At 58.0% G+C, this 102794-nt stretch overlaps 1 protein-coding gene and 1 pseudogene across 3 annotated transcripts; one reads left to right on the forward strand and one right to left on the reverse strand.

Annotated features, from left to right (window-relative positions):
- The first annotated feature begins 21695 nt into the window (after nucleotides 1–21695).
- Nucleotides 21696–85056, forward strand: CRISPLD2 (cysteine rich secretory protein LCCL domain containing 2). Of its 3 annotated transcripts, none has more exons than XM_075995833.1 (15): nucleotides 21696–21795; nucleotides 35705–36032; nucleotides 37086–37204; nucleotides 40702–40834; nucleotides 41278–41393; nucleotides 44428–44528; nucleotides 48568–48711; nucleotides 50231–50291; nucleotides 55991–56057; nucleotides 56508–56638; nucleotides 59366–59409; nucleotides 60540–60612; nucleotides 63552–63627; nucleotides 70226–70359; nucleotides 82533–85056. In XM_075995833.1, the coding sequence occupies exons 2-15, from the start codon at nucleotides 35793–35795 to the stop codon at nucleotides 82585–82587; spliced, it is 1494 nt and encodes a 497-aa protein (XP_075851948.1). In that variant the 5' UTR covers nucleotides 21696–21795; nucleotides 35705–35792; the 3' UTR covers nucleotides 82588–85056. The 3 variants fall into 3 exon arrangements, with proteins under 3 accessions (XP_075851948.1, XP_075851949.1, XP_075851947.1); XM_075995834.1 differs by lacking the exon at nucleotides 82533–85056 and adding an exon at nucleotides 70499–72098; XM_075995832.1 differs by lacking the exons at nucleotides 70226–70359; nucleotides 82533–85056 and adding an exon at nucleotides 64266–66096.
- On the reverse strand, nucleotides 25111–25221 carry LOC142862979 (uncharacterized; annotated as a pseudogene).
- Nucleotides 85057–102794: the final 17738 nt, after the last annotated feature.

The raw sequence follows: 102794 nt of genomic DNA on the forward strand, positions 1-102794 counted from the left end.
CAGTATCCCCTGCCGTTTTATCGGGTTCGTCTAGTTATGGTGCCAGCGGAAAGAGGAACACGGGCTGCCTTTTGAACTGCAGCCTCTCCTAAAAGTTCACGGCAAGTGTCCTTAGCGGCAGGCAGGATCTGCTCTTCACCCATAGCGAAGGGCGTCTTCGCTTTAGCAGTGCGTTAGCCACGAGGAATGACGCTCAGTGCAGATGCAATTGATGAAATTGTGGGCTTCAATAATTGCTTCTATTCTTCGTGTTCATCTTTTTGTCTTTTAAAAAACTCCAAGGTTTCATGGCTTCGTTGGATAGCTCACTGCCACGTACTGTACAAAGCAGGCGTGGAGAATGTGAATCACCTGTTGCAGTGAACCCATAATTTAAGTAGGACTCTTGGTATTTTCTTTTAAATGCAGCTGTTGTTTTGTCTCCAGTCTCAGAGTCTTCTGCTGTCTCATCATTGGGTCTTTCCCTCTTTGCAAAGAAGCTCTCCAGTGACATTTATGGTTTACTCGTTTTTGCTAGGGTTGGCTTGTGGGCTTGCCAACACTGTGCCTGAGACCAGTGTGCAGTGCGGGAAAGAGGGGTGGACGGAAGTGGTAAAATAACGGGCGGGCCACGTGTGGACTAAAAACAGTCTTGGATTCTGACTTAAAGCTGCCACCAGGTGCAGCTGTACAACTGAAGTACAGCAACTCACCTGCCGCTATAAAGCCTGCCACCAGATGCAGCTTAATTGCCAGTTGCCACTCACTGCTAGGGTTTTTTTTTTTTTTTTAAATTTTTTTTATTTTGGCATATTATGGGGGTACAGATTTTAAGGTTTCAATAAATGCCCATTTCCCCCCCACTGCTAGGGTTTTGATATGAGTCTGTAAGCAGTTGGTTTATCGTGGTCTCTGTGCAGTGAAGTCTGTCTGCCAGTGGTAGTCTGTATTTGCAGCCGCTCCCCAGCGCCAGCATCACCGCTCCGCTCCACGTCAGATGGCCAGGCATTAGATTCTCATAAGGAGCCGCCGCAACCTAGATCTGTCACATGCACAGTTTACAGTAGGGGTCGCGCTCCTGTGAGAATCTAGTGCTGCTGATCTGACGGGTCGGAGCTCAGGTGGCATTACGAGCCACTGTGAATACAGATGACACTTCCCTGGATCATCTGCCACTCGCCTTCTGGCCTGTGGCCCGAGGGTTAGGGACCACAGCTTAAAAAAATAAACAGATGAAGGCCGGGCGAGGCGGCTCATGGCTGTAATCCTAGCTCTCTGGGAGGCCGAGGTGGGCGGATTGCTCAAGGTCAGGAGTTCGAAACCAGCCTGAACAAGAACGAGACCCCCGTCTCTACTATAAATAGAAACAAATTAATTGGCCAACTAATAACATGTAGAAAAAATGAGCTGGGCATGGTGGCGCATGCCTGTAGTCCCAGCTACTCGGGAGGCTGAGGCAGGAGGATCGCTTGAGCCCAGGAGTTGGAGGTTGCTGTGAGCTAGGCTGATGCCACGGCACTCACTCTAGCCAGGGCAACAAAGCGAGACTCTGTCTCAAAACAAAAAAAATAAATAAATAAACAGATGAATAAGTGACCACATACTTCATTCCCTTTTCTCATCTTTCCGTCTTTCCTTATCCCTACCTCAACAAGAAATGTTACGGCATTTTAATTATTAATAGCAAGCGTGAGTTTTCCTTGTGGAGTTTAAGTGGTAGGTTTGCTTCTTGGCTGTACTTGTGTTTTGTTTCACAGACTTAGTCGTGCCCCATTGTACACTGTGGTCATACTTCTCGATCATTTGCTAAGCGCTGATTTGCTGAACATAGGACTATTTTGTCCTGTGGCCTTTCCTCGGAAACAGCAAGTAAGCTTTTAAGTCACTGTACGGTATTTACCCTAAAGGAAACTTACCCAGTCCTAGCTGCCGCGGTATTTACATAAAGTATTTTGATTTGACTCTAGAATGTCACGCCGATTGACATTGTATAAGATATTTTCATTTAAAGACTTTTATCAGTTTCATTTTCTCAGAAATTCCCATTTAGATGCTTGCTCCGTGGTATTCATTATTTTGGGGGGAGAGTATTTATCGTTTGGTTGTCTAACAAGAAAAACACTAGGATAGCTTCACTGTGTTGCAAACCAATACAGCGTTGTGTTTGTGCATTTGGAAAGTTCCCTGATGCAGACTTTCCAAGGAATGCCTGCGTTACTGTTGACACATCGCCACTGGACAAAATCTAACCCTGTGTCTTTTGTTTGTTTTTGTTTTAGAGGTTTAATTTTTTTTTTTTTTAAGACATCTTAACCCACGTGGAGCATGTTCTGCTTGGCATATGGTATCGGCCATGTGCATGGTTTAAGGTGTCCACTGCAGCCTTGGGGTTCTGGGGTTGGGTCTGGTAAACTTGACCTTGGACCTCCCACTTGTCCTTCAAAGAAAGCAACTCTCTTTTCACATGTTTTCTGGATAACATGTGAAAAGTTATTTTCTGGTTTATTTTCTTATTTATTTTGGTATTCTGGTATTCTCTATTTGACTTAAGAAAAAGTTCTTCCTTTGCTTAATAAAAAAAGGATGGAAAGCCCCCTGCGTAAGACACAGATTCGCTTCAGATCTGAGAATGTGCTCTGAGCCCTCATCCATGCTGTTTTCATCAGTGGAGACCGGCCCTGGACTCAGCACCGTCGATCTCTCTCTCTGCACAGGTAACCATTTGTTTTTGCTGCTGACAACAGCAGCAAATACCCGTGGGGCTGGCACGCACCCTGATGGTCTAGCGTTGTGTTGTCGCGTGCAGTTGGCGAGTGCTACGCCTGTGCTCTGCAGAGAAAACCCGCCAGCTCAGCCTCCGGGCAGGTGAGCAGGGCCGCCTCGGTCTCATGCAGTGACTGGAAAAGGTGTGTATTAGCTCTGCAATGAGTACAACTAACCTTCTAGGAAGATGCCCCTGTTTCCTGTGGCGTCAGCTGCCCCTGCCGCGCTGGGGCCACGCCTCACAGTGCGGGAAGTGCGGACTCCACTGGGGCCTCTGCCGAGACCAAGACGAGGACGCAGCCCTGCCTGCTGCTGCCTGCAGGGACTGGGACCCGAGGCGTGTCCACGGCCACTGGGATGCTGGCCACGGGTTGCCAAGACTTCTAGTAGCACCACTGTGGCCACTCTTAGGGTGTTCCTGCATGCTGCCCCCCCAGCACCTCCCTGCACCCTCACCCCTGTGCAGGACACTGTCCTTTGGCTTAAGGCTTGGTGGGTTTTGTTTTAAAGGTACTACAGCTACCACTCAGGGCTGTCTGCGGGCTGCTCCTGAGCTCTTTCCCGGTGCCTGGTCCTCTGCCGGCGCCAGGAGTTACCGGCTCCATTGTCCTGATGGGGGAGTGGCGGCTGCGGCGCCCGCGCACGGAGCCCTGGGCTGTGCTGAGGGCAGCTGCTCGCGCCTGCCGCCGTGGCCCTGCTTCCCGCGGGGTCGGCCGGGGTGGCAGACAGAGGTTGCAGAGAAGCAGGAGGACAATCTGCGGGAACTCTCAACGCTGTGGCGTCACAGCAGACAAAACCAGCGAAGTGGCGTGATGCTTAAAAACTAGGTGCCAGAAGGCACGCAGCCTGCCTTCCAGCCTCACCTGCCACCAAGTCACCCACGTGACCTCGGGCAGGTTGCCCGTATCTCACCTGTGCAGTGGCTGGGAGTGGCGCTGCCACCCAGGCCCTCTGGCAGGGCTGAGCAGGGCAGTCTTCGCCACCCGTTAGCACAGCGAGCGCGCAGGGACCCGTGGCCACGCAGCCCTCAGAGACAGCGCCTGCTGCTCGTCGGTGACTCACACGAGACTGCGGCGCGGACTCCCTGGGCGGGTGTGCCCTGGCTCCCGGGAGAAGGGAGCCGGCATGGCACTACGTGCCAGCACATCACCTACACGAGCCGAGAACCACGTCCTGAACGCCACTGTGCTCCTGGGTTTGTACGCGGCCCTCAGCAGGGGGGCTGCCCCGGCAGGAAGCAGGCAGGGAGGGAGCCTGGCACAGACCCTCCCCTCCCCCGCAGTGGGCACCTCCCTGGGCCTGGGGCTCAGCTGGGGGTCGGGCATCGCCTGCTTGGACCTTTGACCCCGCCTGCCCTGCCCTCACTTGAGTCCCTGCTGTGCGGTCAGCTCGGGGCGCTTCCCCTCAAGCCAGACAGTCCCAGTTCAGCATCGGGTGGTGTCTCCTGGCTGGGCTGGAACCACCAGGGTAGAGAGATGGTCACTGCTGGCCAAATTTCCACTAAATACTACTGCGAGGGCCTGGGTGCTGGGCAGCCCCGTCCGGTTACCCTGCAGTGGCCGGCTGGGCAGGGCACGGCTCTCGCTGTCCGCCCTTCCTTCCGACGCACGTGCAAGAACCTGCTGCATGAGCCTGGTGTCTTTCTGTCACTACACTTCTTTCCATCTGCAGTGGGACTTTTTTGAAAACTAAAAGTCACTAGTGCACCAGAAAAACCACAGACTGCATCCGACCTAAGTGCCATTGTTTGGCTGTTTGACCCCCCAACCCTTGTGTGGGAATTTGATCCCCGGCGTTGGAGGTGGGGCCAGATCCCTGATGATCGGCTTGCGGTAAGGAGTGAGTTCTAGCTCTGTCCGTTCCTGCCAGGGCTGGTTGTTGGAAAGAGCCTGGCACCTCCCCCCTGCGGTCCCCCCTTCCCCCACTCTGCAGTCTCTGCATGGCCAGCTCCCCTCACTTCGCCCTGGATAGAGGAAGACCGAGGTCCCCACCAGGTGCAGGAGCTGGCGCTGTGCTTCACGTACAGCTGCCGAACCGGGAGTCACGTAAACCCGGTTCCGCCATAAACTGCCCAGCCTCAGGCAGTCCTTGATAGCAACACACGTGGGCGAAGACACTGAGATTTGGGGCAACCTGAGATTGGTTTGCAGAGTATTAGAACTGTGGAACTCCCCGTTGCCCACGTTTGTAACTGAGAAGGAAGCACGCACTTCCATAACGACGGCAGACAAGTCTGCTTCCCTTCTGCGCCGACAACGGGCAGGGGAGGAAAGGGTGAGCTGGGGGCAGGTGAAGACCGGAAGGAGGAGAAGGCAGAGGAGAAGCGCAGACAAGCAGGGGCGGCTTTGGCACAGCCTGGTCTTCCCGGGAGGACCCTGCAGCGCTGGCCGCGCCGGCCACTGTTGTGGGGTCTCCGTCACCCCGACCCTCTAGTCTCTACTAGGAAGCGCTGGTCGCCGTTTCTCTTCCAGTGTTCTGAGGGCCTCGGGATGCTGCGACATGGTTTGCCTCTTGGAAATCCATTTTGGGCATGTGCAGGTATCTGTCTGCATGGCCTGAACGTCCTGCTTGATGTTCCCAAGCTGGAGAGTTGCCTCATTTCTCCGGGCTTGATGGCTCAAGTCCCCAGGGCCTGAAGGTGACCCCGCAACCCACCTGGACTTTGACTTCTGAGTCTTTGCCTACAGAAACCAGATCTTCAGTGTTTGGCTGTTAGTTTTAATGGCGACAGTACGCAACATGAACCAAAGAGGAAATAAAAGTTCACCGGGAAGAGTTAGACTCGGTGGCTGGACAGCTGTCCCGCCTGTCGGGTCGGAGTTCAGAGTGCAGGCTCCACGCACGACTGGCAGCCACAGCCTGAGATTTGCAATCCGCACAGCCTGGCCGGAGCATCACTTCGAGCCATTTTGCACAAGACCGCACCGAACAAAGTCACGAGCAAGGGGCTGCAGTCACCGCTCTGCGCCCTGACCCGCCGGCCCACAGCGCAGGTGGCCGGGGGTCTCTGGATGCCGAGCAGCAGCTGAGTCCCCGCGGCGGGGCTGTGGCTGGTGAGGCAAGCGGGACGGGCCACCGGCACCTTTTCACGGAAATGATGAGCTCCCGAGCGCGTGGTGACGCCGAGCAGTAAAACCCAGGGAGGCCCGTAAACACCGCTCGCCCGCCCCGACGGCTGCGGCCTGGAAAATGTTGTGAAAGCGAGCGCGGCGGCTACCGTGCGTCTGCACGTTCATATGGCTCGCGTTTGCCTTGGAGAACGCGAGAGCCAAGCCCTGTCATTCGCGCCAGGGAGCGCGGCGCTGACTCACGCGTCTGTCCCGCCTAGAGAGGGCGGCGGGGGCGGCATAGTGACATGCAACCATGGCCACCACGGCTTTGCTGGGGCACAGTCTGGATTTGGGGGTGCAGGAGGTGGCGTGTATAAGAGCATGTGTGTGTGTGTAGAAGAGCACACATCATACGTGTGCAGCTTAGACACACGTGTGAATATGTAGAGCATGCCCAGCGCCCTAGAGGCCCCAGGCTTGCTCCCGGCCACTGTCCCCGTCCCTAACCATACCCAGCAACCCGACTCTGTTGTCCTATGTCAGCCTCGCGCTGTTGGCATTTGGGGCCAGTAATTCTGTGTGGGCTGGGGCAGGGCAGGGCGGGGGCGGGGCTGTCCTTGCACTGAAGGTTGGCCTCCTGCCACTGCCGGTTGCCCCGCCCTCTCCAGCCAGCCAGTTGCCCGTGACAACCAAGTGTCTCCAGACCTGGTCAAATACCTCCTGGGGGGCACAGCCACCCTGGTTGAGAACCATGGCCGGAACATCACGTCAAAGGCTTCGTAACATAGGTGATGGCTCAGCACCATCTCTCTGAAATCCCTCCACGCAGCGGTGGGTGCCCGAGCCGGTCCTCTCTCCCTGCGGAGTGACAAGCCATCACCCACGGATGTCCGTGTTGCAAGGTAGGGCTGTTGGGAACGTGCTCGCAGGTGTCTCGTGGGAGCCCCGGGCCCTGTTTCTGTTGGGCGCACACCCAGGGGTGGGGCGGTGGGGCCTGGGTGAGTGGACCCGTCATGCAGGGCTCCCCGTCCCACCGACCGCGGCAGAGGGTGGCAGTCATGACACGCTGCAGGATTAATGCAGACCTTTTCATGTGCCTTAAAGTCGTTTTGTGCTGTAGTTCACAATGGGGGATTTAAACTCACAGAAATACACCCAGGGTTTACCAGTTTCAACCACAGTGTCTCAGTTCTCCAAATGGCAAGCTCTCCCGGGTCTGAAGTCTACAAAATCCTTTTCTCCCTGGCTACTCGCCGAGTCATCTCGCGCCGGGCTGCACAGCTAACGTGGTCTTCCCACCGTGGCTGCCTGATCGTCACTGCCGTCTCAGGAGGGCGCAGGACCGGGCCGTTTACCAGCGAGGACTCTGGAGCGCAGCCATCGGTGTTTTCAGGTCGCCGCGTCTTGGCCATGCCTTCTCTCCCCTCATTGGATCTGACTCAGTTTCCACGCTCTCTGTGGGAGGAGCAGAAACCGGAGGCGGCGTTTTCCGGGCGGCAGGTGCGGTGAGTCTTGGGGCTGCCCGGCCTGTCTCCCGTGTCCCTCCAGCGTACCAGAAGGGCCCCTGGCAGATTACCCACGGAAGCCCACTCTTGGTTTGCGCCACCCTGAACGCCGGCCGGCTCCCTGAGTGCAGGGAAGAAAGGCCGGGAGGCAGGCGCTGCTCTGCAGCATCACCAGGGCGTCTGCGTGGGCGGCTGGGGCTTCCGCTTGTTTGCGCTCAGTATCTATCTGTGCAGTCCAAGTTTCCTACGGTGCACATTTCTTACTTTTCAAATTTGAAAATCTTTTCTACTTCGGTGTGTCTCCAGGCCTGAGTGTCGCAAGCCCGGGGCAGCCGGCGCAGCCTCCCTCCCCGGCCTCCACCTCTCCGCAGACAGAGGGTCCCGGGTTCTCCGGGTCCTGCGGTTTGGCCTTGCTACAGCGCGACAGGCTCATCTCAAGTGCAGTAATTGACGGGCACACTTGCCAGCTTTGTACCCTCTTGAAACTCAAGCACCGGCTTGAGGATTAATGCGGGGTTCAGTTGCAGGCACTCGTAACGCGAGTGTCTAATTCCGCATTTAAAATACGGGGCACAGACTCGGGCATCGCCTGCCATTCCATTCAGATGAGTTAAGCACAAGTAAACCCTAAACCCAGGGATTAAATTCTCCCTTAAATGCTTACGGGTTTCCAACTTCAGGGGAAAATATGCCTGGGAAGAATGTCTTGGGGTTTCATCAAACACTTGGAAAATAATCTGAAAACATTTTTCCAAACCCTCCATGGTCCCGGACTGAATCCTAATTGATACTTAATAACTACGTCTGTAGGGGCTTTCTCGGTCTACTATTATTACTGGAAATGGCCAAGGGGAGTTCTGTCCTGACAGCTCACAGTGAGGCAAGCGGGATCCGGGGATCCCCGGGGATCGGGTCTGGCCGAGCTGTCCACCCCACAGACAGGCCCTGTCTCCCCCAGAAGTGCTCGTCCCCGAGCCTGCTGCCGGCCCCTACCAGAAGCAGCCCTTGGCCAATTGCACGTGTTCATTCATTCATCGAACATCTGTTGAACACCCACTCGGTGCCCTGTTTTGCAGTTGCAGGGAGATAGAAAATGAAAGGAGGTGAGGATTTTCCCAGCTCTCGTCTTCGAAGAGTTCTCAGTCACCGGGAGAGAGCAAGACCTGGGTGGCTGGGGCAATGCAGGAGGGGACGGCTCCCAGTCACAAAATTCGAGCCTGGGGGTTGTCGGTGGGAGTTCAACTTGGTTCTTCTTTTTCAAAATCATTTTATCTATTCTAGGTCCTTTGCCTTTCATCAGTTTTTACTGTCTATGAAAACTCACGCTGGAATTTGGACTCGGGTTGTGTTAAGCTTCTGTATCAATTTGGGGAAATTTAAAACTTAATTATATTCGAGTCTTCCAATCCGTAAACATGCTGTATCTCTCCATTTATTTAGGTCTTCTCTGATTTCTTTTATGAGCATTTATTTTTATTTTTTTCGCTGTTTTTTTGGAGTTTTTTTTTTTTTTTTTTTTTTTTTTTGAGACAGTCTTGCTCTGTTGCCCGGGCTAGAGTGCTGTGGCGTCAGCCCAGCTAACAGCAACCTCCAACTCCTGGGCTCAAGCGATCCTCCTGCCTCAGCCTCCCGAGTAGCTGGGACTACGGGCATGCACCACCATGCCCGGCTAACTTTTTCTATATATTTTTTCAGTTGTCCAGCTAATTTCTTTCTATTTTTTTAGTAGAGACAGGGTCTCGCTCTTACTCATCTGGTCTTGAACTCCTGAGCTCAAACGATCCTCCGGCCTCCCAGAGTGCTAGGATTACAGGTGTGAGCCACCTCGCCCGGCTTGTATGAGCATTTTGATGAAACATACTACAGATCATGCACACATTCTGTTAGGTTTATACCAGTGTCTTTCATTTTTGGAAAGCTATTGTAAATTGGGTTTTTTAAATTCAATCTATTTTGCATTGCTCTTGTATAGAAATATGATTGATTTCTGTATGTTGGCCTATGTCCTGGGATCTTGCTAAATTCCTGATCTGGATAAGCTTTTTTTTTTTTTGAGACAGAGTCTCACTTTGTTGCCCCGGCTAGAGTGAGTGCCGTGGCGTCAGCCTGGCTCACAGCAACCTCAGATTCCTGGGCTCAAGCGATCCTGCTGCCTCAGCCTCCCGAGTAGCTGGGACTACAGGCATGCGCCACCACGCCTGGCTAAGTTTTTCTATACATATTAGTTGGCCAATTAATTTCTTTCTATTTATAGTAGAGACGGGGTCTCGCTCTTGCTCAGGCTGGTCTCGAACTCCTGACCTCAAGCAATCTGCCTGCCTCGGCCTCCCAGAGTGCCAGGATTACAGGCGTGAGCCACCGTGCCTGGCCTCTGTAAGCTTTTTTTATAGGTTCCTTCTGATTTTCTACACAGATAATCACATTGTGTGCACACGGGGACAGATGTTTCTCGCCTGCCTAACCCTGTACTTCTCTAACGCTCTCCTCTCTGTACTTCACGGGCGAGGCCTCCCGAAAGCATGTAGACTAGGAATGGTGGGAGTGGATGCATTGCCTTCCTCCTGGCTTTGGGAAGGCATCCTGTCTTTGCCCACGAAGTGCGGTGCTAACTTTATCAGATTCAGGACGTCCCTTCCACCCTCTTTCTACTCTCGGTTTTCTGAGAGTTTGTATTGTGAATGGATGCTGGGTTTTGCCAGATGCATTTTCTGCATCAACTGGTACGAACATGTGGTTTTTCTTCAGTCAGTTAATATGATGGATTACATTGATTGATTTTTTTTTTTTTTTTTTTAGCGTACTACCAGCCTCGCGTGGTATGTATTAAATCCCACTGGGTCATGGGGCGTTATATTTTTTAATAGATTGCAGGACTTTGGTGTCTGTGTTCCTGATAGGCGTGGGTCTGTACATGGCTTCTTTTCTCCAACTGTCTTCGTATGGCTTTGGGCATCAGGGTAACCCTGACCCCACATGAATTGGGAGGTGTCCCCTCTTCTTTTGTTTTCCGGGAGACAGTGTGTAGCGCTGGTGTTATGTCTTAAGTGTTGGGTAGAATTGCCTGGAGAGACCATCTGGGCCTGAGCATCTCTCTTGCGGAAAGTTGCTGGCTGCCTGGCAGCTGAGGCCGGGAGACAGTGGAGGATTAACACGGACACTGGCACGGGTCCCATTTGCCCCATGACTGTCCCGGAAGGCAGCTGCCCGCGTTCTCTGCGGGGCCGTCGGTCGCATTGGCCGGGAGACACTCTGTTTTGCCAAGCCAAGCCTTCGCAGTTGATTCTCCGTGACGCTCACTCGTGCGGGAGCTCCAGCGTCCCGGCAGCCCGGGAGTGGCCCGATTTCACGTGTGGGAAGCCGCCGTCCTCCCTCGGGGTCAGATTCCAGTCTCAGACCCCAGCGCTCCTGGGCACGCGTGCACCCTTGGCCCTCTCCCACGTTTTGCGCGTGGAGCTGGATTCAGTTCTGCCCTTCGTGGGAAGAGTGGCAGTCCGAGCGCAAGGGTCTCGAAGCGCTCCCCAGTCCCGGTCACGCGTGGCGTCCGCTGCAGGGCCGAGGGTCGCCTGGGTGCCCGGCCGTCCCCGCCCCTGGCCCCCGGAGTGAGCAAAACCCCAGCCAGCCCGAACGACGCTGGGAGGGGTTCTTGGCGGGGGGGGGGGGGTCTCAGTTACCGGGGGCCTGAAAGTCCTTGGGTCAAGCGTGCAGGGAAGAATCTATCTGTAAAATATCAACAATAATAAGAGCTCTTGTTTATTAAACCCCTTGCACGATGACCATTAAGCGCTCGGCACTCACAACACAGGGGTTCATTATTCTTGTTCACCGAGGAGGGAAGCGAGGCCCAGAGAAGGGACGCGACCTCCCCAGGGGCACACAGCAACGATTCGAACCCAGGCCCGTCTTTCCGGCGCCTCCCGGTCTCGATAGATCAAGCACTGTGTCAGCACACGCTTCACGGAAGCCTCATAAAAAGGCTAGGGTTGCCTGCTCAGATGGCTGTGATGTTTCGGTGGGAAATGTTAATGAAGAACAGTTTTCCTTTGAAAGGTTCATGCGTTTATAGTGTTTTGTTTGGACTAAGAATTCTGGGAAGCCAGAGCCGTGTTCCACGCGGAGAGTGGCCAGTCCCCTCCCTGCTGCTCACGCTGGCGACAGAGCAAGATCTCGGCTCTCGTGGCCGCTCTGCGACCTTGTCTTCGGCCGACCCGTGTCGGCGAGCCTGACTCAGGGCGCCCCCCACCTCTCCCTTCCTGCCGCTCAGGAGGTGGCAGCCCCCCGCCTCCCTGCCGTCTTGATTACTCTCGGAAACAGGCCCCAGCACCCCACTCAGGCCATGGGGTGCGTCAGCGCTTCACCCCTGCCCAGGCAGGCGCACCTGCAGGGATGCCCGAGCTCAGTCTGGCTGCTGCTAAGTTAATAAATGGGCGGCAACACTTCCTTCCCTCTGTCCTCAGTTCTTTTTTTTTTTTTTTTTTTGAGACAGGGTCTTGTTCTGTCACCCCAGCTAGAGTGCCGTGGCATCATCACAGCTCACAGCAACCTCAAACTCCTGGGCTCAGGCGATCCTGCTGCCTCAGCCTCCCGAGTAGCTGGGACTACAGGCATGCGCCACCACGCCCGGGTAATTTTTCTATTTATAGTAGAGACGGGGTCTCGCTCTTCCTCGTTGGCCAAGCTTGGCCGGCTGGAAGCACGACCTGCTCACCTGTAGAGGACATCGGCCGTCGGAGCGGCTGCTCGCGCCTGAGCCACAGAGCTTGCTGTGGTCATCCCCAGTCTCTGGGTGAGGAAAACTGAGGCCCAGAGGGACCGAGCAAGTGCCCCGAGCCTCACAGTGAGGAAGGACAGGGAGTTGTCCAGGGCCCCTGAACGTGCTGTACGGTTCCAGTTATAGAACATTCTAGAGCAGGTGATCAGTCATTGCTGGGGGGCGGGGTGGGAGGCAGATGGCAGGTGAGGACTGACGGGGGCGGGGAGTGAGGACAATGGGAATATTCTGTATCACAACCGTGGTGGTAGTTATGCCAGTGTAGACACCTGTCAGAGCCCATGGAGCTGCACGCTGAAAACGGGCACGCGTGGTCCAAGGTGCAGGAATCCCTCGTCCTGAGAGGCTGGTGTTAAAAACGCCTCTGAGGCCTCCTGCTGGTGAGGTTGGGTCAGTGGCGGTGCCGTCCCTCAGTGTCGGGGCTCTATATACAGCAGGGGGATGTTTTCCTTTTTTGCATTCCCTCCCCGGCGAGTCTCCGTCCGCCTGGGCAGCCAGGGACGCTCTGCAGGGCTGGGGAGAAAACCGATGTCGGCGAGAGCGGGTTCCCAGACGCCCCCGGCCCCCACTCCTGCGCTTACGTCAGCCGCAGCGGAGGTAAAGCCAGGGCTTCTGGAAGGGCGTGCTTGCAACAGTGCAAGAAGGTGGAAACCGGCCCCAGCTCCAGGGTTGGGCAGGGAGGGGTGGACGTGAGCTGGGGGAGGAGGAGGAGGGAGGAGGCTGGGAGCGAAAGGGGTAAGAGGCGCCCCTGAAATGCAACGTGCTTGGGGGGCCCCAGGCCCCAGAGTGGGGTGGCCTCATGCCCCTGGGCTGCTGGCGGGGCATGGTGGGGAGACAGTGGCCAGAGGCGGAGTCCAGGCTTGCTGGGGTGGGTTACACGGTGGCCCCTAAGAGGACCCATCAAAGCCCAGCCCCCAGCCCCCGTGACTGTGACCTTACTGGGAAAGGGTCTCTGCAGACGTGAGCTCATCTGGAGAGACAGTCTGGAGCCGGCACATGCTGGACGGCCTCGTGGCCCTAATGCAGAGACACGTGTCCTCGTAAGGAGAGGCCAGGGCCGTGTGAGGACAGAGTGGAGCTGTGCAGCCACAAGCCAAGGACCGCCCGGGGCCACCTGCATACCTGTCGTTGGCCACCAGTTAGCAGCAATTTGTTAGGGATCTGGGGGTGGGCTCCCCTCCCCCCCTGCAAAACCATGAAGACCCTAAACTTCCTCCCCCTCACCCAGGCGTCGGCTCAGGAAGGGGCGAGAAGGACACAGCCCCGAGCGGCTCTGAACGGTGGCACGTTAGGCACCACGCCCCGCCCGCCTGCCCTGTTGCAGAGAAGGAGGCCGCTGCGTCTCCACACCCGCTGCGTCCGGAAGTGACAGCAGGCGGCTGGGGCTGACAGGAGGCTTCGGGCTCTCTGTCCACGCCTCGGCCACCGTGCAGCCCAGCCTGGCCGGGGCCTCTGCAGGCATCCCCGGGCTCCCTGGTGCAGGCAGGCGCTGGCACCGCAGCCACTCGGGGACAAGGAGGGCGCAGTGACAGCCACTCAGGCTGCAGAACCCACCGGAGTCTGTTGTGTGGGTCCTCCCGGGCTGTGCAAGGTCTCAGACTGGCCACCGTCCAGTTTTTGCATCTGGAAAGTGTCGATTGATTGCTCAGAAGCCGATCGGGGGGAACACAGGGCGTTTCTGGAAAAGGGGCTCTCAGGAGGCCCCTTTCAGGCCCGTGACTCGGGGCCGGCGAGCGCTGTGTGGTCTGGAGCCGCCGCCGCCCTGCGCCGCCGGGCCCCTCGGTCTGCGCGAGTCCCCTCCGGCTGCTGCGGCAAGCGGCTTCACGCAGCACGAACACAGAGGCCGCACGTCTGGGGTCAGCCTCACGGGCTCGGACCCAGGCATCGGCGGGGCACCAGGGGAGAGTCCGTCTTCCTGCCTTTCCCGGCTTCTAGTGGCTGTAGCTGCCGCGGCCCCGACTCTCGGCTCCTCCCTCCGTGTCTGGAGCCCTCAGTCACATCGCTGCCACCTCCACTTCCCTCGCCGCACCTCTCCGGCTCTGACCCTCCTGCCCCCTCTCGTGAGGACCCGTGCGGTGACACTGGGCCACCTGGGCAATCCAGGACCCCTCCCGTCCCGACGTCCCCAGCGTGGTGTCACCCGCAGAGCCGAGACCTCAGGGTGCGGCTCGTCTGGAGCTGCGGCCGTCGCAGACGTCACCGGGTCAAGATGAGGTCACACTCAAGGAGCATGGCCTCACCCTACGACTGGTGTCTCTGTAGGAAGGAAATGTGCACACAGACGCAGGGAAGACGCCCCGTGAGGCCGGGGTCGGAGACCGGGTGCCCAGAGCCGTGGAACGCCGGGATGGCCGGTGGCACCGGAAGCTGAGAGAGACAACGGTGCGTCCTTGCCCCCAGGGCTTTCGGGGACATGTGGCCCCCCGCGGACACCTCGACTTTGGACTCCGGGCTGCAGGACTCTAACAGGGACGTTTCTGTTGTTTCAAGCCGCCCCGTTTGTGGCTCTCTGCTACAGCGGCCCTGGGAACCAAACGCACCTCGTAAGGGAACGTCCGCAGGTTCGGGGATTAAATGCATGCGTAATGGGGGCGCGTCACTCAGCCGAGCACAGCGTCAGCGGTGAGGAGGAGGAGGAGCCGGAGCGAGCCGCAGTGCCGCTGTCAGGCGGGCGTGGCTCTGCAGAAAGTGCCACCATGTGGCGGTGACAGCCGGTCAGGCCTGTGGATAAACAGGTGCACGAGTGTGGATGCGCCCATGTCACGAGCCCTTCTTTCTGCATCTCAGCCCGCCCCGTCTTGGTGTGCGCTGGGGAGGCCGGGCAGCCCCCGGGCCCTGGTCCCGCGCCAGGGAAAGGGGAAGGGAGACCAGACCTCCTGCGTTCAGTGTGGGCCTGGGGTGTCACAGTTCTTACCCAGCGGCTGTCGAGCGGCACCTGTGAGTGCCAGGTGGGGCTGGAGGCCCAGGAAGTGCCCTCACGTCTGGGGGGCTGTGAGAAAACCCCCCTGTCCATCCCTTCTGGATTTCACTGTGACCTTCGAGTGGATTGCTGCTCCTTGTGAGGAGAACTAGGAAGCGTTCGGACAGAGCTGGGCACACAGTGACCCGGGAGAAAGGCTCTGTCTGGGCTGCCTGGGGTTGGGCACCTCAGCTGGGCGCTCGAGTACGGGCTGAGCAAACCCAGGCTGGAGAACACGGGGCCTTGGCCGGGCGCGGTGGCTCACGCCTGTGATCCCAACACTCTGGGAGGCCGAGGTGGGAGGATCGCTCGAGGTCAGGAGTTTGAGACCAGCCTGAGCAAGAGCAAGACCCTGTCTCCTACTAAAAAAATAAAAATTAGCCCAAGGTGGTGGCTAACACCTGTAGTCCCAGCTACTCGGGAGGCTGAGGCAGGAGGATCACTTGAGCCCAGGAGTTGGAGGTTGCTGTGAGCTAGGCTGACACCGCTGCACTCCAGCCAGGCCAACAGAGCAAGACTGTGTCTCAAAAAATAATTTAAAAAAGCTTTGTCTCACATCTGCTTTATTCATCTTTTTCCTTCCATAATGCCTGGTCCAAAGAAAGTCCTCCGTAAATGTCATCAAAAAGAATAAAAAATGAACTCCAGTTTCATGACCCTAACCGTTTATTTTTTTAAAAATCTATTTCTGTTTTCCGCCTGTTTTACTTCTTGTGGGGTAGCTCGAGTTGGATGAATTTGCTATTCACTGTTGGATGAAGACTTTTCCTCTAATTTCCCCTGAACTGCCTCCCTCTGATGCTTGAAGGGGTGCCCGTGATATTCGGGGGGTTCGTATTCCCTGTTCCTGCGCGAGTCATAGTGTCTATGTAGTTAAATAACACCACGGCTCAGCCCTTGTCTCCCCAGACTCCTTGTGAAAAGTTCTCTTTCCCTTATGTTGTTGCTCTTTAGCCTTCCTGGCTTCTCTCCGTCTCCTGTGTTTGTCAGTCCATCGACGTCACGTAGCAGCTGCTCAACGAACAGTCAACGGACACAGGGATGAACGCACGGTATCCTAACAGCCATGACTCCTGGGACCCTCTTCCCAAACTTTGGGGTCCTTGTCTTAGTTGGGCTCCCAGAGGCAGACCCTGCCTGAGCTGAGGGTTTCAAGGTAGGCAGTGTATTGGAGAAGTGCAAGAACTACAGGAGATACAGGAAAGAGATGGGTGTGCGACACCGGAGACAGAGGAAAGCTGATGACAGGTGTATTATCGAGCCGGCTACCACGTGGCCAGGTGGAGCACCCTTCTGGGAACCTGGCAGCAGCTCCGAATGATCCCAGCCAGGGACGAGGAATCCGGGGTGTTTACACCCTCGGCGGTGTCAGCCGTTGTTAGCCGTTGCGTCCCAGGGGATATCAAGTCCTAGGCACTTTTTGGCCGCCTGAGCACTCTTGAGCCGTGCGGGTTCACGTAGCCCAGGGGCAGCCCTCAACCGGGACGCAGGCGTCGCCGTTGGAAGCCAGGTCGGCACGCACAGAAAAGGCCGGGGACTGCGAGGGCAGGCGTGGAACAGGGACGCGGTTTGCTTCCGTCCCAGATGCCGCTTGCTCACCCAAGCTGTCGGCCGCCGAATCTTGGGCCTTTTTCTGACTGTGCCCACAGACTCTACTGCTGCGATCGTCCCCACCAGGCTGGCGTTCTGGGCTTCCACCAGCTCACAGAGCCTGCCCCAACAGCATCCCCTTGGTCTCCCTTGGTTGAACCATGGGTGGATATCTGCTCCCAACAGGGACAGTCAGATTATGTATCCAGGAAGTTAGAGCAGGGAGATGATGACACGTGGGGCCCTGGGCAAAGGGGGTACAACCCCCCAGGCTGGTGGGATGGCCGTGCCAAAGGGGGTGGGCCAGGCCTGGCTGCAGAGGGAGAAGGAAGGGGGCCCCGTAGAAGAGGTGAGAAGTAGAAGTGCCACCAGGTGGCCCAGCACTGACGCTAGTTCTTTGAGAGTCGTGGCCACCTTGGCTTCTGCAATAACCCAGTATCCCACCAAGCAGCCCCCTTCTCTGCTTCAGCTGACCCGGTGGCTTTCTGCAACTTGCAACCTCAAGCGCCCCGACCTCCCCGCCGGCAGTACCCCCACTGCCCCCAAAGAGCGTCCTGCCAGGGCAGGAGGCCCGGCCCTGCCCCGCACCCCTCTCCAGAAAGGCGGACAAGGCATCCCGCACACAGCCCCGGGGCGTCTCGTTGGCCCCTGTCGGTACAGAGCTGTGGCCGTCTTTCCAGTCCTCTCGGGTCACACGTCACGAAACAGTGCCCTCGTGCCTCCCTGACTCAAACCGTTAGCGTCCTTTGACGCCAAGTGGAGGCCGGGTGACGTCCCGCAGCTGCCGGATGGCGGGAACAAATGAGAAGCTGGAACTCCCCAGCCCTGGCTCTCCACGTCCGGCCAAGAGCCTCCAAGAAAAATAACTGGTGAATAAGGAGTGGGTGTGAGGACGAGAGCTGTCAGCCCCACGGCGAGACGGGAAAGACAGAACTTGATCTTCGCACCAAATGACCGCCGGCCCCACCCCACCATCCTGCAGACACGTGTGTGGTCTTCCCAGCTGCCACTTGGGTCCAGAGACAGTGGGCAGAGGGCTGGGAGCCTCACACGTGTCCCTGCCAGGACTGCCTGTTCCCGTTGCCAAGTTAGGCTTCCCTGTGACCCGGGCGACGTTTTCCTTCGTCTCGAACTCTCCATGACTTAACTCCCTGCCTGGAGAGCAAACGGACCCTTCGCCGGGATTCCCAAGGATAGGAGTGACCCGTCCCTTCCCAGGGGACACTTCAGTACATCTCGGTCCTTTCCAGTCCAGGACTTCCCAGGAGTCCCCGCTGCCCATGACATACCATTTTATCCAAGTTCAAATGTTATTTTTGGAAATTAGATTCTGAGATTGCAAAACGGTGGAAAAGTTGATCAAAACAAAACTCTTCTCTCTCTCTCTCTTCGCTTTGCTGGCCCCAGCAACTATGATATTAACTAAGACTTGCTGCGTGCCAGGCCCTGCATTGTGTTCCGTGTGTTAACCCTGTAATGCTCAGAGAGAGAGAGAGAGAGACCATCATTATCACCCTCACTTTGCAGATGGGAGCTGAGCACAGACACTAATGCTAAGTGACTTGCTCAAGGCCAACAGCTGGGAAGCGGAGGAGCTGGGATTTGAACCGGGTCTGGTTGGTTCCTGATGCTGGCGCGAACCGCAAGCCAAGGACCCCGCCCGCCCCTTGGGTGAGCCCGAGCCAGCCCCCACGGAGCTCCCAGCCCCACGGGCGAACCAGCCTGGACGTCCAGCCCAGTGGAGCCTTCGGCCGCCTGCAGCCCCGGCCCGCATCTGCCTGCAAGTGCATGCGGACCCGGACCCGAGGGAAGAGCCATCCACCCGAGCTTCTCCCAGATTCCTGATGAACACCAGTAGGAGTGACTTAAAACAGTTGTTTTAAGCCACTACGTTTTGGGATACCTTGTGACCCAGCAAGAGTAACCATAACAACCCATTCGAGAGATTGGTTTATTGAGCTCCTCTGAAATACTGAAGAGAAATGAAATAGCTCCTAAATGCCCAATGGGTTCACATTGCAGCAAACCCAGACTTCCTACTCCTTTCAGCTTGCATGGTTTACACGCCAAGGTCACGGCCTGTCTCAGTCTATTTGGGCAGCAAAACACCATAACCGGGGTGGCTTGTAAACAGTAGCGACTTATCTCACACTTGTGGAGCTGAGAAGTCAAGAACAACGCGCCGGCAGGGCCGGGTCGGGTGAAGACCCTCTTCCTGGCTCACAGTTGGCGACTTCTCGCTGTGTCCTCCCGTGCTGCCGGGGGCAAGGGAGCTCCCAGGGACCTCTCTGATAAGGCTGCACCCTCGTGACCTCGCCACCTCCCCAGAGGCCCCCACTTCCTAATACTACCATGTGGGTGACTAGGGTTCATCGTGTGACTTTTGGGGACACACAAACACGCAGACCCTTGTGTGGACTCTGGCACTGGACTGCCTGGGTTGGAGTCCTAACCACCCCCGCTGCCCCCACTGAACAGCCAAGTGACCTTGGGCAAGTGCCTTCACCTGCCCAAGCCTCAGTTTCCCCGTCTATGACACAGGGCCCATATTCACCCCTCCCCCGCTGGGTCGTGGCACTTCACAGGGTGTCGCCCGCCCGTGGAGCCCTGTGCCCAGCGCCTGGCGCGCAGAGGTGCTCCTCCATGTCAGCGGCAAGTGGGGCCACCGTCAGGCCCCGGGGGTGAGAGAGGGAGAGGGAAGGGGAAACTGAGGGAGAGTGGAGGGGGAAGGTCTGGAATGCTTTGAAGCTGGGGCGGCGGCTGCCAGGCTGGACAGGAACTGGCAGCTCAGCCAGGGACACCAGGCCTGCAGAGCTGTGTGTCTGGTTGCAGCTCTGCCAGCGGTGGCCCTGGAATGTCCTCGCTGGGACAGGTGTCCCCAGACCCACCCTGGGCCAGCTAAGGGCGGCAGGGTTGCTAGGAAAAGCGTCTGTAAGGAGGCGGAGGCTGGGTTAGCAAAGTCGGGGTTTCATTAATAACAACCACCAACCCCCCGTGCAGACGTTGGGCTCCGGAAAAATCTGAGTTGGTGCAGCTGCCCTTCCCCCCCCCCCCCCGCTGGGGTGGGTGGGGAGTGGGTGCAGCTTATTCCATTCCCTTGCACCCGAGGTTGAAAGGTCACAGGGAGTGGCAGCTGAGTGGGCAAGGGTGTGAGTTCACATCCCAGTTCCTCCGCTTGGGAGCTGTGTGGCCTTGGGAAAGTGACTTATGCTCTCTGTGCCCCATTGCCTCGTCGGAAAAGTGGCGCTGACAACAGTACCAGCCTCAGAGAGTAGTTGGGGGTGGGGAGGATTTGGCGGGAGGGTGCTTTCGGGGCCAGGTACCTAGACGCATCTCTTAATATAGATCTCTTCTCCCCTTGGGTTTGTCCTTTGTCAAACCAAGGACTGTTCCAGAACAGTCATACTCACTGAGGAATCCTTCAGCGCTTGAGACAGGGCCCAGCACACAGTAGGTGCTTACTAAGTATGGGGTGAAGGAAAGTTGATCTGAGAATGATGCTTCAAAATCTGAGAGGAGAGGCCGGGCGCGGTGGCTCACGCCTGTAATCCTAGCTCTCTGGGAGGCGGAGGCGGGCGGATTGCTCGAGGTCAGGAGTTCGAAACCAGCCTGAGCAAGAGCGAGACCCCGTCTCTACTATAAATAGAAAGAAATTAATTGGCCAACTAATAAATATAGAAAAAATTAGCCGGGCATGGTGGCGCATGCCTGTAGTCACAGCCACTCGGGAGGCTGAGGCAGGAGGATCGCTTGAGCCCAGGAGATTGAGGTTGCTGTGAGCGAGGCTGACGCCACGGCACTCACTCTAGCCTGGGGAACAGAGTGAGACTCTGTCTCAAAAAAAAAAAAAAAAAAATCTGGAAGGAGAAAGAAAAGTAAAAGAAAATGGGGGAAAGGAGATAAAAGACAACAGCTGCGTTTTTCTTTATCTGCATTTGAGCCGCACCGGAGTCTTGGGCAAGGGTTTCCCGCTGGAATCCGTGTCACACACGTGGCCTTCTGTCGTCCTTGTCCTGCCCATCCTGCTCCCCGACAGGCTCCGACCAGTCCGGGATGCCCAGGGGGGTCTGGTCTGGCACAGAGTGACTCCCTGGGCACGTGGGGAAGGAGTTCACGAGGAAGGAGCTAATGCCGGTGCCCCAGGCAGGGAGAGCGACGAGGACCGGCTCCCTCAGACCCTGCGCCCGGCGCCGGCCTGCAGACGGGGGTCCGCTTTGTGGGACCGAGAGGGGAGCAGGGAGGAGTCCCTTAGCTCTTCTAGCCTGTTTCTTCATTCACCTGCCTACCAGGGAGTTGGATTGACATATTTCAAAGGTGATTTTTTTTTGGCTCTACATTGATTTTTTCTGGCTCTACATTGATTTACGTACATACCCGCACAGATAAAGGATGCTAAGTGCCTCTGGGCAAAATGTAGTCGGAGCCAGGCGTGACCCTGATCTGTGAAATGGGGGATTCCCATCTGGGGAGGGGGGTGGATTCTGCAGACAGGCGCTGGGATGAGGAAGGGGAGGCGCCAGCTGGGCCCCTGCACGAGAGCCCCACCGGTAAGTAGTAACACCTGGAGTCCTCGTTTCTGCCAAGTGGGAGGGGTGAGAGGAGAGGCACGCTCCGTCCGCGTCCGTGGAGAGGGTGGTAATGAACTCAGCACACGTGCATTCTGCGCCGCAGCCACAGAGCCCGGCCGGCCCGACCTCAGGTGCTGGGGTCCTGCGAGGCGCCCCCAGCCCCCGCTTTCCCGCTGAGCCGCAGAGCTGGGGTCGTGCAAATCTGCAAACCTCGGGTGCAAAGTGCTTGACGCCGCGCGGGGCGCACAGTAAGCGCCCGGAGAAGCTATTCTTGCAGGTTCCGGCGAGGAGACCGCGCGGCCGCCTCTCCAGCCGGCCTGGGGCCCAGCGGGCGACCCGGGGCCACCGCCGCGCCCTCTTCCGCTCGCGGAGCCCGCGGGGCGGGGCGGGGCGGGGCGGGGCGGGCGGGCTGCGCGGTCCTATCAGCGCCGCCGGCCGCAGAGGGGGCGTGGCCGCGGGCTCCGGGCCGCGTATAAAAGGCGGCGCTGCGCTGCCCAGGGCTCACTCGCAACCCTGTGCGTGTGCGGTGTCCCGCGTCCCGCGACCTGCCCGCGCTGCCGCCGCCGCTGCACGCAGGACTCGCCGGCGAGGTGGTGACCGGAGCCCTGCGGAGGTAAGCGCGGCTCTGAGTCCTCTCCTTCTGCAAGCTGAGTCCCGCTCTCCCCGAACCCGAGCAGTCCCGTCTCCCCCGCCTCCGGGCTCGCTGTGTGCAGGCGCTGCGCGCTCCGCCGGCGTGCCTTTTACAGATGGAGAAACTGAGGCTCAGCGAGGACATTCGCCTAGGCCCTCACAGCTGGGAATTCCAGGGAGCCGGCATTCAAAGCCCGTCTGCTCCCCGGGCTGCGTGCTCTGGATTTGGCTGCCTTGTGCAATTCGCCGGCATGTGTCGCGTTCCTGTGTTCACACGTGCGTCGGTAAATGCAAGGCTGATGGCACGGATGTGGCAGGCGTTAGAATGTGTGCTACCCACGTGGGCAGGGCTGGGGGATCCAGCGGCATGTGCATTAATGCTCTGCGGGTTCCAGGGTCACACGCCCCTGTGGTTTCATTTGCAACAAACCTGCGAGGTAGCAGCCTCCTTCTTCCTGTAGTTTGGATGAAGGTGCTGAGGGTCGGGAGAGGTGAAGTGAGTTGTTTAGGCGGAGCCAGGGCTCTGTCTGCCTCCAAAGCTGCAGATGGATGTGTCCGGCTGTGGGGCCATGCCAGAGTTCCTGAAGTTTCGGGAGACACATTCCTGGGTCTCTTTAGCCAGAGAGGGCATCTGCACAACTCCTTGTGCTGGAGTGCCGGGGAGCTCAGCTGCCCGGGCGGAGAGAGCCACATCCAGCCCCGCTCGTGGTGCGGACCCAGAGCCTCGCGGCCAAGGGCCGGGAGGACAAGCCAGGGAGGTTTAGCCGGTGCCCGTCCGTTGTGGTCTGACTTGAATCGGGCGTCTCCCAGCCAAAAGGTGAGGTGCTGCCCCGGCCAAGAGAAGCATCTGGGAGCTTCTGCAACCTTGCAACCAAGAGCCCTAACCCTTTGAGCTGTCAGGTCCCTTGCCCTGTAGAATGGGGCGAGCCTGCCTGTCCCGCCTGGGGCCTGGGGTCGAGAGACCAGAGGCCTGCAGCACCCTGCGGGCGTGCCCTCCCTCCCAGGGACTGGGGTGGCTGTGTTGTCACTGTTGGCTATCCCAGGGCCCTTTGTGTTGTGTGCTCCCGATTTCCTGCCTCTGCCCCTTAGCCGGCTGTTTCCACCAGGAGAAGGAGCGGGAGGCTGGGGCTGGAGTGCCTATGTGGCGGGCTCGAGCCCTGTGCCAGGCACTTCACCTGCATTATCGCCCCCACAGCACACCTGGGCAGTAGGCTGCTTGATCCCCCTTTTTCAGCTGGGGAAACTGAGGCTCAGTGAGGCAAGATCACCCCGCTGGGACGGGATGCTCTCACGCCCGGGTGGGTCTCCCTCCAGACCTGCACTCTTTTTTTTTTTTTGGAGACAGAGTCTTGCTTTGTTGCCCAGGCTAGGGTGAGTGCCGTGGCGTCAGCCTAGCTCACAGCAACCTCCAACTCCTGGGCTCAAGCGATCCTCCTGCCTCAGCCTCCCCAGTAGCTGGGACTACAGGCATGTGCCACCATGCCTGGCTAATTTTTTCTATATATATTAGTTGGCCAATTAATTTCTTTCTATTTATAGTAGAGACGGGGTTTTGCTCTTGCTCAGGCTGGTTTTGAACTCCTGACCTCGAGCGATCCTCCCGCCTCGGCCTCCCAGAGTGCTAGGATTACAGGCATGAGCCACTGCACCAGGCCAGACCCTGCACTCTTGATGTCTGGGTTCAGACACTTCTCTGCCCACTGCCAGCTCCACCTCTGACCCTGACCTTCACGCAGGTATGGTTTGGTCCGAGAGGGGGCCCAGTTGGAACAGGTGGATGATGTGCCCAGGGGAGGAGAAACAAAGAGGGTGATTTTGATTTTTGCAGAGTCCCTTAAAAGATGTCAGAGTAGGAAGAGTGACAGCAACCTTCACGGTAATCCCAGCAGCTGGCGTCTGTCTGTCTGGCGCTCCCTGCAGACCAGGCGTGCTCGGGGTTTCCAGGGACGGCCACCCTGGCTGCTCCGAGCTGGGCGCTTTGCACGGGGGTAAATCGAGGGTCGGAATGACAAAGGCATGTACCCAACGTGACGCAGCCAGGGTGGGGCGGAGCTGCCATCCCAGCCTCGCCTGCCTCAGATTCCGGGAGAAGGTGCTTGTCAACAATGAGCCATGTGACTGTCACGGCAGAGCTTACTACTAGTCACGGCCCGGGGCAGCCTTGTGGGTGCTTTTAAACGTTGCCAGGGGGCTGGGTCCCCGGCCCGGTTGGAGTGGAGCTGGAAGGGGAGGCGCTGGCTCTGGCCTGGGGCTCGACTCCGCCCACGGGGACTGGTCTGTACCCACCGAGAGCCCGCCCTGGCCCTGGCCCGGATCAGGGCCGGCTCCCAGAGTCCCACCTCTGGCCTGGGGAGGACAACTGGCGTGACGGGGGAGGGGGCCGGCGCCGGGGGCGGAGAGTGTTTACGCCCTTGCACGTCACTCCTCAGGGACCCCGGATCGTACGCGTGGCCTTTTGGAGGTTGCATTTGAAACATTTTAGAGGCAGGACCCCCAGCACTGACCTGCTCCTCCTTGTGGGCCCTGGAATGTTTCTTTCCTCTGTCAGCGGCGTGGTTTGCTGCGCGTGGGAGGTGCCTGTGTGTCTGCCTGCGCCTGACTCAGGAGGCTTCTCTCTCTTTTTTTGTGCAAACTCACTGGTTTTTGATCAGTCCCAGATGTGCAAACCCAGCATCACTCAAAGGGGCTGATGGCTTGTCAAGAAAGGAAAACAAACCCCGGGCGTAATTTTATTTCACGTCGTCTCCAGTTTGTTGAGGGGAGCGGGCACTCGGGGCACCTTGCAAAGGCCGAGCTGGAGCACGCTCTGTCCCGGGACAGCCAGGCTCGGGCCAGGCACAGCTGGGTGCTGGTTGATAGGACAGGCCGTGTTTTTCTGTTTTTTTTCTCCCCCGACAAAAAAAATTTTATTGCGGTAAAATAGACATAAACATGTAATTTACCCCTTTAACCATTTTAAAGTGTGCAATTCGGTGGTATTTAGTACATTCGCAGTGTTGTGCAACCACCGCCAGTATCTAGTTCCAGAACGTTTTCATCATCCCACAAGGAACCCCATCCGCAGCTCCCGCCCCTCCCCGTCCGCCAGCCCCTGGCGGCTGCTGATCCGCTCGTGTCTCTGGAGTTGCTTCTTCCAGCAACTTTGGTTTTGGTTTGGTTACCAGCTTTGACGCTTCGGTACACGTGGGATCACGTGGCATGCGGGTCTTTCGAGTCTGGTTCCTTCCACCGCGCACCCTGTTCCCAAGGTCCGTCCGCACTGTAGCGTGGATCGGCGCCTCTTTCCTTTTTTATGGCTGAATAATACTCCATTGCACGAATAGACCACATTTGGGGGAAAGTTTTCAATCAGCAATAATCGCACCCCGGCTAAACCTCATTGGCTGTGACCCTGCCACTGGGCAATGCTAAACACACGACATTCTGTCTATCCATTCTCCCACCGATGGAGGCTCGGGCCATTTGCGCCTTTGGGTTTTGAGAATAGTTCTGCTGTGAGCATCTGTATGCGAGGTTTTGTGCGGGTGCACGTTTCCGTTTCTCTTGGGGTGGAGTCGCTGGGTCACCTGGCAACTTTATGCTTCACTTATTGAGGAACCTATATGTCCTTTGTTCTTGAAGAAGCCATGACCCACGTCACCTAGTTCCAGAGCATGTTGAGGTCCGTTGCCCTGAGCGCAGGGAAACCCCGCACCTGGGTGCTTTGTGGGCAGTGGTCACCTTCCCCCTGGGTCACAGCAGCGACTGGCAGGGACGTCGCCCTGGGGGAGCCTGCTTCAAACCCCAAGCTGTGGGCAACTGTGGGCACTTTGAGGCCGTGGGGACATCACGGCCCAACCCCAGGGAGAGTTGTCTTCTCTGATCGTCTCTCCTGCTGCGTCAGCTTAGACAAAAACCACAGAGTCAGAGGGGGAAAAAAAAAGTCCGAATGAGAGTTACGCAACTTCCAGACCATCCTTTTAAAAAATTAGAAATTATGAAATCCCACATTTTCAATCCCGATCTCTGGAGCGTGTTTTGTTTTGAGCGCAGAGTGTCGAAATCCCAAGAGGAAAAAAAGAGCCACACTCGCATTCTGCTCGCAGTCACGTGATCCTGGATCTGACGCTGCCCCCGGATTATCTTGGGCGGGAAAAGCCGGCTCTAGGGTGGGAGCCGGCACCTAGCTGGCGTATCCCGGGACCGACTGGGGAGAGCCCGAGAGCTCCCAGAGGCAACGGCAGTGCTTTGCGGGAAGGGACCGATGCTGGCGGGTGGGTGGGTGCAACCAGGCGTTCCTGCAGAGTCGGGTTTGCAGAAGGGCCCGGGACCCTCGGAGAACGGCCGGAAGTGCCGGGCGCCTGGAACCTACGGGTCGGGTCGGCCTCAGGGCGGCAGAGGTCCGCCCTGCCCGCGTGGCCACGAAGGAGGCGCAGGTCACACAGGAGAGCGACAGACACAGTGGCGTCTGCGCTTGAGAACAGCTCACTCCGGAGTGAGCCGTCTCCCCCAGAGTGTGGGCTCCCCAGGGTGGCTGAGCGTGCGCGGGGACCCGGCAGCAGACCCCCTGACCCCAAGAGCTGCTCTGTCCCTGACACCCGCCCACACCCCGACCTCCCTTTACAGCAGGGAGCGAGCGTCCTCTACAACAGGCAGAGACAACTTCGTGCTGTTTTCATCGTGCCTAATTTTACCGTCGGCTTCCACTCACGGCACAGTGATCCGAGTCTCTGTAAATGACAGTGACGGGAAGTTGCCTTTTTAAAGTACGCTTCTTGGAACCCGAAAGACAAGCAAACTTATATACAACTACAAAACATGCACTGGTGTTGGTAGGTGGTAGGACGGTGGGCAGAACTTGGGAAGCTGGTGTAGAGGGTTGGGGTTTGGGAAGGGCTGGATTGAAGTGGGGGTGGGGGCGGGGGAGGTTCGAGAGGCTCTTATAATCTAGAGCAGCGGTTCTCAAAGTAGGGTTCCCAGACCAGCAGCACCTAGACAACCATAGTAATGACAAATTTCCAGGCCCCACCCAGACCTGAATCAGCAGCTTCTGGGGATGGGGCCCACAATCTATTTTAACAAGACATCTAGCACTTTCCGATGCAGGCTCCAGCGTGAGACCCACTGCCCTAGAAAGCGAGGGAGGCTTGCCCAGGGCCCGGGCACAAGGACGGGGCGTGGAGGGGCTGGCCAGTGGGGCGTGGACGTGAAGCCGTGTGGATGGTTCTGGTGACAGGGCCTGGTGTGACCAGAGAGAAGTCACACGGCGAGAATGGAGGGAGTGGCCCGGTACTAAGCCTTAGAATAAGAAGGCTCAGCTCGGTGGCACTCTGTGCTAAGTAAGCTCTGTCATTCCCCATGCCCTGGGGCCTGAGCAAGTGTCCCAAGGATTCTAGAAGGTTCCATCAGAGCATACTTCATGCCCCTGTGTGCCCAGGACCAGCCTGCCACGTGCATCTATTTATAACCCCTAAAAAGTCACCCCTGAAAGAATGAGCTGTTTCCTCCAGGGCATTTAAAACACGTGTGTTCCATGCGTGTCCGTCATCTCTGCTGTCCCCGGCCCTGGCCGGCTCCCAGCGCGGCCAGCCCGGTGCCCCCGTCCCCCCAGGCAGGGAGCACCCCCTGCTGAGCGCCGTTCACTCCGGGCACCTGCAAGGCTTGACTGCCTGGGACCGAGAAGATACCCTCTGCCGGACTTTGGCATTGCTGGGCACGGTGCTCTCTCAGGCTTGGGCTAGCCGGGCCCGTCTGGGACAGCCAGCAGCGCCCTGGTGCAAGGGGAGGCCCCGGCGGCCGCGCTTTACCGGGCTCTTCTGCGTCTTGGTTCGCTTTGACGGAGGCGGCACTGACTCCCGGGGAAGCCTGGGGGTTTTCCCGTTGTGGCCTCCTGTTCTCCCTCTGCCACTCCTGCTGCCTAGACCCACTCTTCACACCCAGGTCAGAGTGGCAGCAAGCTTTTGTTCTAACCTGTCGTTGACACTTAACATACTAGAGAAGCTGGGCAAGGCGGCTCACGCCTGTCATCCTAGCACTCTGGGAGGCTGAGGCGGGTGGATCGTTTGAGCTCAGGAGTTCGAGACCAGCCTGAGCAGGAGCGAGACCCCGTCTCTACGTCTCTAAAATTTCTTTAATAGAAAGAAATTAATTGGCCAACTAATATATATAGAAAAATTCAGCCAGGCATGGCGGCGCATGCCTGTAGTCCCAGCTACTCGGGAGGCTGAGGCAGGAGGATCGCTGGAGCCCAGGAGTCTGAGGTTGCTGTGAGCTAGGCTGACGCCACGGCATTCACTCTAGCCCGGGCAACAAAGTGAGACTCTGTCTCAAAACAAAAATAAAAACAAAAAAACACTAGAGAGAAGTGCAGGAGCTCATGAGTGGCAGATGCAATTCCTCGAAGTGTGGCGTCCCTGCCCCGCTGCAGAGCCGGGCAGCCCCCGACGCCCCTCGGCCCCTGCCCCCACCCCCACCCCAGGGAAACCGTGTCCTGACTGCTCATGGCACTGGCTGGTTCCGCGTGCGGGGTTAATCATCAGCGTCTGCCTCCTTTGCTCAACGCTGAGTCTGCGCCACTGTGCCTGAGGGCTTTCAAGACACAAGTCAGGCCCGTCTGGCCCGCCTGACCCCTCAAGGGCTGTCTCTGTATCTGCAGCAAAATCCAGGCTCCCACCTGCAAGGCCCCTCCCCACCTGGCACTGGCTGCCCCTGCGGGCCCACTGTTCCCCGGCTTCACCGGCTTCGTGCCTGTCCCAGACCGTCACCACCTCCGAGCCTTTGTCCCAGCGGTCCCCGCAGCCCGAGTCCCTGTTCCTCAGGCTCCCTCAGGGACCTGGCCGTCTGCCTCAGCGCAGCGGTCACCGCGCTGTTTCCCGGGGTTGGTGTCCAGACCTTTCTGTGCACCTGTCACCGCCAGGCTCGCCGTCTGTGTCCTCCCAGGCCCGAGGGCGGACTCTGTCGTCTTCTCTTACTGACCCCGAGGGCCGCGTAGGGCTTCACCCTTGGACTTCACTCTCAGAGCGGAGCGGAGCTCTGGACTCACTGTCCCCGCTGCCACCCAACTCCAGAGGGCCCTGCCTGTCAGGCGGGGAGGCGGGTCCAAGCTGCCAGTCTTGGCGCCTGGAGCAGGGATGACTTGGGGACCCTGCATGCACTCCAGGGGAGGAGGGACCCTTAAGTTGCCAGAAGTCCTGCCACTGGGCCCTTTATAAACACCGTTCTGCGTAGCCCTCACCCTCCCTCCCCAGCCTCACTGCTCAGCCCCGCGCGGCGGAGGCAGAACTCGAACCCAGGGCCGACCCAAAGCCCAGGCTTCTCTTCGCTGCCTTCTGGGAGTCAGTGCTCTCCTTCCCTTGGAGGCGGAGGGCTCCTGCCATGGCTCCTTTGACGCTTTGCTGGGAGCGCTGCTGCCAGGGAAACATCCAACATGGGCTCCGAGGGAGGAAGGAGCCCCAGGAGTTGCGTCCTGGGCTTGTCAGGGACGCGTCGCTTTGTCGTCCAGTCACTTCAAAGTGGCTTTTCTTGCGCATTATCTCGGCTCGCCTTGAACGCGCTTGATTTTCGGCGCCTCTCTTTTTGCACAAAGTAGGTTCAGCTAAGTGGTTTGTTGAACGGTCATTCTTTTTGCCCAGCATTTTGTGCATTCTCAGCACGGTGTTAAAAAAAAAAAGTTGAATGGGTTTTGTACGTTGCATTTGTCCCGTAAATCCTGTGAGGCTGCACCTTTTGCCGAGGGCACAGGAGGGAAGAAGGTGCCGGTCCTGGCGGTGGGGAGCCCGGGCGGTGCGGTCGGGGGCGGGGCTGCTGTCCCTTCCCTCGGGTCTGGCCCTGATCCTGTCCAGAAGGGCTTAAGGAAAACCGCCAGGGACGCCATGGAGGAGGGGCCCGGGATGTTCTGCTCAGTCCTGGGATCTGCCAGGGACACCCGGGGGGAGGGGGAGGAGGAGAGAGGAGGGGGGGAGGAGGAGAGAGGAGGGGGGGAGGAGGAGAGAGGAGGGGGGGAGGAGGAGGGGGGGGAAGGGGAGCGGGGAGAGGGAGAGAGGAGGGGAGAGGGGGAGGGAAGAGGGGGAGGAGGATAGAGGAGGGGGGAAGGGGAGCGGGGAGAGGGAGAGAGGAGGGCGGAGGGGAGGGAGGAGGGGTAAGAGGGGGTGGGGGAGGGGGTGGAGGAGAGGGAGGGGGTGGGGGAGGGGGAGAGAGAGGGGGAAGGGGGTGGGGGAGAGGGAGGGGGAGGGGTTCCTCCTCCAGCCGCCACCTCATTCCTGGAATTTCTGGGTGGTTTGTGGCTACACTCCGATTCAGCTCCGTCCTTGTCCTTGGCCTTCTTCCCCACACTCCGAGTTCTCCTTTGACTTCTGAGGAAGAGCAGAGCCTTCCTCGGGGCCCTTCCCTCCCCGGGGCCGCCCGACCCCGGCCTTTTAGGGGCGGCTGCGGTGGTGCAAGCCGGGAGACAGCTGCAGGACCCGGGGAAGGAGGTGGGTGCGGAGGAGGCGGGGTGGGGGGCGACGACCGGCCCTCGGGCATTCCCTACGACCAAGTTGCTTGTCTGTGTTGAGCCTCAGTTTCCTCATCTGCAAAGTGGGGCTGATAATCGCGGTCACGCCGTGGTTTGTGGAGAGCGGGAAGCAGGCAGGGCTGGGGGTGGAGGGCCCGCCGCCTCCCCGTCCCGCCGTGCCTTGGCCGGGTCACCGGGTAACGACAAAAAGGGACCAGACTCCGTGCCAGCCGGCCAGGGATGAGCTGGAACCGGCTCGTACCGGCTCCCGCCAGCCTGTGAGAGCGGCTAGGTGGGCTTGCAGACGGGCGGGGACCCGGCGAAACACAGCCGCCGCTGTGCGTCAAGTCACGGAAACGTGCGTTTAAAATAAAGGAGATCAACGCTCAAAACTGAGCGTGCTTCCTCGCCTGTCACCACGATTCACTGTTAGCTCTGCTCTCGAGGCTGGCGCTGCCGGTGGGATCCGTGACGGAGAGACCTCGCACTGCCACACGGCCGGGACCCCTTTGCAGAAAGCCGCGTTCACGCTGGGCGCTGGGAGTGTTTCCACCGAGGGAGGCGGCAAACGCTATGTGTGGGGGGTTGGCTTGCTTTTTGGCCTCCAAGTAGGTCGGCCAGCGCCACCCTGGTTCAGCCCGGCGCCCGGGCGGAGGGGACTCAGTCTGCGCAGACGCAGCCGCCCGGGCGGCGGGTCCCAGGGCTGAGGGACACGCACGGCCTGTCCGCTCTGCTGGAATGGAGCCGAGGAAGGGGACAACCCTGCAGGGCAGAAGGGGCGTCCGACCCGGCAGTTGCCCTCGGCGTGAGTTACCAGGCATGGCTGCTTCACGGCGGCCTCTGGCCACGTGGTTGACCTCAACCCTTAACCCTGCAGACCTGGTTCCTGACGTCACAGAACCCACGTCCTCAGGACGCTGGGAAAACGGCCGACACCCAGGGCGTAGCCTGGGGGAGGGTTTCCCCCTGAGCATTGGACGCTTAACAGGATTTTTATTTTTTGGGGGGAACAGAGTCTCACTCCGTTGCCTGGGCTAGAGTGAGTGCTGTGGCGTCAGCCTAGCTCACAGCAACCTCAAACTCCTGGGCTCCAGCGATCCTCCTGCCTCAGCCTCCCGAGTAGCTGGGACTACAGGCATGCACCACCATGCCCGGCTAATTTTTTTCTCTATATATTTTTAGTTAGTCAATTAATTTCTTTCTATTTTTAGTAGAGATGGGGTCTCGCTCTTGCTCAGGCTGGTTTCGAACTCCTGACCTCGAGCGATCCGTCTGCCTCAGCCTCCCAGAGTGCCAGGATGACAGGCATGAGCCACCGCACCTGGCCTTATAGGATTTTTAAAAATTGGCTTTTGTTAAGGCAACGGTGGGGGCCTGAAATAATACGATAAAGAGCGAATCGCCTCCTCACTGCCTTCCTTCCGCAATATTAATCCCAGCCTCTAAAACTCCACGCAGCCATCTGGGGGGGCGTGTGGCATTGCCACTGTTGCCGCAGTAGCTGGGGCTTACTGAGGGCTAACCTGGTGACCTCGTTCCTTCCGCAGAGCCGTGGGGCCTGGGGCTCCCCTCTGCCCTGTCCCTGCACAAGTGCCCTGTCCAGCCCTGCACTAGCACGGGGCTGTGTCGGGGACTGAACCCCGCTCTCCCCTCCCTGATTTACTACGCGGCCATCAACAAAGAAGCCGAAGTCACGCACAGCCCCCACGTGGCTCTTCCCAACATAGCGGGGGAGGCGTAGGCCCGTGGGCGGCGGGCCTGCGGGGTGACTAAGCCCCGGGCTTCTAGCAGGCGGCGACCCTTGAGCTGAGTCTCCGCGGAGAGCAGGCACGGGTCTGCCCGGCTGCGGCGGGGAAGGGGGGCACGCCGGGGTCACGGGACGAGCTGTGGGAACGGCATGTGCAAAGGCAGGCGCTTGGCAGGGCCGCGGGGCCGCCGGCTGACAGGCCGCGTCCGGGGATTCATCTCCCTGGCGGGCATTCCTAAACACAGACGGGCGCCAGATGGCGTGGTGAACTCCCACCGAGTCCCCGTCTCCCCGCGTCCCCGTGCTGGGCGCGGGAGCACATGGCCGGGAGGTGGCCGTTGAGGGCACCCCCTCGCTGGATTTGGAGCAGGGGCTTGCTGAGCCACCCCCGCCCCGTGCCCACAGAGCCTGGTTAGGCGGCCGGAGGGCTGTGATCACAGCAGAGGGGTGTCGAAACTTCCCCGGGCCTTGGGAAGCTTGATCGCAAGTCTCCACCTCTAACTAGCCCCGCGACCTCGCAGATGCCAGCCAGCGTCTCCCGGACTCGGTTTTGCTCTCTGCGAAATGGGGCTGCAAACAGCCACCTCCCCTGGCAGAGTCGACACGGACGGGTCTCAGCTCTGGGCGACGCCGCAGATGCCGAGCACCTATGGCTTGGATTCTCCGGGCGTGGCCCCTGCCGCTGGCCCTGGGACTCGGAAGCCCTGCTGCGGGCCCCCGCCGCGGCGTGCCGCTCTGGCGTGCTCTCGTGAGGAATGGGAGCCGATCTCTCGCTTGTGGTTTTACGGGCGCAGTTTTGCAACCTTGGCCAAGGAGAACAGAACCTCCCAGAAGGCGTTTGTGCCGCGGTGCACCCTGGCAGTCCACAGCGGAAGTTTCGTGACCGGTATGCGGCCGGGGCTGACGGTGGAGGAGGGTCCCCGGTGACTGGGGGGCCAGAGAGCGCGGGCCTCGCTCCCCAGGTTCCGAGTGCGAGTTCTCCCAGGACGCCGGGAGGACAGCCGGGGCCTCGGCAGCTGGAAAGCGGCTGGCCGGGCCCCCGGGGTCAGAGGTCAGCTCATGCCATGTGAGTCGAAGGCTCGAGGGCAGACGGAGGCCCGAGGGTGCGGATGGGGGCGTGTTTGGGTGGCACGCCACCGTCATGTAAAGGCTCCTTCATCTCCCGTGGGTGACGCATGGCTGCCTTCCCACTGGCAGAGCCACCGTGTGGCCTGGGAGGCCACCACGCCCGGCGAGACAGAGCAGGGCACGGAGAGCCTTAGCGCAGACTGGGAGGCCCTTCCCCGGCACGGTGGGGGGGCGTTTTCAGTCCCCAGGGAAGGGTTTTCAGTCCCCTGGGGGAAGGCAGGTGGCCTTCAGGGAAGGGCGTGCGTGATGCCTGGGCCTTGAGTGGGGACGGAGAGCTGAGCTCCAACCCAGAGTTCCTGCCTGCCGTGGGCAGGTTCTATAACTCCACAGGCCTCAGTCTCCCCACCTGTGGAATGGGAGAACCCAAACCTCCGGGTGACCAGGAGGGCAAACGAGAGCGTAGGGACGAGGTGCTCCCATGGCGACGGGCGCACGTGGGTCTTCCCCGGCCCAAGCCCCGCGGACTCGAGGCTTCCCAGCGGGAGCCATTTGTCGGCCTCGGACAGGACAGTGTGTTTGTCTCACTTGGAAAATGTTTGCTTTTTTTTTTTTTTTTTTTTTTTGAGACAGAGTCTGGCTCTGTTGCCCAGGCTAGACTGAGTGCCGTGGCGTCAGCCTCGCTCACAGCAACCTCAGACTCCTGGGCTCAAGCGATCCTCCTGCCTCAGCCTCCCGAGTGGCTGGGACTACAGGCATGCACCACCATGCCCGGCTGGTTTATACGTTTTTCAATTTGCATAAGTAGTGTCATTAGCATGCCATTCTACAACTTGATTTTTTAACTTGCCACTCACCATGCTTGAGATTTATTTGTGCCCGAGCCCGCCCTTTTATCTGCTGTATAATATTCCACCGCATGACCCCCCTCCCTGCACAGTTCAGTCTGAGTTGTGCCTATTGGCTATTTACATCAGAACCGGGTTTTAATCCACCTGGGTCTCAGTAGAGTCACACAAGCAGTTTATGCTTTGCGCCTCCGGGGGTCCCTTTGCTCAAGCATCACCGTGATGCCTGCCTGCCCGGTGGGATCGTGACCTGACGTCAGGGCCTTCTGGCCGTGCCTTGGGGCCGCGCCGGTGGCAGCTGGAGATGTGCATATATGGCGCTGCGCTCTGCGTGGGAGCGCAGGGCCCGAGGAGTTCTGCGTGCTTGGCCTCGTTCCCAGCGGGGGCGCACGGAGGTCCCCCCCACTTGGCCCCGGGCTCTGCCTTCGGAGGGGCGGCGGGTCTCACCCGCTGGCTACAGAGCAAGCCCCGCCTCTGCGCTCTGCGCCCGGGTTATTTTTGTCTGCTCGTGGCCGTCAGGACCCTGGAGAGTTGCCAGGGGCCCGCTGGGAACCGCAGCCTTCCCCTGGCTCTCTGGCCACGCCCTGCCTGCTGGTCTTGGCGTCTCTGCTTCCTGGGAAGCCAGTCCCGACCTGGGTCCATGTGCCCCCCTGGGGACGCCCTCCTCTGGCTGCCATTTTGCAGTCCCAGCCGCCGCAACAGGTACACCCCTGCGTGTGCCAGGAGGGTGAAGGATGGGGAGGCTCTCCTTCAAACAACTGAGCCCGGCCGGGCGCGGGGGCTCACGCCTGTCATCCCAGCACTCTGGGAGGCCGAGGCAGGAGGATCGCTCGAGGTCAGGAGTTTGAAACCAGCCTGAGCAAGAGCTAGACCCCGTCTCTACTATAAATAGAAAGAAATTAATTGGCCAACTAACATATATAGAAAAAAAAATATTAGCCGGGCACGGTGGCGCATGCCTGTAGTCCCAGCTACTCGGGAGGCTGAGGCAGGAGGATCGCTTGAGCCCAGGAGTCTGAGGTTGCTGTGAGCTAGGCTGACGCCATGGCACTCACTCTAGCCTGGGCAACAAAGCGAGCCTCTGTCTCAAAAAGAAAGAGAATAAAAACAAACAACTGAGCCCCTCCAGCCCCGGACCGGCCAGCTTGAGACTCGTGGCCGCCGCCCTCCTCTCTCAGGTCTTTCAGCAAAAGCCACCCCAACGTGGTCACTGCTCGCTAGTTACCCACGGGAACCACTAACCTGTCGTGGGACGGCCGTGATCAGAGGGGCCTCGTGCAATGACGGGTCCCATGGGGCCTCTCAACCACTTTTGGTAAACTGAGTCTCGCTGCGCAGGGACGAGAAGTTTGCTGTCAATGCCGGTGCGTGGCATCCCCTTTGGTGACGTGAGGTGACTTACCAGTCCCTTTCGGGGGCAGGAGGCAAGTCAGTTCGTGCCGGGGATCTACCCGAGTCCCGAATGAGCAAGAAATGCCGACGCGCCGCTAGGAAGCACGGCGACTCCTGCAGGGAGAGCTCGGGTCGAGCCCGGGAGGGACCGTTCCAGCCCGTCCTCTTTGCAGTCCGGACGGCCCGCCCTGCCGGAACCGTTGGCGTGAATCCCGGCTCCACCAGTTCCCGTGCCTGGGCCCTTGGTTGCTTAGCGTCTGCGAGCCTCAGTTTCCACATCTGCGAGACGGGAGCATCCTCCTGCTCCATCCTTGGTGGCCGCTGCGTCACTAACTGGTCTCCTCCCCGCCCACCCTCTGCTTCCTTCCAGAGCCCGGAGCGCCCAGCCTTGTGTCACAGGAGCCCCGGCCACCGTCACCCCGCCGCCGTCACCCCGCCGCCCCTGCAGGCGAGCAGCCATGAGCCGCGTCCTGGGCTGTGCCGTGCCCCTGGGGCTGGTGCTGCTGGTCTGCGGAGCCCAGGGCTACTTCCTGCCCAACGTCACCCGCCTGGGCGAGCTGCTGGGCCGGTACCAGCGGGCCGAGCCGCACTCCCGCGCACGCAGGGCCATCCCCAGGGAGGACAGGGAGGAGATCCTCATGCTGCACAACAAGCTGCGCGGCCAGGTGCACCCTCAGGCCGCCAACATGGAGTACATGGTGAGTGCGGCCCCCGGCTGCCCCCGGTCAGCGGGTGGCGGCCGGGTGGCAGGGTCCCTGGCTGGGTTGGTGGCGCTCTGCCCAAACGGGGCTTCTCGTGCAAAACCCGCCCCCTTCCCTATTCCCGGGCGTCACCCCTGAGGCTGACCCGAGGTCCCAGATGCAGGGCAGAACCCCTCCCCCACCCATGGAGCAGCGGGCGGGCGTGGCCCTGCCTGCAGACAGCGCCCCGTCTGTCTTGGGGCGGGGGAGGGCGGTGGCAGGTGCGGGAGCCACCGGCTTCGGAGGTAGGACAGAGCTGGGTCTGAGTCCACACACCGGCTGTGTTACCCCGAGTGGGTGGTGGAGCCTCCCTGAGCCTCAGTCTCCCCGCCTGGAAGCTGGAAGGCAGTGGCTTTCCCGGAGCCGCTGGGAGGACGGAGAGACCCCTGGGTGCTGGGCACAGGGGAGAGGCCCCAGGAACACCCTGCACCCTCCGCTCCGGGTCTCACTGGTGCCCTCTGGGAGCCAGCCTGCCACTCGGGGTAACGTGTGATATTGCGTCCCTGGCCCGGGCACAGGGGCAGATCATTGCGGTGGCCGGCAGGTAACCACGCTCGTGGTGAGACGCCTGCTTCCGCGCCCTGGTTCTGGACCGGCCGGCCGTGGGGCCCTGGGCAGATGACGATGCTCCTCTGAGCCTTGACTTTCCTGGCTGCGAAACGGGGAGAAGAGGTCTCCTTCCAAGGGCCGCTGTTGCGTTGCAGTGAAAGGACCCGGGGGAGTCCAGGCCTGGCGGCCCCGGTGCACGGTGCCGGCCTCCGAGACGGCGCACGGGACCCCGCAGACCTTCCGTGCTGTGTGCCGCGTGCCGTGGCGGGGTCGTTCAGCGTGGCCTCTCCCGTCTCACAGACACGGAGGCCAAGAGACACGGGACACGGCCCTGGAGCCGGCGCCCCGACCCCGTGCAGACCTGCCACTTCCCACTTGCTACCGTGGGAACCCAGCAACGGGGCACCCGGGCTGGGGAGCCCGACCCCCTCCCCGGCCCTGACCCGCCCGTTTCTCCCGCAGACCTGGGACGAGGAGCTGGAGAGGTCGGCGGCGGCCTGGGCCCAGGAGTGCGTCTGGGAGCACGGGCCCGCCCGCCTGCTGGTGTCCATCGGGCAGAACCTGGCCGTCCACTGGGGCAGGTGAGCGCCGCCCCCGCCCGCCGCGCCCCTGCTCGTGCTCTGGCCGCCACTGCTGGCCCCTGCTGTGTGCTGGGCCTGGGGCTAGTGCCATTTTCAACATCAGCCCCCAGGGAGAGGGAGAAGGGTAGGGTGAGGGGGACAGACAGAACACCCATCCCCACTGGCATGTGGAGAAACCAAGGCACGGCGCCCAGGGACACTTCTGAGTAATTGACAAAATATATGGCGACGGGGTGGCTGACCCGGACGCTGATGATTGGATCGGGGTTCCCAGAATTGGGTTTTTTAAATTTCTTTAATTTTTATTTTTTTGAGACAGGGTCTCACTTTGTTGCCCAGGCTAGAGTGAGTGCTGTGGCGTCAGCCTCACTCACAGCAACCTCAGACTCCTGGGATCAAGCGATCCTCCTGTCTCAGCCTCCCGAGTAGCTGGGACTACAGGCATGCGCCACCATGCCCGGCTCATTTTTCCTATATGTATCTTAGTGGCCAATTAATTTCTTTCTATTTATAGTGGAGACGGGGTCTTGCTCTTGCTCAGGCTGGTCTCGAACTCCTGACCTCGAGCAATCCGCCCGCCTCGGCCTCCCAGAGTGCTAGGATGACAGGCGTGAGCCACCGCGCCCGGCCACACAGAGTTTGGGTTTTCCATTCCCTCTCCGTAGAAGGTTCTGGAGCCCAGTTGCTGCTGCCAGGCAGGACGTGGTGGGTGAGCCGGAGGAGATGCCGTCTGCAGCGGGTTAGGGCCTTGCTCTCACTCCCAGCCGAGACACCGCGTGGCCAGGGGCAGCCACGGTGTCCTTTGGGTCCTCGAGTTTTCAGGACGAACGGGGGCAGGTGTCTCGGTGGGCCACAGGTAGGACTTCACCGATGCAAAGTGACACTGTGGTTTTTCCTGTGGTCGCTTTTGCTTTTTATGAAAACAGTTGCACCACAACATTAAAAGAAAATGTCTAAATGGAGCAAAACCGACGAATTCCACCGGCCTTTTCATTTTTCTGGGCTTCTTTGTAGCATTTGGCCAGAGGCCGACATATTTCCACGCAGTTGTAACCGTGGCCTGGGCAGCTCGGAAATCTTTCCTTTCCTTTACGATGATATGAGAAAATGCTCTGCCATACGGTTGTCACTGTTACTGTCCTGTGCAGGCAGTGGGCGCCCACACCTGGGTCCCTTCCGCCCTGCAGCTTGGTTTTTTTTTTTTTTTTTTGAGGCAGAGTCTTGCTTTGCCACCTGGGCTAGAGTGCCGTGGCGTCAGCCTCGCTCACAGCAACCTCCAACTCCTGGGCTCAAGCGATCCTCCTGCCTCAGCCTCCCGAGTAGCTGGGACTACAGGCATGTGCCACCATGCCCTGCTAATTTTTCTATATTTTTAGTTGTCCAGCTCATTTTTTTCTATTTTTAGTAGAAAATAGCTGTCTCCCTCTTGCTCAGGCTGGTTTCACACTCCCGACCTTGAGCGATCCTCCCGCCTCGGCCTCCCAGAGTGCCAGGATGACAGGCATGAGCGCAGCTTGGGTTTTGTGCCTTGCTTTCTGCCGTAGCTCAGCAGGCTCATCTCAGTCGGGCGACTGCAGGGTAGTATGGGTGGGTCAAAGGTCACAGAGACTTTTCCCACCTTCTCATGCGATTTTGCTAACTCGCTCTCCAAAACAGCCTCCTCCCTCTGCACGCCCCAGGGGCGCCCGAGGCCTCATTTCCCCAGAACTGCCCCAGCGCCGGTGACCCTGAGTCTGGGGAGACCGTGGGGGACAGCTTCCTCCTGCCCCCTGGCCCCCACCGAGCGCACGCCTTTCCCCAGGCCGGCCGCAGGAAGGGAGGCCGCTGACCACGCCACTCGCGCTGGGTCCAAGCCGTAATTGTTACAAGACCTCTAACTGCCTCGCCGACCGCAGCGCCTTGCAGACGGCCGCTGCCCTGCGAGTTTGCTCTTTCCTGAAACCACTCTGCTTGCTCTAACTGGAGACCGTGGATTTGTGTTCCGTTTGTTTTCTTTCCTGGCTTAAAGAAAACACAATGGGGCCGGGCGCGGTGGCTCCTGCCTGTGATCCCAGCACTTTGGGGAGCCCGAGACGGGAGGATCGCTTGGGGCCAGGAGTTTGAGACCAGCCTGGGCAACATAGTGAGACCCCGTCTCTACGGAAAAATAGAAAAATTAGCCAACGCCTGTAGTCCCAGCTACTCAGGAGGCTGAGGCAGGAGGATCGCTTGAGCCCAGGAGTCTGAGGTTGCTGTGAGCTAGGCTGACGCCTCTGTACTCCAGCCCAGGCAATCCCGAGAGACTCTGACTCAATTAAAAAAAAATCCCCACAAAACCACAATGGTGTCAATCTGGCAGCCGGAGCTGAGGCGAGGGGCCGTGGCCACCAAGCCGTGACCTCACGGAGGACGTCCAGGGCGAAGTGCAGCTGGCGGCTCCCCCACGAGCTGTCAGTGGTGCTGGGGACCCCTCACTGCAGGGGTGAGGCGGGGGGGGGGCGAGGTAGGAGCTGCAGGTGATAAAATCCTCAATAAAAAGTTTTTGGAAGCGTTTGCCTACCGGGCTGCGGAGCTCTGCACACCCGGAGGCTCCTCTTGAATGGGATTCTGCTGCGTGCCTGGGTCCTGGGTCCCCCAGCAGCTAAGGAATGAAGCCGGTCACCGTGACACAGAGACACGAGGCTGGAGGCTCCTCTCTGGGAGGTGACAGGGACCCCCTCTTCTCTGCACCCCATCTTCCAACTTTCAGACTGTCCCCTGCCACAGCAGTGTCCTCTCTGCGTACCACCCCTTCAATTTTCTTTTCTTTCTCTCTCTTCCCCTCCCCTCTTCTCTTCTCTTTCTTGACAGAGTCTCGCTCTGTTGCCCGGGCTAGAGTGAGTGCCGTGGCGTCAGCCTCGCTCACAGCAACCTCAGACTCCTGGGCTCAGGAGATCCTCCTGCCTCAGCCTCCCGAGTAGCTGGGACTACAGGCATGCGCCACCACGCCTGGCTAATTTTTTCTATATATTTTTAGTTGTCCAATTAATTTCTGTCTATTTTTAGTAGAGACGGGGTCTCACTCTTGCTCAGGCTGGTCTCTAACTCCTGACCTTGAGCCATCCTCCTGCCTCGGCCTCCCAGAGTGCAAGGATGACAGGCGTGAGCCACCTCGCCTGGCCTTACCCCTTCAATTCTCTCATTAACGTTTCTCTCTACATCGACTTTAAGTGCACTTTAAGTCTCGAGTTTCATCTTGAGCAATAATATCTGGGAAATACAGGGTTCCCCGGGCTGCATAGATTTCCCCAGTGCACAGGAAAATAAATGCTCAGTTGACATAAGGAAGGGCTCACTGGGAGCCAGGTGAGAGCTCCGCGCACACACGTGGCGTGCGGGCCACCTTTCTGGCTTCAAGCACAGCTCCCGGGTGCCGGGCAACTTGGGGGCTGTTGCCCGCCCCGCCCCCGCCCCCGCCCGCTCTGTGTCCGCCGGGGCGCGTGGGCAGCCGGGCCGTGACGAGCCGTCTCTGCCCGCAGGTACCGCTCTCCCGGCTTCCACGTGCAGTCCTGGTACGACGAGGTGAAGGACTACACCTACCCGTACCCCCACGAGTGCAACCCCTGGTGTCCGGAGAGGTGCTCGGGGGCCATGTGCACGCACTACACGCAGGTAGCTCGGCGGCGCCCACAGCCTGGGCCCCGCGCCCGCACCCCGCCCTTCATCTCTCCCCTCCCCCGCCCCGGGACCCTGCCAACTCCATAAAACCTTCGTATTTCCCCTTCATCCGGTGCTGCTCCAAGCACAGCTGGTGGAGCAAGCTGTCTGTTGCCGGTTCACGGCAAGGTCAGAAACCGAGAGTAAGCTCTAGAAACTTCTACGGCGATTTTACTTACCTGGGGCATTTTCACCGTGCGTGTGGGTTTTTGGTAGGTAGGTAGGTTGGTTTTTTTTAGAGAAATGCCCGTATCTTCGACGCATTAGCAGGAAAACGCCTGCTTCGACCTTCCACCGCGTAGCCCTGTAGTGCCGGCACCTGGCAGATCCAGGCCAGATTAAGCTGCCCCGGTGTGACTTGTCCCGCCAGCTGTGACACACCGATGCTGTCTTTTCAGATAGTTTGGGCCACCACCAACAAAGTCGGCTGTGCCGTGAACACCTGCCCGAGGATGAACGTCTGGGGAGAAGTCTGGGAGAACGCCGTCTACCTCGTCTGCAATTACTCTCCCAAGTAAGCACGAGCCGGCACGGCCGGAGGTCTTTTCGTGACCACACAGAATAGGGGGGCTAGCGTGTGTTGCGTCTGGGTTAGCTTGATAGCTCAGCAGCGTCAACGAGAACTCAGGCTCTTCCTGTCTTCCCGCTGTGCCATCTTCTCCTCGTGGCGCCAAGACGGCTGCAGAGCACCGGCATCACATCTTCCCAAGCAAAGGGAAGGAGAATGGTAAAAGGGCTCTCTCCTGAGGCCTTTCTCACCCCTGGCACACACTTTCTCCTTCTGTCATTGGCCAGAACTAAACTGACCACAGACAAGGGGGCAAGATCGCCCCCAGTTGGCTTTGCAAGTCGTCCCCTGGGACCGCCTGCGCACAGTCAGAAGCGGGAAGAGCTGTTGGCCGGGCAACTGGCTCACGGTCTGCCGCAGTGGTGTCACCAGTGGTTTTTTTTCTCTGAAAACGGGCAAAGGACAGCAGCCTAGAAAGCACTTGTTCACACCACACCTAGACTTGCTTCCGTCTTCCTGCGGGAGCAGCCCTCGTGGCTCCCGGTCTCCATCGCGCCCTCCAGCCCTTCCCTCCCGCACCTCCATCGCCCACCGGCAACCGTGCTGACTCCCGGCTTGCGCGGTTCACGGCCTGCGGTCGCACGCCGGCCCCAGCTACCAACGGCCTCGCCGCGGCCTGCACCTGGGGGTCCGGCCGGACAAAACGGGAGCGACCTCTTTTATTTGGTGTGGGCGGCGGCGGAGAGGGGGTGGGACGACGGGGGAGGGCCGAGGTTTGGAGGGAAGTAGAGGCACTGCAGACGCCGCCCGGCTCACCCCCGCTGGCACCGTCCAGCAGCCCTCAGGGATAGGAGGGGGGCCGCGGACGGGAGGGGGTCTCGGACAGGAGCTGGGTCGCAGATAGGAGCTGGCCATGTCCTCTCGGGGGAGTGCCTCGGGCGCCCTCCGAGGTGGTGGGGTCCCGGCAGGGGCAGCGGGCGGGAGTGAGGAATGCTTTGACCGGGCAGATCCCGTGGGAAGTGGAGCCCTGCCTCTCTAGAGCGGCCGGCCTCTTGAAAAGGCAACGGCGTGCGCGGGTGAAACAGTAACCCGCGGATCTTAAGCGTGCAGCTCGGCGCGTTCGCATCTGCTAGTCTGCCGGGGCTGCTGAAACGAAGCCCACAGACCGGGCGGCTGGAACAACAGCTCTGGAGGCCGGATCTGGAGGCTGGAAGTCCTCCGGTCACGGTCCGGCAGGGCTGGGCTCTGGTGGGGGCTCTCTCCCTGGCTTGTGGACGGCCACCCTCTCGCCCTGTCCCCGTGTGGCAGTGAGAGACAAGGACATTAGTCCTATCGGATCAGAACCCCACTATTTTTATTATTTTTATTATTTTTTTTTGAGACAGAGTCTCACTCTGTTGCCCAGGCTAGAGTGAGTGCCGTGGCATCAGCCTAGCTCACAGCAACCTCAGACTCCTGGGCTCAAGCGATCCTCCTGCCTCAGCCTCCCGAGTAGCTGTGACTACAGGCATGTGCCACCATGCCCGGCTAATTTTTTCTATATATATTAGTTGGCCAATTAGTTTCTTTCTATTTATAGTAGAGAAGGGATCTCGCTCTTGCTCAGGCTGGTTTTGAACTCCTGAGTTTGAGCAATCCTCCCGCCTCGGCCTCCCAGAGTGCTGGGATTACAGGTGTGAGCCCCCACGCCCGGCCCAGAACCCCACTATTGACCTCACTTAACCCTAATCAGCTCCATTGAGGCTGGGTCTCCAGCTCTGCAGCCACGCTGGGGGCCGGGGCTCCAGCGTGTGAATTTGGGGGGGCGACACTCACTCAGGCCATGGTCACAGGGACACGCCAGCGCACCTGCCATCCACTTCTAGACGGAGGATGTTCCAGAGCCCCGGAAGGCTCCCTGGCGTCCCCCAGAGGGGCCCTGTCCGAACCTCTTTCCCCACGGCTCAGTCGTGTCTAGTTCGGAGCCTCAGCCGAGGGGGCCGCGTGTCCCTTACTGCGCGCTCTCCGTGCACGCCCCCGTCTTTTGCTCAGTGTCACACGTATGAGACTCACCCGTGATGCTGCGCGTTCACGGGCCCTTCCCCACCGGTCGCTGCCCGAGGTTCTGCGCTGCCCACGGCCTCTCTCTCTGGAAGGGGAGAGTAGGAGCCCCGGGCTGCGCGGGACTGCGCCCCCACGAACCATGGCGGGACAGTGGCGTGTCCAAGAGGAAACGTGGAGCCCCGATACGGGGGACAGCCGGGCTCGGGGAGCAGGACGGGCCTCGGATCTTGTTATTGGCTGAACGAACGATGCTTGAGTAGCCGGGAAAGAAGTTTCTAGAATGAATCACAGAGACGGGTCCTCAGTTGCTCACGGCTCCAGCTTGCACAGCAGCAGGCCAGGCGCTGTGGGGGGTGGGGAGAGGGGCTGGGGGCTTCTGCTACCCACCTGCCCCCTGCCCTTGGGGACGCCAGAGGGAGGCGGGTGGCACCCTGACCCTTGACCCAGCCCCTGTGCAGAGCGAGGCAGGCCTGGGCCCCACAGCCTGGGTTCAAATCCCAGCCCCACCACTGGCTCCCTGTGTGACCTTGCACAAGTGGCTTCACCTCTCTGTGCCTCGGCCTCCTCCTCTCTCGGGGACTGGATGGCAGCCTGCCCTCCCTCCCGGGGAGTGGGAGGATGGATGGGAGCACGGTGGGGCGCCGAGACCTGGGCCGGGCTGTCTCTGAACGGGCTGACTGTGCCCATTGGAGAAGTGGCTTAAAGGGGGATCCTTTTTCCGAGCAGAGGTGACCGGGCGGTGGGGTGCGGGCCGTGCGGGGGGCTGGCGGGAGACGGCTGACGGTGCCGGGTGGGGGAGGGCACCTCGCAGCTGCCCGCTGCAGGGTCGCGGGGGGTCTGGAGCTGTGTAGGCCCCGCATGTGCAGACGGGCCCAGGACTTGCCGCCCTGCACGGCCTGCTCCTCCCGAGACCCGGCGGGCGGCACGAGCGGGCGGGAAGAGGCCGGCGCCGAGGCTCTGGGCGCCCCTCCTGACCGGGTGTTTGGTCTGTCCCCAGGGGCAACTGGATCGGAGAGGCCCCCTACAAGAACGGCCGGCCCTGTTCCCAGTGCCCGCCCAGCTACGGAGGCGGCTGCAGGAACAACCTGTGCTACCGAGGTAGGAGAGCATCCGCGTCCCCTCCCCGCCCTCTGGGGACCCCTGGGCACATCCGTCCCCCGCAGACCCCCCCACCCCGCTGCTGCCCCGGGCCGTCTGCGGGCCCCTGGTTTTGCCTTGTCCCCCTGCGTTTGGTTTTCGGCCCACCTGGGATGTTCCCACTTTCTCTGCCGCTACAAAGAACAAGTGTTTTTGTGCCCAAAGCGTCTCCCATGTGTTGTGCTGTTTCCTCGTGTCCGAGGAGGCGTGTCGCATGCAGGAGGGGCCGAGGGGCCGGCCATGCTCTCGTGGTCCTGATTGGTCTTGTTCAGGGCTCCATCGCAGCCTTGCGGGTGACTAAGCCGGTTTGCAGGGGGCTGGGTGGGCGGAAGGGAGCAGCCCCCGAGCCGGGGCTCCGGGGTGAGGAGCGGGCCGGCCACAGTGGGGCGCCCGGACCCTCCCCGGCCGGCTGTTCACAGCTGACTCTGCCCACTTTTTTGGGGATGGGGGCTTCTGGAGGGGGCATGAGGACAGACCGATCTGGACAGGAAGGGAGGGGATGGCTGTGTCTGCAAAGTCAGCTAGGACACGCCAGCTCGTGCCTGGTCCCTTAGGTCGTGCATCACATGCAGTGGCTCTGGTATCACCTCCTCCTCTGGGGAGCCTTCCTGGATTTCACGGGCAGTGCACCTGTCCCGTGCTCATGACCACCCAAGCTCCTCGTGAGCCTTGGCTGCCCCGTTGTCTCGAAGGCCAGCTCACCCCAGGGCCCCCGGGGGCACGTGGTCTCGAAGGCCAGCTCACCCCAGGACCCCCGGGGGCACGTGGTCTCGAAGGCCAGCTCACCCCAGGGCCCCCGGGGACACGTGGCAGGGTGTCCCGCTTGCTGTCCGAGCACAGACACCCCCAAACTTCCAGAGCCGTTTCCAAAGCACAGAGACACACACTTAGGTGCCAGTGGACCCACTTCCTGAAGCCCTGGGTACCTGTTCCTTTACTTTTGGTGGAAAATGCCCAGCGTCGTTGGGCAGCCGTCCCAGTGTCCTGAGCTAGCCATGCGGAAGGCCCGCTCTGGAGCGGCTTATCTGCGTAAGCTCCTTAATGGCGCGTACGGCGGGAGCCTGGCGGGGTCTCGACCTCTGATGGAGACGGCGCGGGGATAAGGGTATTAAAGGAAAAAAAAAGAGGTTTTCTTTCTTAATACCCCCCAGGCCCTCCCCGTGGGGTGATAAAAGGCGTGGGCTTCGCAGAGAGGCGGTTTGGCTCCCAGCCCGGCCACTTCCCGGCTGCGCGAGCCCGGGAAGGTCGCTTAGTCTCGCTGAGCCTCAGTTTCCTTGTCTGTGAAATGGGCCCGATCGAGCCTCCCAAGGCCACAGACGTCGATCTGAGAAGGTGCCAGGGAGGGCCCAGTCGACGCCTGGCCCGTGTTCAGCAAGCGTCAGCTCCCAGCTTTGTCACCGTTTTTTTTTTTTTTTTTGAGACAGAGTCTCACTTTGTTGCCCAGGCTAGAGTGCTGTGGCGTCAGCCTAGCTCACAGCAACCTCACACTCCTGGGCTCGAGCCATCCTCCTGCCTCAGCCTCCCGAGTAGCTGGGACAACAGGCATGAACCACCATGCCCGGCTCATTTTTTTTGGTATATATATTTTTAGTTGGTCAATTAATTTCTATTTTTGGTAGAGATGGGTCTCGCTCAGGCTGGTTTCGAACTCCTGACCTTGAGTGATCCACCCACATTGGCCTCCCAGAGTGCTAGGATTACAGGCGTGAGCCACCGCGCCCGGCCCTGTCACCGGTTTTAGAAGCAGCAGGTGGCACCCGCAGCGTGGCGTCAGTGAAGCTCTGGGCCCCGAGGCCCCCGGCCCGGAGTGGGGTGGCGTGCGGGGCCACCTGGCCGTGACCTCGGCTGGGGATCTCCCCAGGTCCTCGCGGGGCGTGTTAATTAGGACGCGCTCCAGCCCGGCCTGTCTCCTGGGCAGGAGCTGCACTCTCCGTGCGTGTGTCCCAGGGCAAGGCCCACCTGCCCGTGTTCTTAAACAGGGAGCCCTCGCGGCCGCGGACCGCTTCAGCACGGTGTGTTGGGCTAAATAAAGCTGCGATTATGACGGGCGAACGTCCCACGGGCCAGTGGAAGAACACCCGGCTCATGCCGCAGCCAGCTCGGGCTCTCCGCAAAGGGCAAACCTGAATGGCCTCATTGATGGGCGGGGTGGACGCGTGTCCGGCGGCCTTTGCAGGCCCGGCGTCTTCCTGAAGTTTCCGCCTATAGCTCTTGCTACCAAGGGTGCCTTCAGAGTCTCCCCTCCTGAATGTCTTTCGTGTTTGTTGCTGGACATTATTTTTTCCTTTAGGGGACAGAATTCTCTGGGGGCTTTGGTCATTCATTCATTCAGTGAATTTTGTTGAGCAACTACTATGTGCCGGGTGCCAGGTGTGCAGCAGGCTGGCCCCTGGTCTCCATGAGTGTACGGCGTGTGGCCCAGGCAGACCGTGGTGAGAGGACAGCCGCCCTGCTGGGAGCACTGCGTGGTGACCCCGGAGCACGTCTAGGAGTCATTGCTCTTGAGAAGTGAAAATAAGATTTAGGGGTCGATGAACGCCTAACGAAACTTGGATTTTGTTTTATTTATTTATTTATTTTTTGAGACACTCTCACTCTGTTGCCCAGGCTAGGGTGCCGTGGCGTCAGCCTAGCTCGCAGCAACCTCCAACTCCTGGGCTCAAGCGATCCTCCTGCCTCAGCCTCCCGAGTAGCTGGGACTACAGGCGTGCGCCACCATGTCTGACTAATTTTTTCTATTTTTAGTTGGCCAATTAATTTCTGTCTATTTTTAGTAGAGACGTGGGTCTTGCTTTTGCTCAGGCTGTTTTCGAACTCCTGACCTCGAGCGATCCTCCCGCCTCGGCCTCCCAGAGTGCTGGGATGACAGGCGTGAGCCACCGCGCCCGGCCTAAACTTGGATTTTAATCCAAAACCACACAGAGGCCTGCAAGGGGCTCCCTCCCTTCTCCTTGGAATGGTTCTCGCCTGAACGCTGCCATACTCCGTTTTCCTTTGAGCAGCTTGGAAGGCGGGCCGTCCGCGCGGCAGGGGGTGGGGGGCGTGCTGCGAATACAGGGGCAGGGATAGACGCCCAGGGTTCCTCTTTGATGCGGCCACTCAGCCAGCGAAGATGGCAGCGGGTGTCTTTGCCGTGGCTGGAGTTTACACTCGGTGCCCGGGGGACGGGCTGCAGACCCCGGTGGGCGGCTCCTCGCTGTCTTTCCCGATGAAAACTGGAAGACTCTACGCGAACTGACGTTTAATACTCGCAACTTGTGGGGTTAGTTAAAACGTCTCAAAGCGTCAGTGCCGTGGTCACGGTTGGGGAGACGATGACACGCGGTGGCCCTGGGTGGGAGAACGGCGGGCTCCGGGCGGCGGGCTGCGTTTTTGTATTGAACCAGGAGCTGGGTCGCTGGCTGTGTCTCCGTGGTGACTCCAACATTGCTGGAGAAGACACTCCAGTGCGGAGAGAGCCAGCGAGCTGGCCGGGGGTCCTGACTCACGGTGGGACGGAAGGGACCGGAGCGTGCCGGCGGTGAGGTGGCTCCCGAGAGCATCCCACCGGCTTTTGTGCCCCTGCTGGTGCACGGTGAGGAAGACCCGGTCGCTGACGAAAACCAGGGGGCAGGGGGCCCACCGCGGAGACGGCTACAGCTTCGGGCCGGTGCTGCTTCCTCGGTCGGCTGGGTGCGTGGAGGGGGAGGGGCGAGAACCCGCCTGGATAAGCCAGGTGTGGGCGCCAGGGCCTGCCAACCCCAGCCGCCCCCGCCGTCGTCTGTCAGGTCCAAAGCAAACAGCGCGGGCAGAGTTCCGATCCGGCCCGGCCCGGCCGGTAGAATTCCACCTGGCCAGGTCTGCTCTGAACTGTAACTTTCTCTTTGCGGTTTGAAATGATTCTTTGTGAAACCAAACCTCAAGCAAGCTCGGTTTTCAGATTGCTTTTTCTCCCCCCAAAGTGCATTTTTGTTGAAACTCTCGTGTGCTATTTTTTTTTCCCTCCCTCGCCGCTGTTAAGAAGAGACCTACCACCAAAAACCCGAGACGGACGAGATGAACGAGGTGGAGGTCTCTCCCGTCCCCGAAGAAAAACACGTCTGGGTCCAGCCGAGGGTGTCCAGACCCGCCAAGCCCAAGAAAGCCCCGGCGGTCAGCTACATGAGTGAGTCGGGCACCCTCTGCCCCGTCCTCCCCTCTGGGCCACCCCGGGGTGGGGGGTGGCAGGGGGGCTGGGGGGTTGAAAGGCCTCCAGGGTGACAAACAGCAGGGGGACAGGGCGAGGCAAGGCTTGCAAACGCACGGCCACGAGACGCTTTTTAAAAATGATACTTTTAAGCCTTTTCAAAAACAAGCATTACAGGAGTTGCACTTGGGTGGCATTTTTCCCCTCTCCAGGCAGGTATTTTAAGGTTAGACCTTCCCTCGTCCTTTCGAGGGGGACCTGAGCTGAGACTGGGTTCCTCAGGGGAGCGAGGGCCTCTCTAGGGGAGGACTCGGGGCGTGCAGCGTGGAGGCTGGCTGGCCTGTCGCTCGACTCTCTGAGACTCAGTTTGCTCATCCACGTAGTGGGGCAGTAACACCTATGCCAGGGGCGCTGTGAGCGTCACGTGCAGCGCTGTGGTCACCTGGTGTCCGCTGAGGTCTCCCTGTCCTCCGAGATCCGGACATCCGGGAGATCCCTTGTCACGGCTGCCTTCACTGAGGCTGCGGGCCGTGGAGGGGCATTTCTTGCAGGGACAGCAGCAGGCCCGGCCGGACGCCCCTGTTTCTCCCTCCATGCCCCCCCAGCACCGAATGCCGGAAAACTGGACTCCCCTTGAGGAGAGCCCCGGCTCACGCTCCCCCTTCTCCCCTGCTCTGACCCCCTCTCCCCTCCTGCACCAGCCTGCTGTCCTCTGGGGCCTCCAGATGACTCCTCCCCGGCGGGCAACCATGCTGTGGCTTCCTCTGACCAGCACACATGCGGACGCCTTTGTCCGGCAGTCCCGAATGGTGCCCTTGTTTCTTTCGATAACATGCAATCATAGTGTCCGTCCTCTTCAAAACCGTGACGCGACTCCAAGACGCCGACACGGCCCTGTAAAATAACGACACGGGGGAGCTTGCCAGACGTCCTCTGGGCTGTGGGGCAGACGGCGTGGCGAGCGTGGCTGGGTCCTCAGCCCGCAGGCCCGGGTACGGTGTCCGCCTCACCGCCCTGCAAGTCCTGCCCTCCGGAGCCCTATGGGGCCGTGGCCACGTTCACCTTCTCACTTGATGCTCACAGTCAGCCTTGGAGAGGCGGGTGCCGTGCCCACGCCCAGTGTTCTCGGAGCGGAATTCCATGAGTGGAATGGAATCCATCATGGATTGGAATTCCATGGAATGGAATTGAAGGAAGTGGAACCTCATTTCCACACCTTTAAAGAGGGGAAGTCACTTGTCCAAGGTCATGCTGCTAGTATAGACCGAGGGTCTGGGATTCGAGCCTCCCAACTAGAGCTGCCGCCACCAGGCATTGCTCTTGCTCTTGCTACGGCACGGATTATACAGAATGTGCCAGAATGTCCCTGGGAGTGGGCGGAGGGGTCCTCTTCTTTTTTCTATTCCCTTTTTCTCATTAGATTTTACCAAGAAAGGGAGGGGTCTTCTAACCCTCCCGCCTTCCCGAGGTGACGTGTGTTTCCGACTTCCTCTCCTAGCCCAGGTCGTCAGATGCGACACCAAGATGAAGGACAAGTGCAAAGGGTCCACCTGCAACAGGTAAGGCCCGGCCGGTCCCTGTCCTGCGCCGCTGAACCGGCCGAGGTGGCGGGTCACGTCCCGACCCTCGGGCTGACTGCCACCCACACCGGGCTGGGAGGAAGCTCACGGGAAGATGGTGTTCACTGTTTTCAGCACAAAAAGGGGGGACCAGGTTGAGCCAGGAGCTAACTCAGTTAGGGTGGCCGGGACACCCCCGAGTCCCCCCCCACCCCTGACTGCTGCCACTTCTGCAGAGCTTGCCGCACAAAGACGGCCATCTGTGTCCACCCAGACCGCCGCTTCTCAAGCTCGGCACTGCTGCGTTGGGGGCGGGTCATTCTTTCCGGTGGGGGCTGTCCTGTGCACTGCGGGGGTGTAGCGGCGTCCCTGGCTTTGACTCCCCAGACGCCAGCAGCACTGCCCCCAGTCGTGCCACCAGAAATGTCTCCAGATGTCCCTTGAGGGGTAGCATCACCTGTAGTGGAGAACCACTAACCTAGAGCGTCGACCCAAGCTCCGGGTCCCCTCCCCCCACCCACATATGTTCCAGTAAGTATGTTGTCCCCGGTGGGCACGGGGCCACACCCTGCAGACCACTGGGAAGGGTTTTCTGAGCGAGCGGCGAACAGAAAATCTCATTATCTTAACCCAGTGGTTCCAACCCCGAGAGTAAACCAGCTGTCCAAAGCAAACAACAGCGGCAGATTGCAGTATTTGCCGATTCCTGTGGTGTGAACACTCCTGTCCTGGCTGGTTTCAAGCCACCCGTGGTTTGACCCCAGCTCACGGCATCACTGAAGGTTTAAGCAAGCTGCCCCGGCCAGCCAGGATGCGGGGGGCTCCCGTGTACCCGTCGTGTGTTAGAGCCAATCTGGAGGACTTTTTTTTGTTTGTTTTTTGAGACAGAGTCTCACTCTGTCGCCTGGGCTAGAGTGAGTGCCGTGGCGTCAGCCTCGCTCACAGCAACCTCAAACTCCTGGGCTTAAGCGATCCTCCTGCCTCAGCCTCCTGAGTAGCTGGGGCTACAGGCATGCGCCTCCATGCCCGGCTAATTTTTTCTATGTATTTTTAGTTGGCCAGTTAATTTCTTTCTATTTATAGTAGAGACGGGGTCTCCCTCTTGCTCAGGCTGGTTTTGAACTCCTGACCTTGAGCGATCTGCCCGCCTCGACCTCCCAGAGTGCTGGGATGACAGGCGTGAGCCACCGCGCCCGGCCTGGGGAACTTTTTAGAAGTGCTCATTCCAGAGCCCTCTGCCCAGAGACGCTGAGAGCCAGCCGGAGATGAGTGTGCGCGTGGCCTGTGGTTTGGGGGTTTTAACGTGTGTGTGTAAGGCCCCTCCCCGTGATTCTGACACGCACCCCGTGTGCCAAGCCAGGTGTACGACCTCCGGCCCCACAGCCTGGCAGAATCTCCTGGGGAGTCTGTTAGACATCGAGATTCTGGGCCTCACCTGGGTCCCGGGAGGTTGAGCGAGCTCGAGAATTTGCCAGTCTTACCTTGAGAAACCAGAGGCCTGGAAGAGCTGACCAAGCCGCACTGAGATGAGACGGTCACAGCATGGAGGCGCTTGCCTGGAGCTCAGTCCCCGGCTGGGGACCGGCCCGGCAGTGGAGCAAGATTTGGGCTCGATGAAAGCAAAAAGGGGCTGGGTGCAGCGGCTCACTCCTGCAGTCCTAGAGCTTCGGGAGGCTGAGGTGGGAGGATCGCTTGAGGGCTGGAGTTCGAGACCAGCCTGGGCAACAGAGTAAGATCCTGTCACTGCAAGAATTTTTTAAAACTTAGCCGGGTGTGGTGGCACACACCTGTGATCACAGCTGCATGGGGGCTGGAAGAGGAGGATGGCTTGAGCCCAGGAGTTTGAGGTTATAGTAAACTATGATCAGGCCACTGCACTCCAGCCTGGGCAACAGAGTGAGATCTTGTCTCTAAAAAACAAAGCAAAAACCCCAAAATACAAGAAGGATCTTTGTTGTGATAACCACCTTCTTACTGAGTCCCTTCATCTCTGTCTGTCCTCTTACTCACAACGTCCCTGTGCAATGGGTCATCCGTTCTTGGTCCCGGAGGCTGGGAATAGGTGACCAGCTGGCCTCAGTTTGCCCGGGACTTTGCCCACATTTAGCCCTGAAACTCCAGGAAGCCCCTGGGTCCTGGGCCAGCGGGGTGCTTGGTCACCCCAGCGGGGAGTGGGATTTAGTCAAAGTGTTTCTGAAAGAAGCTGTGGGCTTTCAAATGAGACAAATTGTACCAAGTCGGTGACGAGTGTGTCCCCAAGGTGCTCTCTGTCAGGGGGGGTCTCCCCTCCCTCAACGTCAGCTGTTCACCTAGTCGAGGCTGAACTTCCCGGCAGGAGCCCAAATTACAGATGCTCTGGGTTACCGGTTCGAAAAGAACTTCCCACCCAGGCCTCGGGTCTGGTTGTGGATCCCAGGGGCCGGGCTCTCAGGGGATTGGAAGGCCATGGCCCAGCCCTGCTGAGAGGGGCCTGGCAGAGCAGCCAGACACGGGTCACCATGGCAGGGAGAGAGGGATGGGGCCGGAGCTGGAGGCTGCAGGCCTGTGCCAGGACGCCCCTACCCGTGGTCCCTCAGGTCCAGGGTTCCTCTGGGGCAGGTGGCCCTGGCCCACAATGAAAAAAAAAAAAGAAAAGAACTTCCCGAGCTGTAGAAATGTGAGATGTACAAGTAGCAGACGTGTTGTAAGCATGTCGTAAACATGAAGCTCTTGACCAGGGAATTGCAGGGTGGCCCGGAGTACTGAGCTGCTGGACACACGTTGGGGCCGAGCCGGTGCCCGGCACGTGTTCGCAGCAGTGCGTTGGCCACCGGCAGATCCTGCAGGACTGCAGGCGGATCCGAGTGGGCCGCTTCCCCGGTGGGCCAGCGCATCCCCCGAAGGTAGTCGAGTGGATCCATCGAGCTGACAGAGCTGGTTAACATCGTGCGTTCCGGAGTTGAAGCGCGTCTGCCAGGAAGAACGAGCGCGGTTTTGGCAGCGCGGCTGCCGGGCTGCTCCTTCTGGCAGCAAACCGCCGACAGGTGCGGCCGCCCCTTGCAGACCCTCGGGTTCGTGACGCGAAAACCGTGTCCTCAGGAGAGGGGGCCTGATTCTCCTTCCTGTGAAATCTGGCTTGAGTTCGTCAAAAGCTGAGTCGAGTCATTTAGAGCACCTGTTAAAAAGAGGAGGGGGTTTAGGCCACGGCGCCTTGGAACTGGGCTTGCCAGGAGCGCTTCGCTCCGAGTGTTGCGAGTTGCACTTTGAGCGACCGGGGACGAGGTCGTTGGTGGGCTCACGCGCCGTCCCCGGGGACAGCTGGCAGCTGGCCGGCAAATGCTGTGAAGCGAAGCCAATTAATGAGTCGCTGGGATGAGTTCGGCGTAGCGATGGTCGGTGGCGGAGTGACCACAGCTGGTACCTGTCTCTGCCCTTGTGCTCAGCGTTAGGTGGCCTTGGCACATCTCTGTGCCGGGCGGATGGGGAAGGAGGCAGGCAGCGCCTAGAAGGGGTGTCCACTCCTCAAAACGCACGGGTCTGGGAGTTTCGGAGCCGAGTTGTCCTTCTGCGGTGACGTGCCTCTCTGTGCTCTAAGCTTGAGCTGACAGTGTCACATCCGTACTGCGCGGTGCGGAAAAACAGATCAGGACTAGAGAACGTTCCTTGCCAGAGAGCAGCGAAACGGTTCTCCAGCTGGGGGTGGGTGGAGCACTCCCCGGGCAGGGAGAAGGCGGGGATCCGTCCACACAGAGATGTGAGGGGCCTCCCGTCGAGAATTGTGACGCGGCCCCCACCCACAGTGGTGAGAGCACCCCCGTCTTGCTGGCGGAAGCCGCCCCACGATCTCGCACGCCGGTGTCCCCTGCGTGGGGCTTTTGCAGAAGTAATATTCACTGGACTTTTTCTTTCTGACTTTAAAAAGTATTCTTGGCCGGGCGCGGTGGCTCATGCCTGTAATCCTAGCACTCTGGGAGGCCGAGGCGGGAGGATTGCTCGAGGTCAGGAGTTCAATATCAGCCTGAGCAAGAGCGAGACCCTGTCTCTACTAGAAATAGAAAGAAATTATTGGCCAACTAATATATATAGAATAATAATTAGCCGGGCATGGAGGCGCATGCCTATAGTCCCAGCTACTTGGGAGGCTGAGGCAGCAGGATTGCTTGAGCCCAGGAGTTTGAGGTTGCTGTGAGCTAGGCTGACGCCACGGCACTCACTCTAGCCTGGGCAACAAAGTAAGACTCTGTCTCAAAAAAAAAAGTATTCTTGGCCATTGCAAATAATTCAGGAAGGCAACAACGACAAAGATGTACAGAGACAAAACCAGGCCCCCGAGTCTCCCCAGTACCGGCAGCAGTTTGACGTCTTTCCTTCCAGTCGTTTTTCTGCACGTGGAGGAGGCTGAAGCTGCTTCCACATTCTCACTCAATGCGTTCCAGAGTCAGTGGGCAATTCCTCACGTGCGTCGTGCTCGGTGGCTGTGCCATGCCCCGCCACACGGCTGCACCGGGACATGTTTGGCCGTCGCTTTGACGCCTGCTGACTCACTTCCAGTTTTCCACAATTACGAGCAGTTGGAATGTGCTCTTAGATCCGACTTCCTGGCTTGTTTTTCTTGGGACGTGCACGCACAAGGGAAATGGAAGAGTCAGTGCTACGAATGTTTAAGGCTTGCCTAAAGGTCAGGATGATTTCTACTCCAACACCACCACTGAGTTTTGCCCTATTAAAAAGCCTGGCAATCTGATACCTAGAAAACTAACAGCATCTCCTTTTAATTTGCACCTCTTTGATGAATGGGGGTTGAGCGTCTTTCTGAGTGCATTTGAAGTCTTGCTTCTGCGAATGGTCTGTGGATTCATACGCCTGTAACACCCGTCTTGGGCGCCTGAAAACAGCGTTTTAGATGACATTAGACCCTCCACATAGGCGGATTCAACCACCCGCAGATCAAAAATATTTTTTAAAAAACAATCATACTGGCCATGCACGGTGGCTCACGCCTGTGATCCTACCACTCTTGGAGGCCGAGGCGGGCGGATTGCTCAAGGTCAGGTGTTCAAAACCAGCCTGAGCAAGAGCGAGACCCCGTCTCTACTAAAAATAGAAAGAAATTAATTGGCCAGCTAAAAATAAATAGAAAAAATTAGCCGGGCATGGTGGCGCATGCCTATAGTCCCAGCTACTCAGGAGGCTGAGGCAGGAGGATCGCTGGAGCCCAGGAGTCGGAGGTTGCTGTGAGCTAGGCTGATACCACAGCACTCTAGCCTATGGAACAGAGTGAGACTCTGTCTCAAAAGAATAAAAAAAAACAAATGTAAAAACAATACAGTGTAACAACTATTGACATATGTTTACATTATATCAGGTACTGTAAGAAATGCAGAGATGACTTGCAGCTTAAGGGGGAATGTGCCCAGGCTACATGCAAATCCTGTGACATTTTACACAAGGAACTTGGGCAGCCACGGGCTTTGGTATCTGGGTGGGGGATGGTCCTGGAACCAATGTCCTGCGGGTGTCAAGGGACGATTGTGTTGTGTTTGTGTGACTATGAACTTCAGTCTGGGCCTGGGCAAGTTGTGACTTGAACCAGTGGAATGCGCATTACCGAAGCTTCTCCGTATTTAATAACAGAGCTATGGAAGAGCAAACCGATAAAGTCTGTGTGCGGTGCCATCGACGTGCTGGCCTCAGAACGTCATGTCGTTTCTTCCCCGCAGGTATCAGTGCCCGGCGGGCTGCCTGCGGAACAAGGCTAAGATTTTCGGGACTCTGTTTTACGAGAGCGTGAGTACGGCCGGCATTCCCTCGAGCCATAGGTTTCGAAGGAGGGCTGGTGGTTTTGCGGGATGAGATTTTCTCCCCACTCCTTAGCCAAACCGGGCACGCCCGGAACTGACCCGGGGGTGCATTTCTGGGCTCACAGACACGCGGAGCCACTTCTGGGAACTGAGCTGATCCCCGGGAGGCCGGTCCCCCGCCGGCTGGGCGTCCGCATGCTCCACTGGAGGGGGAGAAAGGGCCGTTTGTCGCTGCTCTCAGTTCGTAAAGCGACTCGGATGGGTTTTGAAGATAAGCGGCCCCGGGAACAAAGACACGGTTATAGGCAGACGGGGACTTCCGAGGTTGGGGAAGTCCCGCCCGTCCTTTTGGCTCGTAGTGGGTTGAGGACGAACATGGGGGCGCTTCTGACAAAGGCTGAGTCACAAGCCGCGTGTGCTCTCCCCTCCCCCCCAGTCCTCCAGCATCTGCCGGGCCGCCATTCACCACGGGGTCCTCGATGACCAGGGGGGCCTGGTGGACGTCACCAGGAACGGGAAGGTGCCCTTCTTCGTGAGATCCGAGAGAAACGGCCTGGAGTCTTTGAGGTAACCGTCCTGCGGTCGCGGTTCCTTACAGTGTTTTTCCCGGTGACGAAAGTGCCGCTGAACCTTTAGAAAGTGTTGAACAATATGAAGGCGCAGAAAAAAGTAAAGACAACTTGGATCCCGTAACTCAGAAATCGCCCCTGTAGGCAACGTAGCAGCACATCTCATTCCGGCGGGACCTTCCTGGGTGTGTGTTGAACTTGGGCGAGTTTTGAATCCTCCTTTTTCTACCTTTTGAGTCAACGAGAACGCTTCAGGCTGATGGTGTCTGTGAATGTGTGGGCTCATTCCTTTTTGTTGAGACAGAGTCTCACTCTGTTGCCCAGGCTAGAGTGAGTGCCATGGTGTCAGCCTCGCTCACAGCAACCTCAGACTCCTGGGTTCAAGCGATCCTCCTGCCTCAGCCTCCCGAGTAGCTGGGACTACAGGCATGCGCCACCATGCCCGGCTAATTTTTTCTATATATATTAGTTGGCCAATTAATTTCTTTCTATTTAGAGTAGAGATGGGGTCTCGCTCTTGCTCAGGCTGGCTTTGAACTCCTGACCTTGAGCCATTCTCCTACCTCGGCCTCCCCAAGTGGTAGGATTACTAAGCTAGTTCATTTTTTTTTTGAGACAGAGTCTCACTTTGTTGCCCAGGCTAGAGTGAGTGCTGTGGCGTCAGCCTAGCTCACAGCAACCTCAGACTCCTGGGCTTAAGCAATCCTACTGCCTCAGCCTCCCGAGTAGCTGGGACTACAGGCATGCACCACCATGCCCGGCTCATTTTTTCTATATATATTAGTTGGCCAATTAATTTCTTTCTATTTATAGTAGAGATGGGGCCTCGCTCTTGCTCAGGCTGGTTTTGAACTCCTGACCTCGAGCAATCCGCCCACCTTGGCCTCCCAGAGTGCTAGGATTACAGGCTTGAGCCACCTCGCCTGGCCTAAGCTAGTTCTTGATTAGCGATTTTTCCACTCCCTAGAGAGTGAGGTTTTTCAGTTTTTTTAATGTACTTACTTTCCCCCCAAGGTAATGTTTGTCATCGAGGGTGGACAGATGGTGGGTGGGTCCTTCTCGATGTGGGACTTCCTGGGTAGCGGTGGGGGAGGCATGACTGGCTGCTCCCACCTGATCTGCCTGTGGAACCCAGTGGGGACAATAGGGGTCAGACAGACCAGGTTCCTCCTCTTCCCCCGTGTGATTCAGGCCAGTGTCTTCACCTCTTCTGAGTGGCAGTGTCCTCATTTGCAGTGAGGGTCATCTGCAGCACCGTTAAAACTCGTGCCTGTTGGAGACCTCTTGTGCCCCTCCCTGTAGCCCCCGCCTTGCGCGTCTCTGGAGCTTTGAACATTGCTCCCGGGACACACATGTGCAGGGGAGATTCGGGGACTCCCCCGTGCCCGTTGCCCACCCCGGGGTCTATGACAAGGAAAGCTTTGAACAAAGCCTCCTGCGATGGGTACAAGGTAGCGCATCCCGTCCAACTGTGAGGCTACTTGGAAAATTTTCGAAAACAAGAAGAGTCGTTGCACTTTGACACATCTTGCTCTTCGGGCGAGGTTGGGATATCCCTCTTCTGCTGCCTTAGCGAGGGACTTGGCGTGAGGGGTTAGGCAGAGCAAAGAGCAGGGCAGTCCATGCACGCAGATACCGGTTGGGTAACTTCAACACCGCAGCGGGGAGGCCCTGCGCAGGCCACTGGGAGCTCGGTGAAGGCTCCACTCCTGCGTCCCGGCCATGCTTGTCCTGGAGGCCCTCCGGGTCCCTAACAATGGCCCACTTTGCACCCAGAGCAGGGCATCTGCACGTTTTGGAATTCAAGGGTCTGCCGACATTAATGCAGAGCAATTTACGGCTTTATTCTCACCAATCTCTAATTGAAAGGTAGTATTTTCTTCCCTTGTGAATGTTGGCCATGAACCAGGCTAGCATTCGCAGGGCCGGCGACTTTCTCGCTGGAAGAATCCAGTTGCTGCAAACATCCTGAAACCCCGTCCCTGGTGCGTTTCCCCTGAAATGACAGCAGTTAGAAGATCCGCCTCTAAAATCTGCTATTCGGTGCATTGATAAAGGAAGCCAGCTTTAATGCAAATCTGCTTTAACACTTTGATAATGATATTAATAATAAGTGATTTCCTTTGTGATGTTTTAAATCCATCTTAGGCGTTTTTAAAACCATTATTCTGAGAAGGGGTCCGTAGGCTTCACCAGGCTGCCAGAGGAGTCCTTGGTACAAAAAAGGTTAAGGGCTAGGCGCTGTGGCTCACGCCTGTAATCCTAGCTCTTGGGAGGCCGAGGCGGGCGGATTGCTCAAGGTCAGGAGTTCAAAACCAGCCTGAGCAAGAGCGAGACCCCGTCTCTACTATAAATAGAAAGAAATTAATTGGCCAACTGATATATATATAAAAAATTAGCCGGGCATGGTGGTGCATGCCTGTAGTCCCAGCTACTTGGGAGGCTGAGGCAGGAGGATCGCTTGAGCCCAGGAGTGTGAGGTTGCTGTGAGCTAGGCTGATGCCACAGCACTCACTCTAGCCTGGACAACAAAGTGAGACTCTGTCTCAAAAAAAAAAAAAAAAAAAAGGTTAAGGTTTGCTCTAGAATATTCTGAGAACTTTCAGGCTGATGGGAAACAAGTGGGAAAGTGTGAAGTTGAAGCTGTAAATAAGATAAGTACCAGAGCAAGGGTGTGCTTTCAGAAGCAATTCTGTTTGCACTTACCTAATGTTTTCTTTTACAGCAAATACAAACCTTCTGGCTCATTCACGGTATCAAAGGTGAAAGGTAAGCTGGCACCTCTTATGTGACCATAATACCCAGGTTATCTTGGATGTCCCTCAAAATTTCACTTCCCTTAGTCGTTGTTTTCATGTTAACATACATGGCTGCTCTCAGCGTTTGCAGAGGCTTTTTCGAGAGGGCCCTGAGGAGGTCATTTCGTTAACTAGTTTCTAAACATCTCTGGACTTGAAACTGGCCCCAGATTGCTGAGCCTGAAGCACAGGGCTGAGCTTGCCAGCTGAATGCCACAGAAATACCGACAGCTGGGGTTGGGGTGGCCGAGTTTTCCCCGGGAGTTTCTATCGATTAGTAGTGGCTTCCTGGAGCTTGATAGATTAGTAATGTCTGCCGTGGACACAGGTGGGAGAGTTTGGGAAGTGCGTGATGCATCTTCGCCCCCTCCGACCCAGCTTCTTACATGGCTCAGGGTGTGTTCCTTTGGCAGGCCGGGAGGTGGGCATGGGAGGGCGTGCTCCCACCAGAGGTGGACGGATGGGTTACAGCCGCCCAAACCTGGCCTTTGACCCCAGTGATGTCGGGCAGGCCGGGATGCGGAAGCATCATGCAGGGTCCTCCCTGGGAACGTTGCTGCTAACCCCGCCTTTCCTCTGGGAAAGCAACTATTGTCATTTGCCCTGGATGCAAGAACATCTCATTAGATATCTTTACAAAAAGGTATAGAGGTGCCTTTTTCTTATTACGAAAAGAATGCCTGATTATTCCAGATAATTTAAAAATATCTTGGGAGGAACAAGTTTTAAAAAATGACTTGACCTAAATTCTGCTAGTTAGAGATAACCACTGCGAACATTTCAGTTTATTCGTTCTATGTCTTAAAAGTATAAACATTGGTAATATATATATATATTGATAGCTTTTAAAATGTGAGATGGAATCACATACAATTTTTTGCTTACATAATTATGTGCCAGGAATATATTTTCTGTGCCTTTAAATGTTCTCCTAAACCCGATTTTAGTGATCTCCCCGTCATCTCCTTGCACAGAAGTCCCTGAGGTACCAACCCAATCCCCTTTGTTGGACAGCTGCATAGACCCATTTTACAGGCACGTGGCCTGAGGTCCAGGCTTGCGGGGGGCCCTGACCCTCTCCCTCTGCGTTCCCGTTCACAGTGCAGGACTTGGACTGCTACACCACCGTCGCTCAGCTCTGCCCATTTGAAAAGCCGGCGGTCCACTGCCCAAGGTGAGGCTCGAGGAGGGGGCAGGAAACAGCTGCCAAAGTGGCAGGGTGGGCTCGGGGTGGGGGTGGGGTCTCTCCTTTCCAGGGGCAGGGGCATCACCTTCTCACGAGATGTCCCTGGCGTCTGGTTTCACCTATGCTGGTGCTGAGTGAAGAAGGGACCGGGCCGGGTTGCACCCAGAACTCAATCACTGTGCGCTCAAAGGCTGGGACTGCTAGACCCTTACCTGCTAGCCCTCAATCTGGGCTGCGTGTTGGAATCTCTGGGCAAAGGCATTAAAAAAAAATTCCCAGGGCCCTGCCCAGACCGCGGAAGGCCTCGCCGGTGACCCCTGCATGTGTCACGGTCCCAGAACCCTGCTCCGTTCTGGAAGCTGAGGGGTCCTTTATCTGCTTTAGAGCAGCCTGTCGTTTCCTGGGCTCCGTCTATCTCATGCCTTCTATGGGTCACGTGAGAGGCGCTTTCTCAGAATCAGCTTCATTGACGTCCGCGATGCGTTCCGTGCTACATAAGAACACAATTCGATCGTGTAGTTGCGCAGACATGACGGTGGAGCTGCCACCACCACCCCATCAAGACGAGGGACGTCCCCTCACCCCAGAGAGGGCCTCGGGGGTGTTGGTCCCCCCACACCCCTGTCGCCACGGGGCTCCTCTCTGTTGCCATGGTTCTGCCTGGTCAGCCGCCACCGAGGGTGGATTTTTGTGTCTGGCTTCCGTCAGTCCGCGCCGTGCTGTGGAGACACATCCGTGCTGTTGAGCGTGTCCACGGTTTATTCTTCTTTCTTTCTCTTGAGACAGAGTCTCACCTCTGTCGCCCGGGCTAGAGTGCCCTGGCGTCAGCCTAGCTCACAGCAACCTCAAATTCCCGGGCTCAAGCGATCCTCCTGCCTCAGCCTCCCGAGTAGCTGGGACTACAGGCATGCGCCACCATGCCCGGCTAATTTTTTTCTATTTTTAGTTCTTGGCTAATTTCTTTCTATTTTTAGTAAGAGACAGGGTCTTGCTCTTGCTCAGGCTGGTCTCGAACTCCTGAGCTCAAACGATCCTCCTGCCTCGGCCTCCCAGAGTGCTGGGATGACAGGAGTGAGCCACCGCGCCGGCCCGTGGTGTATTCTTCCATGTCTCCGTGCGGTGTTCCGTTCTGTGGACACGCCACGGTTCGTCTGTCCAAGGAACAGGTTCTACCGGCATCTGCCCAAACCTCAATTAACTGAGTCCTGGAAGAGATGATGCCTCGGGGCATAAAAATCAAGGCAACTGTCCTCTCTGAAGCGCCTGGGAGAGCCTCGTGGGGAGGGGACGCAGGAAACGTGCCCCTCAGCAGAACGGGCTCCTTAGCGTGAACAGGCCCGAGTCTCTGGGACGTCCTACCCACGTGTGTAGACGTCCGGAAAGTATGTCGTTGTCGTAAAGCAAAGCTGCCTTCCTCGCAAACAGTCGTAAAGCAAAGCTGCCCTCCTCGCAAACAGTCGTAAAGCAAAGCTGCCCTCCACGCAAACAGTCGTAAAGCAAAGCTGCCCTCCACGCAAACAGTCGTAAAGCAAAGCTGCCCTCCACGCAAACAGTCGTAAAGCAGAGTTGCCCTCCACGCAAATAGTCGTAAAGCAAAGCTGCCCTCCCCGCAAACAGTCGTAAAGCAGAGTTGCCCTCCACACAGAGCAAGCTTTCCCGCTCAGCTCTGTTGTAAAATGAGAAATATGGCGGGAGTCCCCGGTTCCCTGGGTTTGTAAGCTCTGAGGATAAAGACAGCGCCTAAGCGGGGTGGGTGATGTGCTGTCTGCCCCCGAGCCCTTTCCTGGGCCTGGAGACACGCAGATTCTCCGAGGACAACAGGTGGAGACCCCGGGGCTAAACAGGAAAATGCCCTGGGCCGGTGTCTCCCCTGCGGCTTCTCTCTGCTCCCTCCATTCCCTCGAATGTTCCAGTGGGAGTAACAGCCGTTGAGTAGAGTTCCCCCGACATTAAACAGAAGCAGAAGGAAACAGTTTCAGAAAATACAAACAGAAAGAAAAACTGGACAGAGGGCAGTATCTAGAAACGTGAGTTTCTGACCTGCCGTTCCAGGAGAAGTCAGAAAGAACGTTCTTAGACTTCCTAATTCTTTCTTTTTTTTCTTTCTTATTAACTACCCCTTGGGCTAGCTGGGTTTTAAATCCACGCATACACACCCTTTCTGTCGGCCCCCAGGAACTGTTTAGACTTCTCTATCCCTGGCTTTCCTCCCTCCAAGAGTCCCAAATGGCGAGGCCAGATCCCACGTGGCTTGTGGCCGCCATTTTGGTTTCTTGGTCCCTGGGCTCCAGCCCACCCTGGACTGTTCCAGAGAACACACATAGACCTTTTATTGAGTAAAGGGCATGTTCTTCCCTGGTGTGAATCTCCCAAACCACCGAGGGCCCACCCATTTCCAGTTCCAGGCTCCCTGCTCATCCCTTGGGTGCTGGGTGACTGACACACTGTGATCTAACCTTTCCCGCCAGTGTTATCAGCGCCCCTCCTTGGAATATTTTGTGACTCACTGAGGTGAGGGCCTCCACCCTTTCCGCCCCCACGCCGGGAAGCGGCCTTTAAAACAAACCCCATTGATTATGATCTCCACAATGTGCTCATGGCATGAACCGGCCAACGCCCAAGAGCGGTCGGCACCAGCTCACAGTTCCACACTCATCTCTCTAAGATTTTTATTCCTTTTCACCTCTTTGTCCGTGCGTGTCTTTTTCATGCATGTTTTACTTTGTTCTAGAGGCCTTGTTTCAGAGGAGCAAAAACATCTTGACCACGGCCAGGGTGGGAGAGGTGTTGATTTTCTCAGAGAGTGAAACCGTGCCGTGGTGCCCTTGCAACTGAGAACTTAAGTCCTGAAACTCAAAGGGACCTCGTGCAAGAAGCTTAGTTTTCCGCCGATCCCACCCGTGACAGAAGTGCTTCCTGTTTTCCAGAGTCCGTTGCCCGGCGCACTGCAAAGACGAGCCTTCCTACTGGGCGCCCGTGTTCGGAACCAACATCTACGCGGATGTGAGTACTCGGCGTTTGTTTTTTTTCTTCATCCCGGCATGGGATTACTGATGACCGCCTCTCCCGGCCGGTTAAGACTCAAAACCCAAGTTCCAAGGTCTGGAGGCTTGAGATTTTATTCCAGTGCCTCCAGCTAAATCCAGACCGCTCGTGTCTGCAACTATTGCCCTGGTTTCCGCATTTATAGAGGCGTGAGTGCTCCCGCCTCCCAGTCCTGCCAATGCGGGGTGCAGGCGTGCCCGTGTGAGGGCTGTCCTGCTTCCCATACTTCCTTCTCCCTGAGAGTTAACAACCTTTCCGGCTCACCTGACGCATTCATAGCGACCCGTCCGCCCTCCTAGCTGCATTTCTTTTTGGCTGTGCACACACTTAGGTAAGAGCACACAGAAGAACACACAAACTCTCCCTAATTTACTACATGTTAATAACCATTCTTATTATACTGGAGCCTCTTCTTCCGTTTTCCCTTTCTGACTTGAGCGAGGCAGCTTTAGCCCGGTTTTTCTTAGGCGACTCCTCCAGAGCACGGTCTGTTCCCTCTGGTTGTCCAGGCTTTAGGGCCGTGGCAACCCGGCTGTGGTCCCGGCTCTGTCGCCCGTAGCCTGTGGGGTCTTGCCAAGCGCTTTTCCTCTCTGCAGAGCGGCCGAGAGCTGGGATTATCTAGCCGAGAGAATCTCGCAGATCTTCCAAAACCCCTTGATGAGATCAGCATTACTCGTCTCCAGCTGACATCTCACCCCTTCTCTTCATCTTCATTTTATGTTTCTCCCCACCCTCCCCACTGTCTGCCTTTGCCTGCTGCAGATTCCCGTAAATGTGAGGTCACCGAGCTCTGCAGAGTCAAAGCAGCCCTCATGACTAAGGTTTTTTTTCCCCCATCCTTTTTCTTCTTGAAAGCTACTCGGCTAAAATGGAATCCAGTTGGAATTTTTACGATGGAGGGAAACTAGACACATCGATGACTACACTGACTGTTTGAACCAAGTCCAGCTGTAAAATGATTTAAAAATCAAGGGATGGGGAAGGCTAGTCCAGCTGTCTACAGACAAAGCAGGGGCGGCCCTATTAGTGTCTGATAAAGCGTAAGGTAAGGTGAAACATGCCAATTAGGGCGAAGCGATTCATTATGTGACGGCACAAAAGGTGTAATTCATGAAGAAGATGTGAAAAGCAAATCTGTATGCGCCAAACAACATAGCAGCTAAACCTATAAAGCAAAAAAAAAAAAATTAGATATGAAAGAACTTGATGAATATTCAGTGATAATATAAAGCTACCTTTTATCCAACACCTCCTGTGTTTTAGGTTTTTAGAAACACCATCCCTAGGTATCCTTATCTGCATTTGACACAGGTGGAAAACAAGGCTCAGGAAAACCTGCCCCAAACCGAGCAGCTAACGTGTAGCACAGGCCAGACGCAGATGAAGGCGTGTCTGGCTTTAGACTGTCCTGTCCCTACTCTGTTCTGCCTTGTTTGAAGTCACCTGCACTGACATGAGCAGGCACATGGGTAAAAGCCCGTGGGCAGCCTTTCCTTAACGTGTTCACTGGCGTTCGGAGCTTTTGGAGCCACGATGCTCGTGATGGGGCTTGGCGGACAATAACTGCTCAGTTCGGTGTTTGTAGAAGGAATAAGTAAGTGAAGATACCACAGTAGTCAGTGATCAAACAGCTCTTCCGAAAAAGAGAGAAGAAAGATAAAAAAAGGAGGAAGGAAGGAAGGGAGAAGTAGCTGAACGAGGGAGGGAAGAGAGCCACCTCCGTCTCAGAGGTTATTTCCTGGCCCCGGTTTCTAGGTCACTCTGTATTCTGGGAAATGATGATGCCTTTTGGAAAATGTCTGTTTGGCTAAGAGACTTATTTTGGGAGTGCTGTCTCCAGACCTTGGAAGGGCCCCGTCGTGCCCACAGTTCCTGCCTGTTCACCAGGAGTGCATGTCTTGGCAGGCCCCACCCCCACTCTGTGGGGAGCTGCGGGCAAGGGAAGGAGCATTGGGGTGTGGCCCCGAGAACAAAGCCCCGCTGTGACATGTACCAGCCGTGGGACTCGGGCAAGCCCCTCCCCCACACCAACCCGGACCTCGGTTTTCTCGGCTGTCCTCCCTGTCTTGCCCGGTGCTTGGGTGAGTTCTCACGCTGTGCTGTGTGAGTGCAGAACCCCCGGGCCTGGCTCAGAGAGACCCTAGGCCCTGCCCCCGGCACCTCTGAGTCACACGGTCTGGCCTGGAGCCGGAGCATCTGCATCTCTAACAGACCCCAGGTGATGCTGACGCTGCTGGTCTGGGACCGCATGCTGAGGACCACTGGGTGAGGGGGGACAGCCCCTTGAGAATTCTCAGTAATGGTGATGGTGAGAGTGACGATTGTGGCGGTGCTCTTTGGGTTGTTGCTTATTTTTGAGACAGAGTCTCATTCTGTTGCCTGGGCTAGAGTGAGTGTCGTGGCGTCAGCCCAGCTCACAGCAACCTCAGACTCCTGGGCTCAAGCAATCCTGCTGCCTCAGCCTCCCGAGTAGCTGGGACTATAGGTATGCCCCACCATGCCCGGCTAATTTTTTGTATATATGTGTATTTTAGTTGGTCAATTAATTTCTTTCTATTTTTAGTAGAGACGGGGTCTCTCTCAGGCTGGTTTTGAACTCCTGACCTCGAGCAATCAGCCCGCCTTGGCCTCCCAGAGTGCTAGGATTATAAGCGTGAGCCACCGCACCCGGCTCTTTCTATTTTTAGTAGAGACGGGGTCTCGCTCTTGCTCAGGCTGGTCTTGAACTCCGGAGCTCAAATGATCTGCCGGCCTCGGCCTCCCAGAGTGTCTTTGTGTTATTAACATCTACTGAGCACCAACCTGCATTAAGCTCTTGATCTTATTTAAACTTCACAATAGCTCTTTAACTTCCATTATTATTGCCCCATATAGGACGGGGTGCAGATTGCTCTGGGTGGCAGTCCTGGCCCTGCTGTCTACAGCCAAGGGACTTGGGGCAGGACCCGCAGCCCCAGACCCTCAGTCTGCCCGTCCACTGGGGGAATGGTGGTAACAGCGGCCTCGGAAGGGCTGTTAGGGTCACTGTGTCTATGCACATGAAACGCTTTCAACCGGGCTCCTTGGGAAGTGCTCAGAGACATTCCCTGTGACGACCCGCACGCTTACTGAGAGAGGGGCTCAGGGGGTTACGCCAGATCACCCCAGGTGACACAGCCAGACAGCATCGGGGGCAGGACAGGTTGCCAGCCTCCGTGCCGCCATCGGTGAATAAACATTCAGGTGTTCACGTTGCAGCCGGCCCTGAGAAAAGGGAGGACACCTCGTGCCTGTCACAGAGGCCTGGGGACAGGACGGCCGTGGGAGGAAAGAGAGAGGAGGAGGAAGAGCGTGTTTCTGGGAGTCGAGTGTGGACGGCAGGTGATGCCGGGCCTGTGGCACGAGGCGGACCCGGCTGGGACCGGGAGCCGGTCCTCCCCACGGCCGCCGGCAGCTTGCCGTTATCGGCCTGTTGCCCTGGCAGAGGAGGACTTTGGTTGCCTGGCAGTGGAAAGGCTTACAAAGGGGCTGAGAAAATAGATCCGAAAGAGAGAGATGTCTGGACTCCCCCCTTGGAAACTGTCAGGATATCTTGCCAGCCAGATCAAGAGCCTGGAAAAGTGACAACCCAGGGGAAGACTCAGCCTGTGAGACCTGGTGTGTCTAGGGAGAGACGGAAACTCAGAGGAGGGATGGAAGGAGACATCAGTCCGTGTGTCCCTGGCTTGCCCCTCCCCAGCTTGAAAGAGTCTGTGAAATAAAGAAAGAGGTTACCATTGTATAAAATTGGAAAAATGCAGAAAAGCATGAAGATGGAAATAAACATGCCTGTGATTCCATCATCCAGAGATAATGATAACCATCATCAAAACGTTTTGATGGACTTCCTTACAGTTTTGTCTTTTTATCTGTCTATACATATATGTGTACGTGTATATTTATACATATATGCACACATAGAAGATGTCATCTCAGTTGAAACTGAGGTTATTAAATTTTATGGCACAGCCTACAACAACAACAAAAAAAAAAACAGAAACCCTCCAGGGACAGGGAGCAAAGCACTGTCGCCCAGGCTCCACTGAAGGAAGCCTCGTGGCAGCTCTCAGCGGAGAGATGCTCCTACCTGGCCGGGCGGGTCTGTGACACCACCAGGGACGTGTCCCTCCTGGTGCCATCGGGGAGCAGCCGCAGGGGCCTCCCTTCTGGCAGGGCAGGCGGCGGCGTGGGCCTCGCGCTCCGGGACAGAGACAGCGCGGGCTCCGCCTGCCAGTGAGAGCAGCGAGCGCCGTGGGGCTCACTCACAAGACACCCCTGCTGACGGCGACGTCGTTAGAGGGCTTCTAGAACAATCTCGTCACGTGGACAGTCTCTCTGCTTCTCGTTGAGATGGACGCAAACTTCCTGCTCCTTAATCTGTTGGGGGCACAAAGCTCCATGGGAATCGGGACGTTGCGGATCCTTCTTCCAGGAGGAAGACGCTCCCTCGTGCAGGTCGGGCGACCAACTGTCCCGGTTTGCCTGGGACCGAGGGTGCTCGGAGCTGACCCATCCCGCGGGCTCTCTCAGAGCTCCTCCATGGGCTGGGGAACTCTGCGCTCATCCGTTCGATTCATTTATTGAAGACAATGAAATGTGTCAGTGCAGAGTTTACAAAAAAAAAAAGCTGCCTTCAGCTACTCAGTAAATCAGGCAAAACAAAACGTCCAATTTCCAAGTCTTTGGCGTGAGCGTGTGTGTTCGTGCCACCTCTCTCGCAGCCGTGGTAACTCCCCGGGGAAAAGGCAGGGTGGTTTTTCTTCTCTTGCAAAAGCCATGGGAAGGGCACCCAGGTAGCTGGAATGGCTCGTGCAACGGCCCTGGGGTAGGAGTGAACTAGGGGTTGAACTAGTGAACGAAGGCCCTGGGGTAGGAGGGACTTGGTTGTTGAAGGATGGAGTGACAGCTCACAGCCTGAAGCCACCTGCGTGCCCTGGTTCACGGCCCCGTCCCCCACCTTCGAAGCCAGCAGCGGCTGCAGGGCTTTCTCATGCTTCCGGCCGTGACCCTCCCGCCCCCCTCTTACAGGGTCCCCTGTGGTGACATTGGGCAGGATGGTCTTCCCACATCAGGGTCCGTATCTTAATTACACCTGCAAAACCGCTTTTGCTGTGTAAGGTCCCATAGTCACAGTTCTGGGGATTGGGGCGTGGACAGCTTCGGGGACCCTTATTCTGCCGACCACAGAGGCAGAGACTTCAGTTGGCATCTGCTAAGTCATGAACGGCCCAAGTGGCCTTGGCAAAGCTGTCGGATCTCACCGGCGCCGTGCAGGAAGGGAACAAGGGCAGTCGCCACCTTGCTTGAAGGTTAAATGAGATAGCACGCGGAAGGCAGTGGGCGCAGGGCCTGGCGTTTCACACACTGGGCATCCGCATCAGCCCCTGCCCAAGTCCACAGACGGGTCAGGTCAGCCCTGCTCCGGCCCTGCAGCCGGTGGCAGGGGCCGGGGGACCCGGCATCGTCCTCCCGGCGGGGTCCCGCAGGGATGGTGCCGAGGTGGCGGCCACGCCCAAGGCCAGTGTCGGTTGGACCTTGGAGCAGGCCAGTCGGAAGGTCACAGGCCAAGCGGAGGGAGGAGCCTGGGCGGCTCCTACGCTCGGGCGCGACTCAGAGTTCCCTGGTCCCCGCCGGCAGGCTGTGGAGCCGCCATAGGTCAGGCTGAGGCCCAGGAATCTGCATCCTTAGTGAGCGCACGCCACCACCCTGCCCCTGCACACGAGCGTCCTCAGCTTCGAGAAATGTGGGTTCATTGCCCTCAGACAGCCCGTCCTGTGGCCCACTTTTCTCTTAGATAAGTGAAGATCCTAATGAGAGTTTCACTTGAGGGTTTTATTACCCAGGAATCGAACCACGGATGACATTAGAAAACAGCACAGCCTGCCCCTGGTTGAAACTCAGAGGCCCCGTTGGCACCTAAAATAGCCCAGACTCCCTGGGGGTCCACATGGTATGACCGGCCCCGATCCCCCACCTCCCCACTCTGCCTGCCTTGCTGTATGCTAGCCCCCTGACCCTCTTTCTGTTCCTTGGACATGATGAGTTCGCTCCTACCCCAGGGCCTTTGCACGAGCCATTCCAGCCGCCTGGGTGCCCTTCCCATGGCTGTGACTGGTTCCTTTTTGCCATTCAGTCTTCTCCGATGAGCTGTTCTAAAACAGCCCCCTCTACCCAGTCATTTTACCTCACGGCCTGGTTTCATTTTCCTCCTAGCTGAGGATACCTTGTCTTGTGTATCTGTTTACTTGTCTGCAAAGGCGGCATCTTTATTTTGTTCCCTGCTGAATGCCCCGAGTGCCTAGCACGGTGCCTGGCACATAGTAGGTGCTCAGGAAATACTGCTGAGCAGACGAGTGAATGGATGATGCCAGGTCTCTCCGGACAGACCGGCGAGGAGTCGAGGTCGTGATGGACATTTCCTAGGGGCCAACGTGGTGGGCACGCCACCGGCCAGGCAGCCCCGCGACGGTGAGCCCCGGCCGGCTGGGCCCCGGGGGCGGGAACCCTGGCGCTGACCTGGCCCCTCCTGTGCTTTCAGACTTCGAGCATCTGCAAGTCCGCCCTGCACGCCGGCGTCATTGGGGACGGGAGCGGGGGCTACGTGGACGTCATGCCTGTGGACAAGAAGAAGAGCTACGCGGGCTCGCTGCGCAACGGGGTTCAGTCTGAAAGGTAGGGCGGCGCCCGCCCGCGGGGCCTGGCGAGAGGCCACCGTCCCCACCCTGCAGGTTATGCTCCTGGCCTCTCTTCTCTTTCTTTCTTTTGGTTTTCAAAATAAGAACCTTTTTTTTTTCCGTTCTCCTACTACCAGTGCATGCTTTCGTAGAAAATTCAGAGCCATCAGGTAAGCCCAAGGACAAACAGTGAGCCGTAGCCCGTCACCTGGGGGGACTACTGTGAGACTGCTGGTGTGAGCCCGCTGGCCCTTGTGCCGTGTGTGTGGTGTGCACAGAGCAAGTGGGATCCCGTCACAGTTACACGGTGGTTCTATAAAGCCGCGTCATAGCATAGTCACATAGCGTTAAATAAGAGCAAGCAGTCGAGTCCAGCAGGCCTAGGCGCTGTTTCCTACCGGCTCTGTGACCTTGAGTGAGCCACCCGATCTCTTTGCACCTCAGTTTCTCTCATCTGTGAAATGGGAGTCATAGTCCCTGCCCCGTAGGGTGGCTGGGAGGATTGAGTGACACGGTGCCTCTGCAGGCCTCGGCAGCAGCAAGCGCCTGGTACGTGGGGGTATGCCGATTTCTCCGTATTTCCACGAGAGAGGTCGTAGCTGCTTCCAACACCCGCACCCACGTGTCCTCGGCAACGACTGCCCGGAACCCCGTCAGTGGGCGTGGGCGCCTCCCCGCGGAGTTGGAGGCGTGAGCCCTTTTCCGTCCTCACCGGGACGACCGTCCTTTTGGGGGGGCATCTGCACACCCTGAGACCACTTCCCCAGATCCCTAGAAGAGAAATCTCTGGGTCCAATCCTGTGCCGGCTTCTAAAGTATGCCCTTCCGGAATGTTCTTCGGAAAGGGCCGAGCCCTGGTTCTGGCTGCCAGGCTGTTTCTTGGCACACAGCACTCGTCCTGACACGCGTCATAACTGTCCATGGGAGCAAGTCCCGGGCTCGGAGGCCAGAGACCCGGGCCCCAGTCCTGGGGTCCGTCGTGATGCGTCTGTGGATGGGCGTGGTTGGTAAGCTCGGGCTGCCGTGACTAACTCCCGCAGACTGGGCGGCTTAAACAACCGAAATTCATGTTCGTCTGAGTCTTGGAGTCTGGAAGTCTGAGATGACACTGTCGGGGCCGGGGTGGGGGTTTCTCCCGAGGCCTCTGTGCCCGGCTTGCAGGCGGCGTCCTCCGCTGTCTCCACGTCGTCCTGCCTCTGCGCAGTGTCTGTGTGCTAATCCCCCGCTCTTATCGGGACGCGGTCAGATCGCACCAGGGCCCGTCCATCTGAATCGCCTCCGTAGACGCCCCGGCGTCTCCAAACACGGTCACGCCCCGACGGCCCGGGATTAGGGCTTCACCGTGGGAATTTCGAGAGGACATGGTTCAGCCCGTAACAGGGGAATGCTGAAATTTTATATCTGGGGTGTCCTTTTTAGAAAAGGAATACGAGGCCAGGCTCGGTGGCTCACGCCTGCAGTCCCGGCACTCTGGGAGGCGGAGGCGGGAGGATCGCTTGAGCTCGAGAGTTCGAGACCAGCCTGAGCAAGAGTGAGACCCTGTCTCTACTAAAAATAGAAAAATTAGCTGATCATGGTGGCGCATGCCTGCAGTCCCAGCTACTTGGGAGGCTGAGGCAGGAGGATCGCTGGAGCCCAGGAGTTTGGGGTTGCTGTGAGCGAGGCTGACGCCACGGCACTCTAGCCCAGGCGAAAGAGTGAGACCTTGTCTCAAATAAAAAAAAGAGAACAGAAAGAAAGAAAGAAAGAAAAGGAGTATAAAATAAGAGGATGATATACCCTAGGCTGCCCCTGGAAGCATAAGCTCTTGTGCCTTCCTGGGCCGTGGCACCCGCTCCCACCCCCAGCCTCCCGGGCGCTTTTGCGTGGCAAGCCCGAGCTGTGCGTGAACACCGCAGCTCACGTCCACGCCACCCAGCCCGTGCCCACGTCTTGCCGGCCTGCGTGGGGAGTGCTGGCCGCAGCCCGCGTGCCCAGAGCTCACGGCCTCTACGGTCCTGCTCCAGCACTCTCGACCTTTGTCTGGGCCAAGCGTGACGCAGGGAAATTCCACTGGCTCAGCGGCAGGGCAGGAGGCGGCCGATGAGGTGGAATTTCCTGGCCAGGCGGAGAGAAATCCCGGGACGCCACTCCCTGAGCCCCCTGTGCCCCTTCAAGAGAAAACGCTCTTCCTGCCGAGCGCGGTGGGCTGGGCTTCGTTCCTCTGCCGGATGGGGGCATCGGGGCGGCTCCTGGGGGCTGGGGACAGGGGCCGCATTGTGGGGCCCCCTGGGCAGGTGCCTGGGGAGGGCAGGGGACCAAGAGAAGGTCCCCAAGACGGCTTCTCTCCCCTGTCACGGGGGCAGAGGGGTTGTCATTGGTCTTCTCTTCCTCTGAGACCCACCCGCGTTGCCACCGTCCTTGGAAGTGGCTTCCAGACACAAAAGTCCCTGGCGCCTTCTGCATGGTAGAAAGATTTCGGCGACTTTCCGTAGCTTCCCAGAGCTGGGACTCGGCCTCCCTGCCTTCTCCAACCCTCTCCTCCTGAGTCCTGTGGGCTGGAATCTGTGATGATGCCTGAGCAAGTTAATCGACTGTTCTGTGCCTCAGTTTCCCCATCTGTGAGGAGGGGCAGTGGGTCTCCAGGTGGGGTCCCCAGACCAGCAGCGTCCAAATCAACCAGGCAGCTAGAAAAGCACATCCTCAGGCCCTGCCCCGGACCCACTGAGGCAGACACTCGGGGAGTGGCGGCAATCTGCGTCCGAACACGCCCTCTGGGGACCCTGACTCGTGCCCGAGAGTGCATGCGTGCGTGTGTGCATATGTGGCGGCTGCTGTCGTAGGAATGACATGAGGCCGGCCCCGTACTGAGCACACGGAGTCAGCACCACTCGAGGTTCTGATGTTTGCTACATACTCACCAGGCGCCTACGGAGTGCGCCGAACCCGTGCTGGGACCCAGGGCCAGCGACGGCCACGTCCAGGGAGCTGGTCGCCCCACCCAGGCCTGGCGGAGAGGGCACGTGGCACCCAGTGGCGTTGGGGACGCTGCTCCCGTGTTCCCCAGCCGGGGCGCCTCGGTGGAAGGGGTTGCCGTGAGGTTTACACGAGGGCGCCAGCCAGTGGCCCACGGTAAGCCTGTGATAGATTGCGGTGGCAGTTGTTGCCGTGACTCGACATCTCGGGTCTGTGTCAGACCTCCAGATGCTGTGGCTCTGGTCACATGGGGCCACGGGGCTCCAGCATAAGAAGCAGCCCCTGTGACTCTCCCAGGACCGGGGATACTGAGTCATGCCTGCCCCTCCCATCCGACACTCCGGCCGCCGGGGCCACAGCCATCACGCACGCAAGGAAGCAGCCGGAGTCTGCCTTCGTGGGCCTTGCCATCTAGCGGGGGACATCGAGGACGTCCAAGGAGGGACGGTGCAGGGGCTGGGTCAGCCAGCAGGCAGCCAGCAGTCTCACTGTCCAGAGGGGCCTCCTTGATGGCGTGGCCCCCACGGAGAAGTCTGTGGAGACCCTCGGGCGTGGCCACACCCCGGCCTCCCCTCGTTGGGACAGGACTTCAGCTGCCCTCGCTGCAGAGCACAGGGCCGAGAGAGTTTCCCAGAGCCTGGAGCCGAGGGCGGCTCTTCCCCCAGTGCCGTTGGGACCCTCGAGGGGTCACAGACTGTCCCAAGGGAGACACACAGATGCTGGACATACTGTGACCAGCTCATGGCAAACCCCATTTTTTTTTTTTTTTTTTTTTTTTTTTTGGAGACAGAGTCTCACTTTGTTGCCTAGGCTACAGTGAGTGCCGTGGCGTCAGCCTAGCTCACAGCAACCTCAAACTCCTGGGCTCAAGCAATCCTCCTGCCTCAGCCTCCCAAGTAGCTGGGACTACAGGCATGCGCCACCATGCCCGGCTAATTTTTTCTATATATATTAGTTGGCCAATTAATTTCTTTCTATTTATAGTAGAGACGGGGTCTCGCTCTTGCTCAGGCTGGTTTCGAACTCCTGACCTCGAGCAATCCTCCCGCCTCGGCCTCCCAGAGAGCTAGGATTACAGGCGTGAGCCACCGCGCCCAGCCTAAACCCCATTTTATATCCGGGGAATCCTCGGTGAAATACATGGAACAGCCAAACCCTCCTGCACGGAGCTCTCAGCACACGGGCCAGAGGCTGGCTCTGCGCCAAAGTGGCTTTGGTTTGGCAGCAAGAGGATTTCCTGGGGGTGTCGCAAGGGGGGCCGCCCGGCAGCGATGACGTAAGAGGACAGCTCCGCTCTCGCCCCCACCCACCGGGACAGCAAAGGAAAGAGAAGGCGTCAGGAAGAGCGTTCAGTGTTGGACTGGGGGTTTGTCTGGATAGTCTCGGGGAAAAGCCGGAGATCTGGATGTCAGTTCAGGGTTTTCTCGTAGACAGGGACCATTTTTTAGCATGGATTTTGCAGGGAGATTGGGAAATATATCAACAGTGTCAGCTAGCATTCGTGGGCACTTGATTTTTTTAAAATAATCACCTACATACAGGGGTGTATGTGGGTGGACTTTCAGATGAATGGCTAATCATTCACCTAGTATCCATGGCCGCTGCTCTGTGCTTGGGGACAAGCAGGGGACAGCAGAGATAAACACGCCTGTCCTCAGGGCTGGTGTCCTCCGCAGCACATGTGACAGCCATGCAATGAGAGCTGCGTGCAGCATTCTCAAGTCCCTCATAGCCAAAATAAAAGCAACAGGAGGGAGATTTTAGAATATATATATACATATTTTGTTTGTTTGTTTTTTGAGACAGAGTCTCATTCTGTTGCCCGGGCTAGAGTGAATGCCGTGGCGTCAGCCTAGCTCACAGCAACCTCAGACTCCTGGGCTCAAGCGATCCTCCTGCCTCAGCCTCCCGAGTAGCTGGGACTACAGGCATGCGCCGCCATGCCCGGCTCATTTTTTCCATATATGTTTTTAGTTGGCCAATTAATTTCTTTCTATTTTTAGTAGAGACGGGGTCTCACTCTTGCTCAGGCTGGTCTCGAACTCCTGAGCTTGATCGATCCTCCCGCCTCGGCCTCCCAGAGTACTGGGATGACAGGCGTGAGCCACCGTGCCTGGCCTAGAGTATATTTTGTTTGATCCAGTGTGTCCATAATATTATTTCAGTATGTCATCAAGAGAAAAATCACTCATAGGAGGTTTGCATGGGAGGATAAAAGCTTGGAGATCTGGTGTGTATTTTGCACTTACGGCACATCTCGATTTGGGCGAGTCCAGTTCAAGTGCTCGGCGGCCACTGGGGGCCGGTGGCTACTGGATTGGACAGCCTGGCTCTGAGAATCCCGAGAGCCGAGGGACTGAAAATCTCCCTGGGTGTCCAGAAATTCCGAGACGCAGGAACTGCCGAGCTGTTGTTCAGATCTAACGGGCCCCTCGCTCTCCCCCAGGCCAGGCAGGGACGGGAGGGTCCCCTCTGCTGTGCAGAGGGGCCACCGATGGCAGACGGTGGGTTTCCCTCACTCCACCCGCTTCTACCGTCCCTACACACGTTATTTTGAGACTGTGCCCCCCTAAAAATATTGTAGATTTCATTGAATGAGGGGAGGAGACTGTCCCCTAGGGCGTGGGCCTTCGTGAGGGTAACTCACGCACCCCTGGGCACACCCGCCGCGAGCCGGGCACGAGAACGAGGCCTGAGCCTAGGAGGGATGATGGTGTCTGTAGCTCCCGGCTATTGAGCGCCTGCTGGATGCTTCTCTAGAGAAGCTCATTGACTTTCTATAATGTCCCTAAGCACTTTTATGAACCCAGTTTTACAGATGAGGAAACTGAGGCTCAGAGAAATGGACTCCCCAAGCCCAAAGGTCCTGCAGATGAGATCTGAGCCTGTCTCTGTCCCACTCTGGAACTTTCCTGAAGGATCAATAGAGGGGTGAGACTCTGGGAGAACAGGACTGAAATCCTTTGTAAAAAGAAAAACATACACACACATACGGCCTAGGCTAGGGTGGTTTGACTTGTGATTTTCGACTTTGCAATGGTGCGGAAGCGAGATGCATTTAGTAGAAGCCTTCTTTGAGCTGTGAATTGTGATTGAAAATTCTTTATGATAACTGTATTATGAAACAGGCTTTGTGTTGGGTGATTTTGCAACGAGCTATCGTAAGTGTTCTGAGCACGTTTAAGGTGGGCGAGGCCAGGCTGTGACATTTGGTGGGTGAGGGACGCCAAATGCATTTTTGACTTTGGGAGACTTCTGACTTACGGCGGCTTTATCGCGCGCTCGTGTGTGTACACGCATACATAGATACGTAGAGAGACAGATATGTACGCATATACATATAAATCCATTTCTTAATAACAAAAGAGAACTGGCACTTTTAAAAAGTCAGAAGAGTAAGTGGGCTCAGGTATTCCTCTTCTGCCATCCTTTTAACACTGGCTCCGTGATTCTGTGGGGCTAACTGCCAGCTTGGGGACAGCTCTTCTGTCCCTCCAGGATGGGGCACACGCTCCCGGAACCTCATGTGTGTCCTCATGTGAGTTATCCTCACGAGCTCTTCCTCAGTAACTTTCGAGGCCACAGAGGAGGATGAAGCCAGCTTGGCCCTGACTTCCCAACTTAGTGAGGCCCCTGGGCCATTCCCTGCCCTGCACCCCGGCCTTTCAAGGGCCCCGCTTGGAAAGGAAAAAAAAAAAATAGGGAACCGACGAGAGATAGTGAAAATAATTTTAAGAAATGAATAGCACTCCACACCCCACGCCCAGAGACCCCCACTGCACACATTTTCTGGTCCATTTCCTTTCGGGTTTTTCCGTGTTGCGCACAAACACACTTAAAGAAAGGGGCCAGGGATCACGCCACTAGCGTTGTTGAGCAGATGCGGGCCCCTTCCCGAGTCCTGTGGTTAGCCGCACCGGCTCAGCGGGTGCCCGGTGTCCCTGGGGTGGAGAGACCATCAGCTGCGTTGCCTTTTTTCTTGCACTGCAGTAAACACCGGAAGGAACATCTTTGCGCAAGCCCGTGTCCTTCCCTGACGATGTCTTTAGGTAACTTCCTTTTAGCAGGACAGCTGCAGCCGCTGAGGTGCTGCCTTGCCTGCCCGCACGGTGTCATGGTGTTACGCCAGGTCGCTAAGCTGCCAGGAAGGGATGCTCTCTTCTGACGCCCGCCCCCAACGGCTTTCCACCTGCTTAGAATAAAATCCTCCCTACCACCTGAGGCCACACCTGGTCTGGCCCCTGCCCTCTTCTCCACCGTCTCTGGGCGCCTTCTTCTTCCTCCTCCCCCTCCTCCTCCCCCTCCTCCTCCCCCTCCCCTCCCCCTCCTCCTCCCCCTCCTCCTCCCCCTCCTCCTCCCCCTCCTTCTCCCCCTCCTCCTCCCCCTCCTCCTCCCCCTCCTCTTCCTCCTCCTCCTCCCCCTCCTCTTCCTCCTCCTCCCCTCCCTCCCCTCCCTCAGCCCCCTCCTCCTCCCCTCCCCCTCCCCTCCCTCCACCCCCTCCTCCTCCCCTCCCCCTCCCCTCCCTCCACCCCCTCCTCCTCCCCTCCCCCTCCCCTCCCTCCACCCCCTCCTCTTCCTCCTCCTCCTCCCCCTCCTACTCTACCTCCTCCTCCCCTCCCTCCGCAGGCTCCTCCTCCCCTTCCTCCTCCCCCTCCTCCTCCCCTTCTTCCTCCCCCTCCTCCTCCCCTTCTTCCTCCCCCTCCTCCTCCCTCTTCCCCTCCTCCCCCTGCTCCTCCATGGCACCTGGACCATCCCCCCCACACCCAGCACCTGCCGTCACTCCCGAGCCCTCTCAGCTCCGTGTGTTCCTGTGGCTGGGTCCCCCGTGTCACTCGGATAGAGACAAAATGCCACCTCCCGAGGAAGAAGTGTCCTCTTTCCCTCCTCCAGCTGCTCCATTGCCCCAGCTCCCATCCCCCGACACTGCTCCTTGCACATATTTAGCGGTTTCTTCCTGCCCCGGGACTGCGAGCTCCATGGAGCCGAGACCCCGTCGGCCTTGTCCACCCCCGTCCCCGACGCTGAGCCGGGCGCCCGGCACCCAGCAGGTGCTCGGCAGACACTGGATGGACGGCAGGGAAACTGCCGAGCTCAGGCTTTGTTCAGAGCCACCGCGGGGCTCTTCACACCCTTTATCGGAAGTGTTCCGTGCCCTTTAGGAGCGCGGCTCAGTGCGCTTTGTAAGTGCTGTCCGATACCTTTCATGAAGGTCACCCGGATGTGCGGTAGCAATTTACACCCCTTCAGGCGCCTGCGAGAGTCACAAGATAATCTAAGCAGAGAACCAGGGGGGCTGGGAAGACGAGGGCGGATGGGTTATTTTATAACGACCAGATCACACTCATTTTTCATCAGACACGTACACCTGCCAACCTACCTGTGTAACTGGACCTTAACACCTGCTTGAGGCGAGAGCGAACCGGGGCCCACCTGCGGCCTTCCCGAGCGGGCCGGACCTGGGGGCGCTTCTCACCTGCAGCAGTGGCCGGGACCGACGCGGATGCTGGCTGTTGCCCAGCAACGCCTCCGCGGTAGTGGTACCACCTGGTCTGATGCATTAGGGAATCCTCACCTAGCTCAGCGGGGCCGGCTCTTGCCTCCAAGGTGGGAGGGTTGTTTAATGAGTGTGCTTGGTGGTCCAGGCCCCTCGGGCTGGCGGCCCCCACATCTGGATGGCAGCCCCCACATCTGGGTGGCAGCCTGAATGGCCCCCCGTCCCTCAGTTGTTTGGGGCCCTGTGCCTGTGAGAAGACACTGTCCCATCTGCAGAATATCCAGCCCCACGGTAAGTCAGAGGGACACAGCCCTAGAAATGTCCCCAGCGGGGCTTGCACGCCGTGCCGAGTAGCCGGGTCCCTGGGACTCTGGTGCGTGGTTCTGTCGGTCTGTTCATGTGGGCAGAGAACCCAGGGGAATCTTGCACCCCAGAACCTGGGGAGGGCCCCCAAATCTGTGCTCTCTGGAAACCAGTGGGGCTGCTAGGGCCACCCTGCCGCGGGCAGCGTCTCTCTCTCCTCCTCTCGGTCGGAGGCTGCCGAGGCCGATTGTTCTGCTTGTGTCTGGCCTTGGCCTCCCTCCACGGCCCGGCCTTCCCAGTGCTCCCGCCGTACACGCCTCAGAAGTTCAATCCCAGGGTAGCCAAAAGCATGAAGCTGCCGCAGAGAAAGGCAGAAAAACAACCAGGAATTCTAAGCAGCCTGACCTCCTCGGAGGCTGGGTCTCCCTCGTCAGGGCTGTAAACGGAATCTGCTTGTAAATCATGACCGGACTGTTAATCTTATGCTCAAGCTCATTCCTGATAAGTGAGATGCAAGTTTAAACGATGTCTGGGTGCCATTCCCCACCTTCGATTGGCCGAGAGCCAAAGCCAGGTCGCACGCCACGCTGCACGCGTGGGTCACACGGGCCGGCTGTCCTTGTGGTCGGGGAGGGCACTCTGGCGGCTGTCAGAATGAGAGATGCACGTATCCTTTGCTCCCGCACTTCCGCTCCTAGGAGCCGTCTGCAGGTGCACTCCTACGTGTGCAGAGAGCCCCGTGGACAGGAGTGGCACTGTTTGCAAAAGCAAAAGATTGGAAAGAACTAAACCTCCACCAATAGGGACCTGGTTACATATAGCACGATATTTTAATACGATAGACTGTGCAGCTGAACAAAAAGAAAGAGGAGTTCTTTATGCACAGAAAAGAAAACAAATTCTAAAATATATTATTAAACTAAAAAAGCAAAGTACAGAGTAGTATATATAGTAGTACGTATATACCATTTGTGCAGCAAACGCGTGGGGGGAGCGTGTGTGTAATTGTTTGCGTGTGCGTAGGATGTGTCTGTCGGGGAGAACTCAGTGCAGAAAAAGACAGGGCTGGGGGAGAGAGTTTTATACCTTTAAATTTTAGGACAATGGGCAAGGATTCCCTATTCAGAAACTGAAAAGCACAGCTCTGCCTGTTCTTTTCCATGCAATTCTGATGTGAAAAAGAGCACTGCTAGTGGCACTTCCCTAGTGGCACTTCGAGAACACCTCCTTTGGGGTCTAGAAGGCACCCTGCTACCCCTGTCAAAGAACAAAATTTCAACAAGTGGAGTTTTAAAGCTCTGATTGGCTCTTATTCATAATCCATGGATCAGGCAGCAGCCCGTCCCCAGGACCGAAAGGCAGCTGTCTGCTGGGCCAGGGGGGGCCCCACAGGCAGAGAAGGAGCAAGGTCAGGTGGGTGGGCTCAAAGTTGCTTTCCTTACGGGGTTAAAGCAGAGGGGACGTCCTTACCCGCTGGCACTGGCTGCCTGGGCCCCTTTTGAATGGTTGCCGTGAGTCTCCCATTGTTGGAAAAACCACCTGGTTTCTCGGTTCTGTGCCACCTGCCACGAGTGGCTCCATCTGGTGTGGTCTGCTCTGTTGGGCTGATACAGGAGCTCGGTGCAAACCTCCCGTCACTTCAGTTCCACACCCCTCCCTGCCACCTTCCAGGCCTCTGTGGCCCCTCCCTGGACCCCTCCCCAACTCTAGGTATGCCCCTGGGGTGTGTGCAGTGGGATTCCACTGCGCTTGTCCTAATGACTCATGACACTGAGCCTATGTTCACGTGCCTGTCAGCCACTGTACATCTTCACTGGTGAAATGTCTATTCCAGTAACTTTCCTGGTTCTTAACTGGGTTCTTGTCTTTTTTTTTTTTTTTTTTTTGAGACAGAGTCTCACTTTGTTGCCCAGGCTAGAGTGAATGCCGTGGCATCAGCCTAGCTCACAGCAACCTCAAACTCCTGGGCTCAAGCAATCCTCCTGCCTCAGCCTCCCAAGTAGCTGGGACTACAGGCACGCGCCACCATGCCCGGCTAATTTTTTGTATACATATTTTTAGTCGGTCAATTAATTTCTATTTTTAGTAGAGACAGGGTCTCGCTCAGGCTGGTTTTGAACTCCTGACCTCGAGCAATCCACCCGCCTCGGCCTCCCAGAGTGCTAGGATTACAGGCGTGAGCCACCTCGCCCGGCCTTTTCACTTTCTTAACGGTCTCTTTTAAGGCACAAATGTTTTAAGTTTTGATAAAGTCCAATGTATTGATTTTTTTTTTTTTTTGCATTTATAGATGGTGCCTTTGGCATTCTATCTAAGAAACCATTGCCTTGTTCAAGGTCATGAAGACACATACTTGTTTTCTTCGAAGAGTTTTATAATTTTTAGCTTTTACATTTAGGACTTTGATCCATTCTGAGTGAGTCTTTATACCCGGTGCCGGGCGCGGGTCCAGCGCCGTGGCTCTGCACGTACGTACCCCCGTCCCAGTGCCATTGGTTGGGAAAACCGTCTCTGCCCACTGAAGGAGGTCCCGGCACTCTCGTCAGAAACCAGCTGCCCGTGAATGAGAGCGTCTGTTTCTGGACTTTCCAGCACGTTCTCTTGATCTGCGTGTTCTCTTGATCTTCCTCGTGCCCGGCCCGCTGCCTCCGTGGCCCACCGTAGCTTCACAGCGAATTTAGAAGCTGGGGAGCCTGCGTGTTCCCACAGCTGTTCCTGCCGGTGCCCGTGCACAGCCTTCCAGAACACCAGGGAAGGGCGGGGGGCGGGGGGGGGGTCTCGAGCTCTGACCCTCCTGCTGGCTCATCTCTCGGTGAGGCGAAGGATTGGGCTCCTGTTGTGAAAAGGGTGGCTTTACTAGCTGTGACCTTGAGCGAGCCGCTCGTGTCTGGGCCCCCTGTCTCCTCCTCCTCCTCTGTGGGGCAGAGGTGACAGGTGACACCAGTGGGCTGCCTCGGGAGGAAGGGGACAGGCCGATGAACAGCAGCCGGCACAGCGCTTGGCGCCGGGTCCGAGCCCGGTTTGAGCAGCGGCGGGGCGGACGCTGTCGTCATAATGCCATCCCATTAGTCTGTCACCCAGAAGGCCGCTGTGTGGGCTGACAGGTGGTGGCAAAACCCAGGCAGAAGCCTTGCAGGGTGAGTCCAAGCCAGACAGAGCGGGGCCAGTAAATCCCCGAGTTGAAAGCAAATAACTTAACTGCCCTGACCTAGAATCAGACCGAGGCTCATTTGCAAAGAAAACAGGATTTGCCAGCTGTTCTGGACGCTGGCCGGAGCAGCTGCAGGGGAGCGGCCCTGGGCTGTGCTCCTGCCACTACGGGGGCACGGGGGGGGGGGCGGGCGGGGGGCAGCCCTCCCTTCCCAGCGAGGGCCCCCTAAGACCTCTGGGTAACACGCGCGCTCTCCCTTCTTTTCCAGCCTGGACAGTCCTCGGGACGGGAAGGCCTTCCGGATCTTCGCGGTCCGGCAGTGACTCCGCGGCGCCGGGGCAGAAGGGGCATCTCCAGCAGTGCTTTGGGGTTTTGCTTTTTATTTTTATTTTTTTATTTGGGGGAGGGGCATATGGAAAGTCAGGAAACTTCCTTCGAACGGCGTTCGGCGTCCGTCCCTTTGCGGCCTCCGGGTGGGTGAGGGTGACATCTCACCCGATCCCCGCGGAGAAGCAGCATCCTCAGGACCTGGGCCTGACCGACACCCGGCGTCCAGTCCTGGGTGCCCTCTCTCCTTCAGGGATCTGGCCCGTCTCTTGAAGGGGACGGTCGCCGAGATGGTCCTCGCCGTATATTCCTTTGTGGGCGGAGGGGGACGTGCCGACGCCCGCCCGGGCTTCCAGGGGTGCGGGAAGGGGCATGTGGAGCAAGTGCAGGGTGAGTTTCAGGGATGGAGTGGAAGGTAGTTATTTAAAAATTAAAAAAATAATAATAATAATAAAACACACACACACAGTCCGTCCCTACCAATGGAAAGAAATGGGGTTCATGTTTGCTGGTCAGACAAACGGGCTAGGCCAGAGACCCGGCTCCACCCCGGCCCGCGTCCTCGCTGGTGTCCCACTGCACGTCCCAGTTCGGCGGCCACACGCGGGTGGGTCGTGTGTACAGCGGTGCTGGTTTATTTAGAGTTCAGCGGGAACTCCAGAGATTTATCTTGTCTGTGCTGTCCTCTTCGTCCTCACGGCTCAGCCGCTCCCTGCCGTGACCTTTGGTCCCATCGAGGACCGATGAATGCGAATCCTCTCTGTACCCCCTACCCATCGTGGCTCCCGCCCCGCCCCAGAATAGTCCCTGCGTCCTGGTTCACTCCCCGGACTTTGCTTTTGCAAGCGATTCGGCTTGAAGCCCGCTTTTCTCTTAACTCCTGGTCTCGTAAGTTTCCACGGAAGTGCCGGGAACGAGGAGGAGGAGGGCTGCCCTGTGGCTGCTTTTTGAAAACGACAATTCAGCGTGCAGACTCCCCTTGCGTCGGGATGACCTATTTTTCTGCAAGTGGGAGGAGCGGATTCCTGGGCACATTCCTCGCGGAGGTTAGCGGCCCCGTCTGTGGTTACGAAAACCGTCCCTCACGGAGTAAGAGCAGCGCGAGGAGGGGACACACTGGAAGGGTTCCTTTTCCTGTTTGTGTGGGGAGAGCCCCCGGGCGCTGCCTGGGCTCCGAGGGGAGCAGCCAGAGCGCTCTGGCTTCCGCCAGGCTGCACAAGTTCTTCCAGAGCCCAGCCCAGAAGCCCGCAGTGAAATGAAAGCTCCCTCTTGTAAATAGCACTTCTTTGCAGAAGGCAGAAGTTCTGCCCTCCACCGGCAGACTCCCCAGTGTTTCCTGAACGCTGGCTTCCAGCTCCATGTCGTCCTCCATCCAGATATTTCCTAGGCAAAAGCACTAGCAGAAGGCAAAAAACCAAGACACTGTAGGCTGGAAAAGGACTCTACCTGGCTGCCTCGGAGGCACCTTCTTTATGTGATTGCCTCCTTCATTAATGCACAATCTGACCATAAGTAGCGCTTTTTTTTTTTAAAACCCTCTAGGGAGTCTGTAAAAAGTAATTAAACTCTGCTTGGCTGAGCAACAATTAGCCAGACTCTCTCTGCCTCGTGAATCGCTGCTAGTGATTCCCGGGTCCTGACCGTTCGGCCCCCAGCGTCAGAAGGGGAGGGTGTCGTCAGCCTGTGGGCCCGGTGTCCCGTCAGCACCAGTCATCCGGAATCTGGGGCTGTGCCGGGGTCAAGACTGCAGGTAAACGGCAGCCCCTCCTGGGGCTGTCGGGGTTGGTGGGCAGTCCAGGGCACGCCAGTGGGCTCGCTTCTGAAGCATCCCTCCACGGCTGAAAAGCCAGCCTTCCAGTGTGAGTCAGTCCCGCCATGCGGAAACAAAGTCCCCAGGCTCCCCAGCCCCTCCCGCCCAGGGCCCTCGGAACAGGCCAGAAAGACCTGGCCCGGGGCAGGGCCCGGCTGTCTTTTTCACCCCGGGGAACATTTTGAAACTGGAACCATTATTCTTTAGGAAATGAAAGCAAGAGCACACGTTACAAGGGATAGGGACGAGGGTTACAGAGTGTCCATTGGATACAAAACATCCCTCGTATACAAAATACCCCTTTGCCATCAGGGACCGCCCCTCGTGTCCTATGTGTGAGTGACGGTCCCTCGCACTGTGGCGTCTAACCCAGGTGTGGAGACGTGACCGCCCCACCGAGCCCCCGGCCTCCCTGGGTCTCTCTCCTGCCCCCACACCGCCAAGTCCCGGCTTCTCGCGGAGTTTCGCCCTGTCCTGTTCTGAAGTGTGTGCTGCAGGCCCGCTCGGCCCGCAGTCTACGTGTGTGCTTTTTTCTATGAAAAATGATGTATTTTGCTACTTCCTGTGTACAGACGTGTATTGTGAATGTTTTCTGTGCTTCGAGCAGGGGCCACCTTGTTGCAAGCGTTTCAATAAAACCGGTCTGATTTCTAAAGTGTTTCTGTGACGTGTGTGTTATGGACAGTTGGGGACAATTTGTGAAATAAAGCATCTGACGCTGCCTTTCGGGCTCTCAGCTATTCTGCGTGTGCCTTTTCTGCCGGGATGTCACGTGTGCTCGGAGACGCTGCCTACAGTGCCGCAGTCCTGGCCAGCGGAGTCCCCACCCCACGGTGGGAAGAGATGTCAGAGTGTGCGGGTCACGGGGTGTGGGGAGCTCGCCAACACGCACGCCCTGGTTACGCCAGTCGGGGCCGGGGCCCGGGACTCTGCATTTCTTTCTTTCTTTTTTTTTTTTTTTGAGACAGAGTCTCACTCTGTTGCTGGGCTAGAGTGCCGTGGTGTCAGCCTAGCTCACAGCAACCTCCAACTCCTGGGCTCAAGCGATCCTCCTGCCTCAGCCTCCCAAGTAGCTGGGACTACAGGCACGCGCCACCATGCCCGGCTGATTTTTTTTTTCTACATAGTTTTAGTTGGCCCATTAATTTCTTTTCTTTTTTTAATTTTTTAATTTTTTAATTTATTTTTTTCCCTTTACTCACCTTAGTCAAGCATAATTTCTTTCTTTTTTTTTTTTTTTTTTTTTTTTTAGTAGAGATGGGGTCTTGCTCTTGCTCAGGCTGGTCTCAAACTCCTGAGCTCAAACGATCCTCCGGTCTCGGCCTCCCAGAGTGCTGGGATGACAGGCATGAGCCACCGCGCCCGGCCCACTCTGCGTTTCTTACAATGTCCTTGCCTGTCCCTAGGTCATACTCTGAGTGCTGATGGCTCAAGCTCACCCTGTCACTGTCTTAGTCTGCCCGGGGCTGCCCTAATCAAATACCACAGACCGAATGTGGCTTAACCCAGCGGCCCCCAACCTTTCTGGCACCAGGGACTGGTTTCGGTTTCGTGGAAGACAGTTTTTCCACTAGAAGCCCAAGGCGCTATTGCTCGCGGCACAGAGCTCCTGGGCTGGGTGCTTTGGCTGCAGATGACAGAAACTGTCCCAGCTGGTCCTGTCAGTGCTAAAGCAGCGGTTCTGAGCACGGCCCATGCCAGCAGCCTCAGCCTCAGCGGGGACTTGCTAGAAATGCAGATTCCCGGGCTCTACCCCAGACCCCCTGCGTCAGAGCGCCTGGGGTGGGGCCCCGCACCCTTGAGACCAGTCCTGGGTGGGGGGAGTCTGGTGCATGCTCCAGGGGCAGCAGCCCGGCAACGCCAGGACACCCGGCCAGCGTGGCTACAAGCTTCGTCACGGGACAGCCCCACACCGAAGGCTGTCCCCACCCGACTGAGTCTGAGACAAGAAGAAAGGAAGATGAGCGGAAGGGGCCATCTCCCCACAGTGTTCTCTCCTTATCAGAGGAGAAAATCTTCCCCAGCGTCCTCCCACTGGCTGCTTTGATGTCCCTTTCATCTCTCCTGGGCCGCAAGCCCATAACTAGCTCTATCGCGAGCCGCAGTTGAAAGATCAGGAATGCTTTGATGGGAAAAAAAATCGTGAGAGCTGCCTTTATAAATGTAAAGATTCAGGCCGGGGCGCGGTGGCTCACGCCTGTAACCCTCGCATTCTGGGAGGCCGAGGCAGGAGGATCGCTCAACGTCAGGAGTTCAAGACCAGCCTGAGCAAGAGTGAGACCCCGTCTCTACTAAAAACAGAAAGAAATTAATTGGCCAACTAAAAACATATAGGAAAAATTAGCCAGGCGTGGTGGTACGTGCCTGTAGTTCCAGCTAACCAGGAGGCTGAGGCAGGAGGATCGCTTGAGCCCAGGCGTTTGAGGTTGCTGTGAGCTAGGCTGACGCCACGGCACTCTAGCCTGGGCAACAGAGTGAGACTCTGTCTCAAAAAAAAAAAAAAAAAGCCCCTCCCTGATTCTGAGTCCCAGCGTACGCCCTCCGTCCCCTCCTCTGCCCACCTGGCACCTGGCACCCAGGAGAGGGGTGACTCGGAGCTGTGGCATCCTGAATCCTCCCACCATGGGCTAGAAAAGAAAAACTAGAACCTCTGCAGTTCCGCAGGTGGTCCTGAAACCGTTCGGTTTGCCGGGTTGGGTTTTGGTTGGTCTGTTCTGTGTAGCCACCTTCCTTCAGACTTTTCACGCCAAACCCAAACCCAAACCTGTCTTAGCCTGCCACAGGGGCTTAAAAAATCTTTTGGACCCTTTAAAAGAAAATAAATTTGGTGCCGAAGGCAGGCATGGGTTTTGAAAACCTCCAACATTCCTTTTACCCTCTCATCTTGGCTGTGGCAGCCGGCGGCGGCGGCCTTCATCCAAGAACCAGGGAGACGGCCCTCGGGCCAAAGCCCTCGGTCAGCCCCTGGCCGGCTCCAAGATGGGCGACGTCCTCCCCAAGGGCCCTGGCTGCCACCACGCTGGGCGGGAATGGGCTCCCGGCTGACCTGCTTTCACCTTCGGACACCAGCAGTGGCCGTGGTCTGAAGGATGTCCCCTCTCCGCCCACGGCCACCAGCCTGGGCCCAGTGCCCCCGTGGCCTGATACAGGAAGACGGCAAAGGAATTCACCTGTGCCAGGTGGGCGCCGAGCATGTGCTGTTTCATTTAATACGCGCACGTCCCTTCCGAGGACTTGCAGGTTCTCAGATGCCAGTTCAGTCATGCGTGTCCAAGTCCCCAGTTAGGAATGTGCTTGGCTGCATGTGACAGAGGCCCAGCCACAGGGGGAGGGGGCAGTCCACGGTGCCACGCCGGGGAAGCCGCCAGTGCCCGGGTTCCTTCCACTTCCCGCTCGGCCCCTGCCTGGCGTCCTCTGCACGTGGCATTTGTCCTGCTACACACAGCTTGTTACTGATACTTCGGTCATTTTTGAACCAGCCCTTGGCTTTCCCGTGATTGTTTCTCCTCTGAAGCTGCCACCCCCGGCCTTCACTTCGGCCACTGCTCTGCCCGCTCCTCCCCTAGGGAAGGGAGGCCACCTCGGATCGGCAGGAACAAAAGCCTTGAGTTTCGCTTGTGAGTTTCTAAACAGATTTTTTTTTTAACTTTTTATTTTGACATAATTTCAGGCTTGCAGAACACTTGCAAGAAATAGTACCAAGCACCCCCGACCCCCTTCATTCAGACCCCTCAGATATTAACGTTTTATTGGATTTACTTCATCATTTTCTGTCCCGATCTCTTTTCTTCTCTAAATTATTTAAGAGGAAGTTGTAGACATGAGACTCCTTTTATGTCTAAAGTCTATGTTTCCTAAGAACAAGGACTTTCTCTTCCCACAAGACGTTCTCTCACTCGGACATGGTGCAATTCTGGGTCAGGAAATCGACGTGGCCGCAATAGGTTAGCTCATCTATGGCCCCACTCGGGTGCCAGCGGTGGTCCTTCCTTTATGGCAAAAGAGAACCTTGGGTCATGAGCCGCATCCAGTTTTTTCTTTTTTTTTGAGACTTGCTCTGTCTTGCTCTATTGCCCGGGCTTGAGTGCCGTGGCGTCAGCCTGGCTCACAGCAGCCTCAAACTCCTGGGCTCAAGCGATCCTCCTGCCTCAGCCTCCCGAGTAGCTGGGACTACAGGCGTGCGCCACCATGCCCGGCTGATTTTTTCTATATATTTTTAGTTGTCCAGCTAATTTCTTTCTATTTTTAGTAGAGATGGGGTCTCGCTCCTGCTCAGGCTGGTCTCGAACTCCTGACCTTGAGCGATCCTCCTGCCTCGGTCTCCCTGAGTGCTGGGATTACAGGCGTGAGCCACCGCGCCGGGCCTTGCATCCCGTTTTCATGTCTCATTAGTGTCCTTCAGTTTGGAAACTTTCCATTTATCTTTGCCTTTTGTGATGTTGATTTTTTCTTCTTTTTTTTAAGATTACTGGCCAAATGTTTTGTAGAATTTCCCTCAGATGGAGTTTGCCCAGTGTTTCCTCGGTGTGAGATGCAGGTTATAGGTTTTTGGCAGAGAGACCACGGAAGGGACGCCATGTCCTCTCTGCCTCCTATCGGGGCCGCGTCTGTCTGTCCTGTTCTCGTGGCTGTCAGTTCTGATCGCTCAGTCAAGGCACCTGCCAGCTCTCCCCATTGCAAAGTTCCTAAATTTTAACATAAAATACTTCTGCAGGGATGTGTTGAGACTATGTAAATACCCTGTTCCCCATAAAACCATCACCACCAGCTGGGGTTTGCCTCTATTGATAACCCTTGCCTGAAACAAGCATTTTATGACGGCCGCCATTCGGTGACTTTTCTGCTTCCACTGTTCCTAACGTGTTTATTGACTGGCTTTGTGCTGTAGGGAAACGGTTTCCCTTCTCCCCCATTTGTTTATGAACTCACACACGCGCATATACGTGTGTACCGATTCACACGTGTGTGTCTATGTTATATCACTGATGTACAATGTCCACATACATACACACGTATGCAGGTGTGGACATTAATTGGTCTTGTATGCGCTGGCTACGATGCTTCACTGTCGATTTTATTTGGATGCTCACGTCGTCCCAGATTTCAAGAGCGGGAGCTCCGTCCAGCTGGCTCCTGAGCCCTCCAACGTGGCCCCGTCATTTTGAGGACTCCCCGACTTTCTGGCACAACACGATGTTCCCGGCTCATCTTGTCCTGTCCTTGCCCAGCCCTGGAATCAGCCGCGTCTCCCAGGATCCCTGGTCCCTTGCGGCGGAGAACGGTCTCTAAACAGACACACGACACTCTCTGGCAGGGAGACGGGTTGAGAGCAGAGAGGCTCGTGTCTCCAAAACATCTGATCGGGGTGAGGCTGGTCCCTCTCCATGCTGGGCCCCATTGTGGGAGAGCCAAAGCCTAAAACCAGATGCTGGCAACGGTCTGGCGGCCCCACAATCCCGAGAGGCAGAGCCCCTCCCGCTGTAGAAACTTCCAGAATCTGACACGCACTTTCCCAGGCTCCCTTGCTGCTCGGGTGCTGTGCCCCCGTGACTTTGAGCTGGGGGCCTCTGGTGCAAGGAGGGGGGGCAGAGGCTCTCTCAGGGCAGCCGTGGGGGCTTCAGGGCAGCGGTAGGGATGCCAGGTTTGGCGAAATAAATTAATAATAAAATATTAAAACGATATTAACGATAAAATATCTCATGAGACATACACTAAAAACATTTCAGGTTGGCCTGGGCCTCCCGTAGATTGTCTGGCAAGCCCAGGCGTGGGGGTAACAGGCGGCCGGGCTCTGCCCCGAGAGGCTGCACCCAGCCAACGGCTCAGCCCCGGCTCAGCCCCCAGCAGGCGGGTCCCCGACCAGGTCCGTGGTGTGATCTGGGTATCATTGCCGTCTGCAGAGCCCCCCCCACCTGGTCCTCCACACCCCTCCCTGCGGTTCTGTGGCCCCCAGTGTCCTCATAGCAAATCCCTTTTCTGCTTACATGAGCTCATGGTGCCGGGAAGGGCCACCTGCTCCCACCTCCCACGGAGCCGAGCCCAGGTGGGGAAGAAGGGAGAAAGTTGCCAGTCAGTTCTGGAAAACCTGAGAGTAGAAGGGACTTGCTCCCCCTCTTCTGTCCAGAACTTGCAGAACCCCACAACCTATAAGCTGCGGCACTAGTGGAAGAGAAGGGGCTAGGAGGGAGAAGCCCCCCAAAGAGGCAGCCATGTCCTGGGGTGGCATGGGAGAGCCAGGGAGCCTGGAGGGGACCTTCCCACAGGGAAAGGGCCCAGAGGGGATACCTGGCCCTCTCAGTAGATGCCAGCACAGGGAGCCCACCAATAGTGCCTCATAGCTGGTGGTTATCCTGTGCAAAAGTGACCTATAACATTATAGCCCCCTGTAGACCAGGATGCTATTGACATCCTGACCCAACTATCCATCTATCCATCCCTCCATCCATTCTCTATCCATTCATCCTCCCACCCACCCATCCATCCACCCATCCACCTATCCATCCATCCATCCATCCATCCATCCATCCATCCATCCATCCATCCACCCACCCACCCATCCATCCATCCATCCATCTACCTATCCATCCATCCATCCCTCCCATCCATCCATCCATCCATCCATCCACCTACCCATCCATCCACCCATCCATCCATCCATCCATCTACCTATCCATCCATCCCTCCCATCCATCCATCCATCCATCCATCCCTCCCATTCATCCATCCATCCATCCACCTACCCATCCATCCATCCACCCATCCATTCATCCACTTACCCACCCACCCACCCATCCATTCACCCATCCATCCACCCACCATCCATCCACACACCCATCCATCCATCCATACATCGACCCATCCATCCATCCTTCTACCCATCCATCCATCCACCCACCCACCCATCTATCCATCCACCCACCCACCCATCTATCCATCCACCCACTCATCCATCCATCCACCCAACCACCTATCCATCCATCCATCCATCCATCCACCCATCCATCCATCCATCCATCCATCCACGCATCCACCATCCTCCACCCTCCATTCCAGGCCCTGTCCTAGGTCCTAGAAATACCACAAATGAAAAACAAAACAAAACAAACCAGCCGACACCAATGCGTGTGCTCCCGCAGGGAGCTTCATTGCCACAGGGGAGGCGGGCGGCACGCACACTGCACGTCAGGCGGTGAGCAGGAATGTGGGAACAGGAGACCAGCAGAGAGGCTGGCGGCCGGCGCAGGGGCTGCTGGTGTTTTAAGCAGGGCGGGCAGGGGAGGCCTCACTGAGAAGGTGACAGTCGAGGGCGGGATGGAGCCAGGGAGGAGTGCTCCAGGCAGAGGAGGCAGCAAACACCACAATGCCACCGCCCAGAGGGGGGGCGCCCAGCTCAGGGACCCAGGAGGTCGCAGAAGGAGAGAGCAGGAGAGCAACTGCAGGGAAGTGGGGAGCCATGGAGGGTTCTGGGAGGAGGAGGGATAGGCTCCAATTCTGTTCTTAAGGATGTTAAACGCAATCCCAAGGGGAAGAGGGCCGGAGTGTGTTCTTACTCGTTTGACCTTAAAATAACTGGAAAACCAGTTGCCTGAATGGTGGCACGTGGCTCATTCCACCACATTTGTTGGAGGTGGGGGAGGGGCTCAAGATCCAGAGGCCAAGTTTCATTATAGAAAAGCAAAGTTGCAGCTTTTCTCGCGCACCTGAGACTTTTCCTGGCGCCTCACCTGTGTTCTCTGCTCTTCCCCTCCCCACACCCCCCCAGGCAGGTACTACTCCCTCCATTGCAGAGCAGGAAGCTGAGGCTCAGGGAGGCCCGGCCGGCTCCCTGGGGAAACCGCCCCAACCCAACCCCGCCAGCCCCTCCGCCTGTCGGCACCCCCCCCCCCGTCCCCCCACCCCACACCCCCCACGGCCCCTCCTGGAAACGGCTGCTCCGGGCCAAATGGGTCGGCAGAGATGAAAGCATGTGCTTTTGGGCGTGGGCATGTGCTCAGTTTAGCCATAAAAACAAGATGGCCTCGTCGCTCGGGGGTGGGGGGGAGGGGGGTGGGCACAAGTGTGCCAGGGACAGCGTGAATGTCCCAGAGGCCCCAGGCCGGGGTCCCTGGGGGCCTTCCCCCTGGCTGGTCGGTGGCCTGCGTAGGCCAGGCCAGGCGTAGGCAAAACAGTCAAGAAGTGCCTCCCCCTGGGCCCCCCAGGCTGCGAGGGACCTGCCCTTTCCAGAAGACGCTGGCAGGGCCACGGGGCGCACCGTCCCGCATGGAGCACCGAACCACGCTTCCCGCCACTGCTGCCATCTCCTGCTGCTGCTCGAGGTGCGTAGACAGCGGGGCGGGAGCCACCCCGCCCCCTCCGCCCCACCCCTCCCTCCCTGGCCACTCCGGGAAGGCGGCACACGGGGGGCCTCGTCGGCCGAGTGCTGTGTCTTGTCTTCATCACAACCCCGGGGCGTAAGGACTATTATTGTGTCCATTTTGTGGAAAGTAATTGGCCAACTAAAAAAATACAGAAAAAAATCAGCCGGGCACGGTGGCGCACGCCTGTAGTCCCAGCTACTCGGGAGGCTGAGGCAGGAGGATCGCTTGAGTCTGAGGTTGCTGTGAGCGAGGCTGACGCCACGGCACTCACTCACTCTAGCCCGGGCAACAAAGCGAGACTCTGTCTCAAATAAATAAATAAATAAATAAATAAATAAATAAATAAATAAATAAATAAATAACACGTACAGAAAAAAGAAAGGAAATTCACTACCGATTAACAGAGGTTAACAGGGGCTCTCTGAACAGGGGCTTGTCTTCTTCCTACTTTTCTCCATTTCCCAAATTTTCACTCATGATCATGTACAATTTTATAGTTATGGAAAATCACACTTGAGCAAACATTGGTATATGTGATCAACTCTAGGAAAATCCATTCCTCTTTGGGAGATGGTTTTTCCACTTTTTCCAGAGTAACTAACTCTGCCGGCCAGAGCAGGGAGGGAGCTCCTGGTGCTGGGACTCGATGACCCTTGGTTTAACCTCAGCCATTTCCAAGGTGACCCGCCAGCCTGGCTCAGCCCTCACCAGGAACAGCCTCTCTGAAGGAGACTTTTTTTTTTTTTTTTTTTGCTCCATTTATTAAATCTGGGTTTGTGCCGTCATGTTCTAAATTCTCGCAGTTCATCATAAATTTCTTTTTAAGTTCGATGCTGTATTTTCTCCCTTTCTCTCAAAGAAACGTATCAATCAAGTTAATGCTCGATGCAGGTGACATTTCCTGCAGCTCCTGGGCCTTTTTACAAACTACGAGGAATTCCCTTCCCCGGCTTAGAAAGAGGACAGGGGTGTTCTGTTCCGTGTCATTTCTGGATTGGAGTGAGGAAGAAGCACTGGGAATACACCTCCACCATGAAGCCCACCGGCTTGCTTGGGCGGAGCGACTGGCCGGGATCCCTTTACGACGTGCACCCGAGAGGCGGACAGTTGCTCGTGGCTGCCAGCTGTGCAGTGGCACCCCCCACCCCGGGAGCGGCCAGGGAGGAGCGCGGCTGTTCCCCAAATGGGAGGAGGGGGCAGCAATGGTGCCGTCTCTGCCCCCGGCCAAGGCTGTCTACCGTGCTACTGGGGGCGGGGTGGGGGTGGGGACCCTACAGCCTCTCAGCCCTACTGAGAGCGGGACTTGCAGCTGGACCCCTGCTCTGAGACCCAGAGCCGAGTCAGGGGCGCGAGAGGTGGCCATCCTCGCGTGGAGGACCAAAGTCTAATGCCTCCTGCACAGAATAGTAACAGAGGAGGTGGTAGTAGTAGTACAGGAATAGTAATAGTAGTGTGATGGTGGTAGTAATAGTAATAATACTCTGTGAGTGGTAACAGTCCTAGTAATAATAGTAATGACAGGGAAAAACCATCGGGCGCTGGGACATAGCGTCTAGCCGCCTCCCCGCGGGCCGGGTGCTCAGGCCGGCTGGAGGCCGCGGCAGGTGCGCGCGGTCGGGCGGGTGTGGCTGTCCAGGCCAGGTGCTCGGCCGCCTGCTCCCGTCCTGCGGCTGCCCTGGCTTCGCCATCTTGATTGGACACTTTTTGAATCCCACTGTTGCTGATTGGATGTCAAAGCTTGTTGCTGATTGGACGCTTTTTGAGCCCTACCAAGGGTATAAAAGCAGGAGGAGACCAAGGCGGGGGTCAGGAGTCCCCTGAGCCTGCGGGAGGAAGAAGGACGGCTCTCCGACTCTTCTCCGTGCACCCCTCGGTTTTCTCCCGGGTCAAGCGCTGTGGCAAGAGCTGTAACATTTGCTGTGCATCTTGCCGTGACGGTGACGGTGACAGTAGCACCAGCAGGGGTGGTGACAGTGGGACTGGCAGTGCGGCAGTAACAGCGGTAACAGCGGGAGCACTAGTAATGCTAGCAGCACCCCTAACATAGCAGTGACGCAGCCGCCATTTACGACCCGCTGTGTCCCCGGCACCGTGGCGGGCACGTCCCAGAGGCCACGGCGTTCAACCTCCAGCTCTGGAGGGGGGCAGTGCTGTTACTGCCCTCTGTTTGCAGGGGAAGAAACCGAGGCACGGGGCTGGCGTGTGACTTGCCCCGTCTCCCAGGGGCGGGGAGGAAGGCCAGCACCGGAACCCACACGCGTCACTCCGTCCAGACCAGGGGTGTCTGCCCAGCCGCCCACGCGAGTCCCCGGAAACGTGGGGGCCCCACCCCCGGGACGGGGACCCTCGCGGCGGAAGGTGAGCGGGGCCGGTCAGTCGGGTGGGTGGTATTTGGGACCGTGCCTGCCCGGGCGGCTGCAGGGGTGGCCACTGCCGGCCTGCTCCCGCGTCCTCAGCCCCGGGCTGTACCCCAGTCCCTCGGAGGGCTCGCCCCCGAGTTTGTGACTCGGGAGGGCCGGGCTGGGGCCCGGGAATCCGCACTTCTGACACGTTCCCGGGTGACGAGGACCCGTTGGGCGCCCCTTGTGAGCCACTGCTCCGCGCCAGTCCTGCCCCGGCCCAGAGGGAGCCGTGCCATGCGTGCAGACGCGTGTAAACCCGTGTTCGTTCGCGGCACTCGACGCCCGCCTGAGCACGGCGGGTGACAAGCAGGACAGCCTGTTTCCCGGCAGCCCGTAAAGCCCCTCGCCCGCGCCCCTACAAGGCGCAGGTGGGGGCGGCCCCGCCCAGCCCGCGGGGAACGCGCAGTTTGTTCCTGGCCCCTAAGCCGGTCCCTCAGCCAAACTTCCCCTCTCAGCAGTTACATAAGTGTTCCCTGAGGCCCGGAAACTTCCAGATGGCCCTGCGGCCCACCCCACCAGCTGCTCCCGGGATGTCGGCCCCGGCCGCTTCCTCGGGCCCGGAATTCCCGGAGCAGCCACACGCGCGGCAGCTGTCCAGACGCCGGGAAGGCCTCGCCGGCCCAGCAGCGGCCTGTGTGAGCCTCGGGCTCTTCCCAGCGGAGCTGCGTCCCCGAGACCCGGACATCTGGGCCCGCAGCACGGCTGCCCGTCAGCCTCCCGGGGAGGTCGGCGACCTTCCCACCCCCCCAGCCGGGACGGTCTGCTCCTCGGCCCCCCTTTCTGCCAGGACACCCCCCTGGTCCCTTCCGGTTGGTGAATCCCGACATCCTCCCCACCCTCCTCCCCGCCACCCTCCCACGTGCAGGAAGCCCCCAGCCCCAGCCCCCAGGTGCGTCAGCACCCCCGCAGCCTGTTCAGGTGCCCACGCGCTCGAGGGCCACCCGGAGGGCCCGATCCCGGAGGTCTGAGAAGGGGCCTAGTTTTCCTCACCGTTGACGCAGTCCCAGGCAGGTTTTTTTATTTTTATTTCGGCATATTATGGGGGTACAGATTTTAAGGTTTTAATAAATGCCCTTGCCCCCCTCCCCCCACAAGTCTGAGTCTCCAGCGTGACCATCCCCCATGGTGCACGTGTCACTCATTATGTGTGTTTGCACCCGCCCCGCCCCCCTCGGCAGTTTGAGCCGGAGTCCCTCCAGCCTGCCTTTGAGAAACGCCCACACAGAGGGCGCACTCTGGTTTCCTGAGAGCTGCGTGTGCGTGCGTGCATGTGTGCGTGCGTGCGTGCGTGCGTGCGTGTGCACCCGCAGCCCTCCTCTGTCTGCGTGTGCACAGGCGCCGATGCATCCGTGTGACGTGTATCGCAGCGGCCTCTGTGGGCTGCCGTCACACACGACCGCAGACCCGGGGGCTTGAGGAGACAGACGTCTGTTCTCTCCCAGGTGTGGAGGCCCGAGGCCCACAGCAGGTGTCGGGAGGGCCGCGCTCGCTCCCCAGGTGTCCCTGGCTTGTGGCCGCATCACTCCAATCTCTGCCTCCGCCTCCACGCGGCCTCCTCTTTTGGGTTTTTTGTTTTTTTTTTTTTTTTTTTTTTTGAGACAGAGTCTCACTCTGTTGCCCAGGCTAGAGTGAGTGCCATGGCGTCAGCCTAGCTCACAGCAACCTCAAACTCCTGGGCTCAAGCAATCCTCCTGCCTCAGCCTCCCGAGTAGCTGGGGCTACAGGCAGCGACCCTCCATACCCAGCTAATGTTTTCTATATATATTTTTAGTTGGCCAATAAATTTCTTTCTATTTATAGTAGAGACGGGGTCTCGCTCTTGCTCAGGCTGGTCTCCAACTCCTGACCTCGAGCGATCCTCCCGCCTCGGCCTCCCAGAGTGCTGGGATGACAGGCGTGAGCCACCGCGCCCGGCTCGGCCTCCTCTTTTGTTTCTTTCAAGAACAGCTGGCCCCGGATTCGGGCCCACCCTGACCCGGGATGATCTCGTCTCAAAACCCTCCAGGTGGCGGGGCCAGTGGGCCGGGGCGTCCGCAGGCCGTGGCTGGGCGGTGCTGAAGGCGGGCGCCGGGCCTGTGCGAGCTGGGACTGCCTCGACCGGGTACAACGGAGGCAGAAGCTGTGGCGTCGGGGCTGCCGTAGACCTGCAGGGAGGTACAGCAGTGACACTCGGCGCGCGGCGAACACTCGGGGCCTGAGGTTGGCGTCTCACCAGGCCCAACACAGATGGCACCGCCCCTCCCCCAGGCAGTCAGGGTGGGCAGCTGCTCCCAAGGCTCTTGGGAGGACCCTCCTCTTGCCTCCCTGCTGCACGAAGCTTGCAGACAAGGGCGGAGCCTTCCTGTCCTTCAGTGGCGAGCCATGAGAGTTAAGTGTCAGTCTCCCCAGGAGAGGAGAATCAATGGCTTGAGCTTATTCTTACTAAGGTGCAAATGACTGATAGAAGATCAGTTCCCGAGAGAGAGCAAGTGTGAGGACCCTGGCGCTGGGGTCCGGGAGCAGGTGTCCCGGCTTCCCTCGGTTTTCAAGGGGCTCACGCCCTTCTCAGGGGGGCAGACGCAGAACTGCCCGCCGCCAGGGGGCAGCAGAGCACCAGGGACCAATTAATCCACATTGGCGGAGGGGCAGAACGAATCCCTACCCCCCAGGCCTGAGCCGCCCCTTCTTCCTTCCGGTTCCATACGTGCTGTCCCCATGCGTCCCACAGGGGAGGCCGCGTGGGGTCCAGAAGGGTCCCCAGGAAAGCGGGAACCTCCTTTCTGGAAGGCTGTACTTTGCCCACGTCCAGACGGAGGCCATCACCTGTTGTCCAGGAAAGGGCCTGGGACCAGCCCCGGCCCGGGCACTTCTCACGGCCTCCAGCGGGGTCCCGGGCCAGCAGCACCAGCCCCGTCCGGGAGCGGGCAGGAAATCCAATTGCCCTGGCCCGGCGCAATCAGAATGCTGGGGTGGGCCTGGCAGTCTGGGTTGGGAGAAGCCCTGCAGGGGGTTCCGCTGCGGCTCAGCTTTGAGAACCGCTGGCTAGGGCCACACAGGACCACGGATTCATTTGCCCAGACACACGTCAGCGCCCCTCTCAGGAGGATAATCGTGGCCGCCTGGCGGTGACTACCGGGACCCATTCTGGAGCGCCGGTCCGGCTCTGGGGGCTTGGCCCGGCCGGGCTGCGGTGGGGGGTCAGCACGTGCTGATGGATGAATGAGTGCGCTGCGGTAACAGCCCCCCGACACACAGGGTCCGGGACCCACCCCCTCGGATCCAGAAGGAGGAGTTATTACGGAGAAAGTAGCCCCAGCATGGCCAGTCCCCAAAAGTGAGCACTTCGGCCAGGCGCGGTGGCTCACGCCTGTAATCCTAACTCTCTGGGAGGCCGAGGCGGGAGGATTGCTTAAGCTCAGGAGTTCGAGACCAGCCTGAGCAAGAGCGAGACCCCGTTTCTACTAAAAATATAAAGAAATTAGCTGGACAACTAAAAATATATAGAAAAAATTAACCGGGCGTGGTGGCGCATGCCTGTAGCCCCAGCTACTTGGGAGGCTGAGGCAGGAGGATCACTTGAGCCCAGGGGTTTGAGGTTGCTGTGAGCTAGGCTGACGCCACAGCACTCTAGCCGGAGCAACAGAGTTGAGACTCTGTCTTTAAAAAAAAAAAACAAAAACAAAAAACACTTCTGTGGTTGAAAGGGATCCCAGATCTTCCACAGAATTTTCTGGACACTAGAATAGAGGCCTTTCATCGCGAGGCATCAGAAGAAAAGATATCCCATAGCCTGGATTCGAAACCCTGATTCACACTTACATGCTGGGCCGCCTTACTCAGGTGACCCAACCTCTCTGATCCCCAGCTTTCTTATGTTCTGTATAATGGGGATAGTAAGTACTGACCACATAAGCTTGTTGCAGGGAGGAAGTAAGACAATTCATGTGACAGCCTGGCTTTTAAGGAAGCATTCAGCAAGCATCTGTGAATTTTCCTAATAAACAGGTCGTGTAAATTGTAAAAATCTGTGTCTTCCCAATCTGGCTCTTCCTCAAAAGCTTAGACACAGAGTTCCAGGGTGATGCAGCCGTTCCCCTTGTCCGTGCACACCCAGGAGAAATGAAAACATACATTCACATCAAAACTGGTACAAGAATGCGCGTAGCAGCGCTATCCGCAACGGCCAAGAAGTGGAAAGACTCCAAGTGTCATTTTTATTGTCAGTGAGAGAAAACAAGGGTGACCCATGAACGTTTTAACCTTTCCCAAACCGGCCCCTAAGCAAAACTGCTTATTTTTATTTATTTATCTTGAGACAGAGTCTCATTCTGTTGCCCAGGCTAGAGTGAGTGCCGTGGCGTCAGCCTAGCTCACAGCAACCTCAGACTCCTGGGCTCAAGCGATCCTCCTGTCTCAGCCTCCCGAGTAGCTGGGGCTACAGGCATGCGCCACCATGGCCGGCTAATTTTTCATATATATACATATATATACATATATATACATATATATATATTAGTTGGCCAATTAATTTCTATTTATAGTAGAGACGGGGCCTCACTCTTGCTCAGGCTGGTTTTGAACTCTTGACCTCGAGGAATCCACCCGCCTCGGCCTCCCAGAGTGCTAGGATGACAGGCGTGAGCCACCGCACCCGGTCTACAAAACTGTGTAGACACAGCCCTTGAGTCCAATGCTGCCTCCAGGTTAGGGGCTCTGCCCCAGGCCGGGCATCCTATGCACAAAGCAAAGCCATCCGCCACGTTGTGGGGTTTTAATTTTCTTTTTCTTTTTTTTTTCTTTTAGATAGAGTCTCACTCTGTTAGCCAGGCTAGAGTGCCGTGGCATCAGCCTAGCTCACAGCAACCTCCAACTCCTGGGCTCAAGCCATCCTCCTCCCTCAGCCTCCCGGGTAGCTGGGACTACAGGCATGCACCACCACGCCCGGCTCATTTTTTCTATATATTTTTAGTTGTCCAGCTAATTTCTTTCTATTTTTAGTAGAAACGGGGTCTCGCTCTTGCTCAGGCTGGTCTCGAACTCCTGAGCTTGATCGATCCTCCCACCTCGGCCTCCCAGAGTGCTGGGGTGACAGGCGTGAGCCGCCGCGCCCGGCCTGTTGCGGGGTTTTCAAAGGTCGCAGCCTTTCCAGCTGGGTCTGCGTTTGTCTGTGAACTCCGCTCAGACCGTAAGGTAGCTGAGCTGCCCAAGCTGCTTGGTGGCTTGGACAAACCCCAGCACGTCCAGGTGAGGAGCGCTGGGCCGGGAATGGCGGCCGCCGTCCTGTCTGCGCCTCCGGGGAGGTCTGGCCTCGCTGCCTGCCCAGCCTCATCTCTGAGAGGGTGCGTCCCGCCCCGCTCCCTCCCGACGGCGTCCAGAGGGGGAGGCCCCCCAGGGGACGTCTCCCCTCCCCCCTCCGGGCAGAGGCGGCTCTCACGGGATGGGACGGGGCAGGGGGGCTCCTGGCAGAAGGAAGCCACGTCCTCTGGCCCCCCACCCCTCCCCCTGCAGACCCTCCCTCCCACAGGGTCGCCTCACTGTCACGGTGGCCTTTAGGCTCCAGAGGTGGCCCTGGTGCCCTGCACCCGACCCCTGCCGCCCGCCCAGCTCCCCCGCAGCTCTGGGCCTCGGCCGCGCCAGTCCTGCCTCTTAGTCTCCTCTGCACACGGCTTCGCCCTCCCGACAGACTGGGACGGTCTGCGCCTGTTTGCCTTTGGGAGCTGTGAGCTCCTGTCGCAGGTCCCCTGCAGCCCTCCCCCCAGCCTGGCGTTTGATGGGGGAGGGAGCTCCAAGGCTCTTACCCCGCCGTGATCTCATTTGGTCTTTGGAGGCAAAGAGGCTGGCTACTGCTCCATTTTATAGGTGAGAAACTGAGGCTCAGAGCCTGGGGCTCAAGGCCAGCCTCCTCCTCCCCCTCCCAGCATCACGGGGTTCTGAGAGGGTGGCAGAGGGGCGCCGCCAGGGGGTTAAATGTGGCGTTGCCCACAGCCCGTGTGGCCTGGCGCATTTAAACAAAGCCCCCCCTCCCCAGCCAGGACGAGAGGGCGCGTTTCCTGTGGCCTGGAAGAACCTGCCAGAAGGCTGGGCCGCGCATCTGCTGACTCACCGTCCTGGTCCGGGGGCTGGGCAGCCGCCCAGGGAAGTGGGGCTGCCCCCACCCAGCCTCAGCTGCACAGCGCGGTCAGGTCCCCTTCCTTGTCAGGAAGAGAGGGGACGGCCCTGGGGACCCTGAGGGCCACCCTTCTGGGAGAAAACGTGGACAAGCTGTGCAGGCCAGTGAGGGGGATGCTTCTTTCTCGCAGCGGCCGGGAACCGGCGCGGAGCGGGCCAGGGGCGCTGGTGCCGGGCGGGGCCGGCTCTGGGCCCTGGCTTCGCCTTGCCCCCGCGCCGTGACCCCGGGAGACCCGGGAACCGCACCAGCCCCTTTCCTGGCCCGCAAGCCGGGAAAGGGAGCGTGACAATGGCCCCGTTCTTGAGAACAGCTGTGAGGTTGGAAGACGGGCGGACCGCACACGTGGTCCGTCCCTGCACGGTTGGGTGGTGCGAGCAGCCTCCGCCTCGCAGAGCTGCTTGTCTGCTGCTTGTCTCACTTCCGCAGCTTGTCTGTTCGTGCTCAGCCCAGGAGCGCGGCCTCCGCAAGGAGAGCCATGAACACAAAGCGCCGACGGGGGAAACCGCCAGCGCCACAAACCAACGGAGCGGCATGCCCTGCGCATGGCGGCCAGGGTCCACGTGGGTAGAACGTCCACTCTGCCCAAAGTGGTTCGCAGATTCAACGCGATCCCCGTCAAAATCCCAACGTGGCATTTCACAGATCTAGAAGAAATGATTCTGCGCTTCGCCTGGAACCAGAACAGAGCCCGAATAGCCAAAGTGACCTCGAGCAAAAAGAACGAAATCTGGAGGCCGGGAGCGGTGGCTCACGCCTGTCATCCTGGCACTCTGAGAGGCCGAGGCGGGCGTATTGCTCAAGGTCAGGAGTTCAAAACCAGCCTGAGCAAGAGCGAGACCCCGTCTCTACTATAAATAGAAAGAAATTAATTGGCCAACTAATATGTATGGAAAAAATTAGCCGGGCATGGTGGCGCATGCCTGTAGTCCCAGCTACTCGGGAGGCTGAGGCAGGAGGATCGCTTGAGCCCAGGAGTCTGAGGTTGCTGTGAGCTAGGCTGACGCCACGGCACTCACTCTAGCCTGGCAACAGAGGGAGACTCTCTCAAAAAAAAAAAAAGCCCTAAACGTAAGGCAGGAAAGCAAAAAGAAAATGCCGGAAAGATTTTGCAGATTTTGCATCTCAAGGCACCCCCAGCTGTGCACGTGGCCGTGGGAGCAACTCTGGTCTCAGCTTTCAGAGCTTTGTGTCAGTCCCTGTGCTGGGTGCCCTGGCGTCCCAGGCTGGTGGACTCCAGCCGTCCCCTAATCCCCAAAGTTAGTCCCCCGGCCCTTGGAGGGACGTGGGGAGCAGGCAGCGCCCGGTTCCTGGTTTTGTTTGGCGGAGTTCCGCATGAGGGTACTTTGCTGACGTGGAGAAGTGCGGCAGTCCCGGTCCTGGGCCACATCCCCCCTCTGGTGGCGGCTTTGGGGACGGCGGGAGGCTGGCGGGTCTTGAGGAGGCAGAGGCGGGCACTGGGCAAGCCGGGCTCTCTCTGGCACCTGTA

Source organism: Microcebus murinus, chromosome 20 (assembly GCF_040939455.1).
Source record: "Microcebus murinus isolate Inina chromosome 20, M.murinus_Inina_mat1.0, whole genome shotgun sequence".
Classification (NCBI taxonomy): domain Eukaryota; kingdom Metazoa; phylum Chordata; class Mammalia; order Primates; family Cheirogaleidae; genus Microcebus; species Microcebus murinus.

Coding starts and splice junctions, on each gene's coding strand:
- CRISPLD2 (XM_075995832.1), top strand. CDS start 35,793: ATGAGCCGCGTCCTGGGCTGTGCCGTGCCCCTGGGGCTGGTGCTGCTG. Junction 41,394..44,427: donor GTCTGCAATTACTCTCCCAA/GTAAGCACGAGC, acceptor GTCTGTCCCCAG/GGGCAACTGGATCGGAGAGG. Junction 48,712..50,230: donor CCCGGCGGTCAGCTACATGA/GTGAGTCGGGCA, acceptor TTCCTCTCCTAG/CCCAGGTCGTCAGATGCGAC.